The sequence below is a fragment of the Grus americana genome, chromosome 12, assembly GCF_028858705.1.
Source record: "Grus americana isolate bGruAme1 chromosome 12, bGruAme1.mat, whole genome shotgun sequence".
Taxonomy (NCBI): domain Eukaryota; kingdom Metazoa; phylum Chordata; class Aves; order Gruiformes; family Gruidae; genus Grus; species Grus americana.
The window spans coordinates 8230440-8369335 of record NC_072863.1 but is presented as its reverse complement, the minus strand read 5'-3'; the positions used below and the strand labels follow the sequence as shown (position 1 = coordinate 8369335).

At 44.9% G+C, this 138896-nt stretch overlaps 4 protein-coding genes and 1 non-coding gene across 12 annotated transcripts; 2 read left to right on the top strand and 3 right to left on the bottom strand.

The window, feature by feature from the left end:
* The first annotated feature begins 20424 nt into the window (after window positions 1–20424).
* Window positions 20425–28405, top strand: CD40LG (CD40 ligand). The gene is made up of 6 exons (XM_054839347.1): window positions 20425–20691; window positions 22514–22651; window positions 23885–23930; window positions 24236–24292; window positions 24595–24657; window positions 26492–28405. Exons 1-6 carry the CDS (start codon window positions 20536–20538, stop codon window positions 26860–26862), a joined length of 831 nt encoding a protein of 276 aa, XP_054695322.1. The 5' UTR covers window positions 20425–20535; the 3' UTR covers window positions 26863–28405.
* Window positions 28406–31740: 3335 nt separating this feature from the next.
* Window positions 31741–73791, bottom strand: ARHGEF6 (Rac/Cdc42 guanine nucleotide exchange factor 6). Of its 6 annotated transcripts, XM_054839348.1 has the most exons (22): window positions 73527–73790; window positions 72410–72493; window positions 63019–63103; window positions 58021–58148; window positions 57412–57613; window positions 54682–54752; window positions 53185–53279; window positions 51547–51642; window positions 50556–50678; window positions 49101–49239; window positions 47148–47207; window positions 44822–44968; window positions 43827–43913; window positions 42779–42857; window positions 41866–41999; window positions 41445–41570; window positions 38512–38532; window positions 37613–37706; window positions 36564–36653; window positions 35670–35769; window positions 34724–34778; window positions 31741–34080 (listed from the first exon to the last, which is right to left on the bottom strand). In XM_054839348.1, exons 1-22 carry the CDS (start codon window positions 73689–73691, stop codon window positions 33940–33942), a joined length of 2322 nt encoding a protein of 773 aa, XP_054695323.1. In that variant the 5' UTR covers window positions 73692–73790; the 3' UTR covers window positions 31741–33939. The 6 variants fall into 6 exon arrangements, with proteins under 6 accessions (XP_054695323.1, XP_054695325.1, XP_054695324.1 ...); XM_054839350.1 differs by lacking the exon at window positions 34724–34778 and having other exon boundaries at window positions 73527–73791; XM_054839349.1 differs by lacking the exon at window positions 38512–38532.
* A 2832-nt stretch (window positions 73792–76623) lies between these two features.
* Window positions 76624–92689, bottom strand: RBMX (RNA binding motif protein X-linked). 3 transcript variants are annotated; one of them, XR_008578919.1, is made up of 10 exons: window positions 92544–92689; window positions 90959–91085; window positions 90653–90759; window positions 85002–85173; window positions 83788–83904; window positions 83297–83411; window positions 83052–83177; window positions 82872–82960; window positions 80119–80207; window positions 76624–77646 (listed from the first exon to the last, which is right to left on the bottom strand). XR_008578919.1 is itself a non-coding variant. In XM_054839137.1 (9 exons), exons 2-9 carry the CDS (start codon window positions 91065–91067, stop codon window positions 82066–82068), a joined length of 1143 nt encoding a protein of 380 aa, XP_054695112.1. In that variant the 5' UTR covers window positions 91068–91085; window positions 92544–92689; the 3' UTR covers window positions 81755–82065. The 3 variants fall into 3 exon arrangements, 2 of the variants coding, with proteins under 2 accessions (XP_054695112.1, XP_054695111.1); XM_054839137.1 differs by lacking the exons at window positions 76624–77646; window positions 80119–80207 and adding an exon at window positions 81755–82373; XM_054839136.1 differs by lacking the exons at window positions 76624–77646; window positions 80119–80207 and adding an exon at window positions 81755–82373 and having other exon boundaries at window positions 82872–82975; window positions 92544–92688.
* Window positions 90830–90902, bottom strand: LOC129212049 (small nucleolar RNA SNORD61). Its single transcript, XR_008579059.1, has one exon. It is a non-coding gene; the product is annotated as a small nucleolar RNA SNORD61 (small nucleolar RNA).
* Window positions 92690–98855: 6166 nt separating the features above from the next.
* LOC129211655 (transmembrane 9 superfamily member 2-like) lies at window positions 98856–131320 on the top strand. The gene is made up of 17 exons (XM_054839076.1): window positions 98856–99077; window positions 99640–99707; window positions 100727–100820; window positions 102535–102662; window positions 102886–103015; window positions 105299–105426; window positions 107422–107533; window positions 109907–109986; window positions 110946–111054; window positions 115066–115198; window positions 116818–116937; window positions 117115–117172; window positions 119855–120014; window positions 120632–120783; window positions 122279–122390; window positions 122797–122968; window positions 130708–131320. Exons 1-17 carry the CDS (start codon window positions 98961–98963, stop codon window positions 130773–130775), a joined length of 1941 nt encoding a protein of 646 aa, XP_054695051.1. The 5' UTR covers window positions 98856–98960; the 3' UTR covers window positions 130776–131320.
* The last annotated feature ends 7576 nt before the right edge of the window (window positions 131321–138896 follow it).

Below are 138896 nucleotides of genomic sequence, written 5' to 3'. Positions count from 1 at the left end.
ATCTTCGTTCCCATTCAGTATGTGCGCTCTTTTGCTCGGAAGGACTTGGCAGACGGCACGCTGCATTCAGCAGCTGCCATCTGGTACTTCCCACAGTTATTTTCAGTTCCTCCTCTGAATGCAGCAATCACGGTGGTGATGGGAGGAGAAGGGATGCAGGATGTACCCGTTTCAGCAGCTTCCGACTCCCCGAATGCTAGCGCACCTCTGCAGAGACCGCTTCAAAGGACAGAAGGACAAATGTGGGCTGGGTGTTACATTTTCTGGTAATTTTATGACCCTGTCAGAAACCACTTTTTGCCTTCATTTGGGTACCATTTCTAAAGCTCTAGCCCAAGAATAACTTCTTTGCACAGATGATTTTTCTCCTATCTTTTTCTGATGGGCAGATGAGATGCAAACTCCATACTCTGAGCCCTGTTCAGAGATTAATGCAAAGAAAAATACTCCAGTATCTGAGATGCTTTCCCTGTGAGGAGTCTGGGGCTTTTTTTAATAAGCTGCAGGAACTGTTGTACATTTTTTTTCGCCATGCATGTCCCAGGACACAAACATTTTCTTCCGTGTGTCTCATGTTTGCAGGCGCCTTGCTCTCTCTTCTCGTGCGGGATGGCCCTGGTCCAGCTCCTCCTCCGATGGTCAGATAAACCTTGTGGGTGGCTGGGAGCGGTGTAGCTGGCTTAGCTACTCCACCCAATTTCGGTCACTCATTAGCAGTGTTAAAAATAGTTCCGGACTGCAATGACAAACAAGAGAGATTCTTTTGCTATTAAAGAAAAACCTAAAGGTTTAAAAAAAAAATAAATAAAAAGGGGGAGGGGGTAGGAATGCTACCGAGTAACTCGGCCACAGTTTATATGGCCTCTTCGAGCGGTCATTGCCTCTCTTCCCCATCGGCCTAGCTTTTGACTTGAAGTCAGCCTGGTTCCGAAATGTCCATGAAACATGGCAGAGATGTGACTGTATGTCTGCATTTATGTCATTCTTAATTTTGAATGAGCAGCTGAAAGAAACACAAATTCTCCAGTGTGCACTTGGGCTGGAGGTGGCAGCGCTTTGCTGGAGAGCTGGGCTGTCTCTGGGGTCACCGCCATCTCACAGTGATGCTAACAGCGATGTCACCCAGGCAAATGTTTGTAGCTGGTGGCCCTCCCCCTGGAGCTGATATCCCTCATCCTTTTCAGAGAAGGGAACCCATGCTGCTGTTGCTTTCATTTGTGTTCAGGTGTCTTAATCCGCCCCATCACGGATGAGAAAGTGACGCCTCATGTACCCATGTGACACGTAGCCTTTAGTAAACACTGAGTCGTCACTGAACTTTTTGACCATCTTGTGGTTTTTAAGCCTTTTTTCTGGCAGGCTCCTCCAAGCAGGACAGTCCTGCTCCTGGTGAGTCACAGGGTAAGGCTGAGGTCTGGCCGAAACATGTCAGCACTGGTGAATTTATAGTTGTCTGAACTAAAGGTGTGCCCTGCACAATGCTGAGAAGGTCAGGAATTAGGAGTGATGGTTGCAAGTGTCCTGCATTTTTTATTTTTTTTTTTTTTTTTTTTTAGGAAAATCTGAGAAATGGTTCATGTGGGAAAGCTCTTGAAGCATTGAAGCAAGCAAGCAGTTTTGGGGGAAGAGAACAGTGAATTCATGGCATCCTTCTCCCCAGCATGGGTAGGCAAGAGCTTGCAGTCTGACCAGAGAGGCTTTCATCTTCACTTGTGAACGTGATGGCTTCTCGTTCCTGGGTGGGTGAGCTCCCACATACCCCCAGAAAAATGGCAGCCAAACCAAGCCTAGCCCTTTCTGAAGGGCTGGCTCTGCTTCCTTCGCTTCCAAGCAGCCTGGAGAGCCTTGCAGGCTGCCAGCCCTGCCGCTGGGCAGGAGGAGACTGGCAGGCTGGTGCTGCCGCCTGCAGCCACCCCAGCTGAAACTGCGATAAGGGGGTACCGGAGCCAAACCTGCCCGTCCCATCAGAGAGCACGGTGCTCTGCCAGCCTTTGCCAAAGCTGGTGTCAGTAAAGATGTCCCTTACCTTTTTCCTTCGTGCACGTGTTTGGGTTTTTTTCCCCCCCCGGGCAGATTTATGATTAAGTGCCCATACGGCCTTGGTACAAACGAAGGCAAACCCACAATAACTGGAACAGGCAATTTCCTGGGAAGGGTAAAAGCGTTTTTTGCACTGCACTCTATGAACCAGCCCTGTTTTCCTCTACTGTCATTAAAATGCTGCATGTTTTGGGCTCAGGGCTCACTTAGCTGCCGATCCACTGAGAGCTCGGTACTCCCCTCCAAGTTACCATCTATCATTACACTTGGATTTCAGCAGAAAATTGGTGCAAACCACTGGGTTTGGTGCCTTGGTTGCTGGGAGGAGGATGGTCTCCTCGTTTCAATATCACATGCTGTGTCAGAGGGCTGTGTGTTACTGCAGTGGCAATGTTACTGTGCAAGCAACGTGGCTGTGGTCACGGTCACATCGTCCAGATTGTGCTTTCTTTGCTGAGGGAATGAAAAGGCGGCTGAGGGCCGGGAAGGCAATGGCTGGGCTGTGGTGTGGGGTTGCAGGGCTCTCCAGACCACCTTGGAGGATGCTTTTGGGTGGCTGGAGCCATAACGGAGCTGGCTGACCCAAACTGGCTGCGAGGCAGCTCAAACGTGGTGCTACCCAAAACAGGGTCCAGCAAGAGGCCACCATGAACCGGTCTGAGCTCATCGGCACCCATGCTGCTGGTTCACGCTGCCCCTGCAGCCTGGTTTCTCGGTGGGGGTTAAGCTGGGATCAGCGCTTCCTGTGAGCAAGGCTGGCCCCACAAAGCCCTCACACCCCCAAAAGCTGGCTGCTTCCCAGACCTCCATCCTCACCTCTGCGCCCCCATCGCCCCAACCCGGGCTTTGCAGGCTCTGGGTTTGAGTCTGACCAGAGCAATTTGTGTTTTCTCCATCTGTCTCTCTCCACCTGGCAATTGCTAGGTACAGCACAGGGCTATATAAATATTATCAAACAGTATTTCATCTCCTGCTTACTACCTTTCTGCCTGTCTCAGGCAGCACAATTAAAATAAAAAGTTTCTATGCTCAGCATTGTAAAGCACTTAATTATCTCCCAATACGGTTTATTTACCAAAGAGAAGTGTCACTTTAGGTAAATCTCTCTGCCAAAACAAACTGAGCGGATGGAAAGAAACTGAATGTACTGAACACTCAAAGGGCATCTCTGCTAACTGAGCAGAGTAGCTAAAATAACCCTGTACTGTCGCACGCCGTCTCCCTGTGCCTGCACGGCTGCGGAGAAGCACCCCCGCATGCACAGGCTTCATCTTTTGCACCATCTTCATAGGCTTAGAGATGACCCAAGGCTCACAGATACCACTGAATGATGTGGTCAAGGGACAACGCTTTGTTTTGGCCTTGCAAAAGATCAACCCTTTCTTGGTCTTTAAAGATTAGTTCCCATGAAAGTCTTGACAGTCTGTCTGTCTCAAAGTTTTGTGGACCCCATCCAGCTACCAGACCCACAGAGCAGCCCCCACATCTGACTGGATCTTGTTGTGCCTCTGGAAATGGGGACCTCTGGGTTTGTGGAGGTTGTGGAACAGTATGGACTAATGCAGAAAAGCTGGGTTCTCAGGAGAGCAGGGAGGAATGATACTGCTTCTTGGGAACTACCCAAATATCAAGTCTCAAGTGTGTGCCGGATACATGATATTTAACAAAAGTCACCATGTGCAGCTCACCAGCGTGAGGAACGTTGTGTGCAATCTGGGTACTGTACTCAAATCACTCCGGAGAAAAACACAAGGGCTAATTAAAAATGATGGGCAATTAGGAAAGTCCTCCAGCTGGACTTTTTGATGCATAAAGGAGGGGGGTTTTAAAGATAGAATAAGTAGATTTTAAGAAAAATCTCCTGGCTTTAGTCGAACTGTCACATAACTGAGATATTTGAGACATATGATATTATCACAGTTCCACCCACCACACATTGTTTGTTGGTGCTGGATTTGTGCCATGTTTTACGAAAAGATTAGCATCAAAATACTCTTTTTCCTCTGCCTAAGGTTGCACCAATGCCTGCTGACTGTAGGTGTGCAAAGAGCAGCCAGGCGTTATTTTGCTTGTGAATCGTAAAGGTACTTTGCTAGAACAGCAGCATCAAGGACTGTAGCACGAAGGTGAGTGATTTACTCTGAATAAAAGGGCTGGGACAGGAGGGGCAGAGGGATGCTTCCACTCTGCTCCATGCAGGATCTAAGCACCCTCTCATTGACCTCTGCATTTGCTGACAGAGCGTGAAATGATTGCCCAACGCCTGCCCTGGGTGATTTGGACTGTTTTTCTGGGTTTGTCCAAATATGTAGGATGAGGATCATGGCTGCACTGTTTGTCCCATTTCTTGCAAAAAAAGTGTCATGGAGGATTCAGTTTATTAGATGCATTTAAGGTGTAAAATCCATACGTGTCATCTATAAGATGGCATATTGAACGAAGCTGGTCAGTGTGTGATTAATGCCTGCCCACACCCAGGCAGGGCTGGAGGATGAGCTGGGTCTGACGAGGAGGCTTCTAGGTCTGTCATTCAAAATATGCTGTTATAGACCACTTGTCTTGCAGGAACACCCATGGGGTGGTGCGACAGTGGGGAAGATCACATAGCCACCCTGGAGCTCACAGCCACGGGCCGGCAGCGAGTCGAGGGATGGACCACATTTTGTCATCCCGCAAGGCATCCCTGTGCAGCATCCTCCCAGCACAGGCACAAGCAGTGATCCCCCTCCCTGCATAGAAACCTGTTGTTTGCCCACAGCCTGTGTAGTGGTATCCCAAAAACTAGCTGGTTTGTTGGTTTGGTTTTTTTTTTAATTTTTCCTTGTTTACACAGGAAAGCAGCCTGGGAATACTGGTAAGAAATAACAGTTTGGGAAACAGCTCTGGCATCACCCCACAGGGCACTGGCGCTGCCCGTGCTGCAGCAGGCTGCTGGGCTGGTCTTAGTCTCAGCAGATTTCCCACACTGACATGTTGTAGGGCACAAACCAGCCATATAACAGTGACTAATGAGAATTGCTGCCCATCTCCATGCAGAAATGCTTGGGAAGGGAGGGGTTTCAGGGAAATAAGAACCTTCTCTATCGCTTCTCCTTGCCTGGGAAAAATTTTCTCTGTGACTTTGCAAACTGGGGAGCGCGGGAACCTAGATCCAGATTTATTCTCCTGTGCACGTTCATCCCCCTCGTGTCTCACACACACAACTGCAGCATGCACAGAAATTTGCTTTAATGCAGATTGAAAACCCAAGGATTTTCTGGCCTGATTCCGGCTTTTATATGTATGAAGACAGATACAAACTTCCTCACATGCAGCAGTGCATCAGGAGTTTAAGCCGTGGCAGTCCTGCCCGTGCCTCCGACTTTGTTTATGTCAATAAGAGCAGGAATGTTGCACCTCTCTGCAGGCGCAACCAAAGGAAAAAAAATTAGTGCATCTAGTCAATCTGGCTCAGTCTGAACGGTTCTAGGATTGTGTTCTGAATCTTTTTTAGCAATCTTGAAAGGAGGGAGAAATCTGTAATTAAATCAATACATATGTAAACGAGCATCTGCCACAGAGCCAGTTTAACTTCTTTGTGTTAAACATGTATTTCTGTTGACGCATTATTTATGACATATTCTTCAGATATAAGGGTGTTATTAAATTGGATTTTGGCTTGATTTAAGCAATTAAATGAGTCAAATCATTCTATGTATTTGCAGGATTTTTTAAGCTTTATGTTGGCTCTTGATGTGCGTTCTTGAGACTGCCTCTCAGCTGACAGCTACTTTTATGATTTATGATTATTCAGAAGTAGGTTTGGGTAAATCATGCAGCTGATAAACTGTCAGCGTTTGGGTTTTCACTGACCAAATGTGGTTGGATGTGAAACTACAAGCCCTTCTCGCAAGGCTCCATTTGGATTTGATTTGTACTTGTCTAAGAGCCCTTCTGAAACCTCAGCCAAAGCAGTGGCTTCAGTAACTTCAGTCTAATTCTTTGGTGGCTTTAAACTCAAGTAGCTCTATTTCAGTCACCTGGCTTGTAGTAAAAATACTGAGAGCCTGAAGTCTTCATGGCATGAAAGAAGATATTGTTATTTTTCTTGCAGGAAATGAGTCTGGTCTTGCATTTCCTGAATGCTCAGTGCTGCCATTTACTCCATGGATAAATGCGATCCATTATTCTTTGTTTCTTTTCAGGGCCTGGTTCAGAGCTTGAACCTCCCTAAATCTCTTTTAAAAAAAAAAAATATTCCTAGCTGATCTCTCTGAAAAAAACTCAAACATATTGGTGATTTTGCTGTCTGTGATCACTCATCCTGCAGGGACACTCCATGGTGTGCAGGGTCTGTGCGTTGGGCTTGGGTGCTGCTGGCGTGTGGATGGCAGGGTCAGAGGATGAGCATCTCTTCTTCCTGAGGTGTGTACTCGTTTCTTCCTGAATTGGGAAATCCATCTGTGTCGATATGGCTCAGTCAGGAAGGACGCTTGGTCTGGCCTCATTAGATATATATTTTTGGCTGCAGCAGGTTTTCATCACGTGTGTATAGTCCGCTGGGTCTTTGGCTCATGCAAATGCCACGTGCCTCTCTTCCCTTTTACAGGATATTTCTCTTATCTCCTGCCCTGTGTTGCTTCCACTGCTGTGGCAGGAGAGCGGGAGCGGTGCAAACAGCAAGTCACCTCTGGCTGCTTTTGCATATCATAGCGCTGGGAGATGATTAGTGCTGTTAGCGGTACTTGGTGTGCCTGGGGATATGCAGTGTTTGCACCCATGCAATTAAGTTTGTCTCTCGTTTGTGGGTGGATTCATCGTGCTGCCAGTGATTGCGATAGCTTGTGGTGCAGCTCCTGGGTGACAAATGCCATGTCATGATGCTAGTATGGTGATTCCAGGAGGCTCCATCAGGACAAGGCTCGTCTGTTGTGTAGATGCCCAGAAAGTAAAGATGTTCACTGATCCCAAAGACTTTTAACATTTGTCATGCTCTGCTGCTGCTGCAGCCTTTGAACATTACATTTGCTGTATAGACAGCAAAAGACACAAGAATAAGAAATGGATTGAGGCAAGGAATGCAAATACTACCTTACTTCCTGATGATAAAACAAGAAGATATTTGGAAAAGCCACCTGCAATGCCCAGTGGAAGAGGGATAATGCAAAGCTCACGCATGCTCCAGGCGCGGTGCTTTGCGTGTGCCTTAGTCCTCAAAAGCAGGCAGTAACAGATAGCATGCAAGCCAGCTCTTCTTCCAAAGCTCCTGGCTACCACTGCTTCCTGCGGAGCCACACTGTCCCAGAGCTGCTGTCAAACGGCGCAGTGTGGGAAGCAAACTTCCCACTGGGTTTAACTTTAAGAAGTGTTACTTTACTGCATTGCATCAGTAAGACTAGTGAATTCCCACTGCTAAGGAAATGAAAACTGTAGAGTAGCTTGGCAAGGATCAGACAGATGGGTGAAACAAGGGAAAACAAGTGTTTCTGTCGCAGCGTGTAACCAAACCATGGTGCTCCCAGCTCAGGGATGCCATGGGGGACAGCAGTATGCTCAGGTCTCTCCTAAATGCAGCTCTCTGGATGCAATGCCCAGTGTAGGAAGTTGCAACCTTGATGGGCACAAGGTGGGTCCTTAATTTCCTTGGTTATCAGCTACTCTTGGAGGTGGGCACTGGATCTTTGATTTTAATGTAGGATGGCTTTTATGCCTGGTGTCTCCTGAGCTCCAGCTGGGCTGGTCTGCCATCGTAATCCAACCCTCAACCCGTGTAATGGTGTGTGCTGAGCATCATGCAACCCCATCCCTCATCCTCTAACACCACATGTGGGAACCAAAACTGCTGGTCAATGTGCTGCCAACCCAAGTGAGACCTTCTGCCCTGCCACCACTGAACCCTGTAGGGACACAGCAATTCAGGAGTCGCATCTGCTGAGTGCTTCCTTGGCCTTAATCATGTCCCAGAGCTGCTGAGTGTTGGTGCTTGGTGTTCACTGAGGCTGTGTGCTGGGCAGATGTATGAAACGCTCAAGGGCTCTTCATTAATTTTATATGTTAATATCCCCCAAGACAACTATGTAATTTCAAGAGCGTTTCATGTCTCATACAGAGCTCTGGCCTTTTTTCTACCTGAGGCATAATTTTATGAATGACTTGCTGGTGCCTTGCCAGCCATCAGGAGCCACCACGTTGCAAAGCATTGTAGGGACAGCTGTTAGGGAAGAAATTTCCTCCTCCTTCTGGGAAGGAGGAGAAAGTTGTCCCATCCCATGAACACTGGTTATCCACAGGCTGTGAGGAGGACATGGGAGCAGATGCTGCAGATGCCCTGAGATCTTCCAGGTCATATTGCTGCTCCGGTGCCATGAAAGGGGTGGACACATCCCCAACTGTGCAAAGGGTTTGTAAATTGTACTTCCTCCTGAGTCCTTATACGCAGCTGGAGAGGGATTTCTCAGGGTTTTTGGAAATCTGCTCAGAGGAAGGAATCAGTCATTGCAGAGCTCTTTCGTCTTATTCCTCTTCTGACCTGGAAAAGTGTCCCCGCATCAAGGTGGGCACCATGTCTGGAGCTGGCACAGCTATACAATGTGTGTGCCCAGTGGAGTTTCGGCTTGCACACCTCAGTGTACACACAGCCTTGACCTTGACCATCGCTTACGGATAGAAACGGTTTCAGTTCCAGATCCCACGGCATGGCTGAGATGGCCTGCATGCCGGCGCGTCCAGGTGGGCTCCCACAGCCTGTTCTTCAGAAAGAGAACCACAACTTCTTACTTTGACTTCACTTCAGTGGACTTATTAATAAAAGCAGCTAGTTTTTTTAGCAGGTTTTTAGAAGAGGGAACATCACATAGGCATTGTGGTGGTCTCCATGGTTACCTTGCGCTCTTGTCTGCTGGATGCCTTGTGTGATCGTGCCTTTGGCTGCAACCAAAGAGAACCTGGAGAACTCGGTCTGGATTTTGGTAGGGACAGTGTTTGGCAGCTCTTGGGGCTTGGGCTAAAAGGACATAGTAGAGTCTAAGAGATGCCCATTGTCTAATGTTAATGCAGATATGGCCTTTCCATGTGGTTCTCAAGGCACCGTGGACCTCAAGCTCCAACCTCCAACCTCCTGGGAGATGCCCATCCATCTTTGCTATGCAGGGAGGAAAACTTGCTTCACATTTTCTCCCTTTGAGCTCAGGTATGTGAAGGAAAGTGATATGAGAGCTCTGGGTTTGTACCAAAAGTGTTTTCAGCACTTGCAGGATTATTTGAAGACCGGGGCTTATTCTTAGAGACCTGAATCGTGTGCTTCTACCCTCCAGGACAAGCTCAGTGGTTTTTCTGGCAATAGCAGAGCAAGAGGTCATTTCTACCACTAAACTATTCAGATGCTGTTTTCAGCAGCAGTCAGTGCTCGGAAAACGAACCTGGTAAACATTAGAAGATTGTGTAATTGCCTGGTTTTGTGGTTCGTTATAGTTCTGCATGGGTGGGCAATGTGGTGCGAACCTACTTTCAGTTCCATTGATGTTCTTGCCTTGCAAAACTAAAGAAAAAAACCTGAGTCCCCTTTTCAAAGATCTTGATGACCGCCCTAGAGCCTGCACGCTCTGCTATTATTTCACGCACCACAAGAGGGAATCCGGGAGGGAGGGGGGGAATTTGTCTTCCTGCACCAAATCCAGCCTGCCACTTAGAAATTGTCTCTGCATCGTGTGGTACTGCCAGGCACCGTCAGGATCCGGGGGGCTGGTTAGTAGACATGAGGGGGCAGGGGGAGTTTGTGGTAGCACTGGGACTCAATATTGCACCGCGTAATTATTACGTGTAGTGATTCAGGTCAGTTCTTTGAGAATTACAGTGAATTCACTGGTTAGGAAGCCAGGAAGGGCAGCAATGCTCCTCAGCAACTGCATCGCAGAGTGGGAAGCAAACAGGGTTGTGGGAGGGCTGGGACCTTGTGGTGGGTTGACCTTGGCTGGTTACCACCAGCCCACCCAGCTGCTCTCTCACTCCCCCTCAGCAAGAAGGTAAGATGAAAAAGCTCATGGGTCAAGATGAGGACAGTCAGGTCACTCACCAATTACTGTCACAGGCAAAACAGATTTGACCCTGGGGAAAAAAGGGATTTGCTAATCCTGCAGCCCCACCTTGAGAAAAAATTCACTCTGAAATAATATTGCTCTGAAGATTAGAGCTGGCATGGTGATTTTTATATATACATATATATAAGTTATTTTTAATTTTATTTCTGTGTATATTTTCGATATATATTTGGCTGTTTCCATCTCTGGATGGAACAGCAACAGAGATGTCTCATTTCACCGGTGATGAAATTGAGACCAGTTGACTTATCTAAGGTATCGTAAGCAACGGAACACAGGCAGTGAGAGAAAGCCAGTGTCCTGCCCCTGCCAGATCTCTCCACCCAGATGCCCAGGTGGTGAAGGCCAACAGGATTTGCATCCTGGCTGGCTCCTGGCCTGTGGTGGGGCATGGGGAGGCTGATGCTGAGGGAACTGGCTGGAATATGCTCTGGGTTTGCTTTCCTTTCTCTCAAACCACTTAGTCCTGTTTCTAGTACGGTTCCCCCAACTTACTGTCACAGGGCTGACAACACTCAATACTTATGTGGGTAGATTTTCTTGTGACTCAGCAAAATGGTGATAGTTTCTTGACAGCTACATGTTCTTCTTCCCCTCCCTGAATACCGGGGGAAAACAGTCCTTTTTTCTATCCGTATGGTTAGTGCCATTTCTGTATTTTCCTTGAACAGGGTGTTTGGGGTTTTTCTTTCACTGTATTTTGCAGCAAGTGGCCATTTCAGAGTGCAAGCCTCTCCGACCGCGTCACATCTGCGTAATAGTTCCCTCCAGGTGTGCAGGGGTTCTTTAGGCCAAAGATTTTCCACTTTTAAAATAAATGTTGCTTTTCTGCTAAAAGGGAATGACAGCCTCTGGGGTTTGGTGATTCATTCAGGTGGGTGAGAAGTGTGTCCCCTAGCCTGGGCTGATGAGGAGCTGCTCTGGAAGAAAAAGGTGTATCCTGAGCAGCGTCTGCATGTCCCCAGGTCAGCTTTCATCAGCCGATGTGGTGGCATGGTGGGGTCCGAGGGGAGATGGAGATGTGCTGCATGGGACTCTGGCTGAGCCTGGGCATCAGCAGGGCATCTGAAATCCCACAGCTCTGCAATTCGACGTTGGGATCTGTCCCCTGGACCCATAACTATCACTCACCCATGAGGCACATTGTCCGATTTTATTATGCATGAGATATGTTTGGAGGAGACTTTTCCAGATGAAGTTTGTTCCTCTGGTGTGACTTGATCCTGGGACAGGGGGGCCTGCATGTGGATAATAATCTGAATTTTAGTCTTTTAGCCCCATCCTCTCCTAAAACAGAGTGCTTGAACTAGCCACACTTTTCTGTAGCTCTACAGGAACTTTGTCCACACCTTATGGGAAACCTCTGGGAAAGATGAAGACAGCTGACACACTCAGCATGCCTCCCTGGGGGTTTCCAGCAACCAGCCCATCGCAGTCTGAACGTGGTGGGCTGGGAGCCGGAGCAGAACTCCTGCATTGCCAAGCAGCCGTGCAAGGGGGGGCCGAGGCCGGGTGTGGGGCTCCCAGCATGGCAGCTGCTCTGTGGGAGCCACCCGGCTCCTGTGGTAAATGTGAGATGAGCTGAGGTCTCTCAGCCCTCTGCAAACAGGCTGCAGGCTGCAAGCTCTGAGAAGTGCCGTGCGTCTGCCAGTAAGAGTGACTTGTACCTAGAAATTGCAGCGGATTTGCTCCCAGCATCAGCGGGACGAGGGGTTGGGGCTGCAGCACCTTCTGCCCTCCCGTTCCTGGAAGGACAGGAGATACCCTGCTCACGCCAGAGCTCTGGTTCACCTGGGCTGGAGCCACTTTTTGGAAATGCCTCTCCTCTGGGCAGAGGGGAACGCTGAAGCTGGCGTATCCAACACCATACCATTGCCAAGTGCTATGCATGGCCCCATCTATTGACCTCATTTTTGAGTGTGTAACACCCTTTGCGGAAAGGATGCCTAGCACAGACAGCTCAGCAGGGTGTTTGGAGACCTGCAGCTTTCTGGGCAGTGATCAAAAAAACATTCAGAGTAGGTCTTCCTGGTGACAAGTGTGTCTGGCTGTGACGGAAATGGTGTGCTAGTGGGCAGAAGCGCTCGATCTGCAACACAGCCTTTTGCCACTGGTATCTGTGTTGGAAAGGAAATATCTCCCTTGGGAAAATAAAGCATTGGTGGAACAGCTCATCTTCACAGCAGCCATGGTTTTAGCTTTCTCACTGTTTAGAAAGAGAAATATCTCAAAGACCCTCGTGTCCATGCTTTTGGTAGCACCACCCCACTGCAGCGCTGCCATGGAAAGTCTCTGTCTTCCATCTGGTGCATCCTCAGAGCACTGCAGGGAGCAGCAGTCCTTGGCATTTGTCATTGCGCTGCCACCATTTGCCTCTGCAGAAGCCCCCCCTCCCCGGCTGCTGGGACCGCTAGTGTGGAGGCAGGAGCTTGGGGCCGAGGCCGTGGTGCTCACAGCAGCATGGCATGCTGGCCCATCGCTCACAGCAGCTGCGGAGGTCCTGCACGTGCAGTGTGTGCCAGGACTGCTGCAGAGGAAAGCAAAAGAGGAAATGAATTCCTGGTGTGTTTCAACACTCCCACTTGGCACACACAGCTGCCTCTGCACTGCTTAGGCACGAACTTAGTAAGGTGCGAGCTGGGGCTGGAGGTGCGGGTGATACCCTTGTCCTTATGGCCAGGTGTTTCCCCCCGATCTCTGCAGTGGAAGCTCCTTTGCTTTGCAGCGCTGGAAAGAGGGAGCCAGGATTTAGTCCAGGAGGTACCTTCCCACGCTGGCAGGGTGGTTTCCATAGCACCAGGGATGTTCTATTTCCACTTCTGCATGTGTTGTTTCCTTTTAATCTTACTAGTGAGGCAACGCTGAGCTGCTCTTGCTGCTCAGGTTTCTGCGCACAGGTGGTAGTTCCTACAAAAGGGGTGCCATGCACCCCTGCCTGGGGGTTGTCTGTGCCACTGTGGCCATCAGTGAAATCAGCTGAGCAGGGTCAGAGCTCAGCCCAGACCCGGGCTTTGCACCGCTTCTGGTAACGGCATCGGGGCTGCCAGGCTGGCTCGGGGTTGTCACTCGCTCTTCCCCCCCGATGCTGAGCACACACTAAGCCAGACCTGGGCTCTGCACCAGCCCTGCTCCCATGGCAGTGGGGGAAGCGGAGGTGGCTGGACCTCGAGGAGACACACACCAGCCATGGGACACTGCTTCCTCGGCCGTGCAAAGGAAAACCTGCAGCTGGACTCTGTTCAGATGGAGAAATTCCCAAAACATCAGCGCTTTGTGGGTGTTGGACTTGCTCTCTGCTTGACTGCAGGGCTCCTCTGGCATCACCTATGGCACCATGTCCTGGCACAGAAGACCTTCATTTTTAGCAACAACTTCCCAGGTGGTTGTGTGCGGCAGGGATGGAGGGATGGACAGGGCGGGGCAGGGAGCCGGAGAAGTCAGTAGATGGCAGAGTTGGTTTAGCATCTACTGTCTGCCATGTCTATTGCAGGCTCGCAGGGATTTTATGATGGATTTGTCAGCAAGATGATGCCCCAAAGCTTGGGCTATTGCAGCCTGGCCTAGGAGCAAGCTGTGGCTGAGGCTGCTGCAAACCAGCTGGTTGGGACAAGCATTCATGCTGTGATGCTGCAGCAGCGGCAGGGCTGGCACTGAGCAGGGAGAGGGCTCCTCACGACGCCTACGTCCCTGGCTCAGAGCATCACAGCTTACAGCGCGGAGACGAAAGGGCTGTGGGTTACCATTGCAGTATCTGTTGCATGCTGTTGAAGGCGATGCCGTTCTGCCTTTGCATCACTTTGCAAGAGATTCAAGATCGGTTTTGCTGCCTCCGACTGTGTGTGCATCGTCTTGGTTGGGCTTTCAGACGGAGCGTTACTAGAGAGCATGGCTGTGTGTGGATTTCCACCCGAGCACAGATGTCCCCAGGCGCTGCCTTCTCCATGGGGATCCCAGGCAGGGGCTGAGGATTTTCTCCCCAAAGCCCTCAGGTCAGAACAGTGCTCCTTGTCTGCCCCTCACACCTTTGGCTGCTCACCTTTGCTGGCTGATCTCCTGCCACTGCCAGCAGCATCACCTCTCTCTTGCTCACTTTGGGGCTGTGCATGACCCCAAGGGGATCCCCATGATCCTGAGGGATGAGCACAGCCTCCCAGGGTATTCAAAAGTCAACAGAGGGAGAGGGGAGAAATGACAGTGAAGACTAAAAGGGTTGAAATGCAGTCAAGAGCCATGGAGGCAATTCTCGTGGTGGTGAAGAAAGCCCTACGATTAAAGCCTTATGGAGGTCAATGTGTTTAAGGTTCTGAAAAAGATGAGTAATTTGCATTCGTATTGCCTTGGAAGGGGGATTGTGGTTTAATGCAGAGGAGACAGGCAGAAGATTAAATTAGTGGCTGCCAAATCAACCCTGGGAGATTGCCTATCTCTTGATAATTTCCGATCAGGATCCAGATGATTTGCTGCCAGATGTGTTGGTGCCACGCAGCCCCGGTGGGATAACCAGGCACAGCCAGCCTGGGGCTCAGCCAGTGCGAGGGTCTCACTGCAGACCTCTGAATATGGAGGGAAAGGCTGTGCAGGACGGCAGCTGATCCACGTTGCATCTCACTCACGTCCCATGAATCCACCCGAAATCCTTGAGGTCCCATCCATCCCAGTGCTGCACATGGCATGATGTTCTGAACTTTGGCCAAGAGCTGTGAAACCCTCCTTAGGGCACAATGCAAACCCTGACCTACGGCCATGTCCCACCTGCATGGCCAGGGACCCTCATGGGGCAGTGGGAGCCGAGGGCTGGGTGGCTCTGCCATGGCAAGGCTGGGTTTGGCCCCATGGAGCCCAGCAAGTGCTTGGAGCTGGCCCCAGCAGCGGCTGCGGGGGAGGCTCAGCCCCACAGGGTGAGGAGGAATGGCAGTGTCCCCCCCCTCTCCTCATGAGGCTTTTGTTTTGTTTGTGAGTCCCACACAGATACCGAAGGCACAGTCCTGGCTACCTTTCGGTCCCATCCCGATGAGGTGTGTGTGGGAGGAAGGGGCGATGCAAAGGTGATGCTGGGACCCTCCCCACCCACCACATTGCGCTGCGCTGTGGGAGGCAGCTGCTGGCGTCGGCAGCCCCGCAGCCTCCCGTGGGTTTTGCTTTTCCCCGCTTCTACCCTCTCCTTTCACAACATGAAAGGGCAGAGCCTCGCCAGGGCGTTTCATTGCAGCTTTGATGGTCGCAGGCCCCCGCACCCTGTGCCGGGGAGAGCTGCTTTCGGCACTCGCCCGAGTGTGGGGGGATGCATGGGATGCTCCCGCTCCCTTCCGCTGTGACTCAGGCAGCAGGGGCTTGTTTGGCAGGGATGGGGCCATGGGGCTCCCCGCAGCAGGCTCTATTTTTAGGAAGCCAGGAGAAGTAGGTGCAGCTGTCACAGCAAGAAGTTTCTAGTACGATTTGTGGTTTCTCAGCTTTGGTAAGGCTCAGCATCAGCAATTTAGAGGCTGGATGCTCTCCGTGGCTCAGCACAGCAAGACTGGCATCGTTGCCCAGATGTGCAGCCCAGATGTGGCGTGAGAGCCACATGCCCTTCAGGGCCCTCCATTCTCTGTGGGGTCACTGGGGCTTGTTTCTCCACCTTCCCTGCTCTTCACCCACCTCAGTCCCCTTGGGGAAGGGCTGGCTCGGGGTGCGTCCATGGGTGGTACAGCAGGATGGGGAGGTGAGGACATATGGAGGGAAGGGGGCACAGGGGATGATGGCCCTTGGAACAGGGCGGCTTAAAGGGACAGCAGCAACCCAGTGTCATCCCCTACAGCTCTTTCCCATTGCTCTTTGCTGCTCTGGAGGGTGGCAGAGAAGGGGCAGATGTCCCCTCACATCTCTGGGGAAAATGCAGTGGAGATGGCACTCTACACCCTGCTCTGATCTATCTGCTGGGCAGCGGGAGCCTGGGACAGGTCATGTTCATGTCTGCTGGAGCTTGGAACTTCTGTTGACCTCCACATGGGGTTCTCCATGGCTGAGGGCCATGGCGAGCGATGGGACTGCAGCCTGCCATTGCCACTGTAGTGGCTACAACCACCATCTTCTGCTCTTTTCTTCCACAGAGAGATGTGACCATCACAAGTATTGACACCTTCATCTGTCCCTGAGGCTGCTGCTTGCTGCCTTGGATTCCAAGAGCTTTCTTTCATTCATACCAAGGTGAAAAATGAACGGAAACTGCAATGCAACCTTTCCTTCTCCGGATGCTGGTGATGTGTTCTGTGGTGTTCTGGCTATGTCTGTTCCCTCTTCCTCTCCGGTGACTGGGTTGTCCTGGAGACATGAGAGCTCAGAGGATGCAGGAGAGGGAAAAATCTACAGAAGTGACAAAGCAAATGGTGGAAAAGCTCAAAGTTCCCTTCTGCCCATGGCCCTGTGCTGAAGGGACTTAATTTAGCTTTCTCTCATAGGTTCTCTTCTGCATTCCTCCCACAGCATCGCAGGCAAACTCCTTTTGTGACTCAGAATAAAATCTTCTTTTTGAATGTATTGTTCTTAGTACTGCACAGCACCCAGCTTTTGTTAATTGTAAAGAGCATGTGGGGTGAGCAGCACATTTTAAAGAGCTAGTTGCAAAACCACAACGGGCACCCAAAAAAAAAAAAAAAAATCACTCTCTTCTCATCAGCTTTCACCTTGCTGCCTTCAGAAATGCTCCCAGGCTTTGGCAGATCACCGGGGCAGGCAACCGGATATTTTCTTGGTAAACAAAACTCTGAGCACTGAGTACAAGTGGAGACAATTTGCTGATCAGCGGAAATACCACAACTAGGTCAATAGGAATGCAAGCGATGGATCACATTTTCCCATTGTCTCACCCGGCGGTTATCTGGCTGGAAGAACCGTGCCAGTTTGGGTTCACAAGTGGATGGGTATGGTCACGATCAGAGGGTTTAAGGGTTGAAAGAAAACCCTGTTGGTTTCTCTGTGGTGGGCTCATCACCAGGTGAAGGTGTGATTTCACCTTCCCTGGAGTTATCCCATACAGACAAACTCTTCCTTCTGGTGCTGGGTCCTCTCTCCATTGCCCATTGTCCCTCTGGACCATGCCCCTCTTTCCCCAAGGCTGTGTCCCCTCTCTGCTATGCTCCCCCATGTTCCTACAGCAGCCAAGCAGTCAAGAACGTGCAACCATGATACTACCTGGACCTGGCATAGGATAATGTGGGTTTTGAGGATTTTGAGTCTTTCCCCCCATCCCTACCATCCACGTGAAACAGTGAGATGGCAACAGAGCATGTCCACAGCGGTCAGCACCACCACACACCCTGCGCAGCTCTGTCCTCCTGGGCTGCCTGGCTCTGAACAGCAACAGTGATGGGATGGTCCAATGAGGCTCTGCCTTCCCCAGAGCTCGGTCATCACCTCCTGGTAGATCTGGCACTACTGGCATCGACTCCTGGCTCAAGATGGAGAAGCTGCAGGACCTGGTGGTATGGGGTGGAGGAGGTGGCTCCCAAGGGCTTGCTCCCCACCAGCCGGGGCAGCGAGGGGCTGGATTGCTGATGTGGAGCAATGGTTTCCTGAAGAGGAGCTGCCAGCCTGCCCTCCCCATTGACAAACCTCTGCCAGGATCCCCACTGTCATATTTTCCACCGTTTCTCCCGTCAGGGTGCTGGTGACTAGTGACTCTCAGTTTCCTGGTTTGCAGCACAAGCTGGCCAACCCTCCGGTGATGTTTTGTACTGGGTAACCAAAACCGGAGCCTTTCCCCATCCTCCTCGCCAAACCCTGCAGCCCCTCCAAGGCTGCCGCCAGCTCCAGCCTCCCCAGCAAGGTGCGTGCAACGGGGCCGGCAATGCACTCGGGTTTCCGGCGTTACCTACGGGTTCTTCTCATTTCGGCGAAACAGTGACGGGTAACTATCCAAAACGGCTTTGAAAAGGTTTCGTCTGCTGGGGACAGCCAGAGCTCAGGAATAGCTGTGCAAAACCTTGCTTGCTGCTCTCTGCAATGTTCATTGCTGTGGTTTCACACGTTATCGGCTGCTTCTCAGTCCCAACACTCAGGATTCGGGGAAAGTATTAAGTGATGACTTCTCATGTCGTTTTGTTTCTCAAGTAGAGATTTCCCCAAATGTGAATGTTAAATTCAGAGGAAACTCTGAAGAGCCCTGGAAAATGCCAGTGAGCACCGTGGGGCTGAGGCATGGAGTGAGGGCTTTGGGGAGTGGGTGCTGCTCCCCACCATGGCCTCGTGGCCCTCGGCTGTGTGGGGTGTCCTTGGGGATGTCCACCACGACATGGCTTTTTGCCTGTGGCAAGCTCACCATGGCCGGGACAGTGTGTAGGAGCTCGGTGTCAGACCAGACCCCTGTGAGGAGGCCAGGGCTGGCCTTTCCAAAGATAATGCCCATTTTAAGGTAAAAAGGAATAAAAGCAGTGGCTTGGCCAGTACCCCCAGGCTCTGCGTGGGCTTGGTCCCATGCACAGCAGGGCTGCAAGCCCAAGGGAGCAGGTCTGAAGCCCAGTGATGCTGAGGAGACCCTCTTCTGCATCCCCAGTTTGAGTCGTCTCAGTGCTGCCAGGAGGATGCTCCTCTGGGGGCTGGGAAGCCCCGGTGAGCTAGACAGCAAGGCAGCCCTTGGATGGCAAGGGCATGTGGGCAGCCCTCGGGGCACAGGCACCCAGGGGCAGGGAGCCCAGGGTCACTCTCTGCTCTAGAAGGCAGAAGTGACACTTGGGGGGCTGGCAACCCCATCCCAAAGCTCCCCTCATTGCAGAGGGGTGACAGTCCTGGCACGGTGAGGGGTTACTTGGCTCCAAACACCAGCCAGGGCCTCAGCCCTGAGCTGTCCTCTGCCCGGCTGATGAATTGCTGCCCACGAAGACCCTGATGCCATTCCACACTTGTGATTTGGATGCTATGTTTAGGAATATGGTGGCATGCCAATGTCAAATTCTGACTTGGTTGCAGAGATGTTTGTGCTTTGTTACCAGCTTTTGCATTTGCAGCTCACAGCACCCTAACCACACAGGACAGGATGCAAGAGAGTGGGTAGACAGCAAAAGCAAACGCTGGACTCCATCCTGCAATGCTTTGAACAGCCCCGACAAGGCGCTGTGTACCCTCCTCTCCTGGGGCTGCTGGTGAGCAGCACCCTGCTCAGCACCCCACTGCTTCTAGCAGGATCCAACCCTTTATTTGCTGCATCTGATAAGAGCATTGCCTTTAGCATGCTACTTTCAAAACAACTTTACATGATGGCTTGATGACTGCCTTCAAACCAGTGCCCCAGCCCCCCTTGCAGTATAGCCTCGCAGTTCTCCTCTTCTGCACCCCAACAGAAACCCAGATTTATCCTCTTTGCATGGAGGAAAGGAGGTCTGTCCTCTGTTGCAAGCAGTAAGGACCCCTCTGCATTTGCCCTAAATTATTTTGCTGATAGTGCATGGCCGCACAAGTGTCGGATGCCTGCAGAGCTTTGGGGCAGGACCTTACCTCCCTGCTGCTGGCTCAAGAAGTGCAGGGGCATAGAGGGGACCTGCGTTGCCCAAAGTTGCGTGGCAGTGATGCTGGGACGTCAGCAGCTGGCAGGAGTGCCTGCATCCTCAACAGCCCTTTTCATGCCTGGATATATAGATATAGGTAACATGGGTAAAGGGGGACAGGGTCTGAGTCAGCTTGCGCCCTTGGGTGCAGGGTGAGCACCTCATGAAGGTACCAAGAAAGCTGCTTAACACTTATCTCTCCAAAGTGGTGGCCAAGCACCAAGACCTAAAGTCCCGCTGTCTGTTGAGGAGCATGAAAGCTCCTCTCTATGGGTCACAGTGCCCATAGAGATGGTCCTTTCTCCAGGATCATCCAGCCTACCCAGGCACAGACTTCACCCATGGGGAGCACAAGGGAAGGCCAGAAACTAGCACAACCCACCTGCCTCAGCCAAGTGTCTTTGCTGCAAAATCATCCTTCTCATGAAGGAAGCAAAGGGCAAAAAAACCTTTCTTCCCGTTTTGAGAAACAACCAACTTTCCAAGTGCTTCCTAGCCCCTGGCAGCCCACAGTGCTGTTCAGCAGCTCTGTCTGTGTATTCATGGTCTTCATTTCTTTGAAGACAACTTGCCATGAAATTTTCATCCACAACAGCAAAAAAACACCGGGGCATAGTCTGGAGTGTTTCAAGGGCAAATATGAATATATGGAATAAGAACCTCTCTCTGGTTCTGGTAGAACAATAGGAAAAAGAATGGAAGTGCATCAGAGAAGAAAGTCTAAGCAACCTTTTTTTGTTGTGGGAGACAGTAGTGAACAAACCTACCCACTACGAAGAGGTTTTTCCAGGAAGTGTAGGTTGCTGCAACCTGTATCCCTTGAGCAGCGGGTGCTCGCACAACAGTTCTCATGCTACTTGCAAGCAGCTCATTTGAAGGAGCCCCAGCAACGTACACGGAGGATGAACGAACCCTACAGCCCTACAACATCCCGACCCATCAGCAGCACCTCACCCAGCACCATGAAAATGTTCATGGGCTTTCTTGCTGTATTTATTGTAGCACAGACGATTGGGACCGTACTCTTCTGTTTGTATCTTCACATGAAGATGGATAAGGTAAGAGGAGAAATAAGGTTCTCTCTGCTGGATCGTTAACGCGATTTGCCTTCAGCCATAGTGAGATGTGCTCACCAAAAGGATGAACATGGTAGAAGATGATGCTGGCCACTGGATGGATGCAGGAGTGGCATTTATTACACCCGTGTTCTCATTTCTGCTTTAATTTGCCGCTAAGGTGTATGCTGAGGAAGAGATCTGTTCTCTTCATTAACAAAACGAGAATGGATCAAACATGAAGAGCCGTCAATAGCAAATCTGACAGCCAATGGCCAGTCTGGGGAGAGGAGAGTGTGGTTTAAACACATAAGTGGCTATTTTAGGCTTGTTGGTGGTTTTTCTGGTGCCATAGCACTTGGCAACACTGTGACGCTAATTGCGAGGATGGGGGAGTCCAGAAATGACACTTATTTTACTGTTTGCGTGTATGAGTTTTACCAACATCTCACTTCAGATGCTGTCTTTCTGTTTAGAGAAGAAAAGAGCGGATTTTAGTACTTTGTCTTTTTTTGAAGAGACACAGTATTGGCGATCCTGTCCCATACTTGGGACAATATTTGCCAAAAAAATTAAAAACTGAAAAGCTGTTTTTGAAGTTGCCATGACTGCAGCCACACTGCACGATGCTTAAAATCACCGATCTAAAGCTACTTTCTTCCAAAGCAGAAAAGACTACCAGCTAAAGAAATGTGTCTAAAACCCAGAATGAGTTCTCCTTACTAGATGCAAAGATCATCATTACTGATTTTTAAATGTGTTGTCTCAACTTAAATTGAAATTTAAGTGGGTGACTTCTGATCTTTAAGGGTGGAGAGCAATCCTGGGCTTAAAAGTCGAGGGGATGGAAGGGGACTTTGCTGCACGGGGGTTGCAGCCTGGGGTGAAGGGGTAAGTAGAGGGTCCCTGGTGGAGCAAAACGTGGCAGCACGGGGCCGTGGCGGAGGATCAGAGGCAGCTGAAATGCGATCACAGGTGGCAGGGGGATTTCAGACGCCTTCAGAGCTTGCAGCAGGGCTTCAAACCTGACGCTCCGCATCCCAGTGCTGCCTGTGTTGAGCGCTCTGCCAGGCTGCTTGTCCTCATGTCTGTCTGCACTTCCCTTTACCATTTAGCTGAATGTTAGGTTTTTACAAAAAATAGGTTTAATGTCAAAAATGTGTATTTTTAAAAATATATATATTACTAATTTTTTCCTTTTTTTGACTTTCTGGGGTTTTTTAATCTGATTTTTTTAAATCTGAAACTCTTGGCAGAATTCAGCCCCAACCCACAAGTTGTTTTGGTCTCTTGGCAGCTCTTTTAGTCAGTAAGCTAGCCAAAAAAAATTAAAACCCACCCTGGGCAGGGCAGCACGGGGCTGAGCAAGCGTGCCAGCTGCCTGCCAGGGCCACTGGGGCAGCAGCAGTGAGCCCTGAGCCACTCACTCAGATTTCTGTGCTGCCGGCTGTAAATGCAGGTGGGTGGATATTTGCCATCTGCCTTTGGGAAAAGGCAGAGTGGGAAGTTTAAATTCATTATCAAGATGATAGAAAATAGGAAGGGATCCTGAGCAATCCTCCTCTCATCCAGCATCGCCAATCAGGCTCAGCCCCGTGGGTGCAATTCCCGGCGGATGCGGGTGCAGATGTTGTGCTGGGCGGCTGGTAGGAGCACTTGGTACCCGCAGTGTGTCTGCCCGGCTCATCCCGATGCTGAACAACCCACCCTGAGCTCTCCAGGTTGCGATTTATCGCTGGCAGGAATGCAGCGTGGCTCCGCTGCCAGCCGTTGCAGGTCTCCCACTAACATCCCATTCACCCTCTCTTCTCTTCCCCGCCGGCAGATGGAAGAGGTGTTGAGCTTCAATGAAGATTACATCTTCCTGAGGAAAGTACAGAAATGTCAGACAGCAGAAGGTCAGAAGTCGACATTACTGGACTGTGAAAAGATTTTAAAGGGCTTCCAGGACCTCCAGTGCAAGGTACACTGCTGTTAGGTGGACAAAGACCCTGCTGAAGGTGGAGGGGGACTCCCAGGGACACACACATCTTTGCCCCAAATTTTTTTTAAAAACCATGGGTGCCCTTTACCTTAAGGCTGCACAGCACATGCCCTTTTTTAAACTACATTCTTTTTACACTGTATTTTTACACAATATTGAGATATATATGAAAAATCTCATCCATTTTTTTCTCAAAACAGTCTTGGTCAGAGCACATCCAGCTGCAACATGATGAGGGAAGCTCAGGGCTTGTGGTGGGAGGGATGGGGCTGCAGCCACCCTGGCTCTGCACTCTGATCCCAGCCTGAAAAATGTTGATTTTTTTTCTGCTATCTGGCACCTTGCTCTGATCCTGTGCCGGGTGGCTGTGAAGATGCTTGTGGCTGCCTGCCGCTGGGAGCACTTTTGCACCCACTTTGCCCAGGTGTCAATGATGGTACAAGGCTTGAGCCCAGCAGCACAGCTCCCAGCAGCCGGTGAGGATGAGGATGGTGCTGTGAAAATGCCACCCCAGAGGCTTAGGGACGGCACCTCCAACCGGTGCAGCGGCTCCTTGCATTTGGATGCAAAAGAGCCAACCTGTATTGCAATGTCCTCCTGGAGCGGCTGAGAGGTGCCCAGCCAGGCATGGGGTGCTCTCAGCCTGCTCGGCCCTTGAATCCGCTGCTTAGGAGGGGCTGTGCTGGCCATAGCAGGCAAGAGAGGGACATTTCTTCCTCGTTGTCAGTGCCCAATGACATCAAATGCCTCAGCTAAACCTTCAGGTTTGCATCAGTACCCAAGTGACAACAGAAAATTGTGTCTGAGATGGGCCCTGCTCAGCAGTCCTGAAAACCCCCTTGTGAAGGGGCAGGGACATGCCCGGCTTGCTGGCCAGCATCTATGGCTTTAAATGAAAAGGAGATAGTTTTTTGTTTGTTTCTTTTTTTCAAATAAACTTTCCCAACATTTTACTTGTATAAAACCTAAGATCATAAGCCCTACAACCCCCCTGCTGCAAACAGCCGGTCAGCTCACGGCCATATGTGATGCTGAGGAAGGTGCTGGAGGCTCTGCAGTTTTGGGTACCCTCCACCAAGAGCTGGCAGGGCTGTCGGGCCCAAACAGCACCAACCTGTGCGATGGCCAGAGCATCCTCTACAGAGGCTTTCAAAATTGTTGATTTGTATATCTTAAAAAAAAAAATAACATATTTTTTTGCTGTTGTTTCAGGATGGGGAAGCCAGCAAAGGGCAGCCCAAGTTTGAAATGCAAAAAGGTGAGTTTTCTGGTGCCACCAGCACACCCGTCACTTGCTGGGGGCAGGAGGAGTAGCTTGGCCAGGGAAGGGGTTTGGTCCACCTTGCAACAGCTCACCGGTGCCCCAGGGACATGGCACGGCGGCAGGGGATGGGGTCAGGGTTTGGAGCATCTCCATGGGGTAGGACTGCGCATGGCATGGGGCTAGAAGAGGGGGACACTGGGCATGGCTGTCTCACGAGGGCAGATGGCTGTGGGTGACATGTTGCCTGAAGTCAATGAAAATGAGTCCAAAATTAAATCTGTGGCCTTTTTGCATTGCAGGCCATAAGCACCGTGAGCATCCCCATTTGATGCACAAGAATGAGACATCCATAGCAGGTAAGAGGTGGGCACATCCAGGTCCTGTTCCCACAGCAGGCAAGGGGACACAGTCTCCTCCACGGGCTTTATTCCTCAGAGGCTCCACCTTGAAGGCAACTGAGTGTCTTTGCTGAGCAGAGGCCAGATCCTGCCTCACTCAAAGCTGGGGAGGGATGTTGGAGACTGTGTTTCTGAGCTGGATTTGGCCCATAGAGAAATATCAAGGGTGGGAGGTGCCGCGGTCCCTGCAAAGGAGCTGTGCTGCTCAGGGGGGACAGCGGGTGTCAAGGCATCAATAACACCGGCCCTTCAAATTGCAGAGGAGAAGAGGCAGCCGATTGCAGCCCACCTGGCAGGTCAGAAGAGCAGCAAGACAGTCTCAGGTGAGACAGACCCGCTCAGCACTGCCTTGGCCAGCGTGCATCCCCTGGCCGGACCCTGCAAGCCTGCCGCTGGCTCTGTAAGGGCAGGGACAGGGACAATACAACTCCAGCACAAAAGCATGTCCCCAAAGGACAGCAAACCTCCCAGCGGTCACATCACCACGTGCACCTGTGCCACGTGGGGTTTGTGCATCCCATGCCGGCTGTCCTCAGTAGCCTTACATATGCCTTCCTAGAAATGCACCGCAATGGCTTAATCTTTATAGTGCTTTTTATGAGTGGAAAACTATTTGTCTTCGTATTTAAGGAAACCAACCTCTCACTTTTCTTTTGAACTCAAAATGCAATGCTTTTGCTCTCCTGGCCACATCTTGCCAGGGCGGCTGCTGCAGGAGGGCTCTGCTGGCATATTGTATCTGCTGATCTAATTATCCCCTCATCTGTAGTGGTCCTGGCAGCAATATGGACTGGCTGATGACTTTACAGTCACAACATAGATAGCTCCAAACTGATTTAGGCAAGCTGCACTTTTTCAGAGTCATGGGCACGTTAGGTTTGAGAAACACACGTGAGTCCATTTGCATTTGTGCATCCCTCTGCACAAACTGTGGTTGCTCTCGCAGCTCTGTCCCCCAGTGTAGCCTTAGCTGAGGGACATCCTGCAAGATCCTTGCAAGAGCAAGGATTACCCAAGTAAGTAAGAGCTAGTAAGGTCAGTCTTTCAATCTGGCAAGGATTTCGCAATCTGAGCACTTTTGATTTAATTCTGGAGTAATTGCCAGTAATCAGCAACTGCTCTTTCCATCTCTGACGCAGCATTTCACCCAGAGCTCAGTCTACCTGTGGAAAGCTTAGAGTTAGATAAGATCAAAGAAGCAAGAAACTCGCTGCATTTTAAAACTCCCTGCTTAAGCACTTGTTGAAGCTATAAAGCAGGTTGAAATTGCCCGGAGAGCAGCAGCTGCCTGGAGTTCAACTCTGCACCTCGATAGTCGGGCACAGAGGAAACATCCCGTGGGATGCACATGGGATGCAGCATGGAGCTGCCTGGCTCGCCCAGGACCACCCGTGCCACCGCCACCCCGCTACGGGGACTGGGACTCTGGGCTAGGACAGTCAAACCTGTTATTCCCCTCGTTTGCTCACCCTTGCTGCTCTCAGAGGTGTCTCTGTAGGCTGGGGAAGGCAGAGGTCCAAAATCCCTCCTGAAAGTCGTAGCCGAGGTCAGCTTCTTGGTCTCTGTATTGACTTATCTGTACCGAGTCCAGTGGGAGTGTGCGTTCATGACCTGCTCTGATGACACCAATAGTGCCCCAAAAGCCCCTTCCAGCTCTGCATCCTGCCAGGGACCAGAACTGCGGGTTGTTTATTTTTGCACTTCTTGGCAAAGTCTTGCGTTCTCTGGAGTCCCAGTGGAGGAGGGACTTTAGAGAAAAGGTAGCACCAGTTCAGAAAAACTGTGTGCCCTAGGATGGGTGCCTCTGCAGACAGGAGTGGCAGTGTGTTTTGGCAGTACTCTGAGGTCTGGCCCGTGGTAGCAACTGCGTGCAATCCTCCACGCTAGGCATTTCTACTTGATTGTATGAAGGAAGCAAAATACTCCTCCACTCACATAATCGGTTCAAGGGTATCAAGGCCAGTGACCAGAAACATGGGTTAAACATGTCCTGGCCTTGGGGAAGGGGATGCTGCTCCCCTGGGCTGGGAATGGTGTCCTGGGGTAAGCAGGGTCAGAGGCTGTGATGCCAAATGTCTGTGGAGTGCCCCCCCAAAATGAGCCTGCTGAACTGGATGTCTCCTCCTCCCAGCTCATCTGCCATGCTTTCTCCTACAGTGCTAGAGTGGAAGACGACAATGTATGGCCCCATGAACAACAACTCGATATCCTACCAAGAGGGGAAACTGAAGGTGAAGGAAGCAGGGCTCTACTACATCTACTCCCAAGTCAGCTTCTGCACCAAGGCAGCAACTTCGGCACCCTTCACCCTCTATATTTATTTGTATCTCCCCATGGAAGAGGACCGACTCTTGCTGAAGGGACTAGACACACACAGCACCTCCATGTCTTTCTGTGACCTTCAGTCCATCCGGGAGGGAGGCGTCTTCAAGCTCCGGGAAGGAGACATGGTCTTTGTCAACGTGACAGACTCAACACGAGTGAACTACAGCCATGGCAGCACCTACTTCGGCATCTTCAAGCTGTAGTGAGGAGGGCCCCCCCCCACCCAAGCTGGGGGTCCAGCCCGACTTTGTTGAGCAAAGTGGCTTTCCCTGTTTCCCATATTTATGTTCCTCTGCCTCTTTGTTTTTCTTGTTTCTTAATTTGTATATTTTGTTATTTATTAATGAGGGCCAAGGGGCCTTAAGAACACAAATGGAACAAAGTTTGAAGCTGTTGTTGTTTGCACTTTGCTTTTTTCTTTTGTTGCCAATAGTTTGGTACGTGCTGATGTTGTGCATCTGGGTCCACCATGCCCTGTGCATGTGACAGGGTGGGTGTCCTCTTTATGTCACAAGAGCTTTATTTAGCAAACTCTACCATCAACGTTTCTTTCCTAACAACGTAGGATGGCTCAGGGCACTCCAGTCAAACTAGGTTCATACATATCTCCTGTACCAATCTGCTAACAAAACATCAACGGAAAAACATTAAAAGGCTTAGGAACGTCTCCTCTAAAGGAATCAATCAGCCAAGCGCTGTCCTTACGTGCTAGCTGCTGGTGATGCATCGTTGCCACACTAACTGTCTGCTTTATTTTGAGAACCCCCTTTTTTCCACCCATGCCTGTCTACAAAATTCAGCCAGCCTTCTTGCTTAGGATGACACTGCCTTGTCCAGGCTCACCCTCAGTGACATTCGCCCCACATCAGAGGGGTGATCGGTGGCTGAGAGGGGACTGCTGATTTCAAGCTAGAGTGTGGGTAAGGCACCAGCAGTGCTCTGCTCGGGGACCCCAAGCCGCTTGCCAGACTGTCCTCCTCCCACCTCTGCAGGTAGATCTACCTGTGGACTGTTTCACTCCCTTGTGGAAGGGGCGTTGGCCTCCACCATCAACTTTGGACCTGCCTCCTCTCCTGAGACACCTCTTACCCTAGGAGGAGGACCAGGAAAGCACAGGGGCAGCAGGACCGACTGCTTCTTCCCAAGCCCTCCAAGTTCCATGCGTGGAGCATCTTCTGGCTGTCCTCAGTGAGGACACTGCTGCCCACAGCAGCACTTTTCCTGGAGCTCCAGAAGAGCAGGACTGTGCAGACCAGCAGGACCATCTCTCAGGCAGGGGATACCTGAGTGATACCGCACACTGGGGTCTCCCCGACTCTCTTCTCCAGGTTGGCCTGCAGGGAAGGTAAGCTGAGCCACAGCAGGGCACAAGGATGTTGACACAGCATTTTTTAAAAGTCTCTGAAGATGCCAAAGGTGGCAAGCCTGGACCATTTGGTTATACAGGTCACCCTTGTTGGAACACAAAAGTTTGGAGATACTTCTGGAAGGCAACAGGTTTGCAAGTGGAAGAGCTTTGAGATTTGAACAGTCCTTAGGGTTTACTTGGCTGGAGACTGCAGGTCTGGTCCTAACATGGTGCCTGAGTGCCATCACAGCTGGGATGGATGGGGCAGTCTTTCCATAGCTCATTGCAGTGCTGGGTGCCTGACATGGCCCCCTCCCAAAGTCAGTAGAGGAGAGCTCAGAGCCAGTCTGGTTTTACTGTAATTTAATATGTATTTGTTGGCTGTTCTCCAAAAATGCTTCACTTTGTCAGGGAACAGACCTGACACCATGTATAAAAACTATTTCTTTAACTCAAACCATCTTATATTCGTAAACAGAGAGGGACTGCGTGCCAAGGGACTGTGCGTGGCCATAGCTGTGTTTTGCAGCGTATTTCCATGGTTCCCCCTTCCCGAGTGTGGGGTTTTGTCCACTGTCTCCCTACAACTAACACAATTTATGGATTAAGAGATAGGGTGCTTTCTATGCTTTGAAAGCTGCCCACCCTTCTCAGCCCCAGGCTGGGATTTCCCAGGGTCCTGCTTGAGGTCTGGGGGCTGAGAGGGCAGTGGGGTGGCACTGGGGGGGAGGCACAGGGCCAGGCAGCAGCAGGGGCATTTTGGCTGGAAGAGGGAGCAGGGATCTCCCCCTGCCCTGGGACAGCACCAAGGCACCCGGGCTGGACCCCCCAGCACAGCTGTGGAGCAGAAGGGTGGGGGCTAATTCAAGGGGATTTAGGACAGCTGGCTGGGAGAGGACTATTCCTGCGTGCCCTAAGGTCATGGGACCTGCAGGGATGCCTCTGCTTTGGAGCAGAGGGATGGATGCTGCACAGGGTGGGATCCTGTGACTGCTGTGTGTGGGAGGGCAGGGGCTGGGCAGCCACCATCTCCTGTGTGGTGTGGGTCCCACCACATCCCCGCTGCTGCTGAAGCCTGGCCAGCCCCTGTGGACTGGGTTTGCAGAGGCAGCACTGGGGTGGCTGGAGAGCCCTGAACCTCTGCAGGGGAGGTGGAGGTGCCTGGCTCTGGTGGGAGTGTGGGTGGTAGCCACAGGAGAAACCAAAGACCATGCAAACCAGCATGGTCTGAGAAAGGAGAAAAAGTTGGCTGGGAGTGAGCAGATGGGGAGAGGAGAGCTGCGAGGAGCATGTGTGTGGCCATTCTCGGGTGGCCAAAACCTTCAGGAGCAGAAATGCTGTTTGTCACAGGCGAGGGGAAATTGTGATTGGTGCACAGCCTTGAAACCCCCCCGCAGCCCCCAAACTTTGGTGGCCAGGAGCACCTGCTGGAGGGTTTGGGCCAGGCTGCGATCCCTAGCCTAAATCACTGAGAGGGATCTGGGAGCTGCAAATAACATGAATAAATAGATTTTCATGCATGGTTGGGGGAAACAATTAAAGAGGGGAGGAAAAAATAGGCATAAAAGAACTCTAGAAATCATGCAGCAAGAGCAGCAGATGCCAACTGCCACCTCCGCTGCCCGTGGGCTGCCTGCCCGGCCCCAGCCCCCTGCCCGCACTGCTGCCTTTCCCGGGGCTTTTGTTTCTTGCCTCTGTTTCTTCGCTTGCCAAAAATAGCCCGCGGGATTCAGATGTGAGGTAGTGCGTGGGAGGGGAGGAGATGCGATTGCTACCATCCAGCTGTGGCCTTCTCCCGAGCGGCTTTGTTCTCCTCCCTGGCCCCTGCCCGGTGCCGTGGCGAGCACAGGTTTCCTTTCCCCGTGGAAAGTTTGAAGACTGTCAATACATTTTTCCCTTGACGTGGGGCCTCTCTGTCACTCCTTGGGCTGTGAATTTTATGGTTTCTGACCTGATTTTTGTTCTTCTTTCCGAGTAAGGAAGGGAGAAGGGGATGAGAGGGTGATGAATACATGGGGCACATCAGTAGGACTGGCGTGGGGGGTTGTGGATGAACAGCAGCAGGAACAAACAGCAGCATGGTCATCTGGGAGAGGTGCTTGCACGGCTCAAGAAACAGTGAGCTCACTGGGAAATATTTTTTTAAAGTTTTATATAAGAAATGAGATTTTTTGGGGTTTTTTTTTTTTTTTTCTAACCTCAAAAAAGGTTGGGATGCCAGTTTCCAAGAGGGGGTCTCTCTCGCTCATGTCACGGAGCTCAGGGATGCCAGGCGGCAGGAGCTGGAGGATGGCTGTCCATGTGCTGCGTGGCTGTGCACAGTGGCCGCTCCGGTGACAAGCCTGTCCTAGCATCTCTGTGCACTGCCTTGGGGTCTCTCTCTCTCTCTCTTTTTTTTTTTTTTTTTTTTTTTAAATAAAATTCCCCCCTCCCAGTTAAGCATTGTGTGTCTGGGTGCCAGCTTTACCTCAGTGCCCCTTGCTTGGTGACAACCCTTTCCCCTGGTTGGGGCAAGGTCTCCATCTCTTCTAGGAGGCCAAACCTGTTGCATGCACCCCATCCTGGCGGCAAGGGAGACTTCTCCCCCTCATTTTGGTTTGGATTTGGGGGCACTCGTGCCATGGAGCAGTGCTGCACTGGGGCGGTCGGCAGGAGCAGCCCACCACGAATGGGGACCTCCCGGGCGTCCCCAGCCACGGCAGTGGTTTGTGCTGCGCAGATTAAGCTGTGGTGGGGTTTTCTTTCTGGTTTTCACATTGATGGTCATTTGGAGCCAAACTCCGTTGCTTGGAGGATGCTGGTGTGGCCTGCATTGTTGCTGGGTCAGGCAAAGGTGCCGTTTGGGAGCTGGCGTAAGAGAGGGGGCCAAGGGAACCCCATATTCAGCAGGAGAGCAGGATGTGGAGGGTGTCTGGTTAAGGCCTGGATCTGTCCTCATGAGGACCCGGGAGTGGGGATGCTCCTTCCACAATGAGCCTGGGAGATGCCTCCTCCTTGCTCTTCTGCCCGGTGCAGGCTCTGCAGCACTCGGGTCTGGATGTGGCCTCTGCAATAATTCCACAAAGTGCTACTTGGGTTCAAGCGAGCTCCCTTGCAGACTTCACTGTTTTTCCATGATGTGCCCAAGTCCAGCATTTCTTTTTAACTGGTTCTTTTTCCCGCTCTGACTGCCGTGTTTGGGGAGGGAGAGCAGGCTCCAGCCCTCCTGCCCTCTATCCTCCTGCTTTGGCTGCGGCCTGAGAGCGTGGCATCTCTCTGTCAAAGAGTTAAAAATACCAGCACGCAGGAGAAATCTTGTCCAAGCCGTAGACCAAAGGATATCCTGTCACCACACCTAATCTCCAGAAAAAAACATAAACTAAAAAAAAAAAAAAAATCTAAACCGAGCAGGAAGTCACTTATCTACAGCAACCTGCCAGTGCAGCTGAGAGCAGCTAGTTCTCCATAAAGCATCCTTGTTAGCAGAGTGCAAGAGGAGCTTGAGGGACGGAAATATATCTCCTTCCTGTGGGACCAGGTGCCCTTCCCTGCTGCGGGTCTGGGTGATGGTGGGAAGAACAGCCCGAGTGCCAGGATCACCATTTGCACCAGTATCGTCACCAGCATTCAGTAAATCGGAGGGGGGATGATGCCGCCATGGGCATTTTGAGCAAATCGGGGATGCTGAGAGCAAGCACTGGCTTTGCTTTTGTGGCGGATACAAAGGAAGCAGCACCAAGAGTTAATCACCAAGTGATTTTTATCCTTCTTTATTTGTTGAAAATGTCAATTAAAAAACTGTTCAAAATAAAAACATGTTAGAAAAGTTGAACTTGCATAAGTAGTTACAGTAAATAAACCTACATGACAAAGATAAACTGGAAGGCAGCTGACACAACATCCATCTAAAGACAGACTCACTGGAACCTATTTACAAAGCACTGTAAACAAAGTAAATATGGAAACATTGCTGTCCATCCGGCATGGCTTCTCTTCCTTTTTATTTTATTTTCTTGTCTTTTTTTTTTGGCTTCTAGCTCTTGACAAACGCTTGATCTAAAAAGTCCCAGTGTGCCCTCCATCACATTACATCTTACAAACATGCATATGTACACAGCACGGCTTTCAGCTAAACCAGGGGGCAGCAAGGAAACATTTCCACCTTCTCCTCAGAGTGTAAATGGCCCTCGATTTGCTTCCTTGCACTGGCTGCACGTCGCGAGCCCAGTCTCCAGCCCACCTTTGGGCAGGCAACAGGTCTGGGCAGTGCTGGCGTGCCTGGGCATGGTATCCCAGAGCAGCGGCGTGAGCAAAGGTCATTATCCTGGAAAACAATTAACCAGCACAGCAGGGCTTGCCTGTTGACCAAAGCACTCAAGTGTGTGCCTGGGTGGGGATGTGGAGAGCTGCCATCCAGCTGGGATGCTCTGCAGATGGCAAAAGTAGCCAGGGCAAAAAAAGACCTCTGTTTTGTCCTAGAAAGAGCTTAGATTTAAAGAGGGTTTCTTTCTACACTCCTTGTGATGTTTTTGAGTCTAGCTCTCCCCAGATGCCATTTGCTATGTTCTGGCTAAATTTTAATTGCAAGGAGGGAGTTGTAATTAATGCCTCTATTATGTCCTTCATGAACAACGAAACGGTATGACTGTAACGAGCTGTGGGGTGTCTGCACACCCTGGGACCATGCTGCCCTGTGATATACGTTAAGTCTTGTCGTTAACTTCAACAGAACGTTACTTTTATAATGCTGCTAGGGAAGGAAGGAAAACATCAGTTCTAAACTAGGGTGTAACACCAAATAAGATGAAGATAGCTGATACATATGCATGTTGTCCGTGTGCTGTGTTCGAGGCGCTGTGCAGGGATCTGGAAGGGTGTTGCACATCCTTGCTCCAGGAGCGTTCCAGCTCTTGTCAAAGCATACATACTTTTCCTATGCCAAGAGAAAGTTCCTTTTTCCTAGCAGAAAGCCCCTTTGGGGCGATGGGGGGAGAAGCGGCCATTGGCTCCATTCCCAACCTTTGGGAAGGAGCGATGGCGAGCCTAATGTGGGCACAGGGGAGCGGGGAACCAGCACATTTTGGGGTTGTGTTGTCAAGCAGTGTTTACATTTCCTACAGAGAAAAGCATGTCCTGCAAGGGGAAGCACAGTAGAACTATAAACTCATACGATACCTGGACACTCAATATGAAAACAAAGCAGAGGGTGGGAGTTATAGGTCATGCATAAGAAAGAGGATGGGGGGGCAGAACAGCAGTTACCTGTTGTGCTAATCACGAGCTGTTAGGAGGCAGCACTGTGCAACACACCTTCCCATGCGCTCTGACAGGTGCTCCAGATCTGACTTCCCCAAGGAGTTCAAATGTCTTCATGTTAATTGCACATTTTAATCAGTATCAAGGCCACACGGGAACCACAGTATTGCTGGGCTCTAGTTCGCTACAGTCAACTAATGGGGAAAAAAGAAGGTGGATGGGAAAAGCTTCCCCAGTTGTGATTATCTGAAGAGGAGCATGGTGCTTTTTGGTTTCTGCTCAATGCCACCTCAATAATGTTTTCATTCAATAAATAGGTACCGGTGCTTTTGAAAAGAATGAAAGCATTAAAAAGTGCTTAAGCTTCCTCTAGGAAACTGCTGCCAAACCCTTTGTGAGTGGCAATCATTAGCAGAGTTTGTATTTGCTCCCAGTAGCAGGTACGATGAGGTATTAGTTGCTGCAGATGAATTGTGAATCATGGACCGCTTGCTTACTGGTTTACTTGTGATCGATTGTTTCTGGTTTATTTCCTTATTGGATGGAAGAAAAACTATTTTTTTCTCTGACTTTTTTTTTTTAGTAACAAAATTCCCCAAACCAACAAAATAAGGAGCAAGAAGAGGCAAAGGATCCAGTTCCGCTTCCCAAAAAACACCTGAGGTCACACACCACTGCCAGCAGCTTCTCCCCAAATTCAGGCAATCAGGGATGACTTGCGGCCCGTGTCCTCCCTGCCACACTCGTCCGTCTGCTTCAGCAGCCTTCTAACCAGCTTCTCCAACTCCTTCCTGGATTTCAGCTCTTCCTCCAAACACTGTTTCATCCTTTTGTTCTCCTGTGAGGTGAAAAATAAAGGAATAAAGATACAGTTAATGCCCATGCACTTTATGCAATGAGGTACTTCCACACGCCTGGTTGCTCAGAAGTGATGGCATCCCATGGACATTTGACAGGTCACTGCTGGCTGGCAAGGATGAACATCACAGGTTACTTGTGGTCTGATCTGCTCAAGCAGACCCTTACTACCTTACAGACCTGCACAGAAGTCCCAGTGACTTTAAGCAAGCAGAAGCATCCTCCTGGAAACCTAATTTTAGCCTGGGTTGGAGGATCCTGTTCTCCTGGGGTGGTCTCTCCCACCTCTAAGCTTGGGGGTGGAGGGAGGAGAACATATTTCCTCTGAGTCTGCAAGGACTGGCATCCACCAGACCCCTATAAAATGAACATTTGTGTTGAAAGAGCTTTCAGAGTAGGGGGAAAGTTTCATGTTATGACAAAGACCAACTACTCCTTCCCTCCTGCTGGCTCTGGTGCTCAAGGGACTGCGTGGTGAGCTGATGCAGGGAGCTAAACCAGAAGAAAACTAATGCTGATTCAGGGACCTGCAGGATTGCACCAGCATCAGCAAGACTTTTCCTGAGGACCAGTCGAAGACAACGACCTGGCGCAGCCAGCACAAACCAACCCACTCGAATTACCTGCTTCAGTTCTTTGACTTCATCTTTCAGTGCATAAACCGTGTCAACGAGGCTTCTGCAAAAAGAAATGAAAAAAAAAAAAAAAGCAATAAAAAGACCTGGAGTGCAGCAAAACAGCAACAGCATGGGAGCTGTTGTGAGCAAGGCGCTGATGGGGAAGCTGCTTCCAGTTTCTGCTTTGCAAGCATCAGGTTGCAGCTATTGCTGCTGCCTGTGAGGGGACTCTGGAAACACAGCCCGGAAGCATTTATAGGCCACCAGTCCAAAATTCATGGCTCTTTTCTCAAAACTCAAGAAAAATACCTTGTTCTGCTATCTTTAAGTCATCAAGAAAGGTCTGTGGCTTTGGCTTCCTTGTTTACGCTACTGCAACAAATAACAATGATTTTAAAACTGGAAATGCCTGAGCATCTTTTGTAAAACGGCCTTGACTCCTTGAGGGTATGCTGCAAAAAAACCAAGCGTGAAAGGAATGCGCTGTCTGGGTTAGAAAAGGAGCAGATCCATGCAGTCACCCAGATGCTGAAGCTCCGTAACGGGCTGGGAGCACTCACAGACAGCTTCACCCAGCTCTCAGGCAGGGGCAGCAGCAGCAGCCGAGTATATCAGTAGTTTAAAAAGAAAAAAAAAAGCAAGCCACTTGTTTGGTTCTGTCCTCCCTGACTTCATCAGCTACATCCCGATAAGCTCTGGGACTCGTTGAACTGGCTCTCGGGACCTGGCACACAGACTCCCAGAGGGCTACGGCCACGTCAGAGCAGCTCTGTTCTTAAAAAGGGACAAAACAGCAACTGAAACAGCCCAGTGGTTCTTGCCAGGTCTAAGGCAGCAGTCGGTGACACCAGCCCCTCTCCTCTGCAGAGATGCAGAAGGAGAGGGCATCAGTTTTTAAGGTCTTTCCACAAAGCAGCAAGGGGATCTGCAAGCAGAGAGCAGCCACGCTTACTTTTCCTCCGTCACAGTCTGGCCGTTGCTTCGTGTTTCCTCTACAATGATTTTCTCTTCCTCAGGAAGAAGGACTTGGGGGATGGAGTCTTTACGGGAGCCTGTGTACAAGAATTACTCATCAGGAAGTAAAAAGGAGACTTTCTCTGATGCCCATGCTGCTCTGGAGACAGCAGCCCTCGTTCTCCCTGCTCCTCTGCAAGCCCGGGGCAGGCTGGGGACACAGGGGCTTGAGCAGCCACCAGCTACCTGCCGGGGTTAAATACGTACTGCTAACCTGGAGCTACAGCAGCAAGTGAAAAGATTTTAAGAGTGCTCACTGAATCTAAAGCTACGTCATGACTTATAAATGAAATCATTCGATTAGGGTCAAGAACTCTCAGAAGAAACACAGCCTCCCTTTTTTAAATGTACCATTATTTGATAGTTCAGTGATTTAATTTGACATCTCACCAGCAATGATAAATAGTTATATTTCCAGCGTTGAAGATGTTAGATAGGTTCTTATGAAGCAGCTTGTTCTTAAACACGCAGCTGATTGAGAGATAATATTCATGCTTCCTTTCTAAAGCTATATGCAACCTGAGATTACCATCAGGTTTTCAGTGCTGACAGCCACAGGCACTGACTAGGTTTGCTTAATTCCTAACAAGTGCTGGTGAAATAGCTGTGTCTCATCTGCCCTCCTACCTGCTTCATTCTCTGTGTTTAGAAGAAAAACAATGGCAACTAAACCACTAGGTAGATGAAGCTCCCTTATCTTGAAGATTGAACATCACACAGTTTCCTAGCATGAGTCTCGTTGCTCTATGATGCAACCATCTGTTTTTTTTCCCAGAGGGGTTATCAGTGTTGCAGGCAGAATAAGAACTAAATAATCTGGTTGTGTGCCCACCTGAGCTGAGAGCTTGCTGGAAGCCTGCCCCGGTACAGTATGCCTCAATCACCTTCAGGATCTGAGCATCTTCTTCCAGCGCAGCAGTACCTGTAATACATTGCAGCCAACAGCTATTGCCAAGTGCTCTGGCTTCACCTCTCCCAGCCTTTGTTCCCAAGTCCCTTAAGAGAAGACCATGTTGTTTCCTTGACTGACACTGTTTCTGGGACTTTGCCTAATTCCTTTTTGAGGCCCTTTTTATTTTCTGGCCTTTGCAACATCCTGTGGCATTGAGCACAATGATTAAATGGTATGAAAAGGCACTTCTAGCTGCTCATCTCAGCAAAACTCGGGGGTGATGCCTGACTTTGGGTGCAGGGATCACCAGGAGACGGGTAGGCAGAGCAGCTCTGCAAGGAGAGGCCTGGTACAGCTGCATCAGAGCAGGACTTGGACACGTGAAGTCTTCACTTCCAATCCTAGCTCAGCGCTGTCTTCTTGAGGGAGACACCTGACCTTCAGGCCAGACACCATAGCTGCTCACCACTGGGTGAGCATGGCCTTTCATGTAAAACTCCCAAGGAGTGTCCCAAGTGGACTTCAGGGAGCTGTCAGGACGTCCCTCTTTGCAGGTGAGCACCCCTGCTGAGATGGGGTCTTCTTTTGTTCCCTGGTCCCCCCATGGAAAGTGTTCCAGGACCTGCTGACATGGCCAGCTACGGGTTTGTCCCAGACCTCAGACATATTTTTTTATGACTGTTGATGTGCAGTTTTAATGCAGCTTTTAACTACTTGGAATTAGCTCCTTGGCTTCATAGCCAGAACAAGACCACACGATCACGAAGGGGGCAGTAGCATGCCTGGTAGTTGTAAGTAGGGGGGGATCTGCCGGAGGCTGAGGACCGGTGTGCTTCCAGAAGCCTCCTGTGCTCAGCAGCACGTAGGCTTGCTCACAACATGAGCATCCTGTCACATCCTGCACCGTAAGAAAGGCTGTTCTCAAAGTCCCGTGGAGATCTCGCAGTACACAGAAACCCCCAGAAAGAAGAGAAAAATACAACACCTACTTTTCCGAATAACAAACTCTTCATCAGATGGTTTTCTCTCAGTTTTCCTTTTTGGAAGAAACTTCTTCATTGTTTTTGGACTTTTGCTGGAATCCTATAGAGAAACAGACTCTGGTGTTTAACCAGAACCAAAGGCAGCTCAAACAGCGGAGCAGCACAGCTGAATGCAGCTATCCGTGTTACGCACAACACATTAGAGAACTACAAAGCAGACAATGACAAAGTTGGAGAATATGATTCTTTTTGCCTTTCCCATGCACTAGTTGTGGCCCACTGCTCCCTGGAACAGCAGTGGGAATTGCACCTGCAGGTCTGGTACAGGACAAGCTCCTTTAGCAAATTCAACCCTTGGCTAAGATTCTTTAGCCAAAGAATTCAAACACGTTCACAGCACTTTCAGTCTGCTTCCCAGCTCTGGGGTCTTTGTTAGAAAACTCTATAATGTTGTTTATTTCCTTGACTTGATTTGATTTCTAATATAAAACAGTTGGCTAATGACATTGTTTCCAAATGATTTGTCTGAATTCCCCCACACATACACGGAGAACAAACAAATACACACAAAGTTAGTGTTTGCTATGACTCCACAAGTAAGAAACACAAGCTTTTATCTCCTTCACAGAGTTACAAGTCTTGCCGATTTGGAGACAATTAGTGTATTAGTAGGTTACATGCAATACATATTTTAAGCAGGAGAAGAGGCATGCCAGGAAGTTTAAGTACCATAATGCAAAATCCTTCTTGAGAGTTATCTCAAAATATATTTGCCAGTCACCACTGACTCTCACAATAACTTACTGATACAGCCAGGCAAAATTAGGGTCATGCAAGCATGAGAAGCGTGAACAGGAACAAGCATTCTTTGCCACAATAAGCCAAAGAGATGTATCTACCCTTACCTTTAAGATATAAGACATCCTCTACAATGAATATGCAAAGAAAGAGAAGATGAGTGTGAGAGATTGATGATTTTATTGACCAAGTCCATTAAATCCACAATTCTAAAACATTTAAATGTTAGTCTTGCAATTAATGTGGCACACCCTCCGTACTGGTTTTAGAGCACTATCGACATGCAAAGGAACACGGTGTCATGCAAAACTGAAACAATTACATGTGAAACGCATGGTAAGTGGGCATTAATACACTCTAAACACGTCAAAATAGAGAACATGCCTCCTTGGTTAGTAGTAGGTTTCTGTTGCTTGTCCAGGAGAACAGCACTTAAAAATGCAGCACCCCTTGGTGCTACCCAATGCTGCAGCCACTCTGTGCGCCCAGCTCCGTCCGAGCCCCAGAGAGCAGCTCAGGGTCTGGCCCCGTGCCCAACACCCGTCCTCCGGTCTTCATCCTGACCCAGCGGGGATGGTGCGATGCTCTGCTCACCCTGGTGACACAAACCCCCAGGACTGAGTCTTCTTAAAGGGGACCCTCCCAGAGGGGACCTGCCAGCATCAGGCAGCAGCGCAGCAGCATTTCCCTGCCAGGACAAGGAGCTCCCTGAACACCCCGTGGAGGGTCCCATCCCTGGGATGCTCGGCACAGGGAGCCGCGTGGCTCTCCTGCAGGGCTGGCCAGCAAAGTCCTGAATCCCAGTGTTATAAACCCTTCACCTAATGCAAAGCAGGTCACTTAAAAAAATAAAATTAGAAGAAATAATCTGTAAATCTTTTTCACTTTGCTAACCTGAATCCGGACACACCGCTTTACCCACAGCACCTGCTCTGTCATTTCAAATGATTACTGGAAACAGAACAGGAAAAATGACCCAATTTCAATGGAAATAACAAGAGTGCTGTGCAGTACGCAAGCAGGTTCTGGGGTTTCCTGAGCACAGCTAGGTACAAGGAAATGCACAAGACTGTGCCATCCCATCCTACACTACTAGAAGCCAATTAGAGTAACACTGGATGTCTGCAAATTTGTAATCTTTTAATCAAACTCCCCCACTCCCTTCCCTGCAAATAACCTTTGATATTTGTATTCCTTCATTATATCTTCATTATAGGAAGGTGACTTGCACAGAGCTGTTAGCATAGTTTATTTTGTACCCTACTTTAAATTAAATAAAAAAAATAAAATTACAGTGAAATAGGAGTTCTGCTTAGTGACTGAGCACCCTGGAGGGAGGGACGAGGCACATGCAGATCTGCTGGGGCCAACAACTGAAATTACTTCACATTCGCCATCGCAGGCTCGTGTCCACGAGTCCCTCCCCCGAGACGGAAGCTGCCCCCCAGGCTCGGGCTGGGCTGACTGGGTACCACACCGTGCCTGCCCTGCTCTGCTCCAGCTCTGCTGGCCTTTGGGTTTCCGCCAACATGCCCAGCACGGCCCGTTCCCATGCAAACCACATTTTTGGTCCTTTGACACCTTGCACGCTACCATCCCGCCCGCAGCAGCGTTGTCCCCCTCGGGGCTCCCCACCCGCTTGGCCTCTGTGGCAAAAACCCCTTGCCTGGTTTCGATGCAGAGAGTTTAACTGCTGCTATGTGCAGCAGGGGACAACTGAGAAACTGCAAAGGATTGTGGTATTAATGACATCACTCTATCTGTGGTTTTGGCCCACCTTCTAAACAAATAACAGCCTTGCACTTTCATGCAGAAAAATTTGTCCTCCAATTCAAGCCTCTTCCTATATTTTAATTCACCGTGCAAGCAAGACACAGTTTAATCGACGTTAGGGATTTGGACCATGCAAAGATTAAGGGTCGTTCCCCGTCTGCTTGGTTGTTTTTTAAACAATTTAATTCCCGAACTGAAATGCATTGTTTTACAAATTTTAAGAAATAAATGTAACAAAATGCCATGAGGCTACCTAAAATCTCTACCTGGAGTAGCGGACCCCCCTCTGGCTGCCGGGCTCTCCATCCCTGAGTGCTGGAGGGGGTGTGAGCCCCCTCCTCATCCCTGTCCCTGCTGGGAGCCCGGGCAGCGATGCTCCCAGGGCTGCTGTACCAAGAAAGGCAGCTGACTCAGAACCGGAGCGCCCATTGAGTAAGAGGAACGTTACCCGAGTTACTGGTGAGTAATCCCAAAAGTTTAATGTGAGGTAGGGAAGGGGAGCACTGCAGTTACAGTGAGGGGTGAGAATTGGAGTTGGGTTGTATTTTGGGTTTCCCCACGCTGCCTCCTACCTCCCAGGCTTGGGGTTTCTGCAAGAGAAGTGATGCCTCGGGCGCTGCATCCCAGCAGGGTACGGGTGTGTAAAACACTCGGGTGGGCAGCGGAGGAGGGTTGAGCCCCACGGCTGCTGCAGGGAGCCCCACGGCTGCTGCAGGGAGCCCCGCTCCAGCCACCAAAACACAGGGTGGAAGGCACAAGACATATCAACTGGCCTTTTTCCTCTTCCTCTTGGTGCAGCATTGCTGCTCGATCCTGCAACGCCGGTCTGGGCAACGCCGAGCCGCTGCTACAGCTTGTCTCGATGCAGCGCGTCCTGGCAGGGAGCCCAGCTCCCACCCACGGCTCAGACCAGGGCAGGAGGAGGAGGAGCGGAGGCAGCTCCACCACAGCACCAATGGGACATGCAAGGCTGCGGGACACCCCGCTGTGGGATGGGTGACATCCAGCAGCCCAGGGCACTGGCTACAGCCGCCGACAGCAATCAGGAGCTGGGCTGAGCCTGCAAACACACGTGCTCGTGCTTCACTTGTCGCACAAAGCCAGCCGCTGCAACAACCGTTCATCGCAGGACTGGGGCAGAGCCGTTTCTCTCATCATCCCCATTACCCTAAGCTTCTGTGCCCTCACTGTAGGATAAGAACCCCAGACACAAGCACTAGGGATTGCCGTGAAACCACAGTCCTCTGCAGGCACGCGGGACGATTACCTCTTTGTAACTCAGCGCTGCCGACGGTCTGAGTGGAGGAGCAGGACGGAGGCAGCTCAAGCTCCAGGGCTTGAGGATTTTGGGGGGTTCCAGAGGTCCACGGATCTGTCCGGCTGAACTAAATGTCTGAGAAAATAGATGAGAAGCAAATGAAGACTGTTAGCCACCAAACAATGTAGAGAAGCAGGGGGGGACAGACAAGAGTTCACTGTGAACTCCTTTAAGACATCTAGGTTGCAACGAAAATAGGGCAGGATAGATGTAAAATGGTACAAACACGACCTGGTTACAAGCAAAACTGCAGGATGTGTCTTACAGCAGTACACATTACCTCAATATCCAGGTGCATGGCTGAACAAGAGAGATCAGCCACACTGAGGAACCCGAGGCAGCAGAGGTGCTGGGGAGGCGAGACGCTTACCGAATGAGCGCTCCAGGACTGCGTTTTGGATACGGTGTTGCAGGTCCCTTTGGTCAGCCTTTGCAAGTGGTCAAGCCATTCGTGCAAGTCCTGGCTGGTGCTGCAGGACACAGTGACCCGCTCCATCATGTTCCCTGTGGCAGAGAGTTAAATAACCATTGTTAGCAAGCGGTAGAGACCCAGGAGGAAACACAGGGTGAGCTCAACTCAGCACAGCAGCAAGCAGCTCCTCAGTTTGCAAAGTCCAGTGGCTGCGAAAAGGTCAGGGCAAAGACGCGACTGTCCTGCTCCAGGCACCCGGTCCCAGCCAGTGCGGGAGCAGCACAGAAAAGCTAAGGGAACTAGCGAGATGAATGTGTGAGGAATTATTTAATGTTAAAAGTAAGCAAATGAAACATTTCCATGATTAACAGGACCCTGACACCAAATACCACCAGCACAAATAGCTGCACTGCAGCCAAGGCACTGAGCATGAAATGACTGTGTATAGCTACAAATAATGACATAAATTGAAGGGCAAAACTGAGAGGAACGTTAGGAAAGCTACCTGATGACCAGACTCGTTAATCTGTCAATAAAGGAGGTGCTCACAGCTGCACGGGCTGGACCCTGGACGCAGATAGGGCACGGATGGCACAGAGCAGTGCTACTGGGGCCACAACCAGCCCTGGCAGGAGATTTGTCCCATATGAAACACCACAGTCTCCGAAAGCAGCCCAGAGACAGAGCTCAAGGGAGCTGGGAGGAGGTTGCCTCAGCCAGGAGGGAGATGCTCAGGAACTCTGACCACACACGGTAAAAGAGCAAAAAGAAGAGCATGGCGCAGGGGGTGGAGGGAGGAGGAGAACCAGTACCTCCAGTGGCAGCTGCGGTTTGGACTGGGAGGACAGTCCCAGGCAGGGGCCACACTGACCTGCGATTTCAAACATGTGCTCGTTCCCTTCAGCATCTTCCAGCTTTGTCAGTGTCATTCCCGTCAAAGGCAGCTTTCCCTAGGAGAATTCAGGAGGAGTCAGTGTCTGCATCTGCTTCCCAGCGGGCGTTGTTCTGCTTGTTTCTACTGATCCCTTTCTCTTTGGGAATTGCCATTAAAAACTAATTTGTGACGGCTTCAGACTGCAGGAAGAGTCTCCTTTAATGTATGGATCTAGACTTCCCTGCACAACTAGGTCAAACCCCTGAGAAGAGGCTCCCATGACAATTGAGTCATCCCTGGCTCATCTGCTGCCCTTTCCCTTCACTAGGTGCAAACCCTTTTTACAACCGAGTCAGGAGGATGAACTTCCCCCAGTTATTCTGAAAGCCTTCCCTGTCCCTCTGTTTTGCATGCTGAACTGCCTGCTTACCTTACGTCCGCTGGTGGGTAAAATCTAAAAACCCAGCCAAATCCTTCCCAAATCTTTCTCGTCACCCTTGCTTACAACAAATGATGCATCAACACATGAGCATCCTTTTCCTGGACGGTATTGATGATTTCAGGCAACTGGAGAAAAGCCGAGCTCCCAACAGCCTCATTGCAGCCATTCAAATGGTAAAACGCAAGAAATGCAGTGTTTTGGGGTGCCTCATGGGGTGGAAATTTGGGGCTTTATAGTAGTGAAGTATTTTGCAAAGATGGCCCAACCCCGAGAGCCAGCAAAACCCTACAGCTGGGTCAGGACACCTTACACACACACACATGAAATTCTTGAGAACAGCACATAGGACAACGTGCTGCAAGGGGTTGGTTTTTATTTCTAATTTCACAGCATTCACACTTACCAAATGCTGTTTAACCAGTTGGCAGGACAAAGACACTAAGTGTCCTGGCACGCATGGTAAAACCAAGCCTGGTTCCCAGCCTGGGGCATTTGCATCACAACAGAGAGGTTTAAGGAAACAGAGGACTTGAATTAGATAAGAGCTATCTGATTTCCTTTTTCACACCTAACGCCTTGCAACTTCAAATTAAGCATGCCTACCTGATAGATGAACCCACTCATCCGTGGGCTTGCAGACAGCATCAGCAAAACGTTTGAAAACAACAAGAAATATCTCTCCTCTTTCTCCTGCGGGGATAAAAATTTAGGTTAGTCCAGTTTGCAATGCAGCACAAGCACCTTCCTCCAGCAAACTGAACCTGTTGCAGCTGGAATCACAGCCTGTGAGAGACCACCCCCATACCAATTATTTTGGCTTTTTTTCTTTATAGCATCTCATTTCTGTACTAGTTTTTCCTGTATGCGTTTTCATCTGCATCCTGCTAATCCTGATGATATTACTGATGTCCTCTTCCAATCATTTCAGAGTGCCTCAGAAGACTAAGACCTTACATCTCCCAGCAGTTCACATCCCAAACAAGACTTGGGGACTAGACTCTACAGGGCTTTGTTTTACAGGTCTTCCCTTCCCACAGCTACAGCAAGCTATTCAGTGGTCTGAAGCACTTTCCCACAAAGCAAACACCAAACGTGGCTTTAACACCACTGGGGAAGGTCTGTGGCAAGCACTGGTGCAATGCTTTAGGACCAGCAGCACGGGAATCCCTCCAGTTATTTCCAAAGAGCAGTCAGCTCTGGAGTGGGACGTCACAGCAGCCGCCGCGCTCTGCACAGGACGTGGCAAAATGGTTACGCTAACGCACACTTTCGAGTCACTCTCATTTCTCAGAGTAAGTCACAGGGGAGAAGGGGGGAAATTAATGTGCTATATGACACTAAAATACTTCTTTTTCTTGCAAAGTGTGTCACCAAAGGCCTGCAGCTAAGCCCCTGGGGTGTGATGCAGTGCCTGACTCCAAAGATGTGCACAGTCCCATTGCACAGCTTTTCTCCAGGTAAAATTATTTATCGGCATTATTTGTCAGCACTTTGCTGGCCTGGGGTGACAGTAGCGGCCGCCTTGCATCGCTGATCTCGTGAGCAAGGGGGTATTTGGACACAATGTCTTTAGCCAGGAGAAGGACCACTGCACTCACCTCACTTCCTCCACACTGTACCATAACCTGGGACATATAGATGATGTTTCCCATCGTTTTTATGTCCTCTCCTTCCCAGCGCTGGATGGATTCGGAAAGAATCTGCAGTTCGAGTTGTTTCCTCTTCCTCAGCTCCTGGCATTGTGACTGGGAATCACAGCGGGGCACTTCGTTAGTCAAATCCAAACCATCCCAATGAAGATGGTTTCACCAGCAACGATCCCACAGTCACGTGGGCTCAGGGCTGGTCATGTCAAGGGATCGGGAAAGCCTGCTTTGGCTCTATTACACAAAGTTTGTTTTTTTTAAAAAAAAAAAATTCACACCCTAGCAATTTATGAAATAATGAATACGTTAAAATGTCAAAGAAAATGTGAACTGTACTGAGCAAACTTTTCTTTCCAAACCAGTCCTACCTCTGAGAGTACAGGGTCACATTTTCCAAACCAAGACAGTGCAGAGTTAAATGTGTCTAATTTTGCTGCTGCTTAGACAGATTCTGCCCAAACAGCAGAGAGTTACGCTTGCAGCAATGCAAATGCAAAGCCCCCAGGAATCAGATGGGCAGATATTTTCTAACCAAAATTTGCAAACCCAAAAGCAGGACTTGGTGCAATATTTCGGCGGTGCAGTAGGGTAGCACACAAAGAAGCTTTTGAAGATGCCGTAATTGAAAAGACTGCACCGATGCTCGGCAGCTGGGGACCGGTAGAGCTCCACGGAGCAGCCAGTCTTCCAGCAGCTTTCAGCAAGCAGAGGACGTCACTGACTGAACAAAGCCAGCCCTGCAAATCCCAGCAAAACTTGCTTTAACTGGCTCCTCTGATAACGAGGAAAACTGCTGCAAAGCCAAACCCGGGCTGTTTTTACCAGCTGCTTGTTTTTTTCCAAACCCCTGTTTCTGACAGAGATTTTCCTCCTTTCCAGCTCAGTTTCATACAAACTCTTTAACTGTCCAGATCTTCAAAGAGAGAGGCTGCATTGCGTCTAGTCTGAAAACACAATTTTAAACCAGACTGTGGGGGCTTCCTTTGGTTTTGCAACTGTCGTGTGCTTCAATGGCTCCCTGGGTGTCCGAATCCAACATTCCCAGGATGCAAATCCATATAAAACCCACAGCAATCTATCGCAGTCTGCGCAGAGGTGCCACTGCAAATCACAGCGGCTCCGCATTCCCTGCCCTGCCGTTGCTCGGGAGCCTCCCTGGTCCCACCATGGGACCACATGTCCGTCGCAAGGGGCATCTCTGCCCGTCTAACCGCAAATCCGCACTGAACCTCGTATCATAATTACATTAAATTGCTCAGCACCCAAGTACACATTTCAAGTAAAACTGTCCATCGCTTACGAGCATTCCTAAAGATTAATGACAACTTGTAATTTAAATGAATTATTCCCCTATTATCTACTAGAATAAATGGAAAGGGAGCTGAGTTTCTAAGTAAATGTAACATGATCGCCCTTTCCTGTTTTCTATGAACTTTCTCCTCCCCATCTTTTATCTGCACTGCTAAGCACTGAAAACTTGCATCTGCTGCGCTAAGGAAGGAAGTTGGACCACATCTGGAGTGGTTATAGTGAAAGGTATTCAGTGGCTACAAAGCGAGAAAGACTATAGCTTTTTTAATAACCGAGAAAAGCTTTGTCGGGTAAAACCTTTGCGCACGTGGATGGCTTTTCCCCCTCTTTTTCATCTCAGTGCAGTAGGACTTTGAGGGGTGTAGGTAACACAGCTCACAGAAATAGGTTTGCTATCTCTGACTCATCCCTTTGCTGCCACTTGCTCTGTTCCCCGCTGATGGCCGTGGCACTCGGTACCACAAATTACCTGTGATACGGGCAAAGCCTCCCGATGCCCGTGGAGCAAACCTCAACACAACCAAGAGTCACTCAATGGGCTCCAAGGGGACGTTCCTGCTGGCACCAGCAGTTGAGTCAGACACCCGTGATAACCTTTCACAGCTCATCTCAACAAGCAAGGCTTAGTCTAGTTTCAGGTGGCAAATGATTAGGGTATGGAGGCAAAAGGAGATGAAAGGGACCCTGTCGCCACCACTACCCACACGTGGCTTTCAGCAGCGGAGGAGAAAGTTGGAGATCCTCCGTTTTTGCTGCTGGGACCACGGAGCCAGCGTGTAACTGCTGAAACATGCAGCCGGATGGGCAGCTCTAGGCTTGAAACTTGAAATTAAGATTCTTTATAACCCATCTTTTCCATTCCAAAAGACCTTTTTTTTCTAATGAGGAGACAAATGTCAGGCTTGACTCATTCTTTGTGAAATGCAGCCCTGAAATGGAGTGCTCTATTTTAAGAATTGCCACCTACCACAAGTGACTTGAAGGACGTGATGGCTTTCAAAACCTCTTCGTGATCTGCATGCGCCTCCTAGCGAAGGGAGAGAAAAATCCCTCAGCCACCACCACCACCACCAGCCGTCCTCGGCAGCACCCACTGCCCCAGCACACCCAGGGCTGCAGAGCTCGCAGGGTGCTGGGGGATGCGGGGCCAAGGGTGCAGGCAGCATGGGCTGCAGGAGGGGGCCAAAGTCCCCCAGGTACCTTCCTCACCACCCAATTCAACGTGACATGGTTTAAAGTAGCCATGCAATTCATCAATACCAATTTAATGAGTGTAAAGTGGCCAGAGCAAGAGCAGACACAATTTTACTTAGAACAAACTCGGCTTGCAAAGAAAATCAACCAAAACAGGCAGAGGTGCAGGTGTGGATTTCTGGTTTCACCCTCAGGAAGGAAACTTCTATTGGCATGCAAGGTATTCCAGCCACTGCCCCATCAAGGGTGACATTTCCATGAGCACCAATGGGAGTTTCACCGCTAGGTTTAAGGGAGAGCACATCTGAGCAGAGAGCTCCTGGGCCAGCGAGTGGAAAGCAGGATGCTGCCCCTTATCTCTGACTGCTGCTGCACGCTAGTACTCTCCTAGCACCTTCTCCTGGACCTAGGCCCCTACACCACAAGCTCTTCACCATCCAGTCCTCATGCCAAGCAAATCTTAAGGTGTCTAGGCTGTGACGGAGCTGTCCCCGTGGCTGTCAGAGGCTGCCTGGGATCGCTCACCTCTGAATCTGGGACAAGGGCTGCCCTGAACATACCTGCCCTGTCTCCAGCTACGCAGCAGTGCAGGGAATGCTGTGGTATACATCCAGACTGCATACATCCATACTCCTCCCACGGCATCGCAGCTTAAACCTCAAGCCTACTGATTCATGCAACAAAACCCCCACACTCAGCTTAGGAACTAAGAGAAAGAGGTGACGTGTGCGCTTCTGAATCTGCTGCCGACCCCCGTACAGCATCCTGCAAAGAGCACGCTCTCTCTGTACAGGCACGGTGGCTGCAGCCAAGCTCAGCTCAGTCCCTGCAGCTCAGCTAAGCCAGGTGAGAGCAGGATAGGTCAGATCTGTAGTGTGCCTGCAGTCCAGGCACAGTGCTCTCTTCTCCTATACAGAAAACCCCTGGCTCAAGCACAGGGGTTTTAATCCTCTGGCTGGGATGTGGATTTGAATGATCATGGCTAAGTGCGCTAATTAACTGGTAATTAATACTGGAAGAGGGAAAAAGCAAACCTGGTTAAAAATAGACTGTTATTTCTCTTTTATCACCTCCTTGCACCACCCGTGAGGTTTGCATTCCCACAGCTGGAGTGCCCCAGCAGGCGAGTAGCAGAGCTCCAGCGGCAGAAATCTTTACAGTCCCCGGGGGGGAGAAATGTCCTAAAGCAGATCTGCCACCGGCCGAGGAAGTCTCCGTCCCCCCTCACTGCTCTCCCTGCTCCCCGGCACTGGCTCCTCCGCCCCCGTGTCTGCGCCAGCTGCCAGATCCACGTCTGCCTGTGCGGCTCTGCCTCCACCCAGGAGCACAAGCCTGGGGCGAGGGGTGGGGATGTGCCTGTGAGCTGCAGGAGCGGGCAGTGAGGGATAGGAATCTCATAAAATGATAATAAAAACACTGATTTATTACCCGCTGTGCAAATAAATACCAGCTGTAGCCTGACTCTGAACTCCACGTTAACTTGTGCTGGAAATGGCCCACCTTTGAGGAAGGGTCAGGGCAAAGAACAGGCAGTGCCTTCCCACAACACCCCCCAGTCTCCACCGCTTTCCCACTTTTAATCTGAAAGGTAGGTAATGTCCCATGGAGGTGGGACACCTCCTTGGAGGGGTGGTAAGGACTGTGGTGCTCAGATACCAATGGGCAGAGGTACCTCTTGCAGCTCGGGGGACAGCTCTTGCAGCAGCAAGAGGCACATCCCACCTACCTCCATGTGCCGCTCCAGCTCCTGCAGCAGTGTCACATATTTATCCAGCCTCAGGAAGGGTTTGCTGAGGCTCGTGGTTAAGATGAGAATGCCTGGGTTGGCCGCACCCTGGCTCTCCATGAACTTCTCCAGCTCATCACTATAAATAGAGACAACAACAAGAAGGAGGGTTTGCCACCACTGAGGGCTGCGTTTTGATGCCTCCCACTCTCCTCTGATGGCCGGGGCTCTGCTCCGAGCTGTGCCGTTTTAAAAGCAGCTCAGCCTCCCCTTCGAGCACCTCCCGCTGCAAACCCGGCAGGGCAGGTAGGGAGCTGTAAAATTCCAGCTGAGCAAGCCCCCGCTCCCCGGGGATGCAGGGGAGGATGCTGCGTGGTGGCGGGTGTTGGTGTGCACAGCCTCTGGGGTACATCGGTGCCGGCAGCTGGTCCCCCGGCACAGCGAGGTGGCACAGGGCCAGGCGTCTGGTGGACAGCGTGGGCTGCAGAGGCTCACACTGTGCTGGAGGATGCTGCAGCAAGGCGCTGAGACCCTGCTGGGAGCCGTGACGCAGGTGTGAGCACATACATCGCTCTGGAAAACATGGCTTGTGCGTGTCAGCACATTTGCCAAAGCTGATTCTTTGACGCATTTAAGAAAAGGGGTCAGACTGAGCAACCACATGAATGATTCATTTACAGGAGCCAGGCTTTTCGTTAGGCTGAATTAAAGCTGGATTTCAGCAGGTAAGTAAATATATTGTGAGTTCCCATTACAGAAAGGGAAGACTTAAACAGCATGGCTGGGGTCCTGGCTTTCCCATCACTGCAGGGAGGACAGCTAAACTGCATTAGGGATGACGCAGTTGTAGCCTTTGGCTTGGCATGGTCTTCAGCATTACACAAACTCAAGTGTCTACTCAAGTGGGACATGCTGAAGGAAGATGGTATCACTGCGATCTACCAACGACCCTGCAAATCAATCGTTTGGTTGAGCAGCAGCTCAATTATTAAATTAGGTAACTCTGGGTGACTTGGTGACCACTCTCCTTTTGCAACGACGTGCCCCAGACCGTAGTGCCACAGGGGAACGTATGTCAATCTGCTGGTGCGTAAGCACTTCAGCAGTGGGACTGAAACAGCATCTGGGTCCTTTAGCAAGTAACAGTCACAGGAGATGCTACTGCAAGGGCTGAGGTTGCCTCTGTTTTACCCAAGGTAAGAGAGTCCTGTGAGAGAGAGACAGGACCTGTGAGACCAGCTCTGAAGACAAGCAGTATGAGTTGTGTCCATGCTGGAGCTGAGAGGCTACGTTGAAGAGCCCAAAGCCCCAGCAGTTTTCCCAGCAGCAAGATCCCATGTTACCTCCTTGCCCTACTGTCAAAATACAGGTCAAAAGCCATGCCAGGCCAAGTATTAATAATAAAAGTAACTTTTAAGAGGAATTTCAGTCTGAATCTCCTCCTCCATCACTCACCTGTGTTGCGTGAGGACGTTGACTGCGGACGGGTGGTTAGCACAGTACGTCAGGTACAGGGAGCGGAACTGGGGCATCAGGTTCATGAAACAGCCTCCCACACGCTGCTGGTTCTCGGGGAGCCTATGGATGCCAACACACCAGCCACGTTAAGCCTCTCAATCTGCACCCTGCAGCTACAGCACTCTCAGGTATCTGCTCAGGAGCCACCCACTGTACGGGGACATTCCCAGGTCACTGCCTAACTGCAGCACTGAGCAAAAGACCCACGTCTGCCACCTGGGGAGGGGGAAGAAGGAGGTCCTCAGATGGGACAGGGCTTCTGTGGTGCAGACAGCATCACAACCAGTTATCAGTTATGGACAAGGTGCGACCCAGCATGTCCCGTCCCACCTGCAGAGCTGCAGCTGGGATGCTGTAGCACACTGCGGCTGATGAGGATGTGCTGGAAAGAAGTGGGTGTAATGGAGGGGTGGTCCCACTGCCTGGGCTGCCCATCAATATGAGAGAGGAGACAGAGAGAGAAAGGGAAGCCACAGCCTGAATATGTTTCCAATATTCAGTCTTTTCCCCATCTCTTTTCAGCCCTTCCAAATGAGAGGCTGGGCTAAGGCTGAACAGGTCTGCCAGCCTCCCCGAGGGAAATCATTACCTCTAATAACTTGCTGTTTGCTCCCTGGCAATCCCCATCTTCATGCCCGCCAGATCTCCCACCCTGCATGTGTCAGCATCTTTGGTCTAGTGACACTTTCATATCAGGTCTAGTGACACTCTCGTTCAGCAGATGTCTTAACAGTAGAAATGTCAGAGTTTCTTCTACCTTCTCTCCTGCCAAAGCACTACCTGCTGCCTTTCTTCCATCCTGTTATCTTCTTCTATATTTAACAAGTCTAAAACAGCAGCCAGGAGGAACATCAATGATTATGTCTTTCTATTATTTTCAGCTGCAGTTTAGCAGCATAACACCCTCAGCGCTATGGCACGAGCTTACTTTGCAACTTCTTCCAAGGCTTGGTTCAGCGTTTGCTGAAATGCAGAGATTTCTTCCACATTTCCCAGCAGTGATGCGATGTCCACAGCGCTGAGCCTAGAAGAATCAAATCACCAGTTAACGTCAAAGGGATGTTGCTCTCAGGAGCACCCCCATGGTATCTGTAAGCGGTCCTTCCAAAAGGGCCCAAGATTTTCTCTTTCCCCAGATACACCACTGGACATGGGAAAACACAAAATACGTGATGTGTGAGCTACAGACCACAGCCTCCCGGAGATGTCTGCTGTCAAGGATTACCTTAATTGGATTTTAATCACTTAATCACACTAATCTTCCCAGATGTTTAGCTGTCTAATAGACACAGACAGATGGGATTTCAGCCAGGGGTGGGGACGGAGGTGTGTGCACAGGCACAGAGACAGCTTTGTCTTCAGGGATTCATGCTGTGGGTTTCCCTATGGGAGGAGGGTCCTACAGAGCAGCCCCTTGGTTAGGGGTTGCTTTGTTCCTTGAGCAAGGTTGGACTTTTCCTAGCCAAAACTAATGTGTCTGCTTCTGTCATCCTCAGAGTCACTCTCGTACCACCCTTATTTAAGCCATTTGCTTAATGCCAAGGCTGAGAGCATGACAAATTTTCAAAGCTGAATATGTCCCATGTGAAGATACGGGGAAGGAAAGAGAGATTTAAATACAAAAGCCTTAAGACATCGCTCTCCCATCTCTCTGGACCGGGCAATGTCTAGACATCTGCCCTCTGCCCGTGGTGCCCCGGGGCTGCCTGGTCCTCCTGCAGCGTGCTCAGCCGGAGGGACCCCGGCCCCAAACGCAGCCATCTGGACGGGGTCGCCAAGCCGGCACCGTTTGGAAGACATGACTGTAAAGCTGAAGCAAGAAGCAGGAGGTGAAGTTAATTGCACTGGAACTTTTATGCAGGATGAAACTATCAATAGGAATCTGCCGAGAGGCACGAGCGCGCTGCCTGTCGCTGCCTGGACAGGACGGCGTGTGCTGCCTCTGCACCGCACTGGCCAGCGCGGATGGAAAACACATCGGTTTATTTCCGCCCTGACAAAGTCCCCCAGTCGCCCCGGCATTGCTCAGGCCGTAAAGGATGGCAGCATGCTCTTCCCGAGCACGGAGGTACTTAATGCTGATGGCTGCGTGGATGGGGACACAGGGGAGTCATTTCTTGCTCAGCAGCAGCTTGGATTTAGCGAGAGGCAATCTAACCAGAGAGAACACGTGTCGTTGCGCACAAAATGAAGAGATGACGAAGAGATGCCATTTGGGGCTGAGAAGTCACAAGACAAATTACAAGGGAAGAAGCCATGCAAGGCATACTGCTGGGAAACATGCATGCTGGGACAGCCGTACATGAGCTTGCAGATGGATTGTAACAGCCAGCCCTCTACCAGATGGAAATGCCCATCTCTAACACAGCCCAATGCCTCCGCGATCACCGAGGAATAGGAAAGAACAGAAACCTGTACAATGTGAGTTTTTTTTCTGGTTCACAAAGAAGCTGTGAGGCTTTACAAGAAGAGCAGTAACAGTCCCTAAACATTCAAAAGCAGGAACGTAATGAACTATGGTCGATTTTATAGGGTTCTCTCCACCTCAGATGCCCTTATATCTTACTTATCATAAGACTGGAGGGGTCTTAAGTAAGTTCCCAGAAGTGACTGTAGTTCCTTCGCATAATCTCGTTCTGTTTCCAGAATATTTTGCAACACCTAGGGTGAGAGACAGAGCACTGAGTAGATCTTAGTACTAGTGACTAGTCAAAGGAACACGACATCAGCTTCCAAGTGTGGAAAAACATGGAAGTGTATTTTAAGTCCATGAATTACATTTGTTAATGCAGAACCCAGAATGCTCAGGAAAGCCCCGAGGATCCAATTTTGGGATTTTACTTTGCAAACTGGGGGAGGCCTGGAAAGCCGGTGTCAAGGGCTGCTCCTTCTTCTCTGGCAAAGCATGAAGACAATGTCAGTTCGGACCTGAGTTTAGTATTTGACCCCCGAGAGGCTCATGCCTAACCCTGCATGCATAACTGGCTGCCAAGGTATGCAAACAAATGATTTGTGCATGCATCCTGGGAGCACCGTTTGCACGAAGGCAGGCAACAATTTAAATGCAACAGTGGCCGGACCAAGGACGGCTCCTGCGGCAGCTCAAGCCAGGGCGCAGCTCACTTGCCACTTCAAGGATGTGCTGAGTTGGGTTTGGTCCTGCTAATCCATCTCAGCAGCCAGTTCATCTCCGGCAGCAGGGTAGGCAAACCCACTGCCTGCACGCTCCCAGTTAGCGCTCAAGTTTCTCAGTGTAGAAGAGCTTTGGAGACAGTAGAGGTGGTTCCCAGCTCTCTGGACATATTGTTTCTGCCTTGCTTTGCTTGAAATATATTTAGACATGCTGATAAGCACGTTTCACCTCCGGCACCAAGAGCCAGGGACATTCACATGCAGGCATTTAAACTCTCTTACACCGCAGGGCTCCCTCTAGCCTGGACATGGCAGGAAGGTACCTGCCCACCTTTGCCAGACATCATCGCTCCAGTAGCAAGATGGTAGAGGAGGTGATGCTTCTCCACCCTTCTGCAGCCACAGTTCATAGCCTGGCAGGCTGACCTGCTCCAAAGCCAAGCCCAGGGAACAAGCCAGGCTGTGAGCTGCGGCAGCTGCCCCTTCTCCGAGGGCAGGCAGCTCGGGGTGTAATGTCTCCACCCAAACCCAAGAAAGGGATCGTGGATGAGAGCCCTAATTTGGCTTGCTTCATGCCATGACATTATCTCCCCATCTTTATCAGTGGGAGATAGCCAGCAGTCAATGGCAAGGACTGGACCAAAGACGTCGTGCCTTATTCCCCAACACTGATCTCAAAGCTGCCACCTCTGCTACGTTATCTCAGCCACCTACTTTGAGTCTCTCCTTTTGACACCTTGCAGCAAGTTCCATCTGTGGTTTATTGTCTCGACAGGCCTGAATCAAGGAAATGCCAAGAGCTGCATTTACATACAGGATTGCATCCCCAATTGTTACAAATTGCTTCAATGATTTCTAAGGGAAGGAGTCAGTTCAGAAGATTAATAATATACTACTTATTAAAATGTATGATCAGCACTTTAAAACTTACCACCGGGTAATAATTCTTTGTCAGTTGAGTGCTTTCAAGTCCTTTTAATGCTTTGGGAGAGAGTGGTTTATCTGTACAAAAAAATACATCAATAAATTACAGTGCACAGCTCCCATTATTCCAGCAGGAAAAGTCACTGCTGCATCAAGTCCAGCAAACATCACTTCACTCCTGTAAACACAAAACTGCAGTTGCAAGGTTTGTTTGCCTGCTTCAGAAAAACCAGGAGCAAACCGAAGGCATGCATGACACTGAAGGCAGCCGAGCTGCACCAGAAGCTCCACGCAGCCTCTGCCAACTGACTTCCAGGTTTGGTCTGAAATCCTGGCAGCAGCCCAGTGTCTGGCACTGTTTGGAGCTACAGTGTGGCTTCACCCGGCCCACAAAATTTGGGTTTTAAAACTGGGTGTCTCTCAGAAATGCTGGATACAGCGTTTCGTTCCAGGTGATTCACAAGGCACCTGAAGCCAATGCCAATCAATATGCTGAACCCTGATCTCCAAAGTCATTTGTGATGCAAAAATCCTTCTCTGAACGAAGGTAAATTTGAATAAAGAGCTCGCACAAACCTGGAAGTCAATTCTCATCTTCTGCATTTGCTAAATCCCTGTGGATGCCTCCAGCATGGTACACACGTGCACACACACAAGTCCCTGCTCCATTTTTCCCTCCCTAGAGCAGCCCATTCCCTGCCAGCAGCAGGGCCTTGCCAGCTCTCCTGGCACCACAGCGGCACCGTTACCCCTCCGGACTGGGACAGGTCGGCAGCGCGAGGCTGCACCTCCGGCCCTGGCCACGCTGCACGCCTTGTACCGAAATGCCTCCGCGCCGTGCAGAGCAGCCAGTCTCTCCTTCCTCCCTGCAGTCGTTCACGGAAGGCAATTACTTTCACACCGACAGCAGGGGAGAAGCTTGAAATTGATAAATTTAGCCCCTGGAAACTGCAGCTTGATGTATTGTCTAATTATTGCCCTTGTAGAGTTTCCTGTCACTTCCAGCCAGGAGCTCTGTGCCTCGTTTAAAGACTCAGAGGAGCTTTGCTCCACACAGCTAGTTATTTCCACCCAAAGGGCACGCTTAGGACACAGTGGAAGCACAGACACTGCTGAAAAACAAGTAACTCGATTTAGAGTGACAAGTCTCGCACTTTGGAGGCGAGGGAAGCAGCTCCTGCTGCCTTGCAGTGAGGGTTCCCCCCGGGCTACAGCTCCCAGGCAGCAGTCTGGGGGCAGGAGAGGGTTAGCTGATGGTCCCCGCACCCATCATTTGCAATAGGGCCACATGTCCTGAGCATGCAGAGACTGGGGGAACAAACCCTCCCTCCCATGTGAAATGGGTGCTGGGGAGAGGATCTGGAGGGCAAAGCTCTGCAGATGAAAACCATCCTACATCAGGATCAATGGGAGACTCGCCCTTCGCTTCAATGAGGTGCGGTTATTTCATGCAGCTCCCATCTGATTTTCCCCACAGGACTGAAGTTTGGTCTCCTTTTTTAAAAAACATTTCTCTCCTCCACTCATTAACTTAATTAGCAATTCCTGGGTTGTGCCAGACCAGCCTTCAATCTCTGCTGCAATGTCCTGCTCCAGCTCAGACATCATTTCCCAGAGGGAAATAGTGGGAGATGAGATATCCTAACAATGACTTTTTCACTTAGAATTAAATAAAACCTGGCCTAATTCTGAACACTCGCTCATTAATTTTATTCCTCCCTCCTCTGCTATTTTATTCTTCCCTCCTTAGCTTTTTTGCTTGCAAGTGTGGGAGCAAGGATGTCTAACAGGGGTTGTACACTTCGCAGCCCACCCGCAACGTCTCGTGGCGTTTAAGGTCAGGGCTGATCCTGAGCCATAAAACCAGCACCAAGCACAAAACAGGTCTCTGTCTAGAGTAAGCCCTCAAGGCACATTAAGGAATTAAATTGAATTTTGTAAAACAAAAAAAACCCCAAACGCCAAAACCCAAGTTTCCTGTCACACAATGGCCTCGGAAGCACAACAGGGTGAGCTGCTTGAACGGATATGTAACGCTACAGGGCAGCAAGCCAGGGGTGTGCTTCCTGTCATCATCCCACATCTGGTTAAAATCACATCACAGAAAATGTTAAGGACACTCAAGACAAAGCTCAATAAAGGCAGGTGTCATCAGATGGATCACTCCCTCCCTCTTCCTTTCTCAATATTGCCTGTAGCTTTCAGCAGAAGATGCATCTGGGGGAAAATATACTACGTGAAATCAGCCATCACTACGGACAAAACCAGGGGACCGTTCCCTGTGGCCGTATAGTTTTTGTTGGTTTCCTCCCTGAGACCTGAGCATCTCTTCCACCACTGCCAGAAACGGCAGGATGAAATGCAAATACATTGCCTGACCAAGGTCTCTAACAAAAAGCTAATTCTGTGCTCAGACGCTGGAACGACCTGGCAGCTCCCCAGGACAAAGGGGACCCACGCAGCCATCTCCGGCCTCATCCTCCGGCAACATCCCTGCTCCCGCGCTGCTGGGGCTTGGGGGAGCAATAGAAAGGCATGATGCGCTGGGGAAGAGGGTGAAGCAACTCATGCGAAAGACTAGGCTTTACCCTTCTGGCCTCGTGCATCCTTCCATTAGCCCTGCTGCTTTAAGCACAAAAACGGTCCTTAATAAACAGCAGCAATTTCCCAAAGGCAAAGGATCTACACTGCATTATACCGCTGTCATTCAATCAGCCCTCGAAAGCAATTTGCTTACCGGTGGATTTGATTTCTCTGACGTAGTTGCTTGGGAACCAGCCTGTTTTTCCATTCAAGGTCCCTTCCCACCAGCCCCCTTCTTCAACCCGGGTGACATAAATAATGTCTCCTTTGTTAACAGAGAGTTCATCCTCATTGGTCTGCTTAAAATTGAACCTGGCCTTTACCACCAGCTGATGACTGCCATTCTCGGTCATCTCCTAAGGGAAGAAACACGGAAAAACATCAGTAAATAGTCCAAAAAAGCAGAAGCCAGTAGGACAAGCTATTGTTCTTCTTTGTTGTGACAGATGTTTTTTCAGTATTGCTCTTTATAACAGCAATAATGTCTTGATTTTGTGTAAGCACTCCCACCAGAGGACCACAAAGTCCCTCCCAAACATTAATTTAGTTTCATAGTGCAGTGGAGGGCAGATAAGAATTGCTCTTCTCATTTCACTGAGAAGGTTTGGAGAACCCACGAGAGTCTCTCCAGCCGGGGCAGCAAAGCCGTGATGGAGATCGGAGCAGAACAAGCCTCTCTGGTGTGCTCGACCCAGAGGTACGACTCGCACCCCTCTACCCCCGCAGCCACCAGACCCTTGATGAGATGTTAAATAAAGGATACCACAGGCTTGGACTGCCTCCTTAGCACCCTCGCTGACTGTGAAGCTGTGCCGTTGGACTCAGCGTGGGGACCTCCACCCGCAGAGCTAAGAGACGATAGATGTGAACATGACCCTTTTGACGGCTGATCTGGTGAGGCAAAAAAAAATAAAAATCTGAGTTTTACCCAACTGTCCACCAGCCCTCTGCATCGCAGCAAAGCAAAGAGTAAAGCCCATAAAGAAAACAAGAGCAGCTGAAAGAGCATCTATCAGAGCAAGATAGCAGGTGCACTGCATCTCCAGCGTGGGTACCCCGAGTCAACAGTGACGATGGTTTTGCTGGGCTGGGTTAACACTTCCATGATGGCAGAAGTTGAATTGCACTCCAAGGCACTCCTAGGTGATGCCAGCTCTGCAGCCACACATCCGATTGCAGTATGTTTTTGAAATTCCCCTTAAAACTGTAGAAAAATAGAATAATACTCAGCCCGATGCTGCCCAGCTGGGAATGTTTCTGGGATCTGAGTAAGCACTGTTGAAGGTGTTTCAAAGTTTAGCTCGCAAGTGAGCACTCTTAGGTCACCTCCACAGCTGCAGCGTGGGCTTCCCCACCGAGTGGGGAAGAATGCTGAACAGCTGGTCAACACAATTGCTTCTCTATCTAAATAAGTCCTTCTGGGTTCATTACACAGCTGAGAGAGGCTAGGCACAATTTTGATTACTGTTCGTGGACCGTTGCCATTACCACGTGAGAGAGGGATTCAGACCGTGCTGAGGACGGACAGGAGTGTCACCCCCAGGAGACTGGCAGCCCACAGAAAGGCTCAGACCGTCCCAGCAGCTGTTGGAGTTGCCTCCTTCACATGCTCAAAGCTCATCATTTTGCAAACTAGTCTCTGGGCTTGCTCCTGCCACCACCTGCCTGATGCTGGAAATGATGCTGCTGCTCAGACACATATCCGTTTTTCACAATTAGTGATTTGTTTCTATATTGATACCAAAAAACTTGTCAGAAGGTAAAAAGTTTCCTGGTGACAACTGCCCTGTGCTGAGAGTGATCAGTGGCCTGATGGCCAAGAGCAGACCCGGCTCCTGCAGGACCTGGCAGCGCTCAGCCCCAGAATCCTGCGTGATGCTGCAGAGCAGTAAAACCATGGGTTTCAAGCCACCCAGTAATTCCCAGTACTTCTCTGCTACTGTACCTCATACCAAACCGTGGAACAACACTTGAGTCACCTCCTTTCTATGCGCCACGTTGCTCAAACGAAGCAACAACAGATATGATCATTTCAGTAAACTGTGAAGTACTCTGAGATTTTCCTGGTAGCTTCTGTTTAGATTTAAGAACATTTCTGTATTCCAGAGCTGTTGTTTTCCAGCTGTGGTGTGGACCTACCATGCCCATGGACCTCAAAAGGAGTACAGAGAAGTCTGCAGGTGCCACTTTGCTGGGTGTGCAAGTCCCCTGGATAACATTTGGAGTTCTTTTGGAAAACGTTGCAAGAAGAGAGGGTGATGAAGCCACCAAGTGCGTGCAGCAATCAGAAAACAGAGACTCTAAGAGTCCTGTGTCCCCATTCTCCTCCAGTCTGAATGTCAACATGGAAAAATCATTCTGAAGGGGAAGTCTGGTGGGAGTTACAGGAACTCAGCTGGGCTTTTATTCTCCCCAGAGGATTTTTGTTTCAATAGGAAAACACCTCATCCTTGGATTGGACCTGGAGCAACACAAACTGTGAGCTCTTGGAGAACGGACTTGCTTTGTCTTTCTCCAACGCCTTGCACAATGGCGACCAGGTCTGTGACTACGACTTCGAGGCGCCGCTGCCTTACAAACCCCCAACCGTACCCTACACACGCACCAGTCTGTGCTCCAGCGATGGACAACATTCACGTTAAATCTTGTGTGGTGTCACTGAGTCAGTTTTCTCTCTTGCCCTGCTCGTTACACAACTGCCTGACGACCGCACGGTGAATTCACAGCTCCCTGGGCTGCAGCAACAGCAAAATCCCTCCGCATGGAAAAAACACTTTGCAAACACAGAATTATTATTTTCTTTTCTCTGAAGCATCCTGATATTTGAGCAGAAGTGGTTTCGGCTGCTCCCGGCGACTGACGGGCCAGGAGGGGTGGCCAGCTGCCAACGTGAGATGTTCTTCCCCTGATTCCTTCTAAAAAGGGAGGGCGTAAACCGCGAGTCCAGACTTCTCCGCTTATTCAAGCCATCAGCAACAGTCCCACGGAAATGACTCGGTTACTTTAGATTTTATGCTTCTCTCCCTGCCCCTCCCAATCTTCCAAAGCTTTTATAAATATCTGCAGCAACCTAGAAACAAATGTAAAACTGACTTTGACAGTTTGGCAGGGAAGTGTATCATTTATATTGCATCATGACAGCGTCCTATTTTATGCCTGGTCCAGCATGGAACACTGCTGCCATATGTTGCTTAAACTATGGTTAAAATAGCTGGGTTTTCTGCTCACATTCCTACACTATTTTTGGCAGATGAGCCTCGTCTGATCCAGCACAGCTGGTTTTCCTCCCCTGCCCTCTCTTTCAGATAAAAGCACCAAGCTCTGCATTGCTGTTATTTGAGGGACAGCTGCTGAACTCTGAGTTTATCCACTACAAACGATGCCTCGAGGTATTTGCATAACAAGATCCACAAAGACATGAGGATTTGGACTTCAATTGGATGCTCAGGAACACATTCCCACAGTGTTTCCTTAGCTGTCACCTACTTCCCTCTGCCTCTGACAAGGGTGTTGGGATGCGCAGGCATGCCGGAGCCCTGGCCACAGCAGGAGCTGCCATAGCCGGTACCAAGCTTGTCCTGATGCTCTGTTAAGACCTTGGGCTCTGGCGAGACGGACAACCCGGGCCATCTGCAGTGGCAGTTTGTAGGACACAGGCTCTTGCTTCTCAGGAACTCGGCCAAGCCACCAAAAAGCAAACGTTTCAGACACGTATTTATTTTACCCTGTACTTTTCCCAAGGGTGCTCTCTGCCTGAGCAGCTAATTATATCGCAGGCATTGCGCTTTTTAACTTTTAAACAGAGAAAGCATATGTTCAGACAGATGTTTGCCATGAAACCAAGAGGATCCCAGCTTCCCTATAGCCCCGTTGGTAACGTGTGATAGAAGCTATTCCACTAAGAATTCTATTCTACTTAGAAACTAAGCCCCATCCCAAGCCTCTCCCGGCAACTGCACGGACTGAGCTGGGACGCAGGTGGCTGCCAGAACTGAGTCGGGGCTGTAAAGAAGGGGACTGCTGTGACAAGGGCACTGCAGCCTCGCCGCCCATCGGCACACACCCCATCACACCCCTCCGGTCCAGCAACGGGCAAGCACAAAGGCGGGAAAGTTTCTCACTCTTTTTGCTTTCAGAATAACGAAGCTAATGTCAATCATAATGACAGCATTTGCAAAGGCTACTCCCGGTAGCATTTTACATCCCCTACCATATTGAACTGCAAGAGCTTTCTACATGGGGTCACCGGGTCCTGTCATTTAAGGAGCAGTAAGAGGCTGCCAAGAGATGTGCTGATCCTGAATTACCATCGCTGACTTCTAGGGAGCGAGCTGGCGGCAGAACTGAGTGCTGGCTGCGAGAGGCACTCCAAGAACCTGAATTTCTTCAGAGCAGCGTTATACACACATACACACATGCGCATATGTGTCTGTGTACACATATATGTTATTATCATACATTATATATTATTATGTTGCTGTTTATACAATATATACATTATAATACAATATACAAAAGTTTCTCTAACATATAAATATAGTGTGTATTTATATGTGTATATATATATATATATATATATATGATTTTATAAAGCCTTGCATCAGAACAGAGGAAATAGGGAGGAGAGGGTCCAGTCCCAGCAATGAGGGTGTTTCACTGAGCACCCCAGCGGCTTTTGTACTAGCAGAAGAGAACCCAAAAGCAAAAACTCAGTTGAAAGGGAAATGAAACAACAGAGAAAACCACCGCAAACCCAATCTAGGCAAAACGCAGTAAGTCAACAGAAAAATCTTCCCATGAAAGGAAAATTGTGGGTTTGGGTTTTGAATTTTTCTCCTTTTAATCACCTAAAATGTAATCTGCAACAGGGAAATCAAACTCTCCCCCTGGTGCTGGACTTCGGAGCATGTGCAGGACCCTCTGTGCAAATCCATTTGCATGACAGGGGGCCATAAATGCTTTCCACCCTGCTAACTCTTTCCAGCTCGGCACAGCCCTGCTCCTCACCCCCTCAGCAAAGAGACCCTGGTCCTCTTGCCCCTCCCCAGAGCACCACGCCATAATCATCCTCCCCGTTGAACTTCTCTTTTCACAGCCTATGTGACTGGATATCAGTGTAAAGCAGCCTGTAGGGAACAGCTACATATTTGGGATGGAAACAAGAGGAGCTGATTTGGTCTGCTTCAGCAGCCCAGTCCTGCAACCAGGGACGCAGGACAAGCCATCGGCTTGATTCCCAAATCCAGGAGCCGTCTCCACGGACCCAGGGAGAGGAGAGAGAAACATCAATACAATTGACTGAGCATCTGGCAACAACGTTTGTTTTGACATTCAGTAAAGATATTATGCAGATGGATCTGTTTTTCTCTTTGGCTTTAAAACATGTACTTTAAAATCTGACATTTGCATTTTGGGAGGTGCATGCTCATTTACATCGAGGCTCCTTTACGATGACCTAATTTGAGGTCCCTTAGTACTGTCAAAACTGAGCAGAGGTCCCTTAGTGCAAAGTGATAATCAAGCTCTGCAAAGTGCATCCAGCAACTCTGAAATGCCACATCTAATCCTGGAGTTGGTAGAAGCATGAAATGTCAATTCCACCATCCAGCATCAGGCACCGGTGCTGGCAGCACAATTTGCCAAGCCTCTAGAAATCATCATTAGCTAGGAATTACACAAAAAAAAAAAAAAAGGCAATCCACCCCAGCACACATACAAGACAGAATTTGAAAAGACGACGGGAAAAACCCTGTCTTCTTACCTTCGGTAGCTTTATTTACAGCTGTTAATGTACTCAGGACCTTGGAGAACTGTTCTCCGGTGTACAAATCATGTGGATCAAACACCTGCAAAAGAGGAACTTGGTCAGTTGAGCCCGAACATCTGACTCCGGCCATCTGAGCAGCCCACGTTGCTGGAGGGTGACAGTGAGGATGAAGCAGCCCATAGGACTCTGCAGGGGTAGTGTTTTTATTCAGGGTTGACAAGTCCCATTTCCTTTACAGGGAGCGAATTCCCGGGGTGCCGGTGGCAGGCGGCGTGGGAAGGGCAGGGGGACCCGCTGGCATTTGGAGCATAACACTAGGGATGGGGAGGGAAGGAATCGGTGCTGTCTGCAGAGAAGAGGCTCTGAAAATCACGGAGAAGGTTATCGCTTGCCTTGAGGGAAGGAAAGATTCTGCTGCTATTTTTGTTATCGAAAGCTAGAGAGATTGAGGCTATACATATATATGTATACACACACACACACACACTTTCCACAGCAGAAGAAACAAACACACAGAATTTTCTGCTATTGCAATATGGCATATATAATACATTTACATTTTTTACAGGGAGACAAAACCAGTTATTTTATGTGCAAAAATTCCACTTTAAAGAATATTGTGTTCCTAAGCCTCAACAGCAAAACAGATACGCATAGTTAGCAAGGGCTTATTTTCTATGACTGGTAACATGGAGCTTGTACACCCAGCCCTTCAGAAATCACCACCAGCACAATAAGAGGCAATTTGAGTTTCCAAAACACTGCAATCCCCTCTAACAGCTGAGAAAAGCCCTCAAGTTGATACAGACTGTACAAATCCTACCATTAATGAAGCAGAGATAAGCGATACAAAACCACCCTGTTATCGGTACCACCATGGCACCATCTGCTGAGCCCCAAATACTCGTTGTCTTGCAGATGGAGACCACAGATCTGCAAAACCAATGAACAGGAAAGATGATTTTAAAGCTCTCCTGGCAGACACCATCTACTTACAAACACTTCCAATGTACTAAAGAGTGTATCCTGCTAAGTAAGTGCACGAGCTTTAATTACCTTTAGGGTAGTACTGCCCTTTAAAATCGCCCTTTCTTGCTTTCCACATACAGTTCCTCGAGTATGCTTGGCATATTTCTAATAGGAAAGGGACTGGCTTCTTCCGCAGCCCTGGATGCTCGCGGAATCCCTTCCTCTCGACAGACACATCGGTGCAGCAACAAAGTCCAAGACGGGCAGTACAAAGGCTGCTCTTTGTTGAGAATATATTTAAAAACGGACTCAGCCATTCAATACAAGGAGAAGTGCTTTACTCTAAAGAAATTTAATCCACACTGAGAGAGGGAACAACCTGCTGTCGTTACAAATATTAAAATCAGTAGCTCTGCAGCTCCGATCGCACCCACCGCTCTGCACATTTCAGGGACTTCCCTACCTACCTTGGGCTGTTTCGGAGCTGATCTATCTCCCGTGCCCGCTTGGGTCTGCTCCTTTGGACCATGCAGACCCCATCCCCTCTGCCAACTGGTGCCTGAACTAGTTTTCCTGCCTTGCAATTGCAGCCAGTGCTATCTGAGCATCGCCTCCAGCCCTAAGCAGCGACGTTAGCGTCTCCGTGGAAAGGGAGACGGTAACAGAGAGCCCGGGTGTGCGCTAACCCTGTTGGCAGCTGCTGGAGGATGTAATGTTACAGTAATGTGCCTTCACCCTCCTGCCAAGCAAAGAGGAAAGTAAACAGCGAGGCTGGGATGTTTGTGTGCATCTCTCTGGTGTGTCATTTTCTCAGTCATACCCTTCTTCTTCCACTTCAGTAAGTCCAGAAAAACAAGTCTTGCCTTGAATGAATGGCATTACTTTTTTTTTTAAAGGACCAAAGTAGTAAAATACATCCCTGATCCTTCAATGCACAGAATAATGCTGTAAGCTCAGAGTCATCAGACTGACCAAGTGCAGAGGAAAACGGTGGTGGTAGGGATATGCAAAAAATTCTAGCACGAAAGCAAGCAATAACTTTTAGGACTTTTCTTCATGGAGAAATTCTCTGGAATAGCTACTGTGGAACAACAGCTACATGGAAAACTCTTCTGGATCAGCTACTGTAATGTAAATATACTCTGCAGCTTGTCCCAGAATAAATTAATCCTACAGAAAAGTCCTCATTTATGAGCTAAAAATTACTTTTCCCCACACAATCCATCCATAATTCCATTCCTAACTAAAAGGCAAGCTGCAAGGCTAGAGGAAAAATAGAGGTGGGAAAGGCTTTTTCGCTCTTAGCTCATGGAAGATCTGGTGGACCTAAGTAAAACCCCATTTAAATCTATGGTTGTCATCTGAGGATCTCCATTAAAACGCTTTCCCGACTTTCAGAATGACAGACTGCAGCTCCCCTTGGTGAAACACTCCGGCTGCTCCGTCAGGCTTCACACCGGGAGAGAAACAACCTGCACTGCCTGTCCTCCTCCGAAAGGCAGCGAGAAGGTGAGGAGGGACCGGTGCTCCCAGGGCAGCGACCAGAAGAGCACACAGCTTTTCGGGAAGAATCGAAAATCAAACCCAGGTGCATCTAGCAAGTTATAAGCACCCAAAATCCCAGTACCGGAATGGGAGCCGCAGAAAAGTTAGGGGAAGCCGGGCTGTGTTTCGAGCCCGAGCTGTTGCATCTGCATAAAGTATTTCCACAGTTAGACAAAACCCCGGCAAACCTCACGCTGGGTGCAAAGCCCAAAGCTCGGCGCGACCGCGACCCTCCATCCAAACCGGCGGATGAGGGCCGGAGCCAGACCGTCCCACGCCCGCACCGACCGCCGGCGATGCCGGTTACTAACCCCGGCTGCCCCCGTCCAGACGTGCCTCTGCCTTCGGCGGGAGCGGCGGCGCGGCCGGGCTCCTCCGGCTCTGCGAGAACCGGCGAGACGGAGCCAGGCAGGCGGCGGGGGAGCGCCTTTCCCACCCGCAGAGCCAGCCCTCCGCCGCCCGCAGTGCTGCCAGCCGCGCCGGCTCTCGGTCCCGCCGTGTTCGGTGCCGCGGGGCTTTTACACCCCCCAGCCAACCCCCAAATCAGGTTTGCATTCTGGACAGCAACCAGCCGCGCTCCACCTCTGGCAAGTTCCGCGGGGACACCCGTGGGAGCTGCCCGGAGCGGGTAACACCCGTGGGCGCTGCCTGGCGACACCCCCGAGGACCGGCTGGGGACACTCACGGGGACCACCCGGTGACAGCCGCGCGGGGACCACCCGGAGACACCGGTGGGGCTGCCGGAGGATGGGGACGCCGGCGAGGCCGGGCCGGGGAGGCGGCGGGGCCCGCCCGGTGCCGGCGGCGCGGTCGGTACTCACGGCGGCGGGCGGGCGGGCGCGCAGCCCCGGGGCATGGCGACGGCGGGCGGTGCTGCGGACCGCGGGGCGGCCGCTGCGACTCTGACCCGGAGCCGGATCGCGGCGCGGGGAAGGGAAGGGGAAAGGGAAGGGGAAGTGACAGGCGCCGCCGCCGCGCCGCCCCGCCCCGCCGCTCGCTGCGGGACCGGAGCGGTGCGGCCGCAGCTCCCTCCGCCGGCCGCGGGCGGGAGGCGCGGGGCAGCCCGGGGGGGAGGGAGAGGGGGAGGGAGAGGAAAGGGGAAAGGGAGATGGGAACGGGAAGAGGAGAAAGGCCGGGGGGGATGGAAAAAGGGGGGAGGGAAAAGGGAAAAAGTGAATCAGGAAAGAGGAGAAAAGGGGAAATGGGGAAAAAGGAAGGGAAAAAGGGGAACAGGAAAGGGGGGAAAAGACAGGGAAAGGATAGAAAAAGAAAGGAAAATTCGGGCTATTGAAATGACAATTACAGCATTTTTGCATCACCGAGAAGAGAAACGCTGCAGAAGGGCCTGCAGATGAGGCACAGCTCAGTCGAGGCAGTGGATTCTCAGAGACAGCATGTCCTCACCTCTGCTGCGTGTGCCCATCGGTTCGGGGAACACTCTCCTGCGGGGAGCGTGAAAATCCCTGGACACTTGAGCGCAACAGCAGGCTGCAGCGTGGACAGGGAACGAAGCACTGCACTGACATCCAGGGTGAAGCCCGGTTGTAGGTCCCAACCCTGTGCAGGGAGACACAGGGGTGTCAGAGACACCCCCCACACCTGCAAGCTGGAGGTCTCTGGGACACTGGGTCACTGAATTCAGACATACCCATTCCCAGTGCTTGCACTGGTCAGTGCTGGGCTGGAGCTTTCACTTTTGACATTACCCAGCTAGGAAACCAGGAGGGAAGCCAAAGCAGAGTAGGCTTTGGGAGCATACGGACGGGGAGCCAAGGGGGTGATGATTTTTCATCTGCCTTCCCAAGACCTCCATCCAAGTACAAAGATCGGTGAAGGATGCAAGTACCTCCACCTGCAGAAATAACTTCAGTTCTGCCCACGATGGCAACAACACGCTGCATGCTCTATGATCGTCCTGGACAATCAGGTTTAATCCAGATATTGATTTATCTTGCAGATACCATTCTTAGTTCACAAAATTCAGCCCCTTGCCAGAAGTTCTGTGGTGTATTAGCAATAAAATGCTGCTGCTGAATGAAGGTCTTACGCTTCTTCAGCAGTAAATGATGCTCAGCTATTGAGCTGCTGTTACTGTATGCACAGTGGTGTCAACAGCAGAAGCCAAGACTATCAGTTCCCATTTGTGCCCTCAAGAACAAGCTGGACCAGGAGCTTTCTACCTGATTTTTCTCTTTCCTCACGATCTTTTCCCTGTATCTTCTAAACTAGACTCCACCCGGCCACCAGGCCTGAGCATCTTGCCTTCCACTTTCCACCTCAACCCACTTGCATCCAGCTGTCACTGCCTCAGCAGTACTCGCTCGCCGGACCAGATCTTGGGTCGTATACGCAGCTCAGAGGTTGAAGCCACAGTGTAAATGAAGCACAACCAGATTATCTGCACTGTTCCTCAGTCCAAGCCACCAAAAAATCCTCTAAGGACAGTTAAGGTCCAAAGAGGTGCCCACTTCTTCTCCCCAGTCCTCTGTCTCGGCAGAGCTGGGCAGATAGACATTCTTATGACTTTGACCAAATTCTAGCACTGAAAACCAGTCGGGGAATTTTAGACAGTCTCATTGTTTCACCTTGTCTAGTTAGAAGAAGGTGTTGATTCTGGGTGGATGAGAGGAGAGCAGTGGATGTTGTCTACCATGACTTCAGCAAGGCTTTTGACACTGTCTCCCATAACATCCTCATTAGTAAGCTTAGGGAGTATCAGTTGAATGAGTGGACAGTGAGGTGGGTTGAGTGAGAACTGGCTGAATGGCAGAGCCCAGAGAGTTGTGATAAGTGGTGCAGAGTCTAGTTGGAGGCCTGTATCTAGTGATGTGCCCCAGGGATCAGTACTTGGTCCAATCCTGTTCAACATATTCATCAATGACGTGGATGAGGGGACAGAGTGTACCCTCAGTAAGTTTGCTGATGACACAAAACTGGGAGGAGTGGCTGACACACCAGAAGGCTGCGCTGCCATTCAGCAAGACCTGGACAGGCTGGAGAGTTGGGCGGAGAGGAACCAAATGAAATTCAATAAGGGCAAGTGTGGGGTCCTATACCTAGGGAGGAAAAACCTCAAACACCAGTACAGCTTAGGGGTTGACCTGCTGGGAAGCAGCACTGCAGAAGGACATGGGAGTCCTGGTGGACAACAAGCTCTCCACGAGCCAGCAGTGTGCCCTCGTGGCCAACAAAGCCAAGGGTATCCTGGCGTGCATTAAGAACAGTGTGGCCAGCAGGTTGAGGGAGGTTATCCTCCCCCTCTACTACTCTGCCCTGGTGAGGCCACATCTGGAATATTGTGTCCAGTTCTGGGCTCCCCAGCTCAAGAAAGATGGGGAACTACTGGAGAGAGTCCAGTGGAGGGCTATGAGGATGATTAGGAGACTGGAGCATCTCTCGTATGGGGAAAGGCTGAGAGACCTGGGTCTGTTTAGCCTGGAGAAGAGAAGACTGAGAGGGGATCTCATCAATACTTATAAATATCTAAAGGGCAGGTGTCAAGAGGATCAGGCCAGACTCTTTTCAGTGGTGCCCAGTGACAGCACAAGGGGCAATGGGCACAAACTGGAACACATGAAGTTCCATCTCAATATGAGGAGAAACTTCTTCACTTTGAGGGTGACAGCGCACTGGAACAGGCTGCCCAGAGAGGTTGTGGAGTCTCCTCTGGAGATATTCAAATTCTGCCTGGACACCTGCTCTAGGTGATCCTGCTTTAGCAAGGGGATTGGACTAGATGATCTCCAGAGGTCCCTTCCAACCCCTACCATTCTGTGATTCTCCTGCTTGCCTTCTTTCTTAGGACGAACACATTTGAAGCAGCAAATCTTTGCAGCCTTCAGTCCTGGGCTGAAGCTAAGGAAGAGTTTGGTTATTTATACCCTGCAATGAGATGGACTCTTCCAGCTCACACCACCAGCCTGTAGAGCTGCTGAACTTAACAGAGCCACCTCAAAGCAGGAAGGTCACAGAGTGTCCTTCTCCATCCTTTCCACTACATCCAAATCTTTCACTGTTCCTGTAAAACAGGAGAAGGTGCTGGTTGTGCCTTGCTGTATCTTTCTTCCAGTTCCTAAGACTGAGTTACCAGGACAACAAAGAAGGGTAGGAGGGAAGTGCGTGTCTGTAGCTCTGCAGGAGTAACCTCTTCGCGTACCCTCCCACTGGAAGAGATTGGCAAGCAGTATCCGTTCAGTGGAAGGTGGGACTTGGGTTTCAACCGAATGCTGTTGGAAACCCTACCGTCCACACTGATCACCTTCCCTGCACACTAGCAATGCTCAGTGAAGGGATGTATTCAGCTCTAAATGACAGCTGTACAAATGTCCACTACAAAAACAAATTTAAAGCATAGTATGAAGGTAGCCGCTGCTTTGACAAAGTACAATGAAGCCATGGGATGCTAGCATGGGATGCTAATGTCACGTGTGAAGTTTTTCATGGTTGAGATACCCCAGGACAAGGCCCTTTTGTACAAGGCAGTATCCAGAGTAAAAGTTGTGATGTCTGAATTTCCTCAGAACATCCTCTTTTGCTCACATCTACAACAGGAACAGAATCTCTGACCTTAACATGCACTTGTCAGTCTCAAGACAGAAGTGGCTCGAATCCAGTCCCGGGCTACTTCTTCATATCTAAGGAACAAGACTGGCATTTGGAGAAGGGCAGAATTTGACAGAACCATTAGGGTTTTAGTGTCAAATCCAAAGTCTGGGTAAGCAGCAGGATGGCAGTCAGGGAATTCAAACCTATTAGGCCAAGAGCTTTCCTGATGTTACTCCTTTCTCAAGCTAGGCTACTGGAGCAGAACAGATTTTCTATCCTATGCTCATCTTCCTTAGACATAACACCAGATCACAGCAACTTACTTGCCAACAAATCTTGGAACCAGAAGATTCCCTGCCTGTTCCGATGCTCCAAACATGCTTTCGGAGTAAATGTGCTGCAGAGAACCCTCCTCTCAAGGGCATGGCCCTTCCCAAGGCAAACTAAGCACCAGACATGAGGGAGGACCACCTATAGGTATGCTTCTTAGAGTCTCTTTGCCAAGAGGATCCAAACAGGGCAGCATTTAGAAGGAACAGATGGCAGTGGGGTTTCACATCTCCTCTGGCTTTGCCTTCAGAGCACTCAGAGAAGCTGGCAATATGCGAGGAGTAGAGCCAGAGGGAAGCATAAGCAGCCTGACTTGTGCCATGTCTTGCCCACTATCTCAGCTGTCCTACCTGGAGCATTCCTCTGCCTGAGGCTACAGACAGGAGCCAGGAAGAAGCAAAATTCCTGTTGTCACTTGGCGTTCTAATATGACAATATTTTGGAAAAAAATAAGAAGAAATAATTTTCATTTCGCTGCAAAATTTGAACTTGAGCTTGAGAGATTTGAGCTTTTATTCAGCTTTTGAGGTCTCCTTTCACAGTGACCAAGACAGGGGCGATCACATGAACGCTAGGGAAGTTACTGAAGGGTCAGAATATTTCAAAGATTAAGGAGGTTATAAATCAGAAGAAAACAGAAGTCAGAAACCTTTTCTTAAATTAAAACCAAGGAAGAAAAGGCACAGGGAGGATCGGGGCAACCCCCAGAGCTGGACACACAATGTTGTTCCTAGCATCTGAAAATTGTGGAGTGTGACTGCAATATTGCAGAACTGGCTTTCAAAACTATGTTAAAGCCCTGCAGTTGAGGACTGTTCCCTTGTCCTGTCTTATAGCTGTTTAAGACTCCTATTTTTAAATATTTTCCACCACGACTGTGATTAGTTTTCAAACAGAAAAATAAACTCTCTGAAAAATGGAGGAGATCACACAGTCAGTACCCAAGACTGGCAATGACTGATTTCTGCTGCAATAGGCCTTCAGCGATTCTCTATATATCTGCTCTTAAAACTGGGCTGCTGCAGCAGACTCTGAGAAATGCATTACTGGGAAACAACAGGGTACTGATACAGTTCTGGAATGAGCAAAATTTCACACTGGTTAGCTAAAAAGCTCTGAGGAGAAGAAAGGCTCTTTGCTTCTTTAGACCTTCAAAGGAAAAGCACAGGAACAGAGCTGCCATAGGTTGGACTTTTCTCACTGTGGTGCATGAATATTCTGTGTAATACCTGAGGATGCTGTCCCGGCTTCTGGCAGAATATATTTTTTTTCCACCATGCTGAGCATATTTCAGACAAGACAGTGACAGCTCTTAGCTACAGGTTTGTTTTTTACTGTAGGAATTTAAGTGTAGTACAAAAGTCTTTATATTTTAAATCCATATGTACTTAGTAAAAATTTGATGGCAAAATTAGCTGAACTCCAGTGATTCATTTAGACTCTGATCTTGCAAATATGAGCTATTCTTAAGCATAAGGATCAGCATACAGATAGGATCAGAAACAGCCACTGCAAAGGTGTCTTTTGTCTTCATTAGGATTATTTTTATGTGTAAGGATCAATTTAATATTATATGTTTGGCAGAGTCTCGCACAACACTTGCAGGGGGATGAAAAATACTGCAGTATTAAGAATATTTCATCTGAAAGCAAGGCTAAAACCTGCAATTCCATCCAATAATGAAAAAAAAAGTGAACAGGTCCACACTGCTTAACTCGGTTTAGACAGACCTCCTGTTAGTGCTGCATGTATTTCTACCTGACCATTTCTGTTTATCTCAAAAGATGAGAAGGAAACTGTTAAGCTCACAGTCAATACACTCTGTTTCCAAATTCTCCAGACAGAATATTAAATTACCCATGCACTAATCTATGTTATTAATACAAAAGATGAGGAACGACTGCCGATTTTCTCTCTCTGGTGTCTGGCTTCCTTTCAGAAGGCTGATTAAACAAGCATGTTACAACAATAAAAACAAGGATCCAAGTTGACTTACCTCCACTTTAAGGAGTGCACAGCCTTTCAAGAACTCTTGAATATTACCGATGCAATCAGCTTCATTTTTAGGCTCCAGGCAATACTAAAGAAAGAAAATCCACTGAGATCTATTGTATTACCTTCCGTATAGCCTGTATTTGGAAGGCCTGCATGAATATTGACATGTGCGTTTTATACTGAATTAGGGAAGCTTCTTAAGGGGGCGGATGGGGGTGGCAGGCAAGCTGTCGAAGCAGGAAGAAAGAGCCACTGGAGGAAGTGATGCATACGTCGAAATGGTCGGCATCTTGTTTTGAATGTCAACATATGACAATGCCCTAAGTGACAGTGGGAAATCAATGACCTTTAAGAACACACTGCCCCCAACCATCACGTCCAAGCAAAAGATAAGGAGCTAGCAAAACTGATTTTTGCTTAATAAAGGCTCCTGTTCTACAGGGTGGAGAACCTTTTTTTTTTTTTTTTTTTTTTTAATGAAATAGCTTCTCTTCTGTGTTGCCATTTCCTATCTCTCATTGGACTCCTTCCCTTTTTTCTCCTGCAGTTACTCCTCACACTTCTGGACTTTCTGAGTATCTACCCCATAAAACTGTAATAGGAGGCACTCACGTGGCTTAAATAGCTTCAGTACCAATGGATTCGCTGGCCTTGGGACAGTTCAAAATGGCATGGGTGCAAGGTTTATTATTTATTCCTAAACTAATCTGCTCTTCTAGCGCATTTCCTGACTAACGAGTTTTGAAAGAGTGAATATATTTACAGTTATAATTAATGATATTTACGTAAACACAAACTGCATATCCTTCTATTCAAAACCAAGATATTTTCATCTCTGGTAGGCCCGGTATTTCCTGTCACCAAAATGTGTGTAACTCGGCCAACTGTAACCTTTTGGGGTTTTTTTTCTGGATGTAGAGACAAAAATCAAAGAACTAAAGCTACAGCCATACTTCACCCTCATTTAGATACAGGTAGTAACTAAAATGTAAAGCATTCATCCCTCTGACGCTGCTTGCTCGTCTCACCAAAGCAAACCATACCTCAAAGTGACCAGGGCAGTGTTTTACTGAGCAATGCTCCGTTTCAGGCTAGCAAAATACATCCGAAAGAGTTACCTTTTCTGCAGATCCCGGAAGAAGTCGATTAATGAGTTTACAAAGCACAGTTCCATCTTTCAGAGAAGTTTTCAGGAACTCCTCCGGATCATCTATTATTTTCTTAGGGGAATTTAAAACTCCTAATGAAATAAGCCACGTTACAATTTGTTCTTCTGGATTCATCACGGAGAGTTGTGCCGCCACAGTGCAGTTCTCCTGTGCAGCAGCTTGCTGGAACCCACATCCGTGATTACATCTTCCTGCTGCTTGCAGAGCTCGTGTGAAACTTTTTTTTTTGCTCGGCACAGAAACTCACCAAATCTGAAGAACCAGAAGTGCTGTTACTCTAAGGTAAGAAACTTTTTTTTTTTAAATAAAAGTTCTAGCGCTGGTAGAGACAGTGAAAGCAGACCTTTAACTACACATTTTCAACACTACTGAAAATACAAATATTTTATGTGGATACTTATTCCACCAAAAATATCTTACCTAGTGACTCCCTCCTTGTGGCAGCTGGCATCCCATCACCTGGTAAACTTGGTCGTAACTTATTGCTGTTGCCCAAAGAAGTAAATTTGTCTTTTATACTGTAAATAATGAGGTATTTACAGTATTAAAATTGAACTAAAGATGATTGGAACGTCACACTAACTTTAAATAAACATTTTTCAACTTTATGTGGCAACCCCAGTTATCAAAATTGCCTTTTATAGTAGTTTTCTACTTCAAAAGATCTGATTTTTTAAAGTAAATCAATCATGCACTTAGAGAAAAACTACTTTTTCAACTGTTTTTTACAAGAAATGCACATATAATCCAAAATGGATTTTTGGAAGATGGTAATTTCTGAAAACAAACATCTTGGATAACTTTGAAAAGTTCATAAATTTAAGTCATCCAAAGCTGAGCAAGAAACTTGCCAACTGCTTTACTTGTCCTATGAAAATGTCCCTTTCCACCAGCTCTCCAGGATGCACTGTACGAAGATGTAGTGGTATCAGATTTTCACCCTGATCTGGGACAGTATTAACCATCACCATTAGTCATATTTAGAAAGTCCAGTCATCTTGCAATCTTCTCCTTTATAGCTGCCCTTTCACCAGAACAGATGGAAAACAAAGCCATTCTCTCAGTTCATGATGCCAAAGAAGTTAACTAGAGTACTAAAATAGGAACAAATTACCCTAGAGATCAGAATTTCTCAGTGACAATATTCTGAGCCAATTCCTAACTCTAGTACTTGAAACAACTGTTTTTGAGACATGAGTGCTCTCAAACTGCTTAGGCGAGTAAAGGGTAGGCAGAAAGAGAACAGCAAAAGTATAAATTACATACAATGGTTACATGTACATCCATGGTTTTGTGTCTCCACTTTCCAGGTCTTATGATTGGTGCTGAGACCTACATGAGGATCATTTGTAACATCACCAGGAAGAAACAAGAATTGCCTTTTTAGGGCTAGACAGACTGTTGACCTTTGCGAGGACATGGGGACAAGTTCCAGCTCTGTGTTGTGTGGAAATACTAGTCATACATCGCTGCAGCCAGTCTGAACAGCAAAGCTGGCTGAAGCTAAATCCCAAAACTCATTACCATCTGGTGAAATAAATCTACAACTATCCACATGTGTGCAAAACATTTCAAATTTATAACTAATTACAAGAACGTTAGTGGTGGTTTTCTTTCCAGTTCTCACAAGCACTACTATTTTGTAGAAGTACTTGCAGTCTCCACTTTTGTTGCTTGCTTTTTCTTTTCCTGAATCTGTAGTAGACAACTGGTAATGCTCATTCATCTACTGGGGATGATCATTTGTATATGGAAGACAGACATCCACTTCAGTATCTAATCAGAACATATGAGTTCTGATGTAAAAAGTATTTCAACACAGGGAAAATTTCACACCTGCTTCATTAAACTCAGTGTTACAAACCTGAACACAGGAGTATTTCACCCGTTCCCCCCTCTAAAGCAAACCTTTTTTGTGTAGCTAGGCAGGCTTAGTTTCAAGACTAATTTCACACGCAGCTGTTGCAGCCAAGCAATGTTAATGGTTGCAACTACAATTGAAATACTTTCCACATCTTGAACACTTACCAACTGCTTGAAAGACTGACCTGGAGACATATGCATATTCAGAAAGCCCCCAAATTTAAGAAATTTCTGTTTAGCCACCTCAAGACCAACTTTAAATCTTTCAGAAAGGACCCATCTTAAAAATGTTCCAGCTTGCTCACCCACCTCTATGCTAAAATAAATTCTGTGGCAAACCCAGGGTATGATGGCATAGCCACTGAGGAAGTTTCTGCTTTGGTCTTTGGAAAAGACTTAACTTTGGTTATTTGTTGACAGTGACAAATCAAATGAATTGGCTCTTGCAGAGTCAACCTCCACCCCCAAGTCACAAATACTTTTATTTGCAGCCTGATTTACACCACTGATGACTTTATAGCACAGCATTATTAAAAAAAAAAAAAAAAGAAAGAAAGAAATGGGGGTGGTCTGTACCCAATCATCAAAGGACTCTGATGGCATATAGATCAGTAACATCACCAGAACAGGAGCAAGTCAAGAACAGTGTTCAGATGTTCAGAAAACATTCCTGAGTGATTCCCCTCAAAGTCACTCACTTCTATGTAACTTGCTTGTTTTTTTCAGCATGAAGGGAAAACACCCAGTACAAAGAAAATGCCGGAATATTTTTCTGCTGCAGAAACTACTGCTGCCTTTCATTTCAACTAGTGACTTTCAATTAAGAAGTCTGAGTCAGCGCATGAGCTAACTTACATTGGTGGTACATGCTCATTATTTAACATTTTAGGCAGGTATCAATCTTTTTTCCTATGACAGCTTCTATGTTGGCATTAGATTTTAGTTAGGATGATCTGGTTTAGTCTAAGCAGCAGTACCCAGACTATAAGCTACTCCTGAAAAAGGAGTCTCTTACGATTACACGATTACAGCATATACTCCTTCTTATGGAAGACACTCTGAGACCACGTTGTAAGAATAAACATCCGTCAATATGTAACACTAGTAATCTTCTCTACCACGCAAGTGTCACTGAGTAACAGGTATTTTATTTTAATTAAAAAAAACCCAAAACCCATAATGCTTTTGTTTAACAGTAAATTTATTAGCCCTGGGAAATACTGCAATTCTACCCATCTGCTACATCCAGGCAGACTTACTCCTAACATCTGCAGTCCGTAACTGAAGTTTAAAGTGATATTCTTAGCCCAAAACCCAAAAGTAGTTTTAAATCCTTAGAGATGGTATGAATGCATTTTGTTTAGCTACTCATTACAAACTGTTAGTTGTTTAAATGAGATCAGTTTATGTCTACCATAGTCAATGGTCAATATACATTTTATTAGCCACAACTGTTTAAGTACTTCAGTCAATCTGACGTTAGTTTTCTACATCAAATACTGGTGCCTGAGGATTCCTCTCACACATTGGCACAACATATACGTAAGATAAAATGCATCAAAACCAAGGCAAAGTTCTGAAGAAAGCATCTTGCTGCAAGAGATGCAGTGCTGTCTGGAGTTTTGTGAGACGCTAGTACATACAAGAACGCTAATTATTCTGGAGATTTATCGTTAGTATCGTCTCAGTACATCAACACTTCCTTCCTCATCCAGAAGACCTGGACAATTATAGAACTGTTCATGTCAAGAGTATAGTAAGTTTCTTGGTGAAGAAGAATTTGTAACAATCTAGTCCTCTGTATTTTAGAGGATTAAAGCTAACTTTTATATAACCTGTTCTTTTTTTTTTTTTCCCAACATAAAGGGAAAGCACCCTACGTAAAGGGCAACCCTGGAATGTTTTTCTGCTGCAGAATCTACTGCTGAATGATGCATGTATACTGACTGAAAAAAAGGCTCACTCTTGACTCTTGGAAGATGTTAGCTACAGCAGACAGCAACTGACTTCTACCTGAGAATTTTTTTATACCCAAGAGATTAGTAGTGCTACTTTCAAAGGCAATTCCTGAATGATAACACAACCACCTAGAACAAATACTGCGTAACTCCACACTCAAAAGCCAAGCTTCATCGGTTGCGTTTTGTTATCCTTCGATTTTTCAAAGCATATCCACTGCTGCACTGCTGCCTTCTAGTCACCGTAACTGAAAAAAGAAAATGTAGGTTAGTACACTCTGAGAAACCAAGAGACAGACAGAAAAACTAAATCATCTTTGAGTTGACTTGTTTTTATATACACAATAAATGTATTTGGATTACATTCAATTTGTCTCAACAGTATGAAAATACATCAATAGCTAACTATAATCGTCAAAACAATATGAAGACTACTTGTAGTAATGCACACTTCTTGTACAACACTGTGTCCAGAGCAAGTACTAAGGAAAGCCTCTGTAATTCCTGTGCATGTCCCCCTCCAAACTCTTGCCTACCACAAAATCCAACCAGCTCTTGACCATCTCCGCATGATACTCGGGAGTCCTGCAATGAACAGGTATACACACCAGTACTAACCTGTATGTAATGATGTGCTATAAAATAAGTAAAACTTGTGATCAAGAAAAGGTGGACAGCTTACTGAATTAGTACAATTACATCCTTATTTTTTTACAAGGTTAGTTATTACCTTTCCTGCCACATAGTCAGTTAAGTTCCATTTACTGCTCCTTAAACTAACATGGTCATCATGCCTGTTGAATTTGGAAAGGTTTATAAGCTGCGGAGTAGGCTGAGAAAGTGTGCTTTTAGTTTTAGTATCTTTATTAATTACAACATGGCCCCCTACCACCAGTAAGTGACAAAACACATCTAGTAAATTGAGAAAAAAGCACTTAATTTTTCCAAAAGAGAGAAGCTTTTTAACTTGCCAAGAGTAATTAACCTTCAGCTTCCCAGCTAATACAGACAATTGAAGTTAATGTGGCACATACATATAAAAAAGTTGAAAACATTCTGACACAAGCTGTATGATGATTTGGCAAAACCTTTTTAAGTTGCCTAGGATGCTGCATATTAAAGTCAGTACTCCATTTCTTTATTAGAGGATTCATCATCTCTATCAGCCTCAAACTGTAAATTTAAAAATTGACTCTTGCCAATTTTTTGCAGGTTGGTGGGGGAGCTTTCTTTTAGACCCATTTCCCTAATCCACTTTGGTGCCATACTACTGACATCAGTGGTTTTTAAATGAAAAAAGGTTAGGGTTTTTAATCTTTAAAACACCTACAGTTGAAACAGTGTCCCTTCCAGTAGGATTTGTTATTTAAGTATTTCAAGCTTAAGAGGAATGTGAAGATAAGGAAAGTAATGCTTTTTTGTTGGTTGAAATTTTATCAAGTGACAGAAAAATAAGGTTGGGTCAGGTAGCAGCTTTTAACTATATGCTTCCTTTGACTCAGAACAGAAAATACCCATGGTACTTCTGTATTTAATCTGAAGTACGATCCAGTACCCTGAAATGAAAGCGTATTTTTCCTTCTTTATCAAGGTAACAGTAGCAATTTATCAGTATTTACCAAAATATTGCTGGCATATTCTGATAAAAGCATTGCACAGATATTTACCTGCTGTTGCTGAGACTCTAAAAAGAATAAACTGTAGGCCAACTGAGATTACAAACATCCTACAGTATGCAACAGAACCTGTCCTTCACACAAAATGAACTTCCCTGAAATCAGTGACCATATGTCAAATTAACACCACTGTACCAACTACAGCTTTTTCTTGTCACCATTTTAAAGTCGGTTCTCAAAAGCAGTATTTGAAACTAACAGCAGAATACGTTCTTGTATTTACAGAGTACTTTCAAAACTAATTAAAAAAATCACATAAAAAGTGCATATACCTCCTATATAAATACTTCCCTTGAAAAAGGGATTTGTCCTTATCCTTCACTCTATAATAAATTTTAACAGATTTTGCAATCATTAAAAGTGATTTCCTTTTTTTTTAAATAATTATTTAGTAGAAAAGTTTTCTGAAAAGGTGTATTGGCATGACAATCACTACCACTTTTTTTTTTTCCTGGTCAGTTATCAGGGAAACAGAAGACATAGCTACTCTTCCACATAAAGTCTGAAGACAGTTGCTCCTAAATCTACTTGAAAAATAATAGAGTAGGCTTCAGAGTCATGAAACACAGTTAACCTACAAAGTCTTAAGCCATTCTGGAGATGCCTGGAAGTTTGCAATTTAATCCAAGGACCTCTGCAGAGATTAATTCCTAATCAAAGATTATACTCAGCATAATCATTAAATTGCACATTATGCACATTTAACAAGACAGATTATACATCTGTACTGACATTTATTGTTCCAATTCAGATTTTTATGGTTTGGTCTTATGAAGATTCCTAGACTAAATACTCTCTGCAGCATGAGTTAAAGTACATTTGTAATCATATTTTATATTCGGCTATAGCCAAACTGGGCCAATTTCTGCAGATAAGAAAGAAGTCTCTGTTATTCGTAACTTGGTAGGCTTTTAAAAAGTCTAAACTTCCTCCTCCAAAATTAAAACAGAAGTTGAAAATATTATTTAGCCACCAATATCAATCCAAATCTATAAATACAGACCCACCAGAAATAATCTTTCCAGCTATTACACTAGTATTTACCTTATGTCTTGGTGCAAGCATCATTCATCTCTGTCATCAACACAGATGAACCAGCATTACTTCCATGGTATCTTCTAGAAGTTATCACCCTGCAATCAAGAGAAGATACAACAAATTGAGAAAAATACATTTATACAGCATGAGTCAACCTATAGTGCTCTCCCCCATTTCAAAAAAGTCACAAGCTTAGGACTGCAGATTATTCTGTTGCAAGTTTTACTACTTCTCTTTTAAGTGGTAGAGGATTCACTGGCTTGAAATGGACTGGGATGGCTTAGTGACAGGTTGCATGGCTTATGGATTCTCATTCCTTTTCAATGGTGCACTGCCATGTTAAATTCTTAAGTTGAACAACAAAATTTACTGAGGACTAAAAAGTAGTACAAAACTTTTGGGTTTGTGCTTTTTTTTTTTTTTTTTTTTTAGTTGGAGGTCTTCATGTCTACTATATTCAAGAGCATCTTTTGAACTTCATGGCTTTACCTGAGTCATAACAACTTGCCACAGGTTCTGCCACATGTACTAGATATCCCTGTAACGCAGTGTCAAACTAAACAGAGTCAGGCATCCAACTAAACGTCAAGTTTGCAATGGCTTGCTTCAAACTCCCAATAGCCGAGGTGGTATTTGTCAATCTAAACCAATTCCTCATTTCACAAGGCTTTAATTTTGTTTAATATAGTATATGCAGCCTCTTTAAGCATCTTCACTGAAAGATACTGGGCACAAAATACCCCCTCCCAACCCTACTTGGCAATATTCTGTCTACAGTGAGCTGCATTATGTCTTTAGTTTCAAAATTGGTGCCATAAATGCTTTTATCCAAGAAGAAATGTTGAATTTTGAGAACTTCTAATGTATTGAAGTATTTCTTTTCCTTTTTTTTTTAAATCTAGACAGCACTTCCATTGCCATAATGTGCAGCTTGTCTTACTGTACTAGAGGAAGATAACTTGATTCAATTTTGACTTAGACTGAAAAACTAGTTTGCTTTGCTTACCATCTTTGCTGTTTCACAGGCATTTGATGCTTTAAATCAGCTGTGGAATGCTGAAAGATTCACTTGTTTTTATGAAGCCATAAGCCTTTGAGAAGTTGGAGAGAAAGACTTCTTTGCTTATCTTATTTTCTCCTTTGGAATCAAAGATGTTCCTTTAAAAGTGAAACACTACAGAGTTGCAAAAATTTGAAACAGTATGAGTAAGCATCGTTTTGCAGCTTCTTTGATGGAATTGGTCAAGGGTTTTTTTTTTTTTATTTTTTTACAGTATTCTGTAGCTGACTTACATGTACATGATTTATTTGGAGGGGAGATCTTTCCAAACTCCCCATGAAACGGAAGGTAGAAAATAGTATTATCCACTTGTTTTTTCAGGTTAAGTGAATGATATCCTCTATTTTTCTTTACACAAGGATCTGAAGGCATTTTGTACTGGGAACACCGTGACTTCAAATTCTAGGCAAAACTGAACTTTGTGTGGAATATCCCCACCACCCTCCAAATCACAAGCAATACTTTTAAGAATGAGATGCTGAACATGTAGAACAATCCATCTCCAGGTTAGATGGTTGGATGTTGTGTGGAAGTTCTTAAGAACTGCTTGTTCCATTCATGAGGAAAATCAGATGGGAAGTGTGGCATTTCAGGGAAACTTTACTTTGAAAATTACAACACTAGTACACAGCTCAAGTTTTATACATTTAACATCTGCTTTTTGAAAGAAATGTTAACAATTTTGAAATGAAATTAAACATTGGTTTAACTTTTCCTCACAAAAGCATAAAAGTCATGGAGGGGAAAACTTAACAGGCAACAATAAAAAAAGGTAAAAACAACTTTTCCTTTTAGTAGTCCCTCTGGTAGTAAAGATAGAACAACTTCCACTTTTCTTTTTTTTTTTTTTTTTGAGAAGTAATCTGTCTTGGTCCAAAAGTTTAAGAGTGTTTTTAGTATCTGCTTCTGCCTCCACCTCTATCGGATCTGCTTCCGCCACGGCCACCACCTCTGGGTGCTCCGCGGCTTGAACTACTGTAAGAATCACGAGGAGGTGGATAGCCCCTTTCCATAGATGGGGGAAGACCCCTGTCTTGTCTTCCAACACGATCACGGCCACTTGAGTAGACATCACTTCTGCTGCTTGAGTAACTTTCTCGGCTTCCATATCCATCTCGTGTGCTGCCGTAATCATCATATCGACTGCTTCCACCATAAGATGGCGGGGGCCCTCGTGCAGGTGGAGCACTACGTGAGTTACCTGCAGGGTCAATGGTCAGGTAATATGGCAACACCATAAGTTATATATAACAATTTCAATCTGAATTTACAGAATTGCTGTATTAAATGTTTACGGCTACTCTTTCGTATGTATTGAGATGTTCTTAACAATCTGCCACGTTAATGGTATTTAAAGTGGGGATTGCATATCAGGCAGTGAGTGGATTTTAAGACTCTGAAGGAATGAAGACGGTGTTTATTCAGGCAGGCTCTTTACTGGGTATTCCAGAACAGCTTGTTATTTTAGAGAAGAAACTCAGCCATATTTTCCAGAGATAGTTGCAATTCTGAACTGTAGACTTTGCTTCTTTAGCTTACAGCTTATTTAACAAGATGATCAAATGATAACCAACTGCACTTTCACTGTAAGGGGAAAAAAGAGTGTGCCACTTCCCCCTAAAACACGAGCAACCTAGTAAAAGTCGGGTTTTGTGACACCTGTACAAATTACTACATGATCCTCAAAATGGATTCTTACCATAACTCTCATAGGAATCTCTGTAGGAGCCTCCACTTGGATGATCCGAGTAGTCTCTGTCACGTCCACCACCGTATCCATCACGATCACTATAGGAGGAAAGACTACTAAGACTTAGTACAAATCAGTGGGATCACAGCAAGAATCAAATGACAGGGAGAAAAATCCAACAGTAGGTACCTATATCCCCTAGAGGGGTATTCATCACGTGAACTGGAATGACCATAATCACGATATGCATAGTCTCGTGGAGGTGGCGCGTAGTCCCGTGTATCTCTGGAACTGGGATAATCTCTGCTTGAGTAACTACAAAGAACAATAATTGAGATGTTAGCTACATGTCACGCCTCAAAAGATCAGAGATCAAAATCCTTCTCTGAACAACAACAAAAAAATGGCAGAACAGAATTAGTAAAAGAATTTACCCGTCTTTAGTGCTATAGCCATCATCTCTTGGAGACATGTAGACATCTCTTCGTGATGGCATTGGTTCTCTGCGTGGAGGACCACCGTAACTGTCTCTTCCACGTGACACAGGAGCTTAAGAGAAACAGTCCACATTTTTTAACTTAATTAGCATTTAGCCACACAGAAGACTCCTCAAGGCAGGTGAGTATTAGCAGACTGTTTATAGTGATTTAAACATATCTCCACAGCCTACATTTATAATGCTTTTTCTGCTTGTACAGTTTTAAAGCATCACTAGAAGGAACATTCTCATCTAATCACAGCAAATTGTTCCAAATAGCTACAAAATTATACTGGTATGAAGAAACTGATGGATTAGAAAAACAATACACTAAATTCTACTATATCTGCTGTGGGCTAACTAGAATCAATGATTTGCAACAGTTCCTGAAAAAAGATCAAGGTGCTACAGCTGACTTAGCAACAAAATAATTCAGGAAGTCCTTACCTCTTCCTCCCATACTACTGCTACGTACTGGTCCTGAAGGTGCAGATCTTTTAGGTGGAGGGCCTCCACTTCGTGGAGGTGGACCTCTCTTCATGGGAAGAGGCCCTCGAGAAGACCCTAGAAGAATAAGCCATGAACCAACTTGTTATTTCTGTGATACTCACCTGCATGCCCCTAAAGCCTGAACTACAATAACCTAGGCACTGTTATTATCAATATGTGATCAAGAGTAAACCTCTAAAATTATACCTCAAAGCCTTCTCTTGGGTTTTGGCCACTACTAGATGCTACTAGCAGAACTGAGAGCTCACCAAGTTAACTTTTCCATAGCCTAAATTGTTGTCAAGAACTGTCTTTTAGAACTTATCCAAAAGCCACACGGTGTGACACAAGGGAGAAAGACAGCTGATATCTATAATCAGTCACAGCTTAAATGCTCAACAAGTTACTGGTCTCAGAAGACAAGAGCCACCTGGGAAGATGTACTAGAGAAGATCCTACAGAGAGGAAACAGAGGCACAAGAAGAGTCTGTAGAACCTACTACACAGACTCTTCAAGACAGGAGTTTTCACTATTTCCAGGGGGGTTTTTTTCTGCATTACAGCTTTTACTGTTTTACCTCAGGTGCTGCTTGCTTTCTTTCAAGTGATAGTTTTGTTTTGATACTGAAGTGTCTCTGAGTAAATGGCTATATTTTAAATTAAAGAATACCCAGTATCAAGTAACATACTATCCTTCCACTTCAGAAAGCCTCAACTCAACACACTACTATTTTGTAACAACAAGCAAGGCTTAGCATCCCTAACTCCCACTATGATCTGTAAGGATCAGTCCTAGAATTTAATAAGTTTAGACCTGTTGCTAGTAAGAATGAAAGGCAGTTCCCTTTCCCTGGTGGAAGATAATCACTTTGAACACCAGAAAGCTTCCTTTCTCACGTGCAGGGCAGGAGTTTTGCTTTTCTTTCATAGCCAAAAGTCAAGTGTAGTGTTAGTTGTAGAAGGGAATCTTCATATTTGAAAGCCTTTTCTTAAGGTGTACTTGCCTAATAAAAATTTGACTAAACTGCTGAGATCAGATTTCATCATTTTAATAAAGAACAAGGAGTGCACTATTCGGCTGTTTGACTTTTTTCCAGTAGGATTATTGTCATCTTCCAATGGGATTGTCTTGTATGTTGTCCAAGTATATAATGAGAGAGGTAAATACATACCCAAGTGACTCCCTCTTGAAGGTGGTCCTCTCGCGCCACTTCCGCCTCTTCCACCTCTAAGGCCCCTGGGAGGACCTCTGCTTCGTGGAGGGGGTGGTGGCCCACGCCTACCACCACTTTCAAAGGATGGCTTGGTTGCTTGTTCCACTTTAATTGCTTTCCCATCTAATGACTAAAGAAGAAGCTGCTTTACTTACTGCTCAGTCATGTTTGTATTTCTTAAATTAAGCCCCTCTTGCTTCACTATAATAGGGCTTCCATTTTACAAAGTTAGAGCAACTCTAGAACTGATTTCAGTCTTCAGTATTAGTCCCCATGTACTCAGCAGCATGTTGGGCCTAATTTATACAGTACTTCATTCTTGTGGTATTGATGGAAAAAAAATACAGAGCAGCATCAGAAAGGACTTTCAGTGAAAACACAAGTGTCCAATGATTACGGCAGCCCCATGTCATTTATTCTGTAAATGAAACACGATTTATGATCTCCAATTTACTTTCAATTGCCACGGACTTTTGTACCAAACTAGGACTGCACCAGTAGTTACAGGATTAAGCTGAAGGTATCTTAGCTTCAGTTGGGGTTTCTGGCAATGGGGAGGCCGTTTAGTACATTTTCTTCATGTCCTGATAAAACGGTGATCACTGAAGTAGTCAGAAGTAATGTCAGCATCTACAAAGCAGACAGACTATAATTGACCCCTCTTTTCTACTGTTTCAAGCTGGGTTTTCAAAAAAGGTGACTGTCACAATTTACTCTATTACTTGCATTTCCAGAGTGGAGGGGCTTTGTGGTGTGGGTTTTTTTGTTTTTGTGGAAACAAGTGGGAGCTTTTTCTGGAAAACACACCTGCAGTAACAGGAACTCTGCAGCCAACTATTATACCTCACACATAAGCAGGTGGCAAGACTTATTGAGTAACTCAACCTAATTAATCAAATTTCTGTATAATCTTTCAGACACCACACATTTGGTAATTATAGCAGAGCCAAGATCACAAGCTCTACTGAAGTTAGGTTACTGCCATCTATTCTGACAAACATGGTTTATTTGCCTTTTTTTAGCAGTTAAATATTTAACTCTGCTATGACAACTAATGAATTATACAGGCAGGAAGTGTTATTACACTTCCTTGCTGCAATAAATGAACAAGAACATGACTGCTAGTAATGTCTTACTCTGAACTGGTGATGGTTTTTTACTGAGGTACTGAATATTTTTTGTTCTTCACTAAAATCTAGCCCTCTCTGAAATCATCCACTTTAGTAGTTCATGCATTCTGCCACCATATGTAGTTGTTAACTACTGTTTGAAAAACTTTGTATATACATAAACAGGTCCAACTTGATCCATTGTGAGGAAAAAAGTTAAATACTACCAAAGTTATATTGGTTTTGGCTTCGACTTAAGTAAAATATTTTACTTATGGAAGGTTCCTCAAAAAGCTTTTTGGCACAACAAGCTGAAACATTCCAGGTGTGAGCATCAGTACCTCTAATCACTGGAACTTCTCAGTTTGTATCATTATTCTTTTACCATCAGCATTCATCTTGTCTCAGTCATTCTTCTCAAAACAAGAATAGTAGGCTTGAAGCCTTAAGGTTTGTCATGACCACTGCTGTCCTCAATTTCATGACAGATTCCTGACAGTTTATTTCAAGTTTGGAAACCAAACACCATCCCCTTCTGCTAGCATGGGTTCTGAAAACCCGCATACTAGGTCAAAGTTCTTTCCTCTTTTATGTAGGAGGTAGCTTTCCTTATAATTTCTCCTCCTATTTCTTTCTGCCTCGCACTTATGCGTCTTACCTAGGCAAGAGATAGGTCTCTCTTGAAACTGCTTTATGCAAGCAGTCTTAAAAAGCTATGCCTAAGGTCCAAAATGACCTTTTATTAGGTCCAAGTTGTTTTTTTTTTTAATTAACCAGAAGGTATGTCAAAGTTTGTCCTATTTTAAAGCAGAGGGGACAACTTTGTTGTATAGGTTCTTAAGTCAAAGAAGAAAGGTGTCATCTCACTGAACAGTTAAAATTCACACAAGCCATCTCAGAATAAAGAAATTTTTTCAAGGAGCCCAAAGCACCAGCTGTCAATATGAACACTCATTAGTTGGTGTTTATAACCTTGATTCAGAGTGTTACAGTAGCATTTTTAGTAAGATATGGGCACCATAAAGCAGAGTCACCTTGGTGCTAAAAAGCAGGAAAGTCATTTAAGATAGAAGTCATTTAAGGATAATAATAGATTGGCAATCATAAAAACTCCTGTATGTGGAATGAACAATCTACACAGCTTTGTAAGGTGAGCCAGGGAACCTTAACCAAAAAGAATTAGAGTACTGCCCTGCAAACTGTTCCACATTCCAACAGAAAAGATGAGTGAAATCTGGAAAGTTTTGGGAGTGGGGCAGAAAAAGTATTCCAAAGAAACGGTTACAGAAAAACTTGCATGAAACTGCAACCTAACACAGCACAGGGCTTTCCTCTCCAATGGATCATTTTACTGTTGATGCTGCAGTGATTCCACCATTTCTGCACGTTCCTTGATGGCACATCAAGCAGGCTTCCTTTCACCAAATAAATTCAAGGACTGAAGATCATTTCTTATCGGGCTGAGCTTCTACATATTGTATTGTTTCTTCACCAAAAAGAACTGGTAACAGTTTCTGTTGATTAGAGGAAGACAACCTTCTATAGCGCTGAGTACAGTTTAGACTGTTGTTTCAATTGTAGTATCTGCTTCCAATCTCTTAACACAGTCCAGCTGGCTTGGCAGGTCTACACTGGAATTAAGTCTTTTGACTTGTCCCAGACATTTCCTCTAGGGTCAGATTCTCTTTAATTATCCATTTTGTCCTCAGGACTTAAAACCAAATGATCATGAGAACAGCCTGCTGCACAGAATGACCACTACAGACTTGGGAGTATTCACACTTGTGTCCATATAAGCATGTGCATTTCGTGACATTACAATGTAGACTCGTTTACCATGCAATTAAGGTGGTTCTTAAAGAAGGCTAATAATTTGCTATGATTATGTACTTCTAACATTTCTTCAGCACTGCTCAGACATGCTAACATTGATCCAATTCTGCAGAGAAAGTAATTCAAGTGAAAAATCTCCACCCCGACTCTAAAATCATTATCTCCTGACCTCTTTCTGCAGGACTGAAATTAATCTTTAATAAGCAAGCTTAGGCTAGTCTATTCTTGTCCCATTTTAGAATGAAATATAATTAACCCTCTTCCCTCCCCTCACCCAGGAAGGAGCAAAATGTTGGATATACGTTTCTCATGAACATTTGCAAAGCTAAATATCAAATCCAAATTTACTCTTGCAGAATCAAAGTCAGCCTCTTCTACTGGCTGTAACTTTGAATTCCTTTGGAATGAGAGAATGAGCAACATGCTGGTGATGCAGAACACGTCCCCCTGGCTAGACGGGTCAACTAACTCCTTACAGACTGCTTGATCTATTGTCTGCACAGTGCTTCTGCTGCTTCTTCTTAAGTGTAATTCTCATGAGCACTCCAATCCATCATTTCCAAATGGACAGAATTCCCAGTTCTGATTTATTAGTGAGCTCTTCCCACAGCCTGCCTCAAACATTGCTCCTCAGATCTAGAACATGGAGTCTTTTTCAGGTACAAGCAGTACTTATTGTCCAGAACACTTTCTGAAGATGATGATGAGAGACAGCCTCACGAACATCTTCCACATCTTTCATATCCATGGTCGAACCAAGCTAGACCAGTATAGAACTGCACTGTAGCACAGCAGCACCTAAGGTTTACATTAAAAAGGTCACTCTAGGCCAAATCCCAAGTGAGGATGTTCTTTTCATACACTACTTGCTGTTCAAATTTCAAAGCAGATGAAGGCTTTTTTAGATTTGCAGTGTTGAAGACAGAAACTGTGAGAATGATGATCCACACAGCAGTACTTTCTAGCATTTCTTGACAGTGATGCAGACAGTGCATTCCAGAACGTGTAGACATTACCTCAGCCACATTCAGTCTCATTTAACTACTATACTAAGCATTACTTCCCTGAATGTTTCCAGTGTGACTGAGCACATGCCACAACATTCACGATTTAGAACAGTTGGTGATTATTTTCAGAGGGATTTTCATTTGAAAGTTGCACTCCATACTTAGGATTAGTGACTGAACTCCTTTCAGTCTGATAATTAGTTGTTGGTGCTTGAAGTTACCTTGGGTGAGGGTTCAGTGTAATTACTACTTCAGAGGAAATCAGTGTTTAACTGCAGTAAACAAGTCTTCAGAACTGCAGCAAACTACACAACGGAGAAATAAATTCAATAAAAGGAGCACCTCTAAGGATGTTTAGGCCAGTACAGAAGGGACATTATCTGACTTGTCACCCTCTGCTTTGACAGAAACTAACTTGTTTAAAAAGGAAGCAAGTCTCCAAAGAAAGTAACACTAATTGTCATGAGGTTGTCATGAAGCACCCAGAAACTCAGTACACAGAGCAGAAAGTCTGCTGTAACGCAAAACAAGGAAGTTTTACTATTTGTGTTCACTGTGAACACCAGAACAAGCTAATTTTCTTATTCTCAAAGTGCAAATACTCATTTTGCTTCACTTACTGACTGCAATAACTGACATTTTTCTTTCGCTTCAACATCTTACACTAACAAGACAAAGCTATCAATATCCCAAGCATTAATCATAATCAGTAGAGGCTTCTTCATGAATGGCATCTCAGAGACACTGCTTACAGAAAGGCCAACGCAGCATGACCTTAACACAACTGTTCAGATTATGCATGAAAGATTAGTCTGAAATTCAAGTTAACTGACAAGACAGCCTGAAGAGACAGCACCTCTGTGAAGATAATAACCAGCTGTTGACCATTAAGTTGCAAACTTGCATCTACCTTTTTCAAACACATGCTGGAACAGACACAGACCACAATAGCCTACAATCCTTTGACAAACTACCCCGGTATTTATCTCAGAACTTTTGCTCCAAATTCTCAGGTTTTTCTTTTTAAAGAGATTACATATGCATTCAATTTTTACTTCCTCTTAAGTCATATCTTTGCATTGTAGAGTATAAACAAGCAAATTCACTTGCTGGCTAACTGCAAAGGTATTTCACATTAACTGGCAAGACACTCCTCATACATGCCAAGTAGATTGATGATGCAACTCACAAATGTATGAAGATATCTACAGATGACAAGATAGAGCATCAACACTTCAGCACAGTAGGGAAGTCACATTAAACCCATGTTAAGGGAAACATCAATAGTTTTCAGGTCAGTCACTTCCCTGAAGTGTAATTTACACAGTACTGTATTCAAATGTGATAAAACAAAAAGATTATAGGAGATATGCAAGAATCAAGAGCTGACTACTAGAAAGCCCTCCATCACCAACAAAAAAAAAAAAAGAGAGATATTATAATTGACTGACCACCAGACTTCACTTTCTACTGTCAAATCCAGAATCAGGAAAAAGTGATTCCAGCTTAATGGAAGAGAGACATTTTGCCACATTTAAAGCTGACTTCTCTCCAGAATCTTCTAACCCACTGTCTTTCCAACTTTTATTACTAGTTAATTTACCCCAAAGATCAATATTGCTGGTAAGAACAGCGACATACGATTGGTCTTAATTCCTACCTTTCCATTCATATCTCTGGCAGCATCTTTTGCATCTGCTGGACTCTCAAATGTGACAAACGCAAATCCTCTGGACTTGTTGGTTTCACGATCTTTCATCAAAAGGACTGCAGAAAAAAAGACAGGTTACCCTTTCCTGTAATGAGGCAGTAAGACTTAACCTTTATTTAACCTTTTAAGCTCAGGACTTCTTAGAGGACATGAAAGCACCATCATTTCAGATGATCACTGCCAAAAAAGTCATCACAGCTATGTTGTTGCTTTATATTTTGTAGTGTCTTAAAACAGCAAGGTTTTTCTTTTTACCTTCCACAATGCGTCCATATTTGCCAAATACAGCCTCAAGGGCTTTTTCATTAGTCTCTGTGTTCAGGCCTCCAATGAACAGCTTCCCAGGACGATCTGCTTCAACCATTTTGATTCCACAAATGACCTATTAAAAGCAGAAGGTTGTTATTAACAAAACATCAGACTGCAACAGATATTTCCATACCATCTCATGGAATATAAATGACTTCTTTCCTCAAAACCACAAGCTAATTTTCTTTAGCAAGATGTCAATTAAGAGATATGAGGTGTAAAGGACAAAATTAAAATTTTTAGACTGAAGCAACTAGAAGTAGCACTGCCTTCAGTTACTTCTTCACATTACTTAGTCTACTTCAAATATGGATTAACTTTAAAGAGTGCAACACAGCACTGATGAAAACTCTCTTAAGATCAAGTAGTACTGACGAATGTGAAAAGTCTTTCAGAGTTACTGTTTCTTTGCCCTCGATGGTAATCCTAGCACTCCCTCCCTCTAAATCCTGACACAGATGCTTCAAAAAAAACTTACTTAATATGTCAAATAATACCAAAATATTAACTTTACTGTCACATTGGGCCAGTATTCTAAATTAAGCTCATTCTTTAAATTATTTAATGTACGTTGACACTACGCCAAAGTCCTGGCCTACATAATATGTCAGCCTGAACAGATACCAGACCATCACTGCAGTTCTACACAGCACGGCAGCGAAGCCACGGCTAAACCAAGGTGGGGGAGGACTGACTTTAAAATAAAATAAAAAAAAAGCCGAAGACAAAGCAAAGCCTCCAAATGCCTGGCAAAGCGCCTGCCGCCTGTGGACAGCTATTACCCGCACGCTTCCAGCCCTGTGGCGGGAAAGCCGCAGCAGGGCGTCCTGAGGGACTGCGCTGCTCCCCAGCACACGGGGGGCGCCGGGCCGGAGCAGCCCCCAGAGGCGGGAGGCCGGAGGGGGACGGGCCGCCCAGGAGGCCGCAGCGCGCGCGGACGCCTCCCGCCCCCTCCCCCGCCTCTACCCCACGAAGGCGCGGGGCGGGCCGGGGGGTGGGGGGGGTGTCGGACCCTCCGCGGTCTCCAGGCACCTCCACAAAATGGCGGCCACCTTTGGCAGGGACTCTTCTCCCTCCCGGCGCCAAGCGACCGCTTCGGCGCTAACCCGACAGCACACCTCAACCCCCATTTGGAACAATGCTCCCGGCCCTCCAGGAACGGCCGCCGCCATTCCTTCGTTCTCCCCGGGGATGCCGAGGTCCACGCGGCAGGACCTCAAGCAGAACCCCCCGCAACTAAAATGGCGTCCACAGCGCCTCACGCGGTTGGGACCCCCCCCCCCCGCCCCACCACAGCCGCATCGCGCCCGGCACCCTACACGGGGCCAGACGGACAAGGAAGGCAGGCCTGGTTCCGCCGCGCCTCGCCTCAGGCCCGCAGCAGCGGGCGTGCGGAACACAGTTCCCTCACTCACAGACCGGACCGTTCGCCGCGCCGCCACCTTCCACGGCCCACCCCCGCCGCGCAGGGCCCCGCTCTCCCCCTGCCCAGAGCCCCCAAGGCCTGCTCAGCGCGCCTGCCGGCACTCACCTCCGCTCCGAACGAACTGCAACTGCGCAATGAGAGCGAACAAAGGCGCTGCAGGCCTTTATACCGCTGACGTCACCAGCCGGCCAGGGCCCCGGATGCACGCGGCGGCCAGCCCGGCGGGGGGGCGGCGGCGCCGGGGTCTCTCTCGAGCCGGCGCGGAGCTCCAGCCGCAGGGCCGCTCAGCTGAGGCCTCCCGCGGCGGCGCGGAGCGGCTTGTCGGAGGGCTGCGGGGCCCGGAGCACCCCGTCCTGCTTGGAGATGGGGCATGCACCAGCCGGGGGTGGCGGGGGGCGTGAGCCGCCATCAATGAGCGCAATTTGATGCTCCCGGCTAGGAAAGGCGGGCCGCTGCCGGCAGCGCTTCCCTTTGTCCGCCCGCCCAGCCGCTGGCGGGCGCGGCAGCTTTTCGGCCCGCTTCTGAGCGGGACGCCCGGAGGAGTGGTAGCTTCGCTACTTTGGCAGCAAAATCACTCCCAGTAGGGTCGGTTTAACTTTGGGGAAGCGTCTGTGCGGGAGGTTAACCCTGCCCTGCTAAAGCCGTCTCAAGGCGGTTTTAGTTAATTTACTTAATGTGTCAATACCCCTTCCTCGGAAACTGAAGTAAGTGTAGTTTAAAATTAAATATGTTATTGATAACACAAAGGTTTGCATTGGGTCAACTAACTCAATTTTTTATTATATCTGAGGCTGAATAGCAGCTATTTTGCTGACTAAACCTCATAGGTGAAAAGTTGGGAGGAAGTCTGTGCATACAAAATGGATTAAGTTTTCATAATTTGAATTTGGAGATTATCCAAATTGGTATTAATCAGTCAACAAGGCCTATTTTCTTAGAGTCACTGAGTCTCATTACCACTGTCTTTTAATTCAAAAACAAAAATGGATTTTTCTGTTACCTTCAAACTAAATGATAGAAACAAAAAGGAAGTTGCCTGATGATGTGTTCTGTGTGGTTTTTAAATGAGGTAGCTATTTTGCAAGTCTGTCTGTCTCCATTTGTTACCTTTTATAAAAATTCCAGAAGCACGGTGAACATGGTGACTGAAAACTGGTAGCCAGGACCTGTAACTAACACCTATTCCTACTCCTTGAAGAACGACCCTTAGAGTTGATTTCTACAAGATACTAAAGAATTGCAGGTTCCTTGAACATTTTAGGATTTCATATAGCTCCTGACTCACCCTTGTGTAGTGAGGGTACAGTGCCAAGATGTATCACAGGTAAGTTATTTAATACATCTGGTTCCCAAGCTGAAATCCCACTAGGATTAGCCAGAGGACTGAGAACAGAACTTCAAGAAGTCCCTGACCCCAGGTTTGAGTAACAGGATGTCAATGGCCAGTCCTGCGCATTCCCAGGGATTTGCAGTGCTGAGGGACGTCTGTCCGGTCTGAGGAGCTGGTCTCCAGAGCCACTCCACGTTCCTGTACTGCACCTGCATCAGCTGTGCGAGGATGCCAGGTGGGCTTTCCTCAGGCCTTTCAATGGGTATCTGTGCTGTAGAGCAGGCAGTGGTGCCCGGTACCTGTTCAGGGTCTTGCTTGTATATACAAGATCCCTTTCCTTACAGATGCCATACATGTCTTCATAGAGAAGTCCCATGGGCTGGCAGGACTCCACAATAGACCTGCTAGGAGCGGAAATGCCACCTTTCTCAGTTGTATCTCCTGCCCTTCTGACTCCTCCCCACACTATTATTTGTACCAGCGGCATGGAGGGGTAGGAAGGGATGGGTGGTATTGAAGCAACCAGAAATGGTGGTGTAGTTTCCTAGGTCGTGTTGTCTTCTAAAAGTCAAAGACAAAGAGTATGGTCCACTGGCATGGTACCTTATCCACTTCCTTAACGTATGGAATGGACATTGCTCAACTCCTCTGTGACTTCTGTTCTCCCTTGTATTCTACAGACCTTTATTTCTGAGAGGTGTCACAGAGTCTATAGACTTTACTGGTACTGCCCAGTGCTGTTACAGTCACAGAGCCACATAATTATTGCATCCTGACAAGAGAACATCAGACTCCTCTTATCTTCAGTTTCTTAGCCTCCTCTCTTCAGATACTGATATTCAACTGCTCTTTGTGTTAGGGAAAGCAGAAGGCAACATTGCTTCAGACTACCTCATAGATCTGTTGAGAATACAAAAGAAGGTAGCTCTCAAACACTTCTCTAGGCTGTAGTATGTACTTAAAGATGATCACCTTTCCAGCATAGATGCTAAGAGTTTCTGGATGCTGTTACTGTGCATGGGAAAAGGAAAAAATGACCTTCGGTAATGAAGTGGGAGGGCACTGCACATGATAACAATGCAGTTGCCGAAGAATGGCATAGCTAGATACTCATCCAATTATCATATGAAAAAAGGTTCAAATTCTAGTTTCAATACAGAATAATTTAAACCTCGCAGCCTCCCTGGAATGGATAGTGAAAACTAAAGTGAATTCTTAGTCCTGTAAGAAACATGCTAAAAATAGTCTCCATCTATGTGTGAAGTCTCTGTGTGCTTCTATGACCTACAGTAGTGTATTTGCTGACCGCCTCCCACATAATTGGAAAGATAAGCAAATGCAAACTAAAGTCTCTTTTTTCTCCTCTGATTAAAAGTAAAATATTTCTTTGGTAACTCCAGGCTTCATTTTATTAACATTCTGTTAACATGTACTGTACACATAGCTAGGTGGGATTAGCATTAATGTAATTACATTTGAAACAGCATTTGAACATAACTGCTTATGCTGGTTTTGGCTGGGATAGAGTTAATTTTCTTCACAGTAGCTAATATGGGGCTATGTTTTGGATTGGTGCTGAAAACACTCTTGATAACACAGAGATGTTTTAGTTACTGCTGAGCAGTGCTCACACAGAGCCAAGGCCTTTGCTGCTGCTCACACCACCCCACCAGTGAGTGGGCTGGGGGGTGCACAAGGAGCTGGGAGGGGACACAGCCGAGAGACCTGACCCCAATGACCAAAGGGACATTCCATACCATATGATGTCATGCTCAGCATATAAAGCTGGGGGAAGAAGGAGGAAGAGGGGATGTTCGAAGTGATGGTGTTTGTCTTCCCAAGTAACCATTACACGTGATGGAGCCCTGCTTTCCTGGAGACGGCTGAACACCTGCCTGCCAATGGGAAGTGGGGAATCAATTCCTTGTTTTGCTTGGCTTGCATGCACGGATTTTGCTTTACCTATTAAACTGTCTCAACCCATGAGTTTTCTCACTTTCACTTTTCCAATTCTCTCCCCCATCCCACTGTGAGGGGAGTGTGTGAGTAGCCACACGGTGCTTAGTTGGTGGCTGGGGCTAAACCATGACAGTTTTTTTGTGGGGGTCACGGGGTTCAAGCTTAACGACGGGTTTGATTGGAATGTGCTAGATGATTGAATTTATAGCTGTTATTGCTGTTCAGCTATTAATTAGCAGGCTCCGGCGCTTGCCATGGAGCTTGCTTTTCTTACTGTTCAGCAGAGTCTAGTGCTCATTAGTGGGTCTTCTTGCTTTCACTGTTGCTGTACTGCTGCGCTGCTTATCATCTTACTGTGCTGTGCCTGGGAACATTTTGATAACAGCAATGGCGATGTGCCTGGGCTGGCAGATGGCCAGGGCATCCCTGCTGTTTCTGCACTGCTGTTTCTGTGCTGCTGCACTGGACAGGCTGGAACTCCAGCGTGAGCTTGAGTCAAAGGGACCGTGACCTGTGGATGAGTCCATGTGGGAGCAGGACACCGGCTGAGGCTAAACCACAACACTCCTGTAATTGTATCAGGGCCAAATTCTTCTATCCTTTGTCCTAAAAGATATCTTCATCAGCCTTCTCATCAAAACATCCATCTACACTGCAAAGCAGAACAATATTTTACTGTATTCCACTACATAGTTTGTGTATGGTCTTACTCCAAGTTCAGTGAGAGATCTTTTTCCTACGGGATTAGAGAATATATAATTCTTCTAAATCTTCCCCCTCCTCTCTTTTTCTGGTTGTTTTTTTTTTTCCCTCTTTTTTGTAAGTTTGAATTTTTGTAGAAAAAATACAGAAATCTTCAGGGAACAAACTGCAGTCTGAATGGAAACTAATCCGTCTTATGCTTCATTCAGTAAGAAGTTCAAGGCTGAAGAGCCATGATCATTCTTTTGCAAATGATCTCTCAACTTTGAATTTTCGGACAGGAAATTAAGATAGCAATAAGAAGTCCTAATACTGGCCCCTGCAGAATAGGAAACAGACTTAGATGGGGTAACTGGGGAAACAGAGACCAGGAAAACTCCATCAACCTTTACACAGAAGACAGTTGCTATCTAACGAGCATAGATATACTTGTCCTTGCTGTGAGAACAGCTTAGAAAGTTTTCCTTACATTTTTAAAAGTAGAAGAAATGCAATTAAGTATGTTACTTACAAACCCACATACATATAAACTGATCCCTTCCTGCCTTTTCATTGATAACCATAAAAATGAGCCCACTAGATGGGAGAGGTGGACAACATTCCATGAGGGTAATATTTTATGAATTTTTGTGGTAGCTTTCACCTAAAATGTCCTTCTCTTGAATGAATGTTAAACATCCCTCTATGATGTTTAACAGTGTAGTTGAATTTATACTACAAACAGAGAATCATAGAATGGTTTGGGTTGGAAGGGACCTTAAAGACCATCTAGTTCCAACTCCCTGCCTTGGGCAGGGACACCCTCCACTAGACCAGGTTGTCCAAAGCCCCATCCAACCTGGCCTTGAACACTTCCAGGGATGGAGCATCCACAGCTTCTCTGGGCAACCTGTTCCAGTGCCTCACCACCCTCACAGTAAAGAATTTCTTTCTAACATCTAATCTAAATCTACCTTCCTTCAGTTTAAAGCCATTCCCCTTTGTTCTGTCACTCCATGCCTTTGTAAACAGTCCCTCTCCAGCTTTCTTGCTTACCTTTAGGTACAGGAAGGTCTCACTGGAGCCTTCTTTTCTCCAGGCTGAACAATCCCAACTCTCTCAGCCTGTCCTCATAGGAGAGGTGCTTCATCCCTCTGATCATCTTCGTGGCCTCCTCTGGACTCACTCCAACAGCTCCATGTCTGTCTTGTACTGGGGTCCCCAGAGCTGGATGCAGTACTGCAGGTGGGGTCTCACCAGAGCGGAGTAGAGGGACAGAATCACCTCCCTTGACCTGCATGTTCATACAGTGGGCAGTGCTTTGGATCTCCCTTGTACCATGCTGCGTATTTTCATCAAACATATTGGCCTTTTACCAAGTTCATCACACTTTGGGTTTAAACTGGATAAAGGGTTGAGGAGAGCTGGGGGATGAGGACTAATGAACACATAAATAATCTGATCATATAAGACTCATTCAGAATGAACAAAAAAGGGAATGTAATTCCCTCTAGGTATGTAGTCAAAAGCCAATAACTGAAAAGATCAGTTTAATACTTTCATGACAAAGAGCAGTTTTCTAGGCAGCTGTCAGTTGATAGGTATTTATAGAAATTCAGCATTTTTCCTCTGTAAAACTCAGACTAGGGTGGGTGAGAGCAGCACAAAATAATTGTTTCTGGCACTGACTTTGCCAACCATTTCTAAACTGGAACTCCCTAATGTGCTTCTCCCAAATCACCTGTTTGGGATCTAATTGTGGCCCCTTTCAGTTTAGCAATACAAGGTGGATCACAGGCCCCTAAGACATAGCTGGAGCTCAGCTAAAGACAACAAAAGATAAGCAATTATTATGCACCCTTTATTCTTTCTCCTTTTGCCTGGTGCTGTCCCACAGTAAGGGCAACTCACTACTGTTACAAGTTGGGTAAAATTGTTGGACACAGAGGTTGTGCAGGGGTAACAGGCTGGAAACCAGAGTGGCAACAGCTTGCCTGAACAGGGAATACAGAGGATGACGGAGGTGTTGTCTACCCAGTATTGACAGCAATGCCTTTAGTACAGTGTCTTAACAGTTAATATATCTTGCCATGGTAGCACAGAGCTGGGCTTGCAGCCATCCCTTGAACCTACCCTGCTTCTCAGACAGGTTTTGCAGCTGTCTCCTGTCATTGCCACCTGAACAAGGGAGCCTGGAGCTTGGCATCACGTTCGTGGCACCACTGTGGCAAGGAGCCACAGGACGCCATGAGCTGGTGCGCATCCCACTCCGTGGAAGGCAAGGAGAAGGGAAACCACCTCCCCACCGAGAAGGAGACAATAGCCCACCCGAACGCCCCGGAGCCAACGGCAGCCTCTGTGAAAAGAACCGCCGCCGTGCCTCAGTGCGCCCTGCCTCAAGATGGCGCCAAGCGCCTCACCTCCTCACTGCGCAGGCGCTGCGGCCTCAACGCGATTGTGACGCCGCCGCTACCGGCCTCCGCAAGGCGCTGGCAGGGCTAGTCGGGGTTGCAGCTTGGGCTCATGGTGCCTTCGTCCTTTCGGGCTGGAAGATGAGGCTGCTGGCAGCCGGACTCTTGCTGGTGGCACCTCTCTGCGCTGCCTTCTACCTGCCCGGCTTGGCGCCCGTCAGCTTCTGTGAGGAGGGCGAGGAGAGCGAGGGCTGCAAGGTGAGAGCCCTCACGGGAGGGCCCAACACGGGCGGCCCCTCCCCTTCGCCGCCGAAACCCCCGAGCGGGGCTTGTCGCTCGGGGGTTTCGGCGGCAAAGGAGGGGGGACCGCCAAATACCCCCGCTGCGGGGCGGGTCTCCGGGCGTTCTTCCTCAGGCAGCAACCTTTGCTTGGGGAAGCCAATCATCCCCCAGCTGCCTTTCCCTTGGTTTTGTTTTTTGGTGGTTTGGGTTTTGTTGGTGGTGTTGGTTGGTTGGTTGGTTTTTTTACCGTGAAAACCTCCCCTTTTCCCGCTGAACTTTTCAGTCCTTCGCCGGTGCTTCGTTCCTTTTTGCAGCCTCCTGTGGCGGCCGCGCTGCCGAGGGACGGCGGCTCTGGCGTGGCCCAGCGCCGCGGCGGCGGTCGGGGCCTGTCAGAAGTCTGTGGTAACTCCGCCGTGGGATAGTGAGCTCCGAAAGTTGTAACAGCTCTTGTTAGCTAGTGATGCGTAGCGTGTCGGCCGCGCGTTTGTTTATGCAAGTCTGTATTTTCATACTTTTTCTCCCCTTTTACCTGTTTCAGTCACTAATCGAGCTCTTCGTGAACAGACTGGACTCGGTTGAATCGGTTCTGCCGTACGAGTATGATGCGTAAGTACATTGCAACAGGCTTCCAAAAGTGTTTGGAAAGCCAATTTTTTGTTCTCAGTGCGGCGATGCATGTTTCTTATAAGCAATATTTTGGATGTATGGGTGGAAGAGTAAATCCAGTGCTCAGCAACAGTAACAAAATACAAGAGAGTGGAAAGGATGAAGGCCATACCTGTGCCTCCTGATCATCCTCTGTTATTGTTAAAGACAAGGCTCCTGGGCATGACTGCATTTTTTTGAGCTGACTATTAAATTTAGTGTTGACTGTTTGACATGTTTGAAAATTCTTCCTGTTAGTCAAATCTAGGAAGACAGGAGCTTTGTGTTCATTGTTTCTGGCAACTAAAAGAAATTGAAAAGGAGTCATTGTTATTTTTCACTTTTCCACCAGAGCTCTGTATCTAATTCTTGGGGGGGGGGGGGGGGTTTATTTTGATTCTTCTCTGCGAAAACTATTACCTGTTTTTGCAGGTATTTACAGGCCTACAAAGCAATGATGCACAATATGATTTGCAGTCTTGCTGTTGGGCATACAGAAAAGAGAAAGTTGGCGGTGTTTTAGGTCTTATCCTGTGTAGTGCAACAGTAGCATCAGCACCAGAGAGTAGCTCGAAGAGCCCACAGTGTCTCTGTTTACATTAACCTCTATGGAAGCCAATGGATTTAGGAGTGCTTATTGAGGAAAAGTACTTAAGTGATTATTTCCCCCCCCAACCTACTGCTACCTGTGTTACCTGTGCCATTTGAAAAGGGTGCTTGGACTAAGCATCATGCATTTGTTAAAGATACTTCAGCTGTGATATATCTTGGTTGAAATTGATACCAAATAGTAATATTTCTGTAGAATATATACCAAATTTCTTTGTAGAGGCACTCAAATTTTTACTAACAGTGGCTGACCCACCAAAAGAAGCATGAAAACTGCTATGTTAAGGACATAACTTAAGAAATTGTTTTAGGCTGATATTTAGACTTATGTCAATTAAAAATTAAAGGTAATCTTCTCCACTTTTTTCCAGTTTTGACTTCTGTCAAGATACGGAAGAGAAAAGACCATCAGAAAATCTTGGACAAGTGCTGTTTGGGGAGAGAATAGCATCATCTCCATATAAGGTTATTTTGTCCCTTGAAGTTGATCCTGTTTAAATTTGATAGCTGCCATTCTGATGACTGTAATCAATAGACATAGCTGATGATTTGATGATTGTGTGATTATTTAAAATTTTTTTTTAATATAAGCTTTATACTGTTCATATAATAAAATCAAAACACCTCCCATCCCAAAGGCATCTTAGGGTGGCTAATTAAAGTTAGGAAGCTGAGACAGTAATCACTTCTTTCCTGTTCCTCTGTGGCACAGAAGTCCAGAAACTGTATCTTAAGCAGTGTGGGTGTATAGTGTGTTAGATGATCTGAAATCATTAGTTTTTTAAATGTAATATTGGAGGCTGTAAACTGATGGTTCAGGAACTGCTTCATATACCTGGTTGTACTATTGGGCAACTTCCAGAGTGGGAAGGGGGAGCCGAGTTGAGGCCCACTTCCAGCTTTTCCGTGCTTGTACACACTGAACATCTGCTGTCTAAAACCAAATTTTTCATTGTTGATGCATGTCACTTGAAATCTTTTGTAAAATAAATGTGTGGAAGTATTTTGTAGATTAGGTATGTAGTATTTTTCTGTCTCAGGCCCTGCATTAGCAATGACCAAATGTAACATCTCTAAAGTGCTGTCCAGTCAACTTGAGGAAAATTATTGGCAGTATAGGAGATTTGGTCAAACACTGGCTCTTAATGCTTGAAAGCTGTATACTGCTCAAGTGCAGCTTCCAGACTGGGATTTGCTGGTGAAACTGAAAACTGGGCTATGTTTGTGTGTGAGGGTTGCTAGATCATCCAAATCCCCGGGAGAAAAAGAGGCAGCAGAGTTTGTGAGTCTACTGTTGCTCAGTCATTAGGGACCTAGTCACATCTTTTCATAGGACTTTTAAGGAGGTGATGCCTTCTCTCTTGCGTAAACTGCTCCTAGAAGTCTCTTAAAATTACATTAGCTCAGAGAGTCAGAGAAAAAGTCTTATGACTGTTGGCCACAAGAAGCTTTTAAATATGTAGCATGATGGGTCATTTGGGCTGGATACCCACTGAATAAATTAGTATTATAACAGTTACTTGTTTGAAATAACCACACACTACAGTAATTAGAAAATGCTGCTATTGGTTAGCACTTAGGCATTGATAATGTTAGAATTTTCAGTAGTGTTTTAAGTATATTAGCTCACTAATATACTTACAGGTAAATCCCAACTGGGTTAGAATAGAAATTTGGTATACAAATATGAGCACGTTTGTGTTAGGTGGTGTCTGCACTTGAAGTGTAGATGCTGTGCAACTTTTTGCATTTTTGGCAGCCTTGTCTAATAACTTAGTTTTCATGGGGAAACACATCTAAAATTAACATGAAACACTCAAAAAGGATATAGTTAAAAGTCTGGTTTAGCAGATAATGAAATTACCAAAATAAAACAAGCTAGTGAAAGAAAAAGCAATACCTTTTCTACCACTTTTTAAATTTAAACTACCTCCAGGTGAACCTTGAGGATTAATCTGGGCTGTTGAAGAGATTTTTGGTAATGTGGAAGGGGATTGCTGGTGCTGAATATACCTAAATCTTGACATTTAAGTTAAAGCTGTTGTATGGAAAATTCTGGCCTTAGAAACTTTTATAGCAAGGAAGGGAAGTCTCAAAAAAGTCAGCTTTATGTGAAAAAAAGACTAAAAGATTTTTGAAGCAAAACTGAAATTACTTTTTTTGTGTGCTTTTTTAACAGTTCACCTTTAAAAAGCAAGAAACATGCAAGAAGGTTTGTACGAGATCATATGACCCAGGAAACAGTGCTGATAAAAGCAAACTGGCTTTCTTGAAGAAAGGAATGCAGCTTAATTATCAGCATCACTGGTAAGCTGTGTGCTAGAGGCTGTTTGGTTTTGGGTGTTTTTGCTGCTTTTTCACATTGTTATCTATGTTCTAAGTGGTTGCTTTCTTCCTTCTACGTAATAGTTGTCCTCTACTGTGCATATTGTGGGCACTACTGAAGACAATGTGCATTACATGTTAAATGTCAATGTGAAATAAGGTGCATCCCTTTCTGAGGACATGTTCTTTGATGATTTCTGTCTAGGATTATCGATAACATGCCTGTAACATGGTGCTATGATGTGGAAGATGGACAAAAATACTGTAATCCAGGATTTCCAATAGGATGTTTTGTTACTCCAGATGGCAGAGTTAAAGATGCTTGTGTTATAAATGTAAGTGGTAGAACTTTTTTTGTTACTACAGCAGATGTAATTTCATTTATGGTTTTATTTTTAAGCTGCTTTTCCTGAAAAAGAACAGATATCCGTGTAAACATGGTTAATATTCAGAACGTGGGCATTGACAAAGCTGAATGCTGCTTCTGTATGCAGTGTCTCACTGATACAATTGTCCAAAAAAAAGTTCATGCAGGTCTTTTGGCCAATATAGATAAAACTATAAAACAACCATATTGGCATCTAAAAGCCTTAGAGATTTGAGGATTTGTTATGAAATTTCATGCTTATACATCCTTGTACCTATTCATTCTTTGTTCATGCAATTAAGAGTTGTATTTGTGCGCAAGACTTTTTTTTACCAATTTCAGAAAGAAGCTTTCTAGTGAAGACCTAGAAATGAGTGCTAAGTTCTAGTTGCAAAAGTTACGTCTAGCACAGTTTACAAGTTAAATGTGTCGGGATTTTCCCAGATGGCTGGAAGATAACAAACACAGCTGTGACAGGGAAAGAATTCTATCAACAACAATTTGAAATGTGTGAGCCATCCTGGGAGTTCCATGGTGAACTAGTACAGTTACAGATAATAGTGATACAGTTTTATCTCTCCTGGAATGAGGGACCACACTCCTCTCAGTGAGGAGAGGGCTCTCTGCTGTGACTTTGCTCTGCCACATGACTTACTGCTTGTATGCAGTGCAGTCAATTTATATGTATTCAGCAGGTCTGCTTCTTGGAAGTGATGCATTCATCATGCATGTCCAGTTTACTCTATCTGAAGTAACCTTTCAATTTGGTTACTCCTCAGGCTCCCTAGACTATTGAAAATGGCCTGTGAATTGAATAACCTGTTCTAGTTCGGAGTTCAACTCCATTACTTTGTACGTGAGGTTATTTTTATGTTAAATTGATACTGGTGTATGTTGTGTTGGAAGCTATCTGATACATAGAAAACAGTTGTAGCAAAGTCAGCAAATTGGATGACAAGTTTTGTTTTAGAGGGGGACCTTTATGCATAAGCAGCAATGGCTGAACTTTCTAGTGAGTTCTTAGGGAGCTTGTGCTATGTATCCATGAAGTGCTGTGCAAATCGTGCGTGCTAGCTGTGGTGTGGATGCTCTGCCAGACATACCCAGTGTCAGTTTTAGTGTGCAGATTCTAACAATGTTGTGTGGCATAGCTCTAGAGGGACAATTGTTACATGGGCAAATAAGAATGTAGCACCATGGATATGACTGTAATCTCTGGGCTGAGTTGGGGAATATCATCCTCTTCTAGAAGTATACCCAAATACCTCTGCCAGCAGACATAATTATCTCTTTAAAAATGGGGGCAGGAAAGGGGTTGTTATCATGCAACGGCACAGCTACAGGTCATCCTCTCATTTATGCAGCTGATGAGCTATGTTATTGCTTCAACTGCTACTTTGGAAATGGAGGAAACAGGTACCTAAAGATGGGGTATAGTATGATACAGGTATTATTTTAGTCTTCTCCCAGTGGAAATCTTGATCACAGTGAGAGAAGAGGAATCCGGATAAATTTAATGCAAGACACCTTCATATTTTGCTGGGAGGTGGCAGGGGAGAAAAGTTGTATGGCAATTGAAAAATGGCTAATATACACAATAAATAAAGCATTTTTTTTTTAATTGGAAACTCAACTAGCAGTCTGTCATCCTGGACCCCTAATTCAAATTAAAGTTTGGGGGTTTTTTTTGTGTGTTTTTTTTTTTTTTTAAAAAAACGATGAAAGTGTTGAGGAGAAAAGGAAATCCAGGTCAACTTAGTTGACTCTGGTATCATCTGAGCTTTATATAGTTCTTCATAATTCCACATTCTGAAAGCAGAAGAGCTACTGAAGGTGAAAGGTAGTTTTTTTGAAGCAGAACCTGGTTTGTCATCTTTGGTAGCTGAAGTGTCTACCAGGAGGACTGCGGAGGGAGGGGAGAAATGGTGAATCTGAATTACTTATACCTTGAATAAATACAACTTGTTTTGGCAGCTTTTTGTGGTAAACACAAAAATGGTGCCAAGTATGTTTAAATTTTACTAGTAAAACAGATGTGATACTTTATCATGTGGGTTATATTTATATAATACAATATATGGAAAAGTATATAAATGTTTTATAAAGGTATGTTAAAAAAAAGAAATGTGAATGTTGAAGTATCTCCCTGTCTTTCTTGCTCTTTCATTGGACAGTAGTCTCATAAAGTTTTTGACTGCTTGCGCCCTCTCCTGTTGGAGAAGTTTCTCAATCTCTTGATGATATTTTGTAGTCAGAGTTTAACAAGAAGAACACTTTCTACCTCTTCAACCACGTTGACATAACAATCATGTACCATAGTGGCAAGGATGAAAACTGGCCTGGTGCAAGACTGGTGATGGCAAGACTGAGACCGCAAAGGTAATTGTGCATTAAAGCAGCAAGTTCTAGTACTAGGGAGTCCTAACAGTTGTAGCAAACTTAGAAATGATACTTGGTGTCAGTAAGTTCTGAGGAACTGGTTATTCTGAGTTCTGATAAAGCTTTCAGTATACTGTTTTGTGGCTGGAACTGTATTTACAAAGAGTAATTCCATGACTGTGTCATTTAACTTTGCTTTTAAAATGTTCCTTAAAGTCTCTCCTGGTGGAAAAACTGCGTATGCAGATTGTTAGAACCTGGCACAAACAATAGAAGCTTTCTCATGGTTTTATTGATTTGCATCTGGGTGTGCATTACTTTCTTTTAAAAGACATGTTTTCAGATACACTGAGAAGCATCCTTTAACTGAGTGACAGTTTCCCATGTCATCTCTTATTGTTGCTGCATTACTTCCCAATGTACTTTGTATGAATGTACGATATTTGTACAGGTGTACTTTTTTGTGTGTTAGTTTGGATACTCAGGTATAGATGAAATGTCAGATTAATACTGGTATTCAGAAAGCGGAAGACGACTGCTAATTTTCTAAGGTGACTAACTTATTTTCTTAAACAATAGCTTCTGCATTTGTGTGTTTGATCAGAGAGGAGATGCAACAATTCAGAGGTTAGAAACAGACTGAAGTGATTCCTTTGGCCTCTTGTCATTCTGTTCATGCACAGTTCATACTTACCTATATTTGAAAACTGCAGCCTGTTCATAAAATTTCAAAGTAGGTTGCTTTTTTTTTTAGTTAAAACCTTCCATTTTTTCTGCAGAGATTAAGTACATTCTTAAACTACGCTGCCACAGTTTCTCAAGTCATAGACATGTATGGTACAACATGACTTGGGTATACTTGCTTTTTTCTGTTGCAGTGGAACAGTGTGCTTTTACTGAATTATAGTTGCTATGCAAGTTTATTCCTTCCATTTACCTCTGTTCTGATATGGTGGCAAGAAGATTCTAGCAACCTTCTCCATTTGTGATTAACGCTTTATCAGTTGCATCCTGAATGGTTGAAAAATGAGACTTTGTCTTTTCACCAATAATGCAGACCACAAGGGGGCACAGTTAGGTTGCACATAACCTTAATTTTGTCATTCTCTGGCTTGGTGTTTGCTGGGTGCTTTGCTTCAACCTTGAAGATCTCCTGATGGGGAGTATTTGTGGTTGGAGCATGCTAGGCCTTTCATGAAGGTTTTTATTTTCTTGTGGCTTGACTTAGTTGTTGACATACGGTCATAGAATGGTTTGGGTTGGAAAGGACCTTAAAGATAATCATGTATATAAGGTAGAATTGTTTATCTAAATTGGGTAAATACAACTTGCCCAAGAGGATGTGAGAGGAAAGCTATCTTCCAGTGTTAGAGGAGGTTCACAGCAGAGAATTCAAGCAAACTAAGGTTTTTTTGACTTTGTGCTTCTATAGCTGCAGTATTTCCAAGGTATTGCAGAGAAGGGTTTGCATGTTTGGACTTCAGAATGTAGGGTGTTGTTCTGAGTTGTTGTATATTTTTCAGAGTATACAAGACTGACGAAAGGTGAAATTAGACCGCTTCTATAGGAATGGAAAATGGAAAGATTCCCACAGGATGTTTGCTGTGGAGTTTTTAGCTCTCACCACAATTGTTTGTGAGAACTAGTGTTCAGTTCTGGTGTGGCTTTAAGGCTGTTAGAGAAATTCTGAATAATGATACCTAATTATATACATGATTTTATTTTTCTCATTCTTTCTAGCTACAAACATAAGTATTAATAAAAATATAGTTTAAGATCTTCAACCTTTGTTGGTAGAAGAACAGTAAAGCAGGATCTCAAAGAAGTTGAATAGCTGGTACGAAATGATATACACAACTCTCCTTGTTTTTTTGGTTTTGGTTGTTGGTTTTTTTTTTTAAATAAAAACTTGTTTTAATTAACTTAGAAAAGAATTTGTGAAAATTCATCCTGTAGGGCATATGCAATTTTATTTAACTTTTTTTCCTCCCTTAGCTATAAACATACAGATGAGAACAACTTAAGTTGTGAAGGTCCGCCTATGGAGATTCCTGGAGAATTCACCAATAAACTGAATTTGATCTACACTTACTCTGTGACCTTTGAAGTAAGTATTGAATCCATTACATGAATATGTAATTCCCCAAAAGAATGAGATCAAAACAGCTGGATAATTTGCTAATAGCCATAACTGGATTAAAGCAGTGTAAATTTCATAAGAATGTTCTTGTGAAGCAGTTTTCCCAAAACTTATTACTTTTCCATTACTGTAGTTTAAGTGACACTTGGAGTGTATAGATAAAACACTTTTTTTGGCCTGTTTTACTTCTAATAGAAAGGTGGTAGATTGAATAACTGCAAGAGTTGTCTTCCTTCAGGTATGCTCTGTTTTCAGAGTTCAGTCAGAGTACCAAGTGTCTCATGTTGAAGAAATACTTACTTATTTGGAGATGCTTCTGTGTTAAATGTTGATTTTTAGCATGTGTAAAGCTGTTTTTTCTAGTGAAGTTACAGGTTTTGTCTCATTTTATATTGCTTTTTTTTCCACTAGCTTTTTTTTTTTTTTGAGTAGGTAGCCATTTACCTTTTAGAGTTAGTACTCTAATGTTTACTAATACTCTGATGCTTTATTCGGCCTTAGACAGGAGGAAATTTGGCATGGAAAGTGAGCCTCCTGTGGGGGTGAGAATAATTTGGTTCAAGCTACTTCAAACCTTGGTACCTTGGTTCCAGTCTGTCCCAAAAGCATGGTTGTTTTTCTGATGTAAGACACCAATCTTACAGGATTTAGCTTGAGACCACCAGCTTATTTTGTATAGGCAGTCAAGCAGCTGTCACATGGTTAACAGCTTTCATTCTACCAAATTGAATTTGATTTGAACCACTGACCTTGAGGTGCGGGGCTCTGTATCTTGTTACTTTTCCCTTGAGACCCCCAATCTTCCTTAGACTCTAATTTTACTACATGAATGAACCTCCTGTCTATTAACATTTGTGTTTAAATCTTGATGATAAATTGCAATGTGAACTTTGTCTGGTTATTACATGATGTGTTAGGTGTTTGGGCTGCCTACCGCCTGGTCGTCAGGTGTGGAGCAGGGCCCCTCCACCAGGTGATGCTCAGTGTGTCTTCGAAACTGCTGTTTTTCTCCCTTAGCTGTTAGCCTTGGTTTGAAACAATACCTGATACATTTTATGTTTTATTAGTAGTTTCAAAATAACTTAAAAGGGGAGTATTTGTCAGTGAAAAGTGTCTTTAAATAGGAGAATGTAAGCCTTAATACATAAACCAGTAAAATGCATAACTGTTTTATGGTCCTTTCTAATACGGCAGCTGACTTCTGATGAGAAAGCTATGGTGTCTGCTTTAATTCATTGAAATGGGGAAGGTATTTACATCTGTGTCTATGAAAAGTATACACAATCATGCCTCTAATATTTAATACACATGTGTACAAAAATATAAGCATGTGAGCAGCTTGGTACTCTAGTAACAAACTTTAGAACCATGCTTCTGAAACTCTCTCCCAACTACTGATTGGGCTCATAAAAAGGAACTTATGGCACTTTCAGCCACGTTGTTGTATTGGTGCAGTTCTTCATTGTTACATGTTCTTGATCCAGAACAAGAATCAGAACTCAAAAATTCTCGGCTGGAGACATAGTCTAAATTTTGAGAATTAACTGTACAAATTTATCACCTGGTGAATAAATGAAGAAGTTCTGCTGAACTTCATGCCAGTCAGCAGATAGAATTTGGTAGCCGGACAGTAGACTTACATCCCATGAGATGAACTGTAGAGGACACGGCTTGGGGGTCAGAAAGAATCATTTGTACAGCTCTCACATGAAGGATTTAGGGGAGGAGATAAGAGAGGATGGAAGTGTCTTTCAAAGGTGAAAGTTACTGAATGATTTCTTCTTTTTAAATCCTTCACAGGGATATGAAAGTTGTCTGCCAGGAATCAGAGTGGAAAATAGTCTGTATCAGACACCGTTACGGCAGGGAGCGAGGAAGCCTGTGCTAAGTACATTAAGATTATGAGAGAGAAAAAGTCCAGGGGAAGCTAGAAACGTACTTATGAAGTATGTTTAACAAAGCTGAAGTTTCAAAATTAGTGTGCTATGTTGGGAGCATCCTGTAGTGACGACATGATTGTTTTTCAGTGCGTGTTTGGGAGCTGCAGGCAGCTACATACCGCATCATGGAAAGATGAGGCTTGGTGAAGCCCAGTTGGTAGCGGGGGAGAAGGTAGAAGACGTGGATGGGAAATACCAATACACAAGATATGCTTTGAGATGCTCAAGAGATAAAAAGGGTTAATGCAAGAGAGAGGTCTAAGATCCAGGGTTGATACCGACATTAGATATCAATGCTGAATGGAAGGTTTGTGGAAGAGATTCGATGTGCTTATTCCTTTTCAGAGACTGCAACAAACTTGTACTTGTTTCTATTAATTGCTGTTTAATTTCTTTATAGGAAAAGAATAATATTAAGTGGGCTTCCAGATGGGACTACATTTTGGAGTCCATGCCACATACAAACATCCAGTGGTTTAGGTAAGATTTGCATTTATTCAGTGAATAACCTTGCAGGGGACCACAAAGAATTCTTATTTGTGCTTCTAGGGATATACAGTATCTACTGTGATAGAACACAGTCTGTTAGTTTTCAGGCAAGAAAATTTTCTTGTTTTCATATGTGAAGTAACTTCTATCAGTCTTCCATCTCTTGGGAGCAACTGTAGTATTGCATTTCAACAAAGGAATGCACCGTGTCCAAACGGAAAACAGCTTCTATCCTTTTACTTTATCATCTCCATTCTGAGAGACTTTCCAACTTTCAAGATGTTGCTGCTCTGCAGCATTCTCATTGTTACTGTCTGGCTTTCTCTGGCTGCCAAGTGAGCGGTACATATATGTACTGCATGTTTAGTACTCAGCAGCTGCTTACAGTAAAAAGAAGAGCTTTTTACAAGTAAAAGATATATATGAAAAGCTCTTACTTATTTCTCTCTGTACCACACAAATGATATCAAGTAAGTATGTAATTTATGTTGAAATGTTAGTGTTTAGCCTTTTCAAACACTTTATATTGCAAATCTGATTAAATACGTCTCTAAAAGATATTAAATGGCATGATGTAGACTTCATTGGTTGATAGATATAAAATCTACTTGACCAAGTCTGCTTTAAGAGTTGTAGGTGTTTCACTAGGGAAGTTACTTCTAAGCTATATAAGGAGGAAAATAAAGAAAAGCAATATGTAACTGTCTTGAGAATTAACAATATATCATAAAATACTACTATTCTCACTTCTGTCTCCTAAGAAGTCATAAAGGTACACAATTTAAAGCAGTTTTATCTTCTCTGGGTGGGAAAATACTGAAAGGTCTGACTTAAAGTCTGAATATCTAAGCCTGTTCCTCAGACTTGAGCTGTACGTGTGTTATGAATTAGAGTGCATGTCCTAAAACCTGAATAAGCGGATTGAAGTTTGACTTTTTCTTTATCTACAGTATAATGAATTCCCTCGTAATTGTTCTCTTCTTATCTGGCATGGTGGCTATGATCATTCTGAGGACTCTTCATAAAGATATTGCAAGATACAACCAGATTGACTCTTCTGTGAGTAAGATTTACAGCTTTTACACAAGCGTGTTTTTCTGACGATAGTGATGTCTATCAATTAGTTTAGAATACTATCTAAAGAGATGTGTAACTACCAAGAATTTGATACATGCTAATATATCTGGGGGTTAAAAATAGCTTTATTGCTATTTCATCTTTTCTAACAGCAGGAATACACGGGCAGATGTGACAGTCTTACTTTTTTAGCGTCATTTGATGAACTTGTAATATGCAAGGACAGAAGGTTTTAGAAGTATGTGGAGTGATTCACAGAAACTTTTTGTTTGTGAGCAAACTTATATTTGAAATGTAAGTCCCTTTGTTCCAAGGTCTCGACCAAAGAAAGCCTTTTTTTTGTAATACTTTCACAGTATATCAACAGCCACAAGACACAGTGCAGACATTGAAAAGTGTTCTGGCATTGGTCCATCATCAAGATGTGGCTGTTGCTCCTGAGTCCTGTGGTTGCATTATGAAGTCAGTCTGGATGTGTAGCTGATGGTATGACACTGATGTAAGCAGCCAGTGTGTTGTTTATGGAATCTCCATCCTTTGAGATATTCAAAAGCCATCTGGATATGGCTCTGGGTAATCTGCTTTAGGTGGCCCTGCTTGGGCAGAGAGGCTGGACAAGAGGACCTCCAGAGCTCCCTTCCAGCATCAGCCATTGGGTGATACTGTGACCCAGCAACCTGGGATTATATGTAAGATACCTCGTCAATGCAGCCCTGTTTTAAGTCATGTTATGTGGCCTGAGTGCAGGACCTGCGCTGTATCTGTTGCAGAGACATCTGTAGCACAGAAGCAAAGACTTTGCTATGCACTTTGGCATATTTTCTCTCTAAAAATGTGTTTTATAGTCTGCACAACCAAACTTGTGAACTTTTGTTGATAACTGTCTTCTCCTCTCTTCAAGAAATCAGGCTTAAAATTACTGCAGCTGGGTATTGTCCCCATTGTAATGAAGTTGCATTAGGAAGCTCAATTGCTGTAATTTTTCCAATTCCACGGTGGTATTTCTTTATAGTAGTTTGTAGTATAGCTTGTCCAGAAATCAAGCGCACTGGCACGTGACTTGTGAAGATTGTGGTCTAAATATCATGAGAAGTATGATGCTATGCAACTTCATAAAGCAAAATATTTTAAAAAAAACCTGTATTAAATGTAAAAAGGATCAAAAATTAAACCAACAGCTAATAATGGAGTAAAATTAGTGTGAGGATCAGTAGTTGTCATGCTAAATGTTATGGGAGAGTTTCTGATTAACAAAGCCAAATTGGCATTGCCTTGTCTGTGGCTCAAAGACATAGTTTGTCTCCAGAGAGAGGCATCATAATATTGCAGTTCATGTGCAAAACAACTTCTGACCTCTAGCTCTGTTAGAACTACTTGGTGTGTATGTAAATGATATTTTTTTTCTTTTGTAATTCTGATGATCACTGTGTCAAACTGAGCCTGGTTTGTCTGACTTAACGTAGTGACTGGAGCTTGTTGCCATCTGACTGAACGTGTTGCAAGTTATTTTAAAATAAGTACCCCTTAAAACGGGAAAGGGGCAGGTCCCTATAGTGGCTTGCTGCCTTGGTGGATTGTGAGTTAAAAAGACTGGACCAGTTGACTGTGAGTGAACGCTGAGTAAAAATTACTCCTTCTCATTGGTAAAAGTGGTATCTGCAAGCCAAAGATGAGAAATAGTGTCAGATACTACAAAGGTTTGAATTTTCATTGTTGTTGCTGTCTATCTGGATAAAGAAATACTTTAAAATGCACAAAAATGTTTCATATTGAAACTACAACATCTGAAAGTACTTTTATTCTTCTTCGTGTTTTTGATATATAATATCTTTTGTTAATGCGAATCCAGACAGTAATTAAAGTGGAAGAATTTTTCACATCCTTTAACTGATTATTTTTGTGAAGCTCCTGTTTGATCTCTCAATTAAATTATGTTCAATATCTTATACTGTGTTGTCTTTATTAGTTGGTCATTGTTAATGTGATAAAGAGCAAGACTTGTAGAAGCTCGATTAGTTTTTATGGATAACAGCAGGGATAGGTGTGACTTTCAAAAAAACACAATTTTTTTATATTCTTGCCAGTTGTAAGAGACTTAAAGATCTGTTGCAGTTCAAGGAGCTGATTTAAAAAAGGTGTGAAATAATTGTGCAAAAAAGAGCCTGGGCTGAGGAAGCTGCAGTGAAGCAAATTAGTATCTCACACTTAGGGAATGCTCATGATTCTACTTGCAAAGACTTAGATGTACAAGCCAGTGATCGTGATCTTTAGTATGTACACTCAATGTTCAGCTACCACCAGCTGGCTTTTAATGTGATATAGATTTAGTGAGACAAACATTAATGAAGTGTTTAGAAATCATTAGATTACTTTTAGGGTCTTATGACTAAGAAAAGATTCCTGAACTGAAGAGAATTCATATCAATATATTTTCAATGGTGAGAGGTAAAACTTTTGTCCTCTGGGTTTTTTTTAAGTGTCTTTGATCGTGACTGCTTGAGTATAGGGGACTTAAATCTTTGTTAGAATATTTTGAGAACTAGGCTAATTAATAAGATGAGGATTGCTGCAGGTCCGCAGTAATTACTAGGTAGTTGGTATTAATGTTTGGATAACTAATGTGTAACATACTTTTCTTCGTGAATTAAGCAACACTGGTAAATTCATACAATTTGGTATTTGTACCCACAAGGTTTTCATTATAAATGGTGCATTGGGCATCTTACCTCTATGAAAATTTGCATTCTTTAAAAAAGTGTTAGCAAAACTTCTGTCATGTTTTCCTCATCTCTTGAAAAAGTGTATATCTGGTTATCTCTGTGTTTAAAAAATGGTATTCTTTATTTGCCTAGCTCATAGTGAGAGCCAAAGTGAAGACTGAAGATGGAATGATGCAAAAAAACCTCCTGCTTTTTCAGTATTACCTACTTCTGTTACAAAATATGTTTTAGACATATAAATGATCTTAAAGTCATATAAATGAGACTGGAGGTTTTAGGCTTTGTTTATAAACACTTTTTTAAAAAATTACAGTAATTTTTAACATATTGGCCAAGATTCAAAAGTATCTTTTTAGATTTTCCTCAGATACTTTTTTGTAACTAAAAAGTTTAGCTTCCTACTTGGATTAGTTGTACAGTTCTTATCCCCATCTTTGAATGGTAAAGGTTAGCAATATGAAATAATCCTGAATTCTTTAAACAAAAGTCTGGAAAATACTCTGACTCATAGCTAATAGGCCTGTAATGGAAGAATTTTATTAAAAATCGAGCTTTGAGAGGAATACTATGGCTCATAGGCCCAGACAAGATAAACCAGGATTCTCAATCTGCCAAATGTGGTTTCTCTTTATTTTTTTTTTTTAAACCAAGACATTTACTATGTAGGTATATGTTTTAAAGTTTGTGTTCAAAACCAGAGGGTATCTTTTGAATGCGTTTGCCAGATTAGGTGGTGATACGAAATCTAATACCAGCCATTCCAAATTTGTACAACATTTTCCCTCTTCTGTCAGGGACTAAAGTACTAAGGATTTATTTCTGCTTAGTGTTCACCATTTTGAAAATAAAGATTTGCTTCAGATGGTAACCTTTTAAATTCTCTTCCCGTGTTGTCATTGAGACCGATGTGCTTGGTAATGGAAGCAAAAAAGATAAATGCCTGAACTAGATTGAAATGCTGTAATCCAAGTTAAATGAAATGGAATGTTTTGTTTCAGTTTAAATTTAAAATGATGTTATATGGTTTGGCTAATTACATTTTGGTTTTTCTTGCTTTAAGAGATGAGGATTTTCTTGATGAATCCTGCCTTTCTCTTTCACTGAACCATTAGGGGGTTATAAAATCAATGAGTGATGAATCAGATGCAATTAGTCTGCCTTTGGATCTAAACTGGAAGTTAATCAAACTTTAAATATGTATTTTGCATCTTGTTTGTATTAATTCACTACTGCATTATGTATCTTTGCTAAAGACATTGTTGATTTTATACAGGAAGATGCCCAAGAGGAATTTGGCTGGAAGCTGGTTCATGGAGATGTGTTTCGACCCCCGAGGAAGGGAATGTTACTGTCTGTCTTTTTGGGCCAAGGAACGCAAATTTTCATTATGACGTTTATTACTTTATGTAAGTAACTTTATTAAGGTGATGTGTTTGTAGTGAATAGTGTAAGAAAGATGCAATATTATTAAACAAAATGACAGAAGCCTGCTTTTGGAAATGAAGTTTCCCCTTTAGTAAAACAAAATATTAATACTGTTTCATAACAACAATTGTGATAGTTTCAGTAATGCTGTTGTAAGCCATGTTGTTCAAAACGTGGTATCTGGGCTAATTCAGTTTCTTTATGATTACAGAAATGAAGCTTCCTCGCTACAAGTTTCTTTTTAAAAAACAAAAACAGTTTGTCATGGTGTAAATTATCCAAGAATCTAGTAATGCAAGTTCAAAGACATGCAATCAAAGCTTTAATGTTCTCAGAACACTTTCTATCTAATACGTTTGACTCAACAGCCTGCAGCCATGCAGAAATAAGAACAAGAATGTATGCTAGCGAAATAGTACTGACACAACATTGAGATACTATGAGGGCCTACCATAAATATCTGTATATACATGTGATGATGTAGCCTGTCACAAGTTGGTGTTTTAATATACTCTATCTATAAAGTATATCACTATTCCTTTTCTTACTGTACAGTAGAATTGGGAAGTATACGGATATTTATTACAAAAGAAGAATTTTTCAAATTCTGCTCTCCAGGCTTTATTCAGATTTTTTTGTCTTTCATAGAGGAGCTGCTTTTTTCTATTTATTATGTGATGCTATAAGATTAGTAGGATTTTCTTGACGGGCTTGTCTTTCAGTGTTGATCACAACTCTTTGTAACTTACTTGACTGCAGTAGTTTCTTGTGCAACCAGTGTAATATAGAAAGAAAATCTGTATGTGTGAAATCCTTATTCTGTCTAAAACCAAAACTTCTTACGAGAGATCACTGACAAACACCTTTTCTGATAGTATCTCTGGGCTGGCCTCTACAATTAGTTCAGACACAGGCAGCCTTCTTTTTATTAAAAGGCTTATTTTCAAGGTAGCACATTCTTGAGTAAAGTGTTGTCCGTCATGGTGGCTGAGAGCCTTTTGTGGACTTTCAAGCAAGTGGCATATACCTCTAAGATCTTTTATCTTCACACTTATTTCTACCTTAAAAACAAACACACACCACCCCCAAATCCCACCAAAAACATACTCTAAAAATGCCAGCAACTTCCCCCCGCAACAGAAGAGAAGAAAAAAAAAAAAGTCCTTAGCTCTGTTAAAGGTTTTGGCTTTTCCAGACTGACTGTTCTCAGATATCCTTTGTGTCACATATTAAATTTCTCTTGTTACTTACCATGTGTAAGTATTGACCATGTATGTTTACAGGAAGACTGTAAGATTTTGGAAGCGGACTTTTTAAAGCTGAAATTTGGTTCAGGTTCATTGTTCATCTCTGTGTGGCGTGTTATTTTTCAGTCTTTTGGCTATGAGAAACTTTCTATTTAAAAGATGAGGTGGAAGTAATGCTTTATTATGAATGAGTGACATTAGCAGTATGGTCATGTGATGGATATATGAGAGCTTATGTACAGAGTCCTTATTCAAATATCTGGTAGTGAAAGAGATACTCCTGTACAGTGATAGGTGTTACAGGGGAATTTTGACATGTGTCCACAAATTACTAAATCTTTTTGTCTCTTTAGTCCTAGCTTGCCTTGGTTTCCTTTCTCCTGCCAACCGTGGTGCTTTGATGACCTGTGCAGTTGTATTGTGGGTCTTACTGGGAACTCCAGCTGGTTACGTGTCTGCTAGAATGTACAAGAGTAAGTACATGCATTTGTTTAATGTGACACAGCAGGCTAAATTCAGAATTGCTGGGCTTAATATAAATCTCAGACTGGAGCTGGCGTCTCAGACAACAAGTCTACTTCTTGCTGCTGTGATGTAAAACGGTTGGGAAAAGTTCTGAACTTGAAATTGTTTTTACTTTTCCCCCTCAGCATTTAGAGGCGAGAAGTGGAAGACAAACGTTTTGCTTACAGCTCTGCTTTGCCCTGGGTTAGTATTGTTTCCCCTCGTTCTTTCCTTTATTCTTAAGTATGAATGAATCTGAGGTGGGAAGGAGGGAGGAAAAAAGTAAATTGTTATGATGCTTGTTTGTGTGATTATTTTCTTTATTGTTCTCTGTTCCTTTTGTATATTAGCTATCTGTGAATATAAAGAAAAGTGAATTCTGAGGAGCTGGAGCCTGGTACTCTAGAACACAGCTTCTTAGCATCTTATTTTGTAATCAGCTGTGGGGGTAGGAGGAATGATGTGACTCTCTTGCAAGGTAATGTCACAGCCTTTGAGAATCACTGCCCCAGAGCATTAGGCATAGTGATGGGGTAATTCCAGTTTGATACCACAGTTCTCGGTATGTTCCAGATAATCCTGTCTTCACTGTTAATAGTTGTGGTCGCTTTGTTAGGAACTACATGGTTTTGTGGTAACTTTGGAGTGTAGTGCTCTCCTGTAAATAGGGAGAGACAGCTCTTCAGGCAGAACCTCTGTTACCTTAGTTGTAGTGTTTTCTTGTAATCATGTTATTGAAAAAGACATAAAAAAATAAATTATGATTTTTTTTTTTTTTAAAGTCAGTAGCTATATACTGCTATACTGAACAGTAGAGGTTTAGTATGCTTCTGGGTGAGAATAATGCAGAGATTCTCTTAAACTGCTTATAATCTTATATAAATGTGTCCAGTTTCGGATATGGCTGTAGTGAGTATCATACTATGGCAAATACTGTCATGCTTGGGAAGCATGATAGCTCTCCTACCTTTCATTTTCTTATAGCTCTCAAGACCTTTGGTGAGAATTAGGTCAGTGAAGAAAGGGAGTAGAAACGAATTTTTTCTGCAAGTCTTCATGAAAGTCAGAACACTTTCTATCAAATACATTTGACTCCACAGCCGGCAGCTGTGCAGAAATAAGAGCAAAAATACATGCCTGTGAAATAATACTGACACAACATTGAAATAATATGAGCGCCTACCATAAACACGTGTGATGTAACCTGTCAAGTTGGTGTTTTATTATATGTTATCTATAAAGTATATCAAGGACAAATGTCCTTGGCAAAAGTTGAGGAAAAGGTTATAAATAATTTCTTAAGGTATTTCTTCCCCCCAAAAAAGCCCAGAATGAATAAAACATGACTTGGTTTCGAGTAAAGCAGAGTTTCATCAAATGAAATGTAATGCATTCGATAGCAACTGAGTGTAGTATTTCTATGAGGAAATCTTATTTCTAAACAAAATGTGCTTCAGTCTCCCTGCTGTCATTTAGATATTATCTTGAGAGAGAAGAAAATATTTATCGTTGGAAGAAATATTGTGCTGATCATTTAAACTCCCAAATAAATTAAGTTTCACAGAGGAAGTAAAATGATTGGGGATGGTAGAATAGGAACAGATGTCTCGATTATGCTATGCTAGTTCAGTGAATTTGCATAATATCATAAACAGCCTAAGGCCATTATAGTCTCAGTAGACTGATGTGACTTCATTTTTGCAGTATTTATTTCTAACTTTGGAGGGGGTAAGTGGGATCTGTGTTACAAGCTTGTGAGATGATCAAGATTAGCAAGACTTCTAAAATGGATTTGATTTTTATTTTTTGTTCAACAAGGTGCTTACACCAGGGGTCGCTTGGGTGTGCTTATTTAACAAGTGTATTCCCCTAAACAGTTTTGGCAAGTGTAAGGCCTCTCCTAGGGAAAAAAAGAAGCCTGCCTATTGTTCTAATCCTCCCTCCTTCCTTTTTAAATTAAATACAGTGGAGGATGCATGTTCGCTTCAGAGGAGTTTAAATTCTGCCACTTTTTTAACAAAACCCAGACAAGGGTGCACTTTGCAGAGGCCCTTCCTGAGGCAGAATTTTCTGTGATGCATCTCTCAGTCCATGAATAACAGCAATTCAAGCAGGCTTTTGTATGGGGTTCCCTTGCTTCGTTGTTTTCAGCTTGGAATGTTTGAAATCCTCATCATATGTCTTGTAGTTGTTTGTTAGTGTTTTCCCAGGATGTTTAGAAAATGAGGCAGATGCACTTAATGGGGGAGGGAAGAACAGGTCTGGAGACCTGTCATGGCTGAGGTAGTCTTTATTTAAATTCTCCAAAGGTGTGGGCTACTTAACCGTGTAACTCCATGAGGCCTTAATACAAAGATTCTTGTTATAGGGAAGAGCCCTCTTTAATCCACCCTTCTGCTACCATGTTGCTGTGACACATGCTGCAGCAGGGTAATATGTTTGTTGAGAGTGATGTGTGGCTTCCTATATACAAGATTCTGCTATCACTGTGTCTTTTCAGAGGGAATTTACTGATTATAAAGGACCTAAATAAAGGAATTAAATGACTGGCAATAATAGTAAAGGTGATTCAGATAAGAGGGGGTTTTATTTATTTTATCTTTTACCATTCTTTGTATAGATTTTTACAATGGAATGTTTCTGTTACTTTTTGGTTTTATGTGCAGAGTCTTTATTTAAATAGTCATTTTACCCTAGATACTTGCATTAGAAGCATTGAATGTTGCGTTTTCACATTAACTGCACTATTGCTGAAAGTAACTAGGACTGTTAGGGGATGAAAGATTGCAAGAAACTCCATTTTTCTGATGCAGACTTTTAACTGGTTTACATTTTTTTAATACTGATATTTATTCTTTCCTGAATATTTTAATATCCTTTTTTCAGGATTGTCTTTGCGGATTTCTTCATTATGAATCTCATTCTGTGGGTGAAAGGATCTTCAGCTGCCATTCCTTTTGGCACTTTGGTTGCTATCTTAGCTATGTGGTTTGGAATTTCAGTCCCACTAACTTTTGTTGGTGCATATTTTGGCTTCAAAGAGAAGGTACAGCTCTTCGAATACAGTTTTGAAATACACCTAGCCTCTGTAGTTGAGTCATTGAATCCCTAAGCGTACAGGAACTGGTTGGATTGAAACATCTATGGCCCTATGATTTTAAAATTATGTTTCACTTTATCATGATTTTGAAACCAAGTATATGCTTATGATGTCACACTAAACTTTTTCTTTTCTGTCCATTCACTAGAATCAGAATTTAGTAGTGCTCTTGGAGGTCTTGTTTGGCTTTTGTACTTCAGTAATACCTTGGCAGTTTAATTTTTGTAGTAGTACTTCAGAACTACTTCAGTTTGTACTTCACTAGTTTGAGATAATGCCAGACTAAGCAACTGAGAAAAAGTTGTGGGGTTTTTTTAATTAAGGACTGAACAGATTTCTTTCCTTTTGTTCTGACTTGCTTACTGAGCAATAGTTGGAATATCTAAAGCATATGTGTTTTTTCCTAATGATGGATATGAAGTTGTAGTTTTCTTGGTTTGGTAACTTGGATGGCTTATGGATGAAAATAAAGTTAAGCTATGTTTATCAAATCTTTAGATGCTAATATTAGGGAAAAGCAATCTTATTTATGATGTAATAATTTATCTTAATTCATTTTGAAGCCTATTGAACATCCAGTTCGTACAAACCAGATTCCTCGCCAAATTCCAGAACAGTCCTTCTTCACAAAGCCATTGCCTGGTATCATAATGGGTGGTATCTTGCCCTTTGGCTGTATTTTTATTCAACTTTTTTTCATTCTGAATAGCATTTGGTGAGTATCACTTTTGTTGTTGTTGTCCTAATTATGCTGGTTTGATAATAAACACACTGTGAGTTTGAATGTCCCAAACCAATTAATGCGAGGAATCAATTTTCTATATTTTTTATTTCCTTGCAGACTTTTGAGGAATTTCCAGAATCTGCTTATTTATTCCTGTGCTTAGAACTTAAACTATTTCTTTTTATTGACATCTGCAAAGTGTGAAATTAGAATCCTGTTGCCTTGTTTTATCTTTCTGGCTCTGAACAGCACAAACATGGTCTCATGCTGTTGTGGTCAAGTGGAGGCTACTAATCTGTTGTGTAACTATATTATGATTTATGAAACTAATATGATCTAGCAGTTTCAGCTGTTAAATCTGAATCAGGTTGAGATCTTAGGATTCCATGTTCTGCAAAACAAAGACTCCACCCCCTGTGAAACATCTACACCACTCCTAAATCTTGTCAAAACCTAGTCAAGCAGGTGCATGGAAAATTAAACTAGTGTAATCTTTCCTAACTTTCACAATGTAAATATGAAATGTTTAATATATGGTTGTTGGATGGAAAATATTAACCTGAAGGTGCCAAGTTTTTAAGGTGCCCTCTGCTGAGATTTCTTACAAAACAGTTTTCTAAATCAATTCTTAAATGCAAATATATTAGATATGTTAGCCTGTGACATTAGTCTCAGTGAAAGTAGAAACTGTGTAATATAACTGTGATGGAAAATGTGATCAGCTGACAAACAGGTACACTCTGGGCTTTTGTTGTTGAAATTACTGTATTCCCAAATTGTTTCTCACTATTTATCCTACAAAAGGGAAGCATGGAGGGAATGTGCAACTTCCACTCCGTCAAATCTTACACTGCAGTAATTGTCACCATTACTCAATAAAGTTGATTTTGTTACTTCCTTTATCTGAAAGACACCAGATCAAAAGTAAACAAGCGTATTTCCATTGAATTTTTTGAGTGTTTTTGTGTTTGGTTAGCCCTTGGATTGTAGCCAGACTTGGTCTGGGGATAGACTGGGAGTGGAGAAGCATCTGGTTGGATGTGGTAAGGAGATGCAGAGACACCTGGAAAACTTACCTACAGTAGGAGGAAGAAAGTGGCTCTTATAACTAGAGAAGAGTACAAGTGATGCAAGCGTTAGGGAAGCTAAAGGAGACCTGAAGTGATTAAAAATTTCTGGAAACTGCCCATGACTCTTCTCTGTGAAAGCTGATTGAAGCTCATTTCAAGGGAAGTATAACTGGGGACTTTGAGCATTGCTCTGTAAAATGGTGGTTTTATTTCCAGAGTATGTTCAAATAGACTAAAAAAAAACCTTTTTATGAATCAGCCGATAGTGGTATGTATAGGCAAAGTTACTCCAGTGGTGTGGATTTTTTTTTCTTTTTTTTAATTAGCTTAGCATCTGGTCAGGTAACGCTGTAAACTAACTCAGAGAACTTCAACCAAATATGAGACTCTTGTTTTTCTTCATTTTTTTATTTTAGGTCTCATCAGATGTACTACATGTTTGGCTTCCTGTTCCTAGTTTTTATAATTCTTCTAATTACGTGTTCTGAGGCTACAGTTCTGCTGTGCTACTTCCATCTGTGTGCGGAGGTAAAAAATACAATTTTGATGTAGATACCACTTTTAGCTGGAAGATGTTAGAGTTGAGGTGCTGTGCTGGATGCTGTGAAGGAATTGTATTGTCGGCCCTTGACGTGCCTATTTTGGCTACTCTTCTGAAACGTGCCTTCTGCTTCAAAATCCACTGTTTGCAGCAGATAAGTAAAAATAAACAGCCTTGATATGAAATAATTTCATGTTTGTAATGGAAGCAATAGAGCTGACTTTGAGAAAGGAAACAAAAATAGCTATGTGCAATGTTGGAATTTTTCTTTTTTGAGATAAATTTTGAAGAATTAAATGTATTTCATAAGACAATGGTTTTTTTTTAACCAATTTATTTAGATTCTGTTTTCTATGTGATGTCTCTTATTGAATGGTTTATTTTTTCTTTCAGGATTATCACTGGTGGTGGCGATCATTCTTGACAAGCAGCTTTACAGCAGTTTATCTCTTCATCTATGCAGTTCATTACTTCTTCTCTAAACTCCAGATAACAGGAACCGCTAGCACCATTTTATACTTCGGTTACACAATGATCATGGTCTTGATTTTTTTCCTTTTCACAGGTAAGTACAGTATTCAAACTAAAATGAATGCATGAGTTCCTGGTTTTTAAATGAGAAACATCAGGTGAACTTTAGACTATCAGAAACATTAAATACAATTCATGACTCTTTAGGTAGTGTTACTTTTATGGTTTGTGACACCACACATCACAGTAAGATATTCTTTAAGTTTTTTTTTCTAACTTGAAATTACATTTATTTATAGTATAATTAATTTTCTTTTATTGCATATTATATTAGCAGTGAGTTCAAATCATTATATTTTCAAAGTGGTGTTCTTCACTTTGTCGGGGTTGTTTAACTTTATTCTGGATTTCATAATTGGTTCTAGAAGCTCTAGTTAGAGATACTGCACTCTGCATATGGAGAATAAAAGATGTTTTCAGCTTTCGTTATTAGCAAGTGAAGCAGGTTGGTACTGAGAGAAAATGTGCATGTTGACAGTAGAGAGTTCTAGTACGGTTAGAGGTGGTCTTACCACTCGTTAAGCACCACTTCTTAATGGCAGGAATGGACCTTAGCTGGAGGAACATATTTGAAATATGGCTCTCCATTTTTTTTAGTAGTCCAGCTTTTCTGACGTTACTCAAACAGGCAAAGTGTCTTCTACAGAATTACTCTAATGTTCATAATCGCTTGGCTCAAACTATAATTTCGAGGTTGATTTGATGTGAAATCTGTGCCAGATTTACCATGTGTTAGATGAAATTAGAAGCTCTTTGAAGGGTACTGGCCCTTAAAAATAGCCAGGAGCATTTTGTATTGGTGTTCCTCATACTGCTGCTGTTGTATATGTGGTTTTAACACGTGAAGTCACATCTTTTATGTGTCACTGTGCTGCAGTGGTAGAACTAGAGAAAATGTTATTCATATAAAATGGATTGTTCCGTAAACCAGCCTTTACATTCATTCTTAAGATTTGTAATAGAGGATCTCTTTGTGGATGGCATGATGGTTCAGATTGTTACTTAACATCTACCTGATTATTAAAACTTGCCATAATTACTTTAGACTTATGAAATGCATCTCTTAACTCCCTTGATGCAGTTAAAAAAGAGTGGCTAAAATAAGTAAGGATCGTAACTCAGCATCAGACCTCAAGTTTGTCAGTTCAGCAGTGAGAAGGACCTCTTTCATCTTCATTGCCTCTAATACTGGTTGAGTACGAGGCAAAAGAAGCACTGTTCGCAATAAAACACTTAAGAAAATTACTGTATGGGTTTGAACAAAGCAAATACTCTGTAGAAATTATATTTAATAACATTAACTGGCACTTATTGCTAGATTTTTATTGTTGTTTGTTATTTAGATCTGTGTCTCTTCAAAAGAAAGTAAAAAAAAGTTTTCAAAAGTGTGTGTGGGGGAGGGAGGATTTAATTCTTTTAATTTTTAATTATTAGAAAGCAAACATAGAAGTTGGCGTCTTGCCAGTTAAAACCCTGCTTAAATCCTGGCAAAACAGACAGGCTCCAGATGTCCTCTATAATATATGTAAAAACAAAAAACAGAAAATAACTATAGTGTAAAATGTTTTAATTACTTTTAAACTAAAGCAATATGTTAATGTGTGCCTGGGTTTTAGCATAGGTTAGTTACTATTCTGCCAATTTCAATTTCACTTACAAGATGCAAATTGGCGGAATTAAAAATATTCCTGTCATATATAAAACGATAATTGAAATTGTCATGGCAGCTGCTGAAATGGTATTAAAAGCTTCAGATGTGCTGATCCTGGAGTTCTTGATGTGGAGGCCAGTGAGGCCCCAAAAGTACAATAAGAAACTGTGCTGCTGTTACTTTTTTTTTTAAAATAGAAACACGATAGTGGTGGCTATGTTGTATTTGTAGTTCGTGAAGAAAGCTGCTAGCTTCTAGTGACAGTCACTTCTTTTTTTTTAAAGTTAAATAGAATAGCTAGTCACTAGAAAGGTAAAAGATACATGGACTGTGTAATAAATCTTTGCTAATGTAAAATGCTGTGTTAAATTTATTTCCCATATTTAGTTTGATAAGTGCTTTTTTTGGACTGAAATGTAAGCTGTTATAGATAGATAACTCAAAGTTAGGTGTAAAATATTCCTTAATAGCACTTGCTTTGGAAATTAAAGTGTTCAGTCTGTCACAAGTTAATGACGGTGAGCGAGTTTACTAATGTAGTTCTACATGTTGTGCACAATAATAGTGTTCTTGGTGTATGTATGCTCCCAAAATGGGACCTTGATCTATTCCACTTAAGTTAGCACTAGGTATTTTGATTTTCTCTATTCTTACACATTAGTTCTCAGCAACTGTGACAGAAATAGAAAGGGCAGTGTTAATACCTCCTATGTGGTGGTGTGGTGTGTTACTGTGGACATTACAAAAGGGATCATAACGAATAAGTAAATAGGAGCTGAATGCTTGTGTAGCAACAACTACAATAATATAATCTGACCAGTGAAATCTAACAATTAACGTGCACACGCAAATGAGACAAGTTTATTTTAATGCACAAAGTGCAGCAAATATTTCAAGAAATAATAAGTATGGTTGAATAGGGATAGCTACATGATTACATGCGTTCTATGCTAGGAGACAAAAAAATGCTCAACATAGTCAAAGCATGTTGCTTTACAGTGACCTCTATTTTTGAACATCGTTTTCACTTGTGAGTTAATGCCATTTTCAAAATTGAGTTTTGATCTTCCGGGTAGATTGTGTTTAGAATCTGAGATTCTGAAGCACCCACCACTGTGCGGTGATTGAAACCAGTATGATACAGAGAGCTTTTTAGGTACATAAGAAGTATCAGCCAAGTGCAGAGTGCTTTTCTATTTGCTTTCTTACAATCTGTTCGTGCTTTGAATTCTTTTTTCTTCATTAAACAATAAAGCTAGAAGAAACTAACAGAGCAGAACAGTCTCCTCAATGTATTTTGGCATTATTCTGTGCAATAATCCTTGTTTTTAATTTTGAACTAGTTTACTGATAACTTTCCCTTGCCCAGTTAGATACTAGCTTGTGATCTTCTTTCTGTGTATAAGAAAACTGTTCCTCAGTTGTTGTATATGTTACAGACCAGAGTATTCAACAGTTTTCCGGTATAGAAACTAGAGGACAAAAGGATCAAAAAAACACCTGAGGTGTCAGTGTCTCCCTAGTATATATGTGGATGTATTGGACACATTTTGCTTCTTGGATAGAGAAATTACTCGAGACATCTTCACAGCTGAGTTCTTGAATTTTAAATAGCTCCCACAAAAATGATCTTTTAGCTGTATCTCCCTAGGATGATTGATGATGTACAGTGGGCTGCAGTGCACTAGGATGGCATCAGTTTCCTAGACTAGTAGGGGTTATTTAGAAAGGCAGAATCTTAAAATATGAGGGTCACCCACTTGGCGAAAAATAAAGGTCTATCCCGCAAAAGTGGGTTCTTAAATGTATGTCGTTCAGCTGCTTTTTCATTTAATTTAAGCTGATGAGTGGTTAGGATTGGTTAAGGTAAATATTACCCACGAGACTAATTTGTAATACTTGATTAAAACAAACAAACAGATTTTACAGGCTAATTGGAGGAATTGGTGTCAGGCTTGGTATCTTTGTGCTGTGTCATTTGATAGTGATGTGCATATGAAAGCTGTAAAAACCTTACAGTGGAAAGGCATTTGGACCAATCAGAAAATAATTTTAGAGGTCTCAACTCTTTCAGCTAGTGGGGTTTGTTTCTTTGGGGGTTTGGGTTTTGGAGGGTTTTTTGGGGGGAGGTTAAGTATTTACTGTTAGAATTTTTTTAATGGCTTTAAAAATAAACACCTTCAGGTATCTGTTTTCTGTCATGTTGTGTTCATTGATGTCTGTCAGTGAAGCAGTGAGCTGAAGAGGTGTACTCCTTGTTGATAGTGCTTCAAAACTTTGGTTTCAGTTTGAATGTGTTTTGAAAGAAACGAATATAAGCAAGATGCCAGGGTGGTCTTATCTAAAGCTTACCTAAATAGCCCTGCTATTCTAATGAGAGGCACATTTTAACTGAGGGATGATTCTAATTTTCATGCAAGATGTGCATAGAAAAACGCTCAAGACTGAAGAGTGAGTATGCTTTTCAGGAAGATACATTTCAAGCCATGCTACTTGAGATGGCAAGATTGTATTTTAACTAGTGCAACTAATAATGACAATTTTACTAGTAGAGCTACAGTTGCAGGATCATACTACTTCCTGATCATCGCTCATCTGTATTTTAAGATTGGTGTTAGTCAAAGTAGTTAAAAGGGGAATCTGGGAACCTGTTATACTAGTCAGCACTGGCTTAAAGATCCAGTTTGATGCTTTTCTGTATAAAGTGCTAAAATTTGGAACAAGTAGCAAACTTGTGAGATGGGCTAAAATGTAGAAAACACATTCTAGCTAGAATTTTCAAACAAGCCAAACTAGTTCAGAGTTGTTATTCTTCCCCACTCATTATTCATGTAAAGATCCCTTTCTGATTGGGATATTTACTCCTGTATAGAAAATTGGAAGCTTTCTGATTGAATTACCTTTTGTGGACCTCATAGTGGTTCATGGAATCACAAGCAGCCCTAAGTCTAGGGTGGAAAAAACACTGAATTTCAGCGGAACCAGGCACTGTACTGCTTATGTTCTTTAAAAAAAAAAAAAAGTTAAGCTTTTTGCTGCAATACCATAGACAATCCTGTAGGCAAAGCAGCTGTGTAACTTAAAGCAGCTTATTAATAACATTTCCTCAACTTACATTAATTTCTGTCTATTAATACTGAGTTTGTACTATCAACACAACTCCATGCTGACCTGAGCTTTTGGAAGTTCCTAGTCTGTGTGTTTGGCCTGTGTTACTTTAAAAAAAAAAAAAAGCGCACTAAAAATGCCTAGTTGATTTTCTGTGATTAATTCTCACTTCTAAATCTGCAGTTGAATTCTTAAGGTAGATTTTCAACCTACTTGTGATTCTGCCAGCATCTTTAAACCATTCTGACCTTTGAGTGTCAAGTATACTATTTAGGAGAGGTACTTTTGACAGTGATGGTGCCCTTAGTTTGCTCTTTTTTGAAGTTGCTGATCCACAGAGCTATCCATATCTGGAATTTGTAGGATAAATTTGTTCATGGGAGGGAAGAAGAAATTACAGTACTGGTAAGCCCTAATTACTGATGTGGGATTAATGCACCGTGGAAGTAACAGCAGAAGGAAACTGCTGACCACGGAAGGTGCTGACTACATCAGACTGTATCTTGGTGATGAGTCCAGCCTTTCTCTCCTGAGCTTCTAAGTTCATGGTTTGAATCTGGTGTCTGACAAACATTATCACTTTCTGCTTGTGTTAGAAAACATTGTCTTACTCTAGTTCCAGTACATTGGCAAAATCTCTGATAAAGTTTAAAAAAGGAGCAGGGGTACTTGGTCTTTGATTTGCTAAACAGACTTTTTTTTAGGAGAGAAGTTGAAAATCAATGTTACTGAAACCTGTGAAAATCTATTTATAGATGAAATGCTTGTTCACAGTGTGAAGTCTTCAGATTCTGCTATGAATGATGCCATGTTTTATAGAAAGTTGATGCATCAGAAAGATTGAGTGACAAGGATTGGAGGAAAATACTGTGGATTTAGAGTGTTTTCCCATATTAAGTTATGACATGCTCAGAAAACTGTGGAAAATCCCATTCTTGTGTTAGTTATTTTCATTATGATATTACAATTTTGTTCTAGAACAGCAGATAGATTTTTAAGATATCTCTTAAACATTTGGAAGAAACACTGCTTTCAAAGCCATAAAAGGCTCAAAGTGGGCTATATTATAAAAACAACTAGAGAGCAGATGCTGAGAACCATTATTAGGAAAAAACCATGAGGGTAAGGCTTAGAGTAACAATGCTGATATCGGAGTATGGACACAGTAGGAAGGAGTGAGAATTGACCATAAACTGCAAAGCCTTAGCGATGTCAAGCCTACAAAGGAATTAAATTCCTTCTGTGGTTGGTGTCTGATCTCCTGTCAACAGCAGTAAATCTGCCATCTCCTACTGTTTCGGAGGATGATAACTGCAAACTTGGAGGGAAAGGGTGATCTGTGGCATATAATAGTAGGCTGTCAAAAAGCCTTTAACTGCAAATATACATGGTAGCACGAAGAACACAAGAATTGGCATATAGATAATAAGCATCCAGAGACAGGTTCCTCACTTATCAAATGTGTAGATGTGGTCTGAAAGACAGAAATGTAATGAATGTAGAAAAGACAAGTGCTTAATAAAGAACCTCCTGGTTAGTAAACCAGTCATAATGAAATAGTGAAAAAAGTTCGAGCCAATGTTAAACATAGACTGTACAAACAGAAAAGGATGGATGTAAAACTGGAGGAGGTGAGTGCATCGTCTTGCAAGTGCCTGTAGTGTGGCTGGTAAGGGCTGTCACAGGACTGGCATGTAGCCGTGTCTTGGAGAATGAATTCAGCTGGAACTGAGACCTTTCTTTTTTAGCTGGTAAGGCTAAAAGCTGTGTGGCAGTTTACCCCTAGGTAAAAGCACGAGGAACAATGCATTGCTCCTCTTGGAGGCTTAAGACTTAATTAATTGTATGGGACTCAATGTCTCCTTGCATACTAAGTTTTTAAAGTAATTTAAAAATAAATGTGATGGACAATGTCTTTGCAGTTACCCCATAATAGTGACTGTGGGGTGAGAATTGCACATTTGTTCTTTAGCTTAACAATAGAAAACCAGTGTAGACTAACCTCATTCAGTGTCATCTTCTTTCTCCATCATCTTACTCTGCACTGTGCTAACTCAAGCCACAGGACTTGACATGTGGCCCAGAGTCCCTCCAGAAGGTAGTTGTGGGATTTTTTTTCCCCTACTGTTGGGTTGGATGACTAAAGAACTGGATTGGTGAGAAATCAAGGAAGGCTATACCAAACCAGACCACAGGTCCTCTACCCAAGCACCCTAACGGCACTACTCCCAGGAAGGGGTATGAGAACAGGGCAAGTATGTACTGGTACTTTCTCCCAGCCTCCCATCAGCTGTGGCTCAAGGGCTTTTTTAGCACTTGAAAGGAAATGATGTCTCTGTAATTAATAGCCTTTGGATTACTTTGTTCATGAATTTGTTCAGTTACCCAAACTAGTGTATGTTTTTATTACCTATAATGACCTGTGACAGGAAAATCTGTAGCTTGAATACACGTTACACAAAATGATGTGTTTTGGTTTGTGTCACTGCTAGTTCCATTTGATGCTTGTTCCCAACTGCTATAGCAGTCAGAGCATTGCTTTAGCAAAAGGAAGTAACAGGATATATAGAGTAAGAAGTTTCCTTTTCTTGAGTATAAATAGAGCACAGAACAGAAAACCGGGCCGGGTGACTTTTCCTAAGGCTTTGTTTTATAGCATAATTCACAGGTGGCTGTGAACTATTGTAGACGTAAAAACTAGGTAAGTGGTGACTTTGTGTGCATATAGAAGTCAGTTTCTTCAATGGCACTTGTGCGCCTGCTAATGGTGATAGTGGCATCGCCTTCAGTGGTTTAAATGTACAACCAGCCTGGTCCTAGAAGTCATCTTTGATCTGAATCAATAACTTAGCCCAGGGATGAATGTGTTTTGTTAAATTTAACAAGTGCTGTTATTCTGCATAGTTAGCTGGATTACAATGTTTTATTCTGTCCTGCTGGGAAGTACTTGTTAGATTTTTTCCTCTCGGAGCAAACTGGATGATAAACTAACCATTTTCACTTTCTCATTTTAGGGACTATTGGATTTTTTGCCTGCTTCTGGTTTGTAAGTAAGATTTACAGTGTTGTGAAAGTGGACTGAAATGCTTCAAAGTGTCTTTTGAACATATCTCCCTTGCTGTTTGATAATTTTTACCATGTATTGAAAAACATCCTGTGTAATTAATCTAATTTGGAAAAGCTGAAGAGCAAACTACAGCATAAAATACAGATTTTTATTGAAGGAAATGGCACCATTTGAAAAATGTTTACGTCAGTATACTCACCGAACATGTTAATTCTGATCATTCTAAAAACTATATCCAAAATTTGATTTAGGACAAATAAAAATTCTGTGAAGTAGTTTATTTGAAAAATGAGTGCATTATACAGTCCTCCAGCTGAAATACCTTGTGGGTTTTTTTCTGTTACCTCTTTTGGTTACCATTTATATACCATGAAAGCATAGGACTGTCAGTAAAATCTATGTAAAATGTGAATTTTTTAACTTAACTATGATTGTACATATTATCCTGCACCTTCTTTACAAGTAGATATCTTCTTACAAATGTACATGCATTTACTGTAATGTAGACTTTATTAAAATATCGACACTGGTTTTTGTTCAAATAAAACTGCACAACTCTAGCTGACTTGTTTCCTGTTAATTAGGCCTTCACTACTTGGACACAGATCGCATTAGTTTGACCAGTTGATAGCTCTCAACTTTTTCATTGTTTATAAGCAGTTTGGCTGTGACTTGGGCTGCTAATTGTCAATGCGAGCAGAAGGACTGGTAGGTCACTTGAATCCATGGCTGTAGGATGGGCAGAGTGCTATTACCTGTACCTCAGCTGTGTACTTACTGTAACTTTCTCCAAAATATTTTTTGCTGGGCAAACCATTGCTTTCTATCAAAGAGTGAAAACCTTAAAAACTTTTCTTTTTTTTTTTTTTTCCCCTCTGAAACACACATCTCATTGTTCTTTGTCCTGTGAAGACTTTGTGCAGCTTGTTGGTAAGTTTAGCCATGAATCTAGTGGGCTTGGGAATGGATGATTCTTAACAGTGAAGCCTTTCTTCCTGCTCTGCAGAGCTTGTGCTTAAATGCTGGATTACATGAGATGAAGTATTTAATAGCCTCTTCAGTTACAAGCCATTCTTCTCTTGGGAATGTCAAGGTTTTAAAGAGACTCCTCAAAATCTTGAATTGCACGTGAAGCTGAGCAGAGAGACTTCAGACACATAATTCAAATGGCTGTGTTGCTGACCCTGTTGCAGATGAGCAAAGGGGATGTTCACTCAGATTAATCGGTGAAATACTCAAAGCTTATTAACTGGCATATGGAAACATTCATCGCTGGAAGCTGCTTTTCAATGTCTAAGCCTGCAATTTAACAAGACCCAAAATGACTCCATATCTGTTCGCAGTCATACAAATACTAAATAACTGTTGTTAATGTTTAATATCCTTAACAAAATGTAATCTTTGGTATGAGGATTTCAAGTCTCACCTCTACGTGTAGTTGTTCCTTCCAGGTTACTGACCTGTGGGACAGATCACCTGGCTAAGCTGGAATGAGTACCAGGCTGCATCTTTCAAACAGTGCCTGTGGCATAAAAAAGAGGCTTTAGGCAACTTGATAAAAAGAGCCAAGCATTAGTGTACCAGGAGGAGCTGGCTACAATAGAGATTGTTTAAAGTGAGATTCAGGTATGCTCTTGATGGCAACTTGGCCTCCCAAATGTTTTCCCCTCCTACCACCAAAATCTCCATTTCCTTTCTGTTCCTTCCCAGAGGTAGAAAACTACAGATTTGCCATTAGAGAAATGAGCTTGCGGTTATCTGCTGGTTCAAGAGCACCATTCACTTTATTAAAGATTTCATGTTCATATTGAAATTAATCATAGAATCACGGAATGGTTTGGGTTGGAAGGGACCTTAAAGACCATCTAGTTCCAACCCCCTGCCATGGGCAGGGACACCCTCCACCAGACCAGGTTGTCCAAAGCGCCATCCAGCCTGGCCTTGAACACTTCCAGGGATGGGGCATCCACAGCTTCTCTGGGCAACCTGTGCCAGTGCCTCACCACCCTCACAGGGAAGAATGTCTTCCTAATATCTAATCTAAAACCAACTCATCATTAGTCTCTGCTTGGACATTGAGCCGTTGACTGCAACTCTTTGAGTGTGACCATCCAGCCAATTCCTTATCCACTGAGTGCTTCATCCATTGAATCCATGTCTCTCCAATTTGGAGACAAAGATGTCATGCGGGACAGTGTCACATGCTTTGCACGAGTCCAGGTAGGTGATGTCGGTTGCTCTTCCCTTATCCACTAACACTGTAACCCTGTCATAGAATGCCACCAAATTTGTCAGGCACGATTTGCCCTTAGTGAAACTGTGTTGACTGTCACCAGTCACCTCCTTATTTTCTGTGTGCCTGAGCATAGTTTCTAGGAGCATCTGCTCCATGATTTTTCCAGGCACAGGGGTGAGACTGACCAGTCTATAGTTTCCCGGATCTTCCTTTCTCCCTTTTTAACAATGAGGGTTATGTTTCCCCTTTTTCAGTCAGTGGGACCTTCATCAGACTGCCATGACTTCTCAAATATGATGAAGAGTGGCTTGGCAACTTCATCCTCCAGTTCCCTCGGGACCCACAGATGCATCTCATCAGGTTCCTTAGATGGTCTTGAACCTGACCTTCTCCTGCAGTGGGTGGTTCTTCATTCTCCCAGTCCCATCTTTGCCTTCTGCCACTTTGGCAGTGTGGCTCGAGCATTTGCTGGTGAAGACAGGCAAAAATGTCGTTGAGTACCTCAGCCTTCTCCATATCCCAGGTAACCAGGTTTCCTGTTTCTTGGAGAGGGCCCACATTTTCCCTAGTCTTCCTTTTATCACTGACGTACATATAGAAGCTTTTCTTGTTGCTCTTGACGTCCCTGGCCAGATTTAATTCTAGAAATGGGTGCTGTCTGTTTAAAAATGTCCTTCCTATTAAATCTTTTATTTAAAGTTAGGGGTTTTTTTATGGGATACTTGAGAAAGGAGGAAAAAAAATGAAAAAACATAAGTAAAGAGAGTTGTTGGCTGAAGCTGCTTTTGAATTTTACATGTTCAAAGGGAAATTAATTCATGAGAGAATTTGGAGCTACAATTGGTATAAAATCCCAGCAGGAAATTTTACCAGATTAATAAATATGCATTTCACAAGAGGCAAAGTAATATGAGTTGTAAAATTGTATTTACAGTGCTTTCTCTGCTTTTACTGTGACTACTAGTGACTTAAAAAGTAGAAACTGAGTTAAGCAAGTTTCTGAAGCTTGCCAGTAGTCTAGAGCCAAAGCCATAAAAGTAAAATCAGTCATTCTCACGCAGTTATCATCAGAGAACTTGGAGGTTTTTTTGTAAATTCACATTTTTTATATTCACGTAAATCTGGCATAATTCAAAATGTAACAGTCTTCGTGGTGGAAACAAAATGTTACGGAGCAATAGAGTGTATCTAAAACAGAAAAAGGCTGCAGTTTTGGTCTTATTTCTTCAAAATAGTTCGATACTGTTGTGGCAAAGGCAGTTATTTTGCTGGTCTGTCACAGGCTGTATGTTTGAGTATAATTCAAATGAATTTGAAGAATGCACTTCATTTACATGCTAGAGGGGTGATCTGAGTGGTGGTACGTTTAAAATAATTAATCCATTGTTGTTCTCCTGTGGACACCTGTGAGATTCACTGCTGCTGCACTCCCTCTGCCTAGGAGACAACTACCCCTCTTGTCTCTTGAAGTCCTCTACATCTAAATACTTTTGCTGGGCCCGGATCTGAGATTTGTGCTGTTTGCAGAGAATCTGGACATAAGCCCTTGGAAAGAATTTTCTGCCATCTTTTTTTTTTTTTTTTTTTTAAACTAAGGAAAAGCTGGAAGCTGTCTTCTGGCTTTGTGTTTCTAGAGGAAGCCAGCAGGCTGTAAATTAAATACACCACCTTTAAATTGATATATGCCCATAATTTGTAAGCCCTAGCCAGAAAGCAGTAGACAAACTTCTTAGTTTTAATTTCATTGTGTGCAGAATGGGCTGTAATAATGTGATTTTCCAGTGACTCTCGGTGCTCTTTGGGAGTGTTTAAACTACAGGTAAAGATCTTGTCCACTCTGTGTTGAATCAGCTGTGGGTTTTGAGGATGAAATGGTCAGTATGGGGACATGGGTGTTTTAAGTACTTAGATCACCAGTGTCTGATCCCTAACCCATTTTATATTAACTTATGAATAATAGCTGTCACATGGAAATAACCATTATTCATCTACTCTCGTTAGAACAATGGGCTTAGTAAAGCATTCCCTATCCTGTTGCGGATACTTGACCCTTCTGCCCTCTTTAAAAAAAGTAAAAAATCAGGCTGTTTTGGCTTTTCCGAAGTGTGTGTATAAGCATCTATGTTGCATTTTTGTGATGTTCCCAGGAATGGACTCGCAGCAGATGGCGTAAAGCATCTCCTGTATAAGACTCTTCTTGTAATAACCACCCCAATCCAGCAGACTTTGTAGAATGTCATGTTTGTCATATTTTAAGTAAAACTTGACAAGTTACAACAGAACCTCAAAGGAAGGAGGGATTTCAGTGCTGATGTCTTACATTTCATTCCGCTTGCTTGAGCAGTGTTGAACAGCTTCAGCCTCAGCTTTGTTCCTGAATCTAAATGCCAAGAACAAGGCTGATGTATAGTGAGGGCAGAAGTCAGGTGCAGTATATATATGGGGCTGCTGCCCATGCCTATGGAAATGTCCTTGAGGACTATAAATGGTGTTGCTGTGGGGGAGCTGGGAACACATGGTGTATTCATGATGAGTTGTGATGGAAGGAAGTTTGATGAACAGCAATAAACTTGTCTTCAGTGCCTTGCTTAATGTTCCTTATACCAGTTGTGCTTTTGTGTTTGATAACACATGCCAAGTTTGTGTTTAAAATTTGTCTCAGAATTAAGTCTGCTGTGCTGATAGCTCGAATGTTTGCAAAGGACTGGGGGAGAGGAAATTTAAACTAAAGTTCACCTGCATTTAAATGCTAGTGTAGATATGGGATCTCTTCTGGAACCTGTGGGCGAGATTTTTAATAGCAACCACCACATGAAGATCCAGCTGTGAAAATCACGCATAAAAGAAGGAATATTAGGCATTTTGCATCATAATAATCGGGGGCAAGGCAAATGGCTGCTGAAGTGGATGGAGAAGGGTTAGGTCATGCTGGTCAGAAACTGTAAGGAAAGGACAATTCTTAGATGTGTGATTTCGTGATGGAGATCTGCCTGCTATAGTCTTACACCAGATGGTCAGATGTCCAGGTCCATTACTGTGAGCAGTATCACCAAAGCTAATGGAAATAAAGTATTGAAGTTCAGCACAGGTGTTGCTGTTTCTCTGACTGGTTGTCATGGTTTAACCCAGCAGGCAGCTAAAACAACTACACAGCTGTTTGCTCACTTCCTCCTGCCACAGTGGGATGGGAGAGAGAATCAGTGGGTAAAAAGGTACAACTTGTGGGTTGAGATAAAGGCAGTTTAATAGCACAGAAAAGGAAGACAATAATAATAATAATAATAGAATATACAAAATAAGTGATGCACAGTACAATTGCTCACCGATGCCCAGCTAGTTCCCGAGCTGTGGTTGTGCTGCCAGCCAGCTTCCCCCAAGTTATACACTGAGCATGACATCATATGGTATGGAATATCCCTTTGGCCAGTTGGGGTCAGCTCTCTTGCCCATGTCCCCCCCAGTTTCTTGTGCACCCTCAGCCTTCTCGTTGGCAGAGCAGTGTGAGAAGCTGAAAAGTCCTTGATTTAGCATAAGCACTGCTCAGCAACAACCAAAACATCAGTGTGTTATTGACATCATTCTCATCCTAAATCCAAAACACAGCACTGTACCAGCCACTGGGAAGAAAATTAACTCTATCCCAGCTGAAACTAGGACACCAGTCTTATGCTACTTTGCATTTTCACTTGCAAGAAAATCACTGTGTTTCTACAGAACAGCTGCTGGTGTGTCTGGCCTTAAGAATAGACAGATGAAGCTGCTGTGCTCTTCACCTGCAACTATGACTTGTTTAATTCAACTAAAGTCTTAAAATCTTAAGATTTAAGTCTTAAAAACAGTGTCTGTTAAACTCATGTCATGGAGCTGAGTTATTTCAATATTCCTAATATTAAATATGAACTGTATGTGCTAACCATTATTTTTAGAAAAGGCACTCAGGGCAGTGTGGGTGGCTTTGGGTTACATGGCCTTTGTTTTCTCTTTCTCCTTCAATGGCTGGGGACACCATTGCCCTGAGCAGAGCTCCTCCTGCCCGAGAAGTGTGAAAAAGAGGGTCTGACCCCATTCCCCAGAGCTTTCCAGTGCACTCTGCAGCGACGGAACCCAGGAAGGTGTCCTGGAGGGTGCAGCCCTTGCAGTAAGTGCCCGAGGGCCCATGTACATGAGAAGAGATCAAACTGGTTTAGCCTCTTAGTTAAGGCCAAAGTCATGACCTGACCGCAGTGTGATTTGCTTGGGGAGAATGGATTTTTTTAAATGGGAAAGGGCTTAACAACAGCCCAGGCTTTCCCCTAGGACAATAACCAGCGATGCAACTCTCCTGGAGACATGGTGCATCCTTCTTAGTCTCGTTTCTTTACACCCAGGTGGGATGTCTTTGACTTTGCTGGGATAAAAGCAGGATGGATGTCTTTCATGTTCTGTTGAGATGCTGCAAGCCTGTACCCAAAACTTCAGGTCAGGGTCACCATCTATTTTGGTATCCAGAGTAACTACAGTTAGGGAGTTCACAGTATGATACTTTATCTTCCTAATCTAGATGCCTCTTAGTTACAGGCTACACAGACTAATTAGCTTTGTTCATACAAACCAGGAAGCCCTTAGATTTTCTGTGAAGTTATTAGCACCAGGATTTTTATAGATAACATTAGCATCTGCAGAGTTTACCCAAGGTAATTTATGTTCTGTTTGCAACTCAGGGAAAACTCTTAGATGTTTGACATCATAAAACAGTAAAACCAGGAGATTTATTACAGGGGCAGAGAGAACAGGGCCCTTGAGCTGCTTTGTTTATCATAAAAAGTCGGGTTAATCAGATGTGCACATGTGCCTCCCATATTTTCTGGTTTTGTTTCCCTCCTGTGCTGTTCCTTGACAGGCTCTGCAGCAGATGAAAAGGTGTGGGAGCCCTGGCAAAAGTCCTTTGGACTCTGCAAGATGAGGATTATATTTGTACATCCAGAGGATATTTGTCTCCCTCTTGAGTTACCATTAATTGAGAAGACACATATGCATCCGAGCTCTCAATGAGGCTGTAACTTCTCCTGGAGAAGGGCAATATGGGAGATCCCAGTAGCGCAGTTGGTGGTTGGATTGAGAGCCGATGCTCCTGGACTGCATTGGAGCTACCGGTGTGATGTTGGCCCCTCAAAATCACTCATCCCAAAGGGTGATGGCTGCAGGCAGAAAGAGGGTACAGTAAGATAGAATTTGGGCACCGTGGCCAAACCCTGCACTGCCCGGCGCTGGCAGACAGGCCTGTGGCCACCACAGCATCCTCAGCAGCCTGGCCAGTGGAGAACATCCTGCAGCCGGGTGTTCTGGCTCTATTAGTTGGGTCAGTAAGACATTCCCTCTGCCTGGAGAGTTTTCCCCACCGCTGTCCTGAGTCCACCATCGCTGCAACAGCCCTGCTTCTTCCTTATGGTTTTCTGCAATACCGATGTGAGTAACATCTAGGCATTTTGGGACGGTTTGCAGGGAAACGCCGTCACCTTGGAGGTGCTGTGAGCGGCAGAGAGAGAGTGGTTTCCCCAAACTGTGCGGAAGCTGTGGCTGCGTTTGGCTCGGCTCATCCAGCAGATGCTGCTCGTGCCTTTACATTTGCAGGTCCTCACTTTGTATGGCCTGGTCATGCCCTCAGGATTAAACTTAATCCAGATTAGGAGAAAATCCATCAGATTGGCAGGGCCCAATGTGTAGTTTCCCCTGCGGGTTAGCATGGGGGTACTTTTTCCAACAAATTTCCTGCAGGGGCAGCCACTGGGCATCTCAGGATGACCCCCTTCCTGCCTGCTATAGCTACTCAGCTCTTGGTCTTTCTTGGCCAATCTTCCATTTGCCATGGACATGCGGGGTGCACCAAGTAGATGCTCTCTGATGCTCTGAGGCAGCAGCAA

What these genes read in the sequence shown, in the direction of transcription:
- CD40LG (XM_054839347.1), top strand. Translation starts at nt 20,536, where the DNA reads ATGAACGAACCCTACAGCCCTACAACATCCCGACCCATCAGCAGCACC. An exon ending in TCCAGGACCTCCAGTGCAAG is followed by an intron (nt 22,652 to 23,884) that starts GTACACTGCTGT and finishes CTGTTGTTTCAG; the next exon opens with GATGGGGAAGCCAGCAAAGG. An exon ending in GAATGAGACATCCATAGCAG is followed by an intron (nt 24,293 to 24,594) that starts GTAAGAGGTGGG and finishes TTCAAATTGCAG; the next exon opens with AGGAGAAGAGGCAGCCGATT.
- ARHGEF6 (XM_054839348.1), bottom strand. Translation starts at nt 73,691, where the DNA reads ATGAATCCAGAAGAACAAATTGTAACGTGGCTTATTTCATTAGGAGTT. An exon ending in TGTAAATAAAGCTACCGAAG is followed by an intron (nt 58,149 to 63,018) that starts GTAAGAAGACAG and finishes TTGCCTCACCAG; the next exon opens with ATCAGCCGTCAAAAGGGTCA. An exon ending in CAGCGCTGAGTTACAAAGAG is followed by an intron (nt 38,533 to 41,444) that starts GTAATCGTCCCG and finishes TATTCATTGTAG; the next exon opens with AGGATGTCTTATATCTTAAA.
- RBMX (XM_054839136.1), bottom strand. Translation starts at nt 91,067, where the DNA reads ATGGTTGAAGCAGATCGTCCTGGGAAGCTGTTCATTGGAGGCCTGAAC. An exon ending in CCAGAGATATGAATGGAAAG is followed by an intron (nt 85,174 to 90,652) that starts GTAGGAATTAAG and finishes CTTCTTCTTTAG; the next exon opens with TCATTAGATGGGAAAGCAAT. An exon ending in TACCCCTCTAGGGGATATAG is followed by an intron (nt 82,976 to 83,051) that starts GTACCTACTGTT and finishes AAGTCTTAGTAG; the next exon opens with TCTTTCCTCCTATAGTGATC.
- LOC129211655 (XM_054839076.1), top strand. Translation starts at nt 98,961, where the DNA reads ATGAGGCTGCTGGCAGCCGGACTCTTGCTGGTGGCACCTCTCTGCGCT. An exon ending in CTTACTCTGTGACCTTTGAA is followed by an intron (nt 107,534 to 109,906) that starts GTAAGTATTGAA and finishes ATTTCTTTATAG; the next exon opens with GAAAAGAATAATATTAAGTG. An exon ending in ACAAACATCCAGTGGTTTAG is followed by an intron (nt 109,987 to 110,945) that starts GTAAGATTTGCA and finishes CTTTATCTACAG; the next exon opens with TATAATGAATTCCCTCGTAA.